Source organism: Acipenser ruthenus, chromosome 23 (genome assembly GCF_902713425.1).
Source record: "Acipenser ruthenus chromosome 23, fAciRut3.2 maternal haplotype, whole genome shotgun sequence".
Classification (NCBI taxonomy): Eukaryota; Metazoa; Chordata; class Actinopteri; order Acipenseriformes; family Acipenseridae; genus Acipenser; species Acipenser ruthenus.
The window spans coordinates 8,249,185-8,371,080 of record NC_081211.1 but is presented as its reverse complement, the minus strand read 5'-3'; the positions used below and the strand labels follow the sequence as shown (position 1 = coordinate 8,371,080).

General features: G+C 40.2%; 7 protein-coding genes across 17 annotated transcripts; 2 read left to right on the top strand and 5 right to left on the bottom strand.

Moving 5' to 3' along the window:
• The first annotated feature begins 281 nt into the window (after positions 1–281).
• Positions 282–26,716, top strand: LOC131699737 (protein THEMIS2-like). 2 transcript variants are annotated; one of them, XM_058997700.1, is made up of 7 exons: positions 282–649; positions 13,768–13,908; positions 17,560–17,982; positions 19,428–20,566; positions 22,775–22,907; positions 23,256–23,352; positions 23,839–26,716. In XM_058997700.1, the coding sequence occupies exons 1-6, from the start codon at positions 535–537 to the stop codon at positions 23,342–23,344; spliced, it is 2,040 nt and encodes a 679-aa protein (XP_058853683.1). In that variant the 5' UTR covers positions 282–534; the 3' UTR covers positions 23,345–23,352; positions 23,839–26,716. The 2 variants fall into 2 exon arrangements, with proteins under 2 accessions (XP_058853683.1, XP_058853682.1); XM_058997699.1 differs by having other exon boundaries at positions 23,836–26,716.
• Positions 26,717–28,947: 2,231 nt separating this feature from the next.
• Positions 28,948–32,800, bottom strand: LOC131699736 (replication protein A 32 kDa subunit-A-like). Its single transcript, XM_058997698.1, has 3 exons — positions 32,657–32,800; positions 32,166–32,260; positions 28,948–29,279 (listed from the first exon to the last, which is right to left on the bottom strand). Exons 1-3 carry the CDS (start codon positions 32,765–32,767, stop codon positions 29,192–29,194), a joined length of 294 nt encoding a protein of 97 aa, XP_058853681.1. The 5' UTR covers positions 32,768–32,800; the 3' UTR covers positions 28,948–29,191.
• A 3,694-nt stretch (positions 32,801–36,494) lies between these two features.
• On the bottom strand, positions 36,495–53,211 carry LOC131699735 (replication protein A 32 kDa subunit-A-like). Its single transcript, XM_058997697.1, has 9 exons — positions 52,946–53,211; positions 51,919–52,013; positions 49,111–49,212; positions 48,595–48,708; positions 47,325–47,399; positions 46,959–47,075; positions 41,810–41,920; positions 41,319–41,413; positions 36,495–37,572 (listed from the first exon to the last, which is right to left on the bottom strand). The coding sequence occupies exons 1-9, from the start codon at positions 52,962–52,964 to the stop codon at positions 37,485–37,487; spliced, it is 816 nt and encodes a 271-aa protein (XP_058853680.1). The 5' UTR covers positions 52,965–53,211; the 3' UTR covers positions 36,495–37,484.
• A 1,194-nt stretch (positions 53,212–54,405) lies between these two features.
• On the top strand, positions 54,406–62,292 carry LOC131699734 (acid sphingomyelinase-like phosphodiesterase 3b). Of its 2 annotated transcripts, XM_058997696.1 has the most exons (9): positions 54,406–54,529; positions 55,666–55,864; positions 56,472–56,685; positions 58,258–58,355; positions 59,496–59,639; positions 59,927–60,096; positions 61,212–61,392; positions 61,480–61,613; positions 61,854–62,292. In XM_058997696.1, the coding sequence occupies exons 2-9, from the start codon at positions 55,798–55,800 to the stop codon at positions 62,214–62,216; spliced, it is 1,371 nt and encodes a 456-aa protein (XP_058853679.1). In that variant the 5' UTR covers positions 54,406–54,529; positions 55,666–55,797; the 3' UTR covers positions 62,217–62,292. The 2 variants fall into 2 exon arrangements, with proteins under 2 accessions (XP_058853679.1, XP_058853678.1); XM_058997695.1 differs by having other exon boundaries at positions 61,212–61,613.
• Positions 62,293–63,000: 708 nt separating this feature from the next.
• LOC117412763 (enoyl-[acyl-carrier-protein] reductase, mitochondrial) lies at positions 63,001–69,897 on the bottom strand. Its single transcript, XM_034906665.2, has 10 exons — positions 69,598–69,897; positions 69,179–69,276; positions 68,465–68,596; positions 67,465–67,608; positions 66,160–66,262; positions 65,581–65,683; positions 65,041–65,114; positions 64,145–64,205; positions 63,975–64,047; positions 63,001–63,524 (listed from the first exon to the last, which is right to left on the bottom strand). The coding sequence occupies exons 1-10, from the start codon at positions 69,861–69,863 to the stop codon at positions 63,361–63,363; spliced, it is 1,218 nt and encodes a 405-aa protein (XP_034762556.2). The 5' UTR covers positions 69,864–69,897; the 3' UTR covers positions 63,001–63,360.
• A 5,093-nt stretch (positions 69,898–74,990) lies between these two features.
• LOC117413815 (serine/threonine-protein kinase PDIK1L) lies at positions 74,991–84,282 on the bottom strand. Of its 2 annotated transcripts, none has more exons than XM_034023154.3 (3): positions 83,861–84,282; positions 80,584–80,885; positions 74,991–77,155 (listed from the first exon to the last, which is right to left on the bottom strand). In XM_034023154.3, the coding sequence occupies exons 2-3, from the start codon at positions 80,866–80,868 to the stop codon at positions 76,415–76,417; spliced, it is 1,026 nt and encodes a 341-aa protein (XP_033879045.2). In that variant the 5' UTR covers positions 80,869–80,885; positions 83,861–84,282; the 3' UTR covers positions 74,991–76,414. The 2 variants fall into 2 exon arrangements, with proteins under 2 accessions (XP_033879045.2, XP_058853677.1); XM_058997694.1 differs by lacking the exon at positions 83,861–84,282 and adding an exon at positions 82,902–83,235.
• Positions 84,283–86,125: 1,843 nt separating this feature from the next.
• LOC131696528 (protein lin-28 homolog A-like) lies at positions 86,126–110,659 on the bottom strand. 8 transcript variants are annotated; one of them, XM_058997688.1, is made up of 5 exons: positions 110,463–110,659; positions 108,955–109,130; positions 95,874–96,058; positions 95,146–95,241; positions 86,126–91,611 (listed from the first exon to the last, which is right to left on the bottom strand). In XM_058997688.1, exons 1-5 carry the CDS (start codon positions 110,470–110,472, stop codon positions 91,392–91,394), a joined length of 687 nt encoding a protein of 228 aa, XP_058853671.1. In that variant the 5' UTR covers positions 110,473–110,659; the 3' UTR covers positions 86,126–91,391. The 8 variants fall into 8 exon arrangements, with proteins under 8 accessions (XP_058853671.1, XP_058853670.1, XP_058853675.1 ...); XM_058997687.1 differs by lacking the exon at positions 110,463–110,659 and adding an exon at positions 110,115–110,320; XM_058997692.1 differs by lacking the exon at positions 110,463–110,659 and adding an exon at positions 109,721–109,736.
• Between the last annotated feature and the right edge of the window lie 11,237 nt (positions 110,660–121,896).

Below are 121,896 nucleotides of genomic sequence, written 5' to 3'. Positions count from 1 at the left end.
TTTTGATTTATTTCACATTATACAGATTCACATACATTATACAGATATCACATTATTTTACATACAATTACCCATTTATACAGCAGGGTTTTTTTTAAAGTGCCTTGCTCAAGGGTACAACAGCAGTGTCCCCCACTGGGGATTGAACCCACAACCCTCCAATCAGGAGTCCAGAACCCTAACCACTACTCCACTCTGCTGCCCTATTGCAGTGCCCAGCTCCCCGCTCCTCACCAGCTCACAGGTGGTGAATGCTCATAGGTTTTATTCCACTAAAACAGTGGCACAAATGTAAAAATCAGACCACTGTTTTTTCACACATCCTATTAGCTCCATAACTGAAACAGAAGCGGAATGGATAGATTGTCTACAATCCCAGCTGGGGATTTCCTGCACGGTGCGTCAAGTAAAGAAAAAAAAGGGAGAAGTTTGTTAGTGTGCATTTAGACACCACCGCAGTTCGCGTAGACTGTAGTGCACATGCATGCAGAGCGCTGGATTATATCGACTGCACTCGCCTGACCGACAGTCGCAATGTCTGTCCTACCGAGTACCACCGAACCCGTCTCCCTGCAGGACTACATTGCATCGCTGGACAAATCCACCCTCCCCAGAATATTACAGATTTGCTCAGGAGTGTATTTTCAAGGTAGGCGCTGAGATTTCTTGAACACAAATGCTCCTCTTCATGGGTGTTGCCCATAAGGACCTGGCATTAGTGCTTCTGTAGCAACGATCCCGAAGAAAGAAATGCATTTCTGTTGACATTTCTCACATAGTTTATATGTGAAAATAGGTCCAATAGGTTCGTTTTCTTTGCTGTTTTGTAAGTTATACTATACTGTAGCACTGCGAATATTAGAACTTTCTAAAAACGACGTGCTGTGTAACTATTTACCCTGATATTTTTGACATCGTATTTAAATGATTGATTATATTGTTACAAGTATTTATAGGTTATATATTTTCCAATAAATAAGTTACGGTATTGTATGTTTTTTTATTATTATTTTTTTGTTACTATTTCACGCTGAATGTTATTTAATGTTAATGCTGGAGTTTCTGTTACTATATATATATATATATATATATATATATATATATATATATATATATATATATATATATATATATATATTACTATATATATATATATATATATATATTTTTTTTGGGGGGGGGGGGGGGGGGGTTGTCAGCACAGCCCTTATAAATATGCAGATGAAATAAGCTTTGCTTATTATTTGTTAAATTAGTCATACTGTCATTGATTAATACATTTTGCGATTAAAAAAAAAATTAAGAGCAAGGCAAAATAAATTAAAACCGCATTTCTCAAGATCAGTAGCACTATCATATTAACATTCAAAGACTGAGCTACTGTACAGTAAGTGCACATGAACATTAGTGACCATAAAGACCAAGAGAACTAAATATTTTACAGGCATAGAAGACTATATCTAGACGGGCTTCAGTGAGTTACTGGAAAATAAGTCCATCTAGGGTTTAGGTGACGTCATAAATTTTTAAACTTTCACAGAAACCCGAGATGGAATTGTTTTCCTGTAACTCACTGAAGAGGCCCATCTATTGTTTTTTTAATAATACATGGATACCATTATTATTATTATTATTATTATTATTATTATTATTATTATTATTATTATTATTATTATTATTATTATTATTATTTATTTATTTATTTCTTAGCAGTCACCCTTATCCAGGGCGACTTACAGTCGTAAACAAAACTCGTCACAGCCTAGGGCCCCCGTCTAGGGCCCCCGCCTAGGGCCCCACACAGACTAAGGCCAGCCCTGGCTACAGCATTATAAAATCAGTCCAAGTCCAGCAGGTATTAGCGCCTCTAGACCCACATAGTCTGTGCTGCACAGAATCGGCGTGTGGGCACCACCGGCTGGTCCCGTTAAATTAGTTGCAATGGCAGAGTGCTGTGCCAGTCAGATAATATACATTATGGAAAAACAAATCAATATATCAGGTGCATTTAGAGGTTTAAGAATTATACAAGTACAGTGTTTTCGCAAATTAATTGTATACCTGATAAAAGTGAAACCCATTTTTTATGAAAATGCACATGCAGTAGATTCCTGTTAATTGCATATCCCATGTGCCTCACAGTTTAATGCATTTAACCAGAATATGCAGTTATATGGAACATATACATTTACATTGCTCTTGATAATTGTCTGACTGAGATTGGATGCGGCAATTGTTCCTACAATTAAATAGCGATTAAACCAAAGTAATGCTGCTTGGCTCTCATCGACAACTTAGAAATGTTGACTCTTCTAGCATAGTGATCGATGGGCTTGAAGTTAAATCTAGCTCTGTAGTTAGGAATCTTGGTGTGGTCTAGCCTTACTTTCGAGTCACATATCCGCAGTGTCACCTTCGTAACATTGCTCGTCTGCGCCCTGTGCTGTCTGTGCCTGATGCAGAAAGGCTAGTTCATGCCTTTGTTTCTTCCCGGCTTGATTATTGCAACGCGTTGTTTGCAGGTGTCTCCAAGGCTGCTATCAGCAGGCTACAATATCTTCAGAACTCCGCTGCTTGCATTTTAACTGGCACTAAACTGGGTGCCCAGATTACAGCGGCTCTTGCTTCTTTGCACTGGTTGCCGGTTGACAGCAGGATTGATTTTAAAATACTGTTGTTAACCTATAAGGCTCTGAGCGGTTTAGCTCCATGTTACATTGCTGAATTGCTCACACGTTACACACCCGTAACCACAAATAAAGATTATTATTATTATTATTATTATTATTATTATTATTATTATTATTATTATCAGAAATGTGTGTTCAGTTATCAGGTATACAATGCAATGTACCTGTTACACACTGTATATGTTACTGATAATTGCATACAACCTTTAGGCACAAGCGCTATGTAATTACAAGAATCTCCTCACATATGACTTGACATGATGTGCTTCGTATTTAAAGTTGGATATCTGCTTGCATGAATTGTCTCTTAATAGATTCAGTAGATATTTAACATTTTGTGTGTGTGTGTGTGTGTGTTTGCAAGTAACAGGAACTCGCACCCTCAAAAAAACCAAAAAAAACCCATCTTATTTCTTGGCTAGCTAGGCACGTTTTTGTCTTGAGGTTTTAGATGCAGTTCTAAAGGTTTCTTGTATTTTTTCTTCTAGTTTTTTTGAGGAGGATCTGGCAACACTGACACGATTATGCCATGTTCTGTTACGGTTTTTCTTTTAAACAGTTTAAAATGAAATTAAAATGGGAAAGGCATTCAGAATATGTCAGGAGGGCTTATAGAAAACCCACAATAAAACACCCCTACATGAATATTGGTTTGAACCATGGGCCACCCTATTTTACAATAGCTAGCCTTAGCAACACTGGACGGAGTGACTGAAACAGGCACTGGGCAATTAAGTGGAGACTCCAAACAACGATTCATTAAATATGGGCTTGGCAGTTGTTAGTTTAGTTTGTTTGTATTCTTTGTTTGTTAAATTCTATTCATTGAAAGAAAGGCAAGAGAGAATGTTTTTAATAAGGGAAGTTAGCTGGTCCATGTGGTAAAATGGGGTTTCTGTTCGTAAGCAGTACTAATAACATGAAGAAGCGGTATTTCAAAATAACAGAAGTCTGTTTTTAACTTTATTGAAGCTTGTTGTCTGTTCTGTATTCAATCAAACCAAGTACACTGCATCATTTACTTGAATCGATTAAGACATTTTTCAAGTCAAAGAAGCGTATTGGTGCCACAGTCCTGCTTTCACAGCCAGTGTACTTGAAATGGTAAAGTCATTCAAATCTCTGTGTTTATATTCCTCTCCCTGGTGTTCTGCGCACTGTCAGTCCTTATTATTTATTTCTTAGCAGACACCCTTATCCAGGGTGACTTACAATTGTTACAAGATATCCCATTATTTTTACATACAATTACCCATTCATACAGTTGGGTTTTTACTGGAGCAATCTAGGTAAAGTACCGTGCTCAAGGGTACAGCAGCAGTGTCCCCCACTTGGGATTGAACCCACGACCCTCCGGTCCAGAGTCCAGAGCCCTCACCACTACTCCACACTGCTGCCCTTATTAAAGATATAAATAATTAACCCTATCTGAAGCAAGTGCAAAACCTGCCCCAGTACTTAAAGTCAAAAACAGAACTCATTTAAAACTAGAAAGACGTGACTTGGTTACAGCAGCAGCAGCTGCATTTTTTATTTATTTTTATTTTTATTATGGGCAAGCTTTGCCCTCTAACTCAATGGGCCTTGTTTAGAAGCAGATACAAGAAAACAATTTAATGGCATAACATGAAACAACTCTTAACTGCTCCTTCCTGCAACTGTGAGTATACTGTTACATGTATACTGTTGAATAGTTTTTGTTCTTCAAAGTAAAAAAATGTGTTTGCATTTACACTTAACCAATGCTTCTGACTTGGCAAGTATTCTGAGCTCTTACTTAGAGATGACTTTCCTTTAAAACACCAGTACTTGTTTAACACTTTCCTTTCATAAGCTGCATGTGCGAATTCGATGTGTAGCGTCAGCACTGTTCAGAGATACCTGGGCGCTGATGCTACTTGCATGTAATTCTTATTGACACAAGCTCAGCGAACGTTTTGTGCTGAAACACCTGCCCAGTTATGCGGGCTTACAATTACTAAAATGGTAACTTGACAAAGACTGCTTGGCTTCTTCAAGAATCTTATTTTTTTCTCAGTAATAAAGGTAATAGTGCTGACCGTTAGGAAGGTGGAGTTGTGTGTAACACAGTCAGTGTTTTCATGTGTTTATGACTCATTTGCATTGCTGTGGACTATGAGAGGTGTAGCGCTTGCCAAGCTGTGCAGTCCTTGTTTACCTGACTAGCCCAGAGCCCTCACCTCCTGATCGGATTGTTTTCAGCGCACACAATGATACATTATGATGGATTATAACTCATTCATTGTGGGACCTTGTGACAGGTGGATTGCAGTGTGCAGGTGTAGTTGGTGCTGTGCTCAGGAATAACACACACAAGACAATGAAAGTTCAATAAAACTATTTGGCTGGGTTGCGTGTCAACAACACTTAAATAATACACATAGGTGCTACACAGCCATGTGTATCGCTCCGTGCAAAACCAGGGTTTCAGTCCCGAAACAATAAGACACTAATAACTAACTGACGCTTCGCGTACTGCATTACGGTGCTGACTTCTGGCATTGTGACTCCGCCCCCTTCCTGGATGGCTGGCTTCTGACTGACCCTGGAATGAACTGCCAAGCCATCCAGTCCGGGGCACACTGTTCTGTTCTGCATCTGTGTTAATTCATGAATTCAAGCGTTATTAAAAATATGACAGGGCTGAGAAGATAGAATCAGCCCTTTTGATTCGTTACTGTGTTTTGTTATGCAGCTGTGGTAAAGTCCTCCTGGGATATCAAGGGGGTGATGCTTTGGAGTAACTACAGAGCACGTTGAGTAAAATCAGATCCAATCCCAGACGACGTGTTCATACTAGCGAGAGACACGGCTGAAAAGGTTTCATGAACGTGATTTCAATTAACTAAATCAGTCCTTAATAAAACAACAAAACATTCCCTTAAACAGTCCTTGCAGTTGTGTCAATAGGGCCCTAGTGTGTAAGTCTTGGTATTTCTTTTTTTGTATAGAGTATAGTTGGTTCTGGGCTCTGCTTAGCAACAGGCTGCTGCTTTCCATATCAGACTGTTGTGGGATAACAGAAGTTGCAAATGAGGTGCAGTGGGTGAGGTGTTTTAGACCAATATGTGACCAATATGTGACTTATTAAAGACATTTTAAAATGTGCTACAAAGCATGCATTGTGAAAAAAAACATGTTAAAATAAAGGGTAACACAGTTTGTGTTAAAAACAAAAGCACACTGTGCTTTTATAACACCTCGCTATTTTTCTTCTTTTTGAAAAAAAAAAATGCTTCTCATGACACTTTGCATTGCTGGAGTTTGTGAGAGTATAAAAAAACCTACAAGCTTTAGAAAGACAAAGTAAAAGCTGACAATAGCAAACGCATAGCAAAGTGTAGTAAAGCACAGTGAAGGCATGGTAATCATAGGTACAGTAAGCAGAGTTAAACCCAGAGAGGTATAGTAAAGCACACTAAAATAATGATGGTAAATGCACAGTACAACCATTGGAAAACTGCACAATTACCATGCATGACACAAATGTAATATCTGCATCCAAATAATAAAAATACATGATAGTGATGATTACTGGTAACAAATTCTGAGAGGGTAGGAAATATTTCATTTAGATTTTCGCAAAAATGAAGACAAAATAAATCAAAAGAAATTGAACAATTGTTATTTTACCATTTTCAAACACTAAAATAAGACTTTGAATATTAGTTCTTTACCAAAATGATCTGTGTGTGCGTCGCTGTGTCCCCTGCAATGTGCAGTACACAGCACAATACCAAATGATCTGTGTGTGTGCGTCACTGTGTCCCCTGCAATATGCAGTACGCAGCACAATACCAAATGATCTGTGTGTGTGCGTCGCTGTGTCCCCTGCAATGTGCAGTACGCAGCACAATACCAAATGATCTGTGTGTGTGCGTCACTGTGTCCCCTGCAATATGCAGTACACAGCACAATACCAAATGATCTGTGTGTGTGTGTCACTGTGTCCCCTGCAATGTGCAGTACACAGCACAATACCAAATGATCTGTGTGTGTGCGTCACTGTGTCCCCTGCAATATGCAGTACGCAGCACAATACCAAATGATCTGTGTGTGTGCGTCGCTGTGTCCCCTGCAATGTGCAGTACACAGCACAATACCAAATGATCTGTGTGTGTGCGTCACTGTGTCCCTGGCAATATGCAGTACGCAGCACAATACCAAATGCAGTCAATGGGCACCTATGTCTAGGCTAAGTGTGTATGAATCCATCGATGCATCTGTTGAGTGGAAAAAACCCTCTTTATTTAAATGTAGATTCTTGGCACCCCAGGAGTCAAGCAGAGACAACGGCACACAAGGGGCAGAGTGAAACCATACACTTTTATTAAAGTGTTAAACTAACTCACACAGCAATAAGGGCAGAGTGAAACCACACTACCAACCAAACACACACAGCAATAAGGGCAGAGTGAAACCACACTACCAACCAAACACACACAGCAATAAAGGTAGATTGAAACCGCACTACCAGCCAAACACACACAGCAATAAGGAAAGTCCAGGGAAAGGCCCTCAGGTTCAGCACGTTGAACCTCAGCTTAAAGGCAAGTTTCATATCCTTAATGATGTTAGTACCAGAACACTCTGTGGTCATTTGGTCCAGTTTCTTATCTTATCATGCTGTCCAGATGTACAGCTATGGACAAATATTTTGCATAATCTACAGTTTTAAGATTGTGACATAATGAAAAAACCAAAAAACTGTATGAACATAATTTATATATTTTATTTAACATAATGTAATCTACAAAATCATATTGCAAAAGTCTACCGGAAGCCATAATAGTAGTACAGTATTTTATGTTAGATTTCGAAATTTGTGTCAGTTTTTTATGAAGTATATGGGAAACTACAAAGCGGTGTGTAATTCAATATGTTAACGTGACATTATTCAGCAAGTTTCATTCTACTTTATGAAGCAACTTTATCTACAGCTCTGAATGTAACGTTACTTGTGCTGTTCATTTTACAGGCAATTGTTACTGGCTGAAAGCATGTCAGTCACTAGTGGAAACAGCTGATTGGTTATTGACAGGACATGTGCCAGTGAAGGGGTGGGGACAATTTCACTCTCCAGGTGAAATGACCCAGGAAGTACAAGACAGTGTAGTCCAGATATCATGTTCTGAAATCCATGTTTGCTAGAACATGTGTTTCTTTCAAAACTGCACATTTGAGACCTATACAATAAATAGGTGTGCAGTTACATGAGCTGATATTCTCTTGTGCATTGCTACCAGTTTGATTTATTTATTTACTTATTTATTTATTGTAGACAGATTTATTGAGAATTTTTGTTCTGCATTTTCCCACAGTAAAATTATTTTTGCAACCCATAAATCTTTAAACTGTATTTTGTTGATGATTAATCTAATCTGGGTATTTCTGAAAAGAAGCACAACGAATCCTTGTTGAATGATAATCAGGTCTTCTGTGCTACATAAGCTTTAGTGTGAGCCTGGGTTTAATAATTAACACCATATTTGATGCTAATACTGTACAACATGCGTAATTATCTGAAATCAAGTCAATTATTTATCAGCTGCAGTTAAAGATTAAAGACTCCCTTATAAATTACCTGCATGTACAGCTGAACATAATTTAGTTTTATTTAACATCATGTAATCAAATAAACTACAAACTACTATCACAAAAGTCTACCAGAAACCATAATAGTAGTACAGCATTTCATGTTAGATTTTGAAATATCACATTCTTTAAATTTTTTCAGCTGTTTGTAATTCAATATGTTAACATTATTCAGCAGGTTTCATTCGACTCTATGAAGCAAAATTAGTTAATTCTATAGGTTGAGGCAAAAGTTTTGGCCATAGTTGTATTTAAAAATCAAATACATACATACTGTTTGTATATATTTGTGTGTGAATATTCCCAATGAAAACTAGTTTACAAAGCTATGTGAAAAAAAAAAAAATCAATTTCCATGATTCTTTTGTAATGTCAAAGGATTAGAGAACATCTTGTTGTGCTTACCTTGTCGGGGCAATTTATAATTTATAGGGAGACGCAAGTACCCTTCTCACTGTTACGTTGCACAGTACTGTCCCCAAAACGCTGCTTAGTTGAAACGGAGGGCGAGATGCTATTGGAAACAGCGCTATGGGAGAGCTTCAACTAGTGTAAAGTTCAAGCAAGTGCAAGTATCTTTTCCTCTCGTCTTGAGTGACTCTTGGCATGGCAGGTCCTACCCAACACCCTCCTGTAAGAGAGTAGTAGTGAAAGACTGCGGGACATTCCAGTGGTCACGAGCAGCCATCAGTCACATAATCACCTGACTGCTGGAGACACGGCGATTGGAATGGTCTGAACCCGGGCCTTTAGCGCAAGGAATCTTTCATCTGATTATCACTTCCCCCTAAGCAGCATCTGCGTTGGGAAAGGTGCGGCAGTCTTCTGGTCTCAGCAAGAAGAACTGTTACACAATGTGGAGTCAAACAGCTCTCAAGACAAGAGTTTGTAGGAGTTCAAATGCATCTTTGAGGAAGTACTCTGTAGCATGAAAATTGTACTTTTGACAACGGTTCTTCTGCTTTATCCATGAGAGAAGTGACTTGCTCTACAACTTGCTAAAAATCTTGTTCTATTTTTACATGAAAAAAGAGTTCTTCGATGTGCTAGAGCAGGGGTCTCCAAGCCTGGTCCTGGAGAGCCCCTCTCCAGCAGGTTTTATAGGTGTCATTACATCATCAGTGGCTAAAGATCTGGAACACCTGTTAATCTTCACTAATTAAGCCAATAATTGGTTCAATTAAGTAACTGAGAGATTGGTTGAAACAAAAACCAGCAGCCACAGAAGCTCTCCAGGACCAGGTTTGGAAACCCCTGTGCTAGACTATACCTCGTTTCCATGGACAGCCAACTTGAGTAGACTCAAGTGCGCTTGAATTGGCCATGAATTCTCCCAGAACTCGAGTTGGTGAAAAAGGTGATGTTTCTGTGCTTTTCCGAGTTACGCGAGTTATATCACGTGAGTTGGGCAGGAAATACTACTGATTTTCTCCAGAAATACTTGCGAGTTAAATGTCAAGACGCGAACATGATATTATAGTCAAATTGTCAACAATTTAAAAGATAAATCCATCTAGATATTCTTTTACATTTGTTTCACGCAGTACATATATATATATATATATATACATTGCTCTATCACTACATAATCATCTATCTATCTATCTATCTATCTATCTATCTATCTATCTAATAATTTATTTTGGATCATTTATATTGGCAGTTTTGATTGGATCACCAGATGGTTGCATACAGTACTCATAGCGATCCAGCCCCTGGTAGACTGGTATGCAGAACAGGTTAAAGAAGCACTGGACAAGGGGAATAATGTGTCAGATGTCAAAGTGGATATACGAATGGCAGTGATGAAGATAGTTTACTTGAAAACATTAAAAGTAGACCGGACAAGGGGCTCCTGAATGGCGCATCCAGTAAAAGCACTTGCTTAGAGTGCCGGATGCGCCCTGTAATTTGGACGTCGCGAGTTCGAGTCCAGGCTATTCCTTTGCCGACCGAGGACGGGAACTCCCAAGAGGCGGAGCTCAATTGGCCGAGCGTCGACCCGGGGGGAGGGAGGGTTAGGTCGGACAGGGGGTCCTCTGCTCACCGCGCACCAGCGACCCCTGTAGTCTGGCCGAGCGCCTGCGGGCTTGCCTGTAAGTTGCCCGAGAGCTGCGTTGTCCTCCGACTCTGTAGCTCTTGGGTGGCTGCATGGTGAGTCCGCAGAGTGAAAAAAAGCGGTCGGCTGACGGCACACGCTTCGGAGGACAGTGTGTGTTCGTCTTTGCCCTCCCGAGTCAGCACAGGGGTGAGCTGAGCCTAAAAATAATTGGCGATTCCAAATTGGGAGAAAATAATAAAAATAATTGGCAACGACTAAATTTATAAAAAAGAAAAAAAAAAAAAAGTCGACCGGACATTTCCATCAAAGGATTTAAAAAATCTGGAATTGATCTGATGTGATCAGAAACCCAGAGGCACTGGATGGCCTGTTACTGTTCTTTTTATGTTAAGCATTTTTGTGGGTTTTTTTCAAGGGTTTAATTAAGTAACAGACACAATTGTCTATGCCAGACTTGTTAAAAAGTCTGTAACAAAATGGTTGATCGTTACTGTCGATAATCTATTAACCAGTTTGAAATTATTTCGAAGCAAGTGAAAGCATTTTCGTTTTGACTTTGTATTGTTAAAGTTTTCACACATGGCAATACTGCCTCACAATTACCTTGGTCATTACTGTGGTCATTCCACTGTGTTATGTTGTGAACCAAGCAAATGCTTATCGTAAAAGTTTACCGGTACCTTAAAATTAAGGTCCATATAAGAACGATCAATACTGTAACTGATTAGAAGGCCTTCTTTGTTGTTCTCGAAGTTGCTGCAGTGACATTGTAGATGCTATAAGGAGTTACTGTAAATGAGATACTGTTTTACCAGACATATTTCATTAAGTAAACATTTATTTGTTTTTGGAATTAAAAGTATAGATGCAAAACTGCGATGCATTTTTCTTTGTGAACGTGCTAAGTGAAAAGCGGCAATTTAAAAACAGTCAAAATTTCCCATTGCAGCAAATCTGCCGAATTTAATACCAACCAAAATGTCCCGTTATACGGTACGTTCCCGCCCCCTACAATATTTCTGATTGACATTTAGTGATGTAATTTCGTCCCAGCCCGAGTTCAGACTTTAGAATTCAGGCCAGCCCAAAGAATGAAATCGGACCAGAGAATTGGGGCTCCCGTCCGAACTGGGAGCCAACTCGAGTAAATTAAAAACGGAGGTGAGGGGGGGCAATTCGAGCACTTTCCTGAGTTCTGAGGTTCATGGAAACGTGGTATAACCTGCGCTTGGGTTTCATTCATATATTATATAGTGGATAATTCTGTTTGTGTTCCTGTTGCCAGCATAAGAATAGCACTTTTCCATCATTCTACTAAAATCCTGAAACATTTTGCAAACACACAACAGCACATTGTCAATCTAATCTAAGAGAGGAGCGGGGATAATGTAGTCTATGACTGCGTGTGCTGCCAGTTTCACAGACTGCCCTCAATCCTGATCGCTTACACATGTGTGTATTACATGGTAACATTCCTAATGTGTGTTTTATACATCTATAACAGTTATACTTACTGTTTTTGATTTTTCTTCATTAGTAGATAGCTGGAAAATAATCCTCAAATGAACCACTGCAGTTGCATCTCTAAACCTGGTTGGCGATGACATCTCACAAGATTTCCACTTTTGAACGAGACCCAAATGAGACATTGCTTGGCCAGATAGAGGCAGTGTGTTTTTAAACAGACCACACTTATTTGTTCATACACTGTTACAACCTTTAAAAATATAGTCATGACAAGCCTCGTTGTTGATGCATGCTGCAAGCGAGTGTCTTCACCACTGTGCAAGCCAGGCTTGTCTGTAGTTTTGCTCATAGAGTTTTTAACCTCATCTTACTGACAGGGTACAGAATCTGTAACGGGAGTGCATCACACAACACTGCCCTTTACCTGAGCAAAGGTAGGAGAGACAGTATGTCAAGACCTCTCTTTGAAGGCACTGAAGAGGTTAAGAGACAGCAAATCTGTTATAATTGGCAACTTACTTCTAGTACATGTAAGTACTCTGGGGAGGGGAGGGGGCGGAGGAGAGGGGGTCAGTGGCCTGAGAACTAGAGAGTTTCAGCTTCCTTCCTCAGGAAACCATCACAACTTGACAAGTTCTGTTTCCTCCCCACATTCAACTAATACTCTTATGAATGTCACCCTCTGCCATTGAAATGTCCTAGACAGAATATAAGGGCAGTCAATGGAGACTTCTGAGAAAATCACTTCAGTTATGATCACACTGGTTAATAGCACTCCAAAGCACTGAAGGTTTACATGCAAGTCAGTTGCTGTACAGTATTTAACCTCAGCTTCAAGTATAAAGTACAGTAGCACAATATGTAGTAGACTTTGATGCAGCATATTTTCGTTATGTGGGTTCCGAGAACCGTTTCGAGAACCGTTTCAAGAACTAGCTCTAAAAAGTAATGTGTTACATCTTACTGATATTATTATTATTATTATTATTATTATTATTATTATTATTATTATTATTATTATTATTATTATTGTTGTTGTTGTAAAATAAATTACTCATTATTTTTTTTACTGTTGCCAATAACAATACAAAATGCAGTCAAATAAAGTCATTTAGTAACTGAGGCTGAAGCTGAGAAACAGATGAGTGTGTGTCGCTTTCCAGCAAGTCGAGAGAGATGTGTTTACCAGCGAAGACTCTTCTCTGAAGTTACTCAGGAAGCTATTCAGTTAACTTCAGCTCCTATCCAAAGTTTACACCACTAATGAACACGTTGTTTTCCCTGCTACTCACTCTTTAATGCACCATGTGTTCACAGATCTAGCGTTTAATAACTGCTTCCTATTCAACACTGCTGAGCGAATTAGTTTTTTCTACCTGCTTTCCCTTCATTCAAATCCTATGGCAGCATGTTAGAATCGCACTGTTCCAAAATGACACCACTTTGCTAAGCAGTTAGGAGCTTGATCTAAAGAAAGTCATTCTCTAAATTCAGCTGTTTAATTCAGGTTTAAACATGTTTTCTTTTCCATTACATTGTACTTGTTATATAAACAGGATATTCCATGAAGTGCTGTGGTTATTGCACTACCACAGCACAGACCTTACCATGAATTTGAATATGCTTTACCATGCCGCTCTGGGATACACAATGCTTGCCTATGCTTTACCATGCTTTCACTGTGCTTCATTACCCTTTGCTGGGCTTTTACTAGGGGAACTTTTTTAAAGGATAAGTATGGCACTAAGCAACCTGCTCATGGGTTCATCTATAATGAAAGGTTAACTACAGTTCACCATAAATGACGACTACAGTTCACCATGAAGGTTAACTACAGTTCACCATGAAGGCTAACTACAGTTCACCATGAAGGTTAATGGTGTCTCATGAACAATAACTCTGTCTGTGTGTGTGTGTGTGTGTGTGTGTCAGGGTCCGTGTACGAGATGTCTGGCAGCGAGGTCTGTCTGTCCACGGGGGATCTGGTGAAGGTCATCAGCACTGAGCTCCTGAAGGTCTCCTGTGAGGATGTGAACACCAAAGAGACCTTCGATCTGCCACTCAGTTACAAAGGTAAATCAAAGCAAACATGTTAGTCCAGTAGACACAGGTTTCAGCATCCTGCTTTCATCAGGCTACAATGTGTAGTGGCTCAGCAGCATCTCAGCCTTTTTAATTCAATGGAGAAGCAAGAGCTGGACAGGAACCAATGCCCTTGCAGTTCAAAGACAGACGTCATACCGTTAACTAAAGGGCAAGCGTTTAATAAAGCTGTGTTTGCCGTGCCTCGTGGAATATCCACTGGCCAGGATGGATATCTAATTGAATTTTTTTGGAGCAGCAGTGTGGAGTAGTGGTTAGGGCACTGGACTCTTGACCGGAGGGTTGTGGGTTCAATCCCCAGTGTGGGACACTGCTGTTGTACCCTTGAGCAAGGTACTTTACCTAGATTGCTCCAGTAAAAACCCAACTGTATGAATGGGTAATTGTATGTAAAATAATGTGATATCTGTATAATGTGAAATAATGTATAACGTGATATCTTGTAACGATTGTAAGTCGCCCTGGATAAGGGCGTCTGCTAAGAAATGAATAATAATAATAATAATTTTATAAGCACTTTTGGTTAATCATGTCTACATTTTTAATTCCCGGCCACAGCCTATAAACACAGCCTTATTCTCTCTTCTGCTGAAAAAGAATGAAGCTCCTTCACTTTGCCAATTCCCGTCCATTATCATGAATAAATACTGATATTAAAATAGAAAGTAAACTATTGCGTCAGAGCTAGAAAGGGCCCTTCCATGTCTGATTCATTCGGACCAAACTGGCTTTGTGAAAAACAGGCATTCATCAGATAGTACTAGACGTCTTTTTAATAAATGCATCTGGCTGATAAAAGTAAGAATCCTACTGGTCGTTGTCTCCTTAGACAGAGTAGGCTTTCGATAGGGTTAATTTGACACAATCCTATACCATTTGGCACAATCCTGCACCCACCTCCAATGCTCTCCCATTTGGCACAATCCTGCACCCCCCTCAATGTTCTCCCATTTGGCACAATCCTGCACCCCCCTCAATGTTCTCTCATTTGGCACAATCCAGATTTTCTGGTAGCAGGTAAACCATCTAAGCCACAGTTTAGAGGAAGTTTCTATCTTTTTAGAGGCTGCAGGAAAGATCTGGCCTTCATAATTTACTTTCAGTATCTTAAAAACTAAACTATCCACCAGACTAATACTTCTTCTGCTTTGGCTCTGAATTCTTTTGAAATGCAGAGGGGTGAATCAGTGTGTTTCTAATATACTGTATATCCTTTCTTGGGATCCAATGAAGGGTATATTGTCTACCCCATTAATAAGCGGGCGAGGGATCTGGGGTAAAATATGCAGTAATACTTGTCAGTTTGTAGGAATGTTGAATTACTGTCCATTGTCATGAATATATCACAGAGCACACACACCTTTCCTCAGACTCCCTGACATGCCAGCACTCCCTGACATTGCCCTTCCTTTAAAACAAATATTTGAATTCATGTTAATTCTATATGGTGATGCAAAACGTTTGACCACTTGTTTCAGATGTTCCCCTGGTCTCTTAAATGGCATTTAACTTCAAACAGCAGTGCAATATCACTAATATTGGTGTCACCCTACTCATTATCACCACATTGAAATGTCCTGGACAGGATGTTTAATACTGATGAATACATTTCAGTAAGAGGCTCAAGACAGACTGATGAATACATTTCAGTAAGAGGCTCAAGACAGACTGATTGATACATTTCAGTAAGAGGCTCAAGACAGACTGATGAATACATTTCAGTAAGAGGCTCAAGACAGACTGATTGATACATTTCAGTAAGAGGCTCAAGACAGACTGATGAATACATTTCAGTAAGAGGCTCAAGACAGACTGATGAATACATTTCAGTAAGAGGCTCAAGACAGACTGATTGATACATTTCAGTAAGAGGCTCAAGACAGACTGATGAATACATTTCAGTAAGAGGCTCAAGACAGACTGATTGATACATTTCAGTAAGAGGCTCAAGACAGACTGATTGATACATTTCAGTAAGAGGCTCAAGACAGACTGATGAATACATTTCAGTAAGAGGCTCAAGACAGACTGATTGATACATTTCAATAAGAGGCTCAAGACAGACTGATGAATACATTTCAATAAGAGGCTCAAGACAGACTGATTGATACATTTCAATAAGAGGCTCAAGACAGACTGAATGATACATTTCTCAATAAATGCACACGCATGTTAATAGCAGATGAAGCTGTCAGGAAAGGAGAAGCTGACAATGCCATACTGCCCAGGGGTCCAGTTCTCTTTAAGAGGATGTTGTCAGAGGTCCCGGGTTCCTCTTTCGGGTCTTACTAAATGAAGTCTTATTTCTAATAAGAGGAGCCTCAACTTCTGTGAAGCAGTGTGTTAGATGTGAATTTAAAATGAGGAATAATTCCAATAATTCCAATAATTCCTACCCAATATCTATTGGCGTCCCTTCATGGATCTCACGTTTTCCATTCTCCATGACACACACACACACACACATAGATAGATATGTAGACAGACAGGTAGCTTTTGAGTTAAGCGAGAGAAAGTAGTAGCTATAAAATTATAGGTAATCAGGGTATGCAAATTTCAGCATTACAAAAGCCAATCAAATTGCGACTTTCACATGATTTCAATGGGATCTTATAATGCTGAAATTTGCATATCTGGATTACCCATAATTCATATATATATATATATATATATATATATATATATATATATATATATATATATATATAGTATATATACACTGCTGTGCAAAAGTCTTAGACATGTTGTATTTTTCTACTCTGATGCATTATGAGCATCAACAATTTACTCAAAGCCTCCAACTAGTGTTTTCTACTATTATAACAACCTTGACTTTCAAAAGAAGGAAAAACATTGAGTGAAATAGCTTGCATCACTTTGATTTCAAGAGTGATCTTCGTACTGTTGATTTGATGGACAACGACACCTGTGCCTTCTGCCAGTTCTGTTCTCAATTCAATGCTGGTCTTCTTTCTAAACCTTAAAGATATTATCTTCAAGTTTTGCTCATCCTTGTTAGACAGCTTTTTGGGTCTTCCAGTCCTGGATTTGGCAATTACAGATGATGTTTCTCTGTACTTGTTGATTATGCTTCGGATACCACACCTTGAAAGTGATGCAAGCTATTTCACTCAGTGTTTTTCCTTCTATATGTTAGTCAAGGTTGTTATAAAAGTAAAAAATTATTGGAGGCTTTGAGGAAATTATTGATGCTCATAATGCATCAGAGTAGAAAAATGCAACATGTCTAAGACTTTTGCACAGCAGTGTGTATATGTGTGTCTGTGTGTATGTATGTATGTATATATATATATATATATATATATATATATATTAGACTCAGTACCCAGATGCCTGTAGGATTAAATAGAAAGGAATAGCAGATCGTACATTGTTAACTATGTAGTAAGTGACATCACAAACACATTAAAAGATGTAGAACAGAAATAAGTGAGTGTAGTTACCATGGCATCAAAAGCCTGTAAGTACGTCCACTGTCTGTTTTCAAACACACTTTCCCTTGACACAGGTGTGTTAAGCATGTTAAACACACTGAAACGCTGGGAAGCTGGCTCTGTATCTCCTGACAGTTACTGCCTCTTCCTCTTGCTTGTTGCCCAGGTTCCTTTGAGCTGCTGCCAGAGTCCCTGCCCTACTCCACAGTGGAGGAGATTGTGACCATGGTGCGGATGGGGACAGACGAGGACAGGTCCTTCTGCTTCATGAGCAGCGTGGACGTGTTCTACGATGGACTGGTGGTGCGCAGCGGGGAGCCCCTGACCTTCGTCAGCGTGGAGGAGCGTGGGGGCCGGCGGACAGCTCACTGCATCATGGATGGGGAGCAGGAGCAGGTCTCCCTGCACATCCCCCTGTCCTGTCACGGGGAGTTCTACGAGTGCCTGGACGAGCAGAGATACTCCCTTTCCCAGCTCCTGGCATCCCCCCACCTCTGCTCTCGCCGGGTCAGGATGTGCGATCGCCAGGCCCAGTCCCAGGGCGCACTGCTGCTCTGCCCTGTCTATGAGATCCAGGCCATCATGCACTGTAAGCACCACTATCCTTCTAGAGGGTTACTATAGTAACAGCACAACAACGTGTAATACAGCACAGTGAACAAAACATAGGTGAGCATTGTAAAGAATAGCCAGGTATTTTAAGGTATAATTATAAACATGGCAAAACAGGGTAAACTGTGGTAAATGCCAGTATAACCATGTAGAAAGCATGGTGAAACTGCAATGATACCATGACAGAATACTGTGGTAAGCTTTTAAAAAGGGGATTCTCAATAGGTCTTTTCCACACAGGGGATGAAATCCCTGGCGACAGGGATCAGGGTCATGAGCTTGAGAACATTTAATAATTGCTTAATAAAGTGAATCAAAAATATATTGAACTGTATAAACCATGCAGTTCAAAGTGAACGTCTTACCATTCAACTGGAGAGCAAGCTCTACAGTAGAGAGGCAAGTAAATGTTATGTGCTGGTGTCAGTATCATCAACTCATCAGGTCCATTGAGCTGCTTTGAGCTGATAATTGAAGCTACTTATTTTTTATTAATTCTTTAAACAGTTACAGCATTTAGATCAATTACTGTTTAGGTTGATTGAATATCACCCATCATGTGTTGATTTTTTAATGGGATTTTATTCATAACCCACAATGACATATTCCTACATTTTAACCCCGTTTTGCAACTAAGGGCACAACACTGAAAGACAAAGCAACAAAGACAGCAGTACCGACAACTGCCCATCTCAATTCCCTGTCTCAAATCCCAGTCATATATCTTTTGCAGGAGTGCTTCCCTTATGAAAGTTTACCTCAGTAAAAGCATTGCAAAGTGCAATAAAGCATAATGAAAGCCTGGTAAAGCAGATGCCCGACCAAACGAACTTTCACACAAATCTTTAGCCCCCTGTCTCAGTGAATCTTTAGCCCCATACCTCAGTGAATCTTTAGCTCCCTGTCTCAGTGAATCTTTAGCCCTCTATCTCAGTGAATCTTTAGCCCCGTACCTCAGTGAATCTTTAGCCCCCCTGTCTCAGTGAATCTTTAGCCCTCTACCTCAGTGAATCTTTAGCCCCCTGTCTCAGTGAATCTTTAGCCCAGTACCTCAGTGAATCCTTAGCCCTCTATCTCAGTTAATCTTTAGCCCAATGTCTCAGTGAATCTTTAGCCCCGTACCTCAGTGAATCCTTAGCCCCCTGTCTCAGTGAATCTTTAGCCCTCTACCTCAGTGAATCTTTAGCCCCGTACCTCAGTGAATCTTTAGCCCCCTGTCTCAGTGAATCTTTAGCCCCCTACCACAGTGAATCTTTAGCCCCTATCTCAGTGGATCTTTAGCCCCTACCTCAGTGAGTCTTTAGTCCCTTACCTCAGTGAATCTGCATACTAAAAACAGGATGCTGCATCTCAGTGGATCCATCTTGCTTAAATATATCTAACAAAATAAATTAATCAAAGTGTTCTGTCTTTCTTCTCCAGTAAGAAAGAACTTAGTAAAGATGCCCTCGACCCTGGAGGTGGATTTGATAGACGTGACTGAACAGTGCCGAGACGTGACCTTCATCTCCCCCCTATCCCTGAGCGAGATCCTGTCCCAGCCTCACGACGTCTTCCCAACGCTCTCGGAAATCCTGGAGGGACCCGAGAGCCAGCCTCTCTTCAAATGCGAGTGGCTGCCGGCGCTACGGAAAGGCAACCACCTCCTGATCCACGGAGCTCTCCACTCCAAGATGGTCCTGGCCTCCACTGTGGCTGGCAAGAAGCCCAAGAGGTACTTCCTGATCTTGCAGAGCTACGGGGGACGCTTCCGGAGGAGACCCCGAGAATTCCACACCGTCTATGACCTCTCTGTGGCCGCCAGCAAGAATGCCGGCATGAAAGTCACCGTCTCCAAGTACTGTGAGAGCCTTGAAGAGGATCTCCCTGCCCTGAGTATTGGAGACCAGCTTGAGGTGCTTGATCAAAACCAGGTGGAGGGTAGCTGCCTGGGAAAGGAGTCTGGGCTGGTGTGCAACCGGGTAAGCGATGAATGTGATGATGATGAGGAGGACTGTGAGCAGATTTCGCTACCCATGTACCTAGAAGGGAGCTTTCTGGAGAAGATCAGTGACCACACAAAGTACAGTATTCTGGACATCTGTGAGAAATTCATTCTGCCCCTGGATGTGAAGGTGGCGGTTCGGGACCCTTCCTTGGAGAATGATCTCCTGGGCACCTTCTCCACTCTGCGGCTGGAGGAGGTCACCCTGGAGCCCACCGTACTGGCCAGCTTACCAGCTGCCCCCGAGGACTGCTTCTACTTGCCTGCCAAATGGATCAACATGTCAGTTTCCTTCACCAAAGACCCCCTGCCCTGGGAAAAGAACAAGGCCCCTGTCCTGAAGCAGCAGCACTTATGTGAGGTGACGGACAATTTCTACTACGACTTCCGCAAGCTCACCGTCTCGAACGTGGCCCCGCCTCCCCGGCCGCCCAAGAGGAGAACATCTTCGTCAAAAGTCCCGGAAAAGACTAAGGATCTGGCTAAAGTCCCACCCCTTCACTCTGTGGAGACCATTCCGCCCCGACTGGCCAAGCTCACCATCTCTGAAAACCCACAGAGGCTCTGCCCCTCTCCGGTAAGAATCACTGTGTGAGTGCGAGTGTGTGTGTGTGTGCGAGTGTGTGTGTGTGTGTGAGTGTGTGTGAGTGTGTGTGTGTGTGTGTGCGAGTTTGTGTGTGTGTGCGAGTGTGTGAGTGTGTGTGTGTGTGTGTGTGTGTGTGTGTGTGTGTGTGTGTGTGCGAGTGTGTGTGTGTGTGTGCGAGTGTGTACGAGTATGTGTGTGTGTGTGTGTGTGAGTGCGAGTGTATGTGTGTGTGTGTGTGAGTGCGAGTGTGTATGTGTGCGAGTGTGTGTGTGTGTGTGTGTGTGTGTGAGTGCGAATGCGAGTGTGAGTGTGTGTGTGCGAGTGTGTGCGAGTATGTGTGTGTGTGAGTGTGTGTGTGTGTGTGAGTGCGAGTGTGTTTGTGCGCGAGTGTGTGTGTGTGTGCGAGTGTGTGTGTGTGAGAGTGCGAGTGTGCGAGTGTGTGTGTGTGCGAGTGTGTGTGTGCGAGTGTGTGTGTGTGTGTGAGTGTGTGTGTGTGTGTGTGTGTGCGAGTGTGTGAGTGTGCGAGTGTGTGTGTGAGTGCGAGTGTGTGTGTGAGTGCGAGTGTGCGAGTGTGTGTGTGTGTGTGTGAGTGTGTGTGTGTGTGTGTGTGAGTGTGTGTATGTGTGTGTGAGTGCGAGTGTGAGTGCCAGGGGGAGGGTTGTAGGGATACAGTTTTCCAAGCTAACCAGAAATCAGTGTTTTTCCATGATACTAAATTATATACAAAAAATGATCTCAGAGTAGATATAACAGCCCCACTTATTTCTAAAGGGATTCCCAGTTGTTATGTCCTACAGTAGAGATCTTTAAGAAATATTTATCAGCAGGTATTCAATAAATCCATTCATTAACATGTTGATTTCAAAACAAGAACAGCTGTCCTTCCTCATGTTTACAATTGAGTACACCAATCAATCGCAATTAACTTCAGCATTGGTTTAGAAGTCGATTGGAAGACTATTTTCCTCTCCGGGCCGCTGACATTTTTCCTGCCGTGGCGTCCCAAGGCTGTACACAGACAGTCATTGTGCAAGAAATCCAATGTCATAAAAGCTTTCGGTTTTAAAGCCATTGAATACAACTTCTTTTAGCTACTTCGACAAGGTCTTGGGCGTTTGGACACTCAGGGGGCCTTGTTTCCTTGTACAGTTAACCAACCATGAAGTTACTGTTTAGATAGCTTTGACTGTTACCACAGCTGTTACTAACTCATGTACACAGTTCCCTCCAGAGCAGGGGTGTCAAACACAAGGCCCGCGGGTCGAATCCGGCCCTCAGAGGTACTTTATCCAGCCCCCACGGTTCATTCATTACAGTGTCATTTGGTCCGGTCCAATTTGCGTCTAATGGTTTATTAAAAGTAACTGCAAATCCCATCAGCCATTAGGAAAGTAGCAGGAAGCTCAGAGCCAAAGAAGTGAAACAGCCAATCATATCTCGCTGGTTAAGGCGTGCGTTAGTATTTTCCAAAGTACTGGTACCTTCATACATTTGTTGGTATTGTATTAAAATAGCGTGTCAGCGTTGGTGTTTTGTTTAACATATCTCTTGTTGTACTTGTTGTGTTTCTGCTTTTCAGCGTCTCTCTCATACTTCCTAGGTGCTGCTTTGTCAGACATTTACAGATTCTGATCTGCGTCGCGTTTGCGCTGCAGCACACCTGATAAAAGTCATGATCAGACAGTCCCCGCTCCTCCAACGCAATACGGCTGGGTTAAACAGACCTGTTGTTCCTATCCAGACAGTCACACGCGACTTATTAGATATTGTATTATAAATTATATATATTTTTTAGGCCCCTCAAAATCTGAGGCCCTGGGCTGCAGCCCCTAAAGCCCCTGCGTTTATCCGGCCCTGCTTACCTATTGTGTACTTCCATTCATTGGAAAGGTCTGAAAGGCCCAGTTTCGAAAAGAAATATGACATAACAAACATGAGCAGGAAAAACCAGGGTAGACGGCAACCTACTGTAAAGATTTACAACAACAACAACATTGCATGTATATAGCGCCTTTCAAAACCAGGTCCTCTCAAAGCGCTCAAGACATTTTTATTTGTTAGTCAGCTATTTCAAATCAATTCACAACCTAATGGCAACGTACCAAGAAATGCCTTTTCAAATAAATATGCTTTTAAACAAGATTTACTGTGGTGCATTAGTATAAAAGGACAGGTAAAGCCCTTTCTTTTATCACACAGACTCTTACGAGCTTTCCTGACAAGCCCCCAGTGCTAGCCCCCAGGAGACCCAAGGGGAAGGGAAAGGAGGACGCCCACCTCAACGAATACACCAAGACCCCCAAAGCCACGAAGGCCAAGAAAAAAATCAAAGGTGGGACAGAAGGACTGAAATCTAAACGGAAGGTTTCTATTTGCTTTGGTTGTAGCATGGAAATAACTGATATAGTCATGCAGAACATCACTACTGGTATAAATAGGGTTTTCTCTTAGATTATACTGTGTGTTGGTAAAACGCTTCAGTAAAGATTCTAATAGAACGATCTGAAAGTGCTACAGCTAGCACACAAGGGTAAACCTTGACCTTTAAAAGGAGCTGAGCTAGTCTTCTCATTAGTTTAGTGTGAGAAACACCATGACTGTGGTCTGCACTCAAGAGAACTGTGAGAGCTTCACAGTGTTGGAGGATTTCTCTGCTAGCCTAACCTATTGTGTCTTTCAGTTGCTGTTTCTGACGAGGACAGCGATCACGATTACGAGTCAATTGAGGACACCATAAAGAGCTCTCATGAGGCAATACTGTTCTACTGAAAAGACAGGTAGTGATGGAAACATCCTGACCAGAAAAACTCTGCTCCCTTTCTTCTTCTTCTTGTTCTTGTTCTTGTTCTTGTTCTTGTTCTTGTTCTTGTTCTTGTTCTTGTTCTTGTTCTTGTTCTTCTTCTTCTTCTTCTTCTTCTTCTTCTTTGTAGTAGTTGTAGTAGTATTGGATATGAAAAAGGTGCAATTGAAGCTGTGAATCTGCTTCAAATATAGCTCTTTTTTGTCTCTACAAAATCTGACGGATATCTGACGCTATTACACCTCCGTCATTGGATACTGCTGGACCACGTGCATTGAAGCTGGTCTCTGATTGGTTAATTCCCTAGTTGTCACATGACAAATCGCAAAAAATAGGATTTATTATTTATTATTTTAACAGACCAAAAACTGGGTAATGAAGAAGCACATTTTTCAAGGACCCTCCCAGTTTGAATGTCTGATTGGTGTAAGATGTCTGATTCGTGTTTCTCTCTCCCCAGCAGCAGCGGGTGTGATTTGAGGACGTCTTCTCAGGACCCCTGAAACCCTCTGGGTGTCCTGTTTGATGCCTGACTGCTTTCTGAACAGTGGAAGTGCTATCCCATCCTGTCAGCTTCCTCAGAGTGTTTTAAACTCTTCATGCTTCAGCATTGCTATCTGAGATAATGTCCGCAGTGACAGTTAAGTGAAGCAGAACACTCAGGGTCCATCACCAAGATCATTAGGATTAAGATGTACAGTATATGAATCCTTTTTTATGTTTAAGCAATAAGGCACGAGAGGGCATGGGTTGTGCTGTTTATTGTCACTTCTTGGTGCGTTGTTAGGTATTTGTTACCAGGGCTGGAATCCACAAAGCAATTTAAGAAAATTCTTATCTTAGTTACCATGGAAACTTCTTAAGAATTTCGTAAGTTCATAATTTTTCTTAAGTGCAATTCACAATGATTCTTAGACATAATATTTTCTTAAATATAAGAAAAAAACTTACAAGAACTCTTGAGGTGACTTAATAAAATTCGTAGCTCGTTCTATCATTAGTAGCTGCGTATCATGGCAGCGTTTGTGGTTCAAGACATAATAAATGAAGATTTGAGGACTGAAAGGCGTTTGATAGATCGAAAGAATCCCCTGGAATATCTCCGAAGTCACAAATTACAGTTAATGTTCTCCAAATACAATAAATTATTCAGTAAAGCTTAACATAAAAACATGTCAAAATATGTTTTAAAGTTTGAAAAAGGTTTTTTTATGCACCAAAATACAGCCCTTTTTGTCAACAACAGCGCCTCGGGCTTACTTAGTACAGCGGGCTATTTAAAAAATATATTGAGTGTTATTATTAGTTAGTTTAGCTTCCTTGGTAACGGGTAATGAAATTCCTTGGTAACGGCTTAAGAATTTCTTAAGAATTTCGTAGTTAAGAATTCTATTATCACCCTTCATGAATAGAACTTAAGAAAAAAATATCTATCTTAAGAAAAACGTAAGAGAAACTTAAGAAATCATTGTGGATTCCAGCCCAGAATAGAAATCTCTCAGGATATTATTTAACTGTTCTTTTGTAATTAATTTAAAGTCAAATTGTATATTATTTTCGGAAAGCCAGTCATTAAAGGTTTAACTGTTTCGTGGTATTCATTCAGGTCTCAGTGAGTATGGGTGGTAAAGCACTGTGCTGTTCCAGTGATACCCTCCCCTCCCTCTGCAAGCATGTTGAGATAGAAATGTGAGTGAGACTTATTAGTAATTAAACAGCTGCACTATCCCTCTAGCTCTGTACGCCTGTGTGCTATCCTAATAAAGCCTTTTGCACCCACGTTTGCGTATCGACCATGACTATACAAGCCTCACATTATTAATAATAATCAGAAATAAATGGTGAAACTTTTGACCGTTGAGTCACAGGTAGCTTCCCATATTGTTTTAATTTATTTGTAACATTTTAGCAGCAAAGACTGCAAACCACCACCCCCCTCCAAAAAAAAAACACAACGGTGATTGGAATACCAAGCATCCAGAGTCAATGCGAAAGTATTTCAAAAGGGCTGGCTTGGATCAGAGAGATTGCATCACATATAGAATGGGGAGCTGTGTGAGCTGCAAGCTGATTTTCACCAACTCAAGGTCAGAGCGGCCAGTAAACCCAGTCGTGGCGCTTGTATCGTACAGCAGACCATATAATATTAACTAAGCATCCAAACCATGCATTTAAACATTGTGTATGCAACAGGGAGGAGGCACAGTCTAAGAGATAGTGCAGTTACACGTGCAGCAGTCCTGAGTTGAATCATTATGTTGCGCCTCTCCAGGAGAGAACGTTAATATTCACGCAGGTTGTGCTATAAAAATATATAAACAAATCTGTGACAACAATGAGAAAACAAAAAGATCTTAGTGTTTGGAAATACAAAGCTAACCTGAGGGAGTTCAAACTGTAAACAGAGGCTGTGTGGTCAAACTGTAAACAGAGCTAAATGAAGCCACTGCTGGATGCCAAAGTTGAAACAGGCTTTTCTGCGACAGCTGGTTTTCCGATTAGCACTAATCTGTGGTTACCTTATCTAGGGTAATGATAATGTTCTTCATAGTGCTGCAGTAAAAGAAACACATGTTCTAAGTCTGCAGTGAACTTGCTGTGAAATACAGCATGATTGTGGTCAGCTTATCTACAGTTGCCTGGAACCGTGATATTTTTAACAACGTTGGCTGTTTTGAGAAAGTGTGTTCTGTATGTACTTGATTAAATGTTTGTGCAGCAATAAACCACTGCAAATATGGTACGGTGTAGTGAACGGCAGTGCAGGGCTTGTGTGAAATAACCTTTTCCTTCCTTCTATGTATAATTAAGTCCTTCAGTACACAGGCTAATAGATCACTTGGATATCATTATCTGACATTAACTAGAAAATACATGTACTGCCTGCTGAGTGAAGACCAGGGCAGTTGTATGCGTCTCCCAAGGATCTAACCTTTGGCCACTGGTTCCCAACCCTGGTCCTGGGGACCCCCTGTGTCTTCTGGTTTTCATTACAGCTGAGCTCAATTACATTTTATAAGTAACTTGAAATCTGCAACTTTTTAAGAGCCGTGAACAATTCAAAAAGTCTAATTAAACAAATTATCAGTTCAATTAAGGGTTAAGTAATTGAGAGCTCAGTAGGAATGAAAATCAGAAGACACAGGGGGTCCCCAGGACCATGGTTGGAAACCACTGGCCTAATGCCTTCATCAACTTTGTTGTAATTTGTTTTGTAAGATTTCATATGGATATATAAATGTATTTTTTTAGACCTGAACCTTCCCTAAATAAAATCAACACACCTTTACTGTACACCTATGATACTGCAGCTTGAAATAAATCTATTCAGCAGCTTTGGAGATCTTGTTACCAACATGGTTTTGTGCAGGACGTCAAGAGCACCCAAGAAATTCACAGAGAATTGGGACTCAAATGGTCCCAGGGTTGAAGCAACTCATTGTATGAAGAACACAGAAACAGGACTGATCAATATAAGCACTACCACATGGGAAGCTTACCATACGAACACAGGTGATGTGGTCATAAGCTTACCATACAAACACAGGTCACGTGGTCATAAGCTTACCATACGAACACAGGTCACGTGGTCATAAGCTTACCACATGAACACAGGTCACGTGGTCATAAGCTTACCATACGAACACAGGTCACGTGGTCATAAGCTTACCATACAAACACCAGTCATGGGGTTTATTTTTAGATGAAGCCTTTTCTTTTTCCCCAACAATGACATATTTTTTGCACTTTTAATGAACAGCAATAATATAAAACACAGCTACATTTTAAACAGGGCTGAACTTTTATGAGGCTGACTAAATTACTAATTTAATTTTAGCCAACAAAATAATTCTCTCACCTGTTGCGCATCTTCATTCATTATACAGGCCGCTAGCTTTGAAACACGTTACAGGATTTCTCATTTTAAACATGCCATCTGGTACTATGGTTAAATGCATGTCATTTTGCAGGCTATGCTTTCAGTTAGTGCTGCACTAGCTTGGTCATTTCACCTGGATGGGAACTTGTCCTGTCATTAACCAATCAGCTGCTTCCCCTATTGATTCACATGCTTTCAGCCAGGGCCATGCTTAGGCACTGAGTTGAAATGACCCAGGAAGCACAAGTGTAACATATATCCTGAAAACAAGGCATAGACTATGAGAACTTTCTTTAACCTTGAGTAGTACCAGATATCCTGTTTTAAAATGAAAACACGTTTGCTATAACATGTGTTTCTACATTTGAGACCGATGTCGCTAATGGAAGTACAAAATGGGTAACAGGGAAGCAACATACATCCCTCGCCACTGCTGTAAACACAAAGTTAGTAGAATGGTCACGTGGTCTAGATCTACTGGATGCACGTGTAACAACGTAGGTTTGGCATACACACCGATCGGTTCCTCCATATATCCCAGATTAATGCTCTTAAGAATACCCGTGGCAAGCTTTATTATCCATATTCTGTGTTTAATACAGTACTTTTATTATGCATGGCTGCAATCCTGATCTTTTAGGAACATGAGGCATGAGGTCTGCAAAATGAAGGCGGCTCTTGTCATTGGCACTGAAACAGCAATAAGGAGGCTGTGTGGTCCAGTGGTTAAAGAAAAGGGCTTGTAACCAGAAGGTCCCCGGTTCAAATCCCAGCTCAGCCACTGACTCATTGTGTGACCCTGAGCAAGTCACTTAACCTCCTTGTGCTCCGTCTTTCGGGTGAGACGTAATTGTAAGTGACTCTGCAGCTGATGCATAGTTCACACACCCGAGTCTCTGTAAGTCGCCTTGGATAAAGGCGTCTACTAAATAAACAAATATTGTCTACTAAATAAACAATAAGACTGAATCCAGGTGTACTAAAAAGATCATAAATGAACAATTAAAATATATAGAAACACTTAGAGATGAATTATTTTTAATTAAAAATAAGCCACATGGTACAGTTAACAATTTAAATGTCAAATGTGAGCAACTACACCAACTGCTAGAAGTCTTTATGACTTCAGTAAGTCATGCCTTATTGAGCACTAAAACAATTCAAATTTTCCTCTTCGTTGGTTTCATTACCACCACCCTAACCCTAACTCCCCTTCCTAGTCACAGGGATAAGGGGATTTACAACGAGGGAATAACACCCTGAAAGTGCTGAGGAACTGGGGTTCACAGCATGCTTCATGGATAGATGTGGAGGTTCACTATTTGTAAGTATTGAGGTCTGAGGAAACACATATACAAATCTAAAACGCTCATCTCTGGATCTCTCTCCCCTGCGTCATTATGGGAAAGTCAGCTTTGACTCAATAGTCACAGACGCCGTTTATGAAATAGATACTAATCCGATTCAGAACCACACAACCTTTTATGTACCAGTACTGCAAATGACAGCTTTTATTTGCACTGCTTTGGGGATCAAAAGAAGAGTCCCAAATAGAAAACGAATACGACAAGACTGTCAGCCAAAACTGAAGTATAACTAAAATGCCACCAGTGTTATTGCAATGGGATATTGTATTTAAGTGCTCGTACAAGATACTCATTTGGGAGAGGGGGGGTGTATTGTTTAATATTTTTTAAGCATCTTTAAAAAGAAGTGTTCCAGTAAGACTGTAGGGTTCCTCTTTATTCAGGATATAAAACAGATGCTTTTAAAAGCAGGAACTAACCGAAATAAACCAATACACGTCTTATCAGTTTTTCGTTCACACGACTCTATTAAAAATGCAGATGCCAAGTGGATGGCCCTTCAGTTCTTCGAAGCGTCGAAAAAGAAAATGTTCGGGCAGCACTAACAGGAGTGGATTCCTCCTCGTTTCTCAGTTCTCCGACTCTGTTGATCTGTAGTGGTCCTCGTCCACAGTGGAATAAATGTGCCCTTCATTACCGAGAAACTCCACAGCCTGCCTGCGTTCAAAATAAAAGGAGAAAAAGATCATTTAGTTGGTGTTGATCATTTAGTCAAAATTATAGGTCTTGTTATTTCAAGGTCTTCCAGTGTACAAAAGATGAAAATAAAGGTACAATACAATAAAGTTGTATTTTAAAACTGTAGCAGTGATTCCCTACGTGGAAAGCTGAATTTGAATTGATAAATCACTTAACAGCCATCTGCCCAATTACTTTGACTAAGCACAATATAAAATACTTACAGCTGGTTTAACAGATGTCAATTAGCACTTACCTTGGACTACCTAATGTTACCTTAGGTAAGGTAGTCCAAGCGGAGTGCTGATCTGGGTTAACAAAACCAGCCATCAATGTTTCAAAACTCAGAAATACTAAAAACACAATACATGTAATGACAAATATTTCGACTCGTCTTTATCAATGCCCTTTTAGTCAAAAGGTTTGTCTCGTGAATTTATGAAGTTTATTACTCCCTTTACAGCCTCCATCGGCGATGTTTGATTCCTCTAGTGGTCTTTGTGTAGCTGCTATCGGCCATGTTCTAACTGAACCAAACTTCCAGCCCTTTTTAAACTGCTAGACTTGTCTCTTTATTTATGCCTTGAATACACTGTGGGACTAGCTGACACTGTTCTTTCGTGGTTTAAGTGCTATCTTGCAGACAGATTCCAGTTTGTCTCTTATGGGGAGGACATATCTGAAAGGTCTGATGTCCTATATCGGGTCCCACAGGGCTCTAACCTGGGTCCATTGTTGTTCTCACTATATATGCTTCCTCTGGGTGACGTTATCCATAGACATGGAGTGAATTACCATTGTTATGTGGACGACACACAGCTTTATTTGTCCGTAAAGCCAGGATATACTTGTGCTGGCGGGCTGCTTACGGCTTGTCTAGCAGATATTAAGTGCTGGATGACTCAGAAAATACAAAGGTTATGCTAGTGGGTTCCAAAAAACAAATAAATCATGTGGTATTACAAGAGCATGAGCTTAGTACCTTCTCTTCAGGTCTTAGATCAGAAATACAAAACTTGAGAATTTGAGAAACATATTAGAGAAGTTACTATCAAGTTTCATTTGCAAAATATTGCAAAAATGACACAATTCCCACGTCATGCTGAGAGACTTCTGCATGCACATGTATCATCCAGACTTGATTACTGTATCTTCTCCAATCTGGAATCCCAAAAAGTGTGCTATTTTGACTCCAGTTTATCCAAAATACCGCCGCTAGGATCCCAACTAAAACTAGGAGAAGGGAACACATTACCCCTGTTCTAGCTTCTTTACATTGGCTGCCGGTGGAGTTTAGAATTGATTTGAAGATTCTGCTGCTAACCTATAAAACCCAGAATGGCCTGGCACCCGTTTGTTTACAAGAGTTCCTCACCCCGTATGCACCCAGTCATTCACTGAGATCACAGGACGCAGGTGTTCCGAGTGTCACCCCGTATGCACCCAGTCATTCACTGAGATCACAGGACGCAGGTGTTCTGAGTGTCACCCCGTATGCACCCAGTCATTCACTGAGATCACAGGACGCAGGTCTCTAGATTGTCCCGAGGGTGAGTACAATTAAAACAGGTGGAAGGGCTTTCTCACACACACAGAGCACCACAGCTATGGAATGCCCTTCCAACCTTTGTTAGAGAGGCTGAGACTGTTACAGCTTTTAAATCGAGACTTAAGTCTTACTTCTATACATTGGGCTTTCTATCCTAGTGTGCCTCTACTGTCTTTTTAAACATTGTTTTCCTGTATATTGTATTTTTTGGATTGTATTTGACTGAATTATTGTTTCTGTACAGCACCTTGAGATGCCTTTGGAGTGAATGGCACTTTATAAATAATTTGATTTGATTTGACTTACACCGCTTGCGATAGGCAGGTTGTTTTGAACCTATGGCCAAAAGTTTTGCATCCTCCTATAGAATTAAAACATTTTGCTTCATAAAGTCAAATGAAACCTGCTGAACAGTGTTACATTAACATATTGAATTACATACCGCTTTGTAGTTCTCCATATACTTAATGAAAAATGTGACATTTCAAAATCTAACATGAAATACTGTACTACTATTATGGCTTTTGGTAGACTTGCGATAACATGTTTACCCTTGATACGAGGGCTTGATTCACGGTTGCACCCCATGCTGTTGCAGTTGTTGAATTTTGTTTCACCATGACCTTTTAGCTACTGCAAGCTTTGCAAAGTTTTTTGCAAAATCTGTATATGTATGTATTTATTGAATGATCAATCTGTATATGTAGTTATTTATTGATCTATCTGTATATATGTATTTATTGATCTATCTGTATATATGTATTTATTGAATGATCTATCTGTACATGTAGTTATTTATTGATCTCTGTATATGTATGTATTTATTGATCTAGCTGTATATGTATATATGCATTGAATGATCTATCTGTATATGTAGTTATTTATTTATTTGTTCTTTCAGATCTGTAATATTATAACTGCCATGGTGTTTGCAGTGATGATGAAGTGCTGCAGGATTGAATGAATTCAGATTCCTGGGCAGGTCAGCCAACTCCAGATAATGTATCTTATTCTATAGAACTAGCACTGGTCCTGAGGAATCTGGAGACACAGTTGACGCAGGCTCTGCCACCATTACACAAGACCAGACAGAGCACCAGAAAATCTGGAGGGTATGCGGAGGATGATATGCAAAGGAGAAATGTCCGACAGAGACTCAGTGACAACGATGGGCCAGCAGAGGAGTTCAATAACTTCAGTAGAATTTAAAACAATGCAAAACAACATTGGGTGAATTATGACTCGCCCTGTATATAAAACAGGCTTGTTTGTGGGTCGCGGGCTGTATCACATTATGACAAGGATAGGGGACTCACTTGATGGCCAGGGCGTTCATTCCCTTAAGCCTGATTTTGATGTCCTGAATACTTATCCCTTGCACTTCTTTACACGTCTTGATCAAATTCAACACCTGCAAATAAAAACAAAATTACAGAAAAAGGCAGCATGCAAAACACGTACAGCCTGAAATACACAGAATCACCTTTGTGCACAGCAGAATAAATTTCACATTTAAGTCATACATATTTATTAAATGTTTGATTGAAGACAAAAACATCTTGGCTGAATTACCATAGTTCTTTAAGTGAGTGGCAAAAACAGAAGGCAAATAACTAATAAGTCACACCTGAGTCTAGGTTTACTTATAGGAGTTGTTCATGCAGCAATAAGGAGAGGAATAATATGTTCAACTTCATTTAAATAATATACTTTAACTGAAGGTAGTTTTGAAAGCCAGGACTAGGAGCAGCAGGGCTAGTGTGTGCTTGAATCCCTGTGTGAAGGGTAACGCAGCTCCTGTGCTCACCTGACCCTGCTGTGGTGTCAAGCCATTCATCCCACCATCCTCAGCTCCCGAGTATCCGCTCCCCGTGCTTCCTGGCATGCTGAGGCTCCGATTCATGCCACCGTCACCCATCTGAGGGGTTACAAGAGAAGGATATCACTGTGGCTGCATACAGGCTGGAGAAACAGTAGACTAAAAAAGCATATATTGTGTAGGAATGGAACGTTACTAATCTCATGATAAAATTACATATCACGATGTGCAGGTCGCAACACAACATGTATCACAATACAGGGATGGAAATAAGACTCACCAACACATACCTCTGCAATAAACAGTGGCTGTCCAGCAAAGCACAGCGCTCTGACAAACTCATTAACACAGTCATTCTGCGCTCTGTTTTTATTAAAGCGTGTGTAAAAGCCGATAAATGGATTGCTGGTCTCTTTTCACTTTCTTATTTTAGTTTAATGTGTCGCTTGTTTTTCAGTATATTCCTTTATTGTCACTGCAAACATGTACCTCGATGCAGCAGTATTTGCAGCGATATGCATCCTCTGCCTCATCTGACCCACTTCTGCTATTTTTGCTTTTTGTATACTTCATTTTCTTTTGAATATTCATAAACTGACTTATGTTTTCTCCCCATTCCTCATCCACTAAAAATATTATACATTCGTGTAACTATTTCAATTTCGTTTTTTATCAAGCTAGCGGTTACTATGTATTAAAGGTTTAACTGTTTTGTGGTATTCATTCAGGTCTCAGTGGGTATGGGTGGTAAAGCACTGTGCTGTTCCAGTGATACCCTCCCCTCCCTCTGCAAGCAGGTTGAGAGAGAAATGTGAGACTTATTATTAAGTAAACAGCTGCACTATCCCTCTAGCTCTGCACGCCTGTGTGCTATCCTAATAAAGCCTTTTGCACCCACGTTTGCGTATCGACCATGACTATACAAGCCTCACATTATTAATAATAATCAGAAATAAATGGTGAAACTTTTGACCGTTGAGTCACAGGTAGCTTCCCATATTGTTTTAATTTATTTGTAACATTTTAGCAGCAAAGACTTCACCAACTCAAGGTCAGAGCGGCCAGTAAACCCAGTCGTGGCGCTTGTATCGTACAGCAGACCATATAATATTAACTAAGCATCCAAACCATGCATTTAAACATTGTGTATGCAACAGGGAGGAGGCTGGGTGCAAACCGGCCACCCTGATCACTGCAAGCGAGCGTTGTAACCACAGTCTTAGAGATAGTGCAGTTACACGTGCAGCAGTCCTGAGTTGAATCATTATGTTGCGCCTCTCCAGGAGAGAACGTTAATATTCATGCAGGTTGTGCTATAAAAATGTATAAACAAATCTGTGACAATGAGAAAACAAACACTGAAACTGAAGATCTTAGTGTTTGGAAATACAAAGCTAACCTGAGGGAGTTCAAACTGTAAACAGAGCTAAATGAAGCCACTGCTGGATGCCAAAGTAGAAACAGGCTTTTCTGCGACAGCTGGTTTTCCGATTAGCACTAATCTGGGGTTACCTTCTCTAGGGTAATGATAATGTTCTTCATAGTGCTGCAGTAAAAGAAACACATGTTCTAGGTCTGCAGTGAACTTGCTGTGAAGTACAGCATGATTGTGGTCAGCTTATCTACAGTTGCCTGGAACCGTGATATTTTTAACAACGTTGGCTGTTTTGAGAAAGTGACGTTCTGTGTGTACTTGATTAAATGTTTGTGCAGCAATAAACCACTGCAAATATGGTACGGTGTAGTGTGAACGGCAGTGCAGGGCTTGTGTGAAATAACCTTTTCCTTCCTTCTATGTATAATTAAGTCCTGCAGTACACAGGCTAATAGATCACTTGGATATCATTATCTGACATTAACTAGAAAATACATGTACTGCCTGCTGAGTGAAGACCAGGGCAGTTGTATGCGTCTCCCAAGGATCTAACCTTAGGCCACTGGTTCCCAACCCTGGTCCTGGGGACCCCATGTCTTCTGGTTTTCATTACAGCTGAGCTCAATTACATTTTATAAGTAACTTGAAATCTGCAACTTTTTAAGAGCCGTGAACAATTCAAAAAGTCTAATTAAGCAAATTATCAGTTCAATTAAGGGTTTAGTTAAGTAATTGAGAGAACAGTTGGAATGAAAATCAGAAGACACAGGGGGCCCCCAGGACCATGGTTGGAAACCACTGGCCTAATGCCTTCATCAACTTTGTTGTAATTTGTTTTGTAAGATTTCATATGGATATATATGTATTTTTTTAGACCTGAACCTTCCCTAAATAAAATCAACACACCTTTACTGTACACCTATGATACTGCAGCTTGAAATAAATCTATTCAGCAGCTTTAGAGATCTTGTTACCAACATGATTTTGTGCAGGACATCAAGAGCACCCAAGAAATTCACAGAGAATTGGGACTCAAATGGTCCCAGGGTTGAAGCAACTCATTGTGTGAAGAACACAGAAACAGGACGGATCAATATAAGCACTACCACATGGGAAGCTTACCATACGAACACAGGTGATGTGGTCATAAGCTTACCACATGAACACAGGTCACATGGTCATAAGCTTACCATACGAACACCAGTCATGGGGTTTATTTTTAGATGAAGCCTTTTCTCTTTCCCCAACAATGACATATTTTTTGCACTTTTAATGAACAGCAATAATATAAAACACAGTTACATTTTAAACAGGGCTGAACTTTTATGAGGCTGACTAAATTACTAATTTAATTTTAGCCAACAAAATAATTCTCTCACCTGTTGCGCATCTTCATTCATTATACAGGCCGCTAGCTTTGAAACACGTTACAGGATTTCTCATTTTAAACATGCCATCTGGTACTATGGTTAAATGCATGTCATTTTGCAGGCTATGCTTTCAGTTAGTGCTGCACTAGCTTGGTCATTTCACCTGGATGGGAACTTGTCCTGTCATTAACCAATCAGCTGCTTCCCCTATTGATTCACATGCTTTCAGCCAGGGCCATGCTTAGGCACTGAGTTGAAATGACCCAGGAAGCGCAAGTGTAACATATATCCTGAAAACAAGGCATAGACTATGAGAACTTTCTTTAACCTTGAGTAGTACCAGATATCCTGTTTTAAAATGAAAACACGTTTGCTATAACATGTGTTTCTACATTTGAGACCGATGTCGTTAATGGAAGTACAAAATGGGTAACAGGGAAGCAACATACATCCCTCGCCACTGCTGTAAACACAAAGTTAGTAGAATGGTCACGTGGTCTAGATCTACTGGATGCACGTGTAACAACGTAGGTTTGGTATACACACCGATCGGTTCCTCCATATATCCCAGATTAATGCTCTTAAGAATACCCGTGGCAAGCTTTATTATCCATATTCTGTGTTTAATACAGTAGTTTTATTATGCATGGCTGCAATCCTGATCTTTTAGGAACATGAGGTCTGCAAAATGAAGGAGGCTCTTGTCATTGGCACTGAAACAGCAATAAGGAGGCTGTGTGGTCCAGTGGTTAAAGAAAAGGGCTTGTAACCAGAAGGTCCCCGGTTCAAATCCCAGCTCAGCCACTGACTCATTGTGTGACCCTGAGCAAGTCACTTAACCTCCTTGTGCTCCGTCTTTCGGGTGAGACGTAATTGTAAGTGACTTTGCAGCTGATGCATAGTTCACACACCCGAGTCTCTGTAAGTCGCCTTGGATAAAGACGTCTACTAAATAAACAAATATTGTCTACTAAATAAACAATAAGACTGAATCCAGGTGTACTGAAAAGATCATAAATGAACAATTAAAATATATAGAATCACTTAGAGATGAATAGAACAAATAGACCAAAGAAAGGCATCGTATACAATTGCCATTTATTAACTGATTATCACCATGTACAAAAACAAATATTGTATATCCTACATCTATTAGGGTGACTTCCCCAATCAAAAAAAAAAAAAAAGCCACATGGTATAGTTAATTTAAATGTCAAATGTGAGCAACTACACCAACTGCTAGAAGTCTTTATGACTTCAGTAAGTCATGCCTTATTGAGCACTAAAACAATTCAAATTTTCCTCTTCGTTGGTTTCATTACCACCACCCTAACCCTAACTCCCCTTCCTAGTCACAGGGATAAGGGGATTTACAACGAGGGAATAACACCCTGAAAGTGCTGAGGAACTGGGGTTCACAGCATGCTTCATGGATAGATGTGGAGGTTCACTATTTGTAAGTATTGAGGTCTGAGGAAACACATATACAAATCTAAAACGCTCATCTCTGGATCTCTCTCCCCTGCGTCATTATGGGAAAGTCAGCTTTGACTCAATAGTCACAGACGCCGTTTATGAAATAGATACTAATCCGATTCAGAACCACACAACCTTTTATGTACCAGTACTGCAAATGACAGCTTTTATTTGCACTGCTTTGGGGATCAAAAGAAGAGTCCCAAATAGAAAACGAATACGACAAGACTGTCAGCCAAAACTGAAGTATAACTAAAATGCCACCAGTGTTATTTATTGCAATGGGATATTGTATTTAAGTGCTCGTACAAGATACTCATTTGGGAGAGGGGGGGTGTATTGTTTAATATTTGTAAGCATCTTTAAAAAGAAGTGTTCCAGTAAGACTGTAGGGTTCCTCTTTATTCAGGATATAAAACAGATGCTTTTAAAAGCAGGAATTAACCGAAATAAACCAATACACGTCTTATCAGTTTTTCGTTCACACGACTCTATTACAAATGCAGATGCCAAGTGGATGGCCCTTCAGTTCTTCGAAGCGTCGAAAAAGAAAATGTTCGGGCAACACTAACAGGAGTGGATTCCTCCTCGTTTCTCAGTTCTCCGACTCTGTTGATCTGTAGTGGTCCTCGTCCACAGTGGAATAAATGTGCCCTTCATTACCGAGAAACTCCACAGCCTGCCTGCGTTCAAAATAAAAGGAGAAAAAGATCATTTAGTTGGTGTTGATCATTTAGTCAAAATTATAGGTCTTGTTATTTCAAGGTCTTCCAGTGTACAAAAGATAAAAATAAAGGTACAATACAATAAAGTTGTATTTTAAAACTGTAGCAGTGATTCCCTACGTGGAAAGCTGAATTTGAATTGATAAATCACTTAACAGCCATCTGCCCAATTACTTTGACTAAGCACAATATAAAATACTTACAGCTGGTTTAACAGATGTCAATTAGCACTTACCTTGGACTACCTAATGTTACCTTAGGTAAGGTAGTCCAAGCGGAGTGCTGATCTGGGTTAACAAAACCAGCCATCAATGTTTCAAAACTCAGAAATACTAAAAACACAATACATGTAATGACAAATATTTCGACTCGTCTTTATCAATGCCCTTTTAGTCAAAAGGTTTGTCTCGTGAATTTATGAAGTTTATTACTCCCTTTACAGCCTCCATCGGCGATGTTTGATTCCTCTAGTGGTCTTTGTGTAGCTGCTATCGGCCATGTTCTAACTGAACCAAACTTCCAGCCCTTTTTAAACTGCTAGACATGTCTCTTTATTTATGCCTTGAATACACTGTGGGACTAGCTGACACTGTTCTTGCGTGGTTTAAGTGCTATCTTGCAGACAGATTCCAGTTTGTCTCTTATGGGGAGGACATATCTGATGTCTGATGTCCTATATCGGGTCCCACAGGGCTCTAACCTGGGTCCATTGTTGTTCTCACTATATATGCTTCCTCTGGGTGACGTTATCCATAGACATGGAGTGAATTACCATTGTTATGTGGACGACACACAGCTTTATTTGTCTGTAAAGCCAGGATATACTTGTGCTGGCGGGCTGCTTACGGCTTGTCTAGCAGATATTAAATGCTGGATGACTCAGAAAATACAAAGGTTATGCTAGTGGGTTCCAAAAAACAAATAAATCATGTGGTATTACAAGAGCATGAGCTTAGTACCTTCTCTTCAGGTCTTAGATCAGAAATACAAAACTTGAGAATTTGAGAAACATATTAGAGAAGTTACTATCAAGTTTCATTTGCAAAATATTGCAAAAATGACACAATTCCCACGTCATGCTGAGAGACTTCTGCATGCACATGTATCATCCAGACTTGATTACTGTATCTTCTCTTCTCTGGAATCCCAAAAAGTGTGTTATTTTGACTCCAGTTTATCCAAAACACCGCCGCTAGGATCCCAACTAAAACTAGGAGAAGGGAACACATTACCCCTGTTCTAGCTTCTTTACATTGGCTGCCGGTGGAGTTTAGAATTGATTTGAAGATTCTGCTGCTAACCTATAAAACCCAGAATGGCCTGGCACCCGTTTGTTTACAAGAGTTCCTCACCCCGTATGCACCCAGTCATTCACTGAGATCACAGGATGCAGGTGTTCTGAGTGTCACCCCGTATGTACCCAGTCATTCACTGAGATCACAGGACGCAGGTGTTCAGAGTGTCACCCCGTATGTACCCAGTCATTCACTGAGATCACAGGACGCAGGTGTTCAGAGTGTCACCCCGTATGCATCCAGTCATTCACTGAGATCACAGGACGTAGGTGTTCTGAGTGTCACCCAGTATGTACCCAGTCATTCACTGAGATCACAGGACGCAGGTGTTGTGAGTGTCACCCAGTATGTACCCAGTCATTCACTGAGGTCACAGGACGCAGGTGTTGCGAGTGTCACCCCGTATGCACCCAGTCATTCACTGAGATCACAGGACGCAAGTGTTCTGAGTGTCACCCAGTATGTACCCAGTCATTCACTGAGATCACAGGACGCAGGTGTTGTGAGTGTCACCCCGTATGCACCCAGTCATTCACTGAGATCACAGGACGCAGGTGTTCTGAGTGTCACCCCGTATGCACCCAGTCATTCACTGAGATCACAGGACGCAGGTGTTCTGAGTGTCACCCAGTATGTACCCAGTCATTCACTGAGATCACAGGACGCAGGTGTTGTGAGTGTCACCCCGTATGCACCCAGTCATTCACTGAGATCACAGGACGCAGGTGTTCTGAGTGTCACCCCGTATATACCCAGTCATTCACTGAGATCACAGGACGCAAGTGTTGTGAGTGTCACCCCGTATGCACCCAGTCATTCACTGAGATCACAGGACGCAGGTGTTCCGAGAGTCACACCGTATGCACACAGTCATTCACTGAGATCACAGGACGCAGGTGTTGTGTCACCCCGTATGCACCCAGTCATTCACTGAGATCACAGGACGCAGGTCTCTAGATTGTCCCGAGGGTGAGTACAATTAAAACAGGTGGAAGGGCTTTCTCACACACACAGAGCACCACAGCTATGGAATGCCCTTCCAACCTTTGTTAGAGAGGCTGAGACTGTTACAGCTTTTAAAATCGAGACTTAAGTGTTACTTCTATACATTGGGCTTTCTATCCTAGTGTGCCTCTACTGTCTTTTTAAACATTGTTTTCCTGTATATTGTATTTTTTGGATTGTATTTGACTGAATTATTGTTTCTGTACAGCACCTTGAGATGCCTTTGGAGTGAATGGCACTTTATAAATAATTTGATTTGATTTGACTTACACCGCTTGCGATAGGCAGGTTGTTTTGAACCTATGGCCAAAAGTTTTGCATCCTCCTATAGAATTAAAACATTTTGCTTCATAAAGTCAAATGAAACCTGCTGAACAGTGTTACATTAACATATTGAATTACATACCGCTTTGTAGTTCTCCATATACTTAATGAAAAATGTGACATTTCAAAATCTAACATGAAATACTGTACTACTATTATGGCTTTTGGTAGACTTGCGATAACATGTTTACCCTTGATACGAGGGCTTGATCCACGGTTGCACCCCATGCTGTTGCAGTTGTTGAATTTTGTTTCACCATGACCTTTTAGCTACTGCAAGCTTTGCAAAGTTTTTTGCAAAATCTGTATATGTATGTATTTATTGAATGATCTATCTGTATATGTAGTTATTTATTGATCTATCTGTATATGCATGTATTTATTGATCTAGCTGTATATGTATGTAGTTATTTATTGATCTAGCTGTATATGTATGTATTTATTGATCTAGCTGTATATGTACGTATTTATTGAATGATCTATCTGTATATGTAGTTATTTATTGATCTATCTGTGTATGTATGTATTTATTGAATGATCTATCTGTACATGTAGTTATTTATTGATCTCTGTATATGTATGTATTTATTGATCTAGCTGTATATGTATATATGCATTGAATTATCTATCTGTATATGTAGTTATTTATTTATTTGTTCTTTCAGATCTGTAATATTATAACTGCCATGGTGTTTGCAGTGATGATGAAGTGCTGCAGGATTGAATGAATTCAGATTCCTGGGCAGGTCAGCCAACTCCAGATAATGTATCTTATTCTATAGAACTAGCACTGGTCCTGAGGAATCTGGAGACACAGTTGACGCAGGCTCTGCCACCATTACACAAGACCAGACAGAGCACCAGAAAATCTGGAGGGTATGCGGAGGATGATATGCAAAGGAGAAATGTCCGACAGAGACTCAGTGACAACGATGGGCCAGCAGAGGAGTTCAATAACTTCAGTAGAATTTAAAACAATGCAAAACAACATTGGGTGAATTATGACTCGCCCTGTATATAAAACAGGCTTGTTTGTGGGTCGCGGGCTGTATCACATTATGACAAGGATAGGGGACTCACTTGATGGCCAGGGCGTTCATTCCCTTAAGCCTGATTTTGATGTCCTGAATACTTATCCCTTGCACTTCTTTACACGTCTTGATCAAATTCAACACCTGCAAATAAAAACAAAATTACAGAAAAAGGCAGCATGCAAAACACGTACAGCCTGAAATACACAGAATCACCTTTGTGCACAGCAGAATAAATTTCACATTTAAGTCATACATATTTATTAAATGTTTGATTGAAGACAAAAACATCTTGGCTGAATTACCATAGTTCTTTAAGTGAGTGGCAAAAACAGAAGGCAAATAACTAATAAGTCACACCTGAGTCTAGGTTTACTTATAGGAGTTGTTCATGCAGCAATAAGGAGAGGAATAATATGTTCAACTTCATTTAAATAATATACTTTAACTGAAGGTAGTTTTGAAAGCCAGGACTAGGAGCAGCAGGGCTAGTGTGTGCTTGAATCCCTGTGTGAAGGGTAACGCAGCTCCTGTGCTCACCTGACCCTGCTGTGGTGTCAAGCCATTCATCCCACCATCCTCAGCTCCCGAGTATCCGCTCCCCGTGCTTCCTGGCATGCTGAGGCTCCGATTCATGCCACCGTCACCCATCTGAGGGGTTACAAGAGAAGGATGTCACTGTGGCTGCATACAGGCTGAAGAAACAGTAGACTAAAAAAGCATATATTGTGTAGGAATGGAACGTTACTAATCTCATGATAAAATTACATATCACGATGTGCAGGTCGCAACACAACATGTATCACAATACAGGAATGGAAATAAGACTCACCAACACATACCTCTGCAATAAACAGTGGCTGTCCAGCAAAGCACAGCGCTCTGACAAACTCATTAACACAGTCATTCTGCGCTCTGTTTTTATTAAAGCGTGTGTAAAAGCCGATAAATGGATTGCTGGTCTCTTTTCACTTTCTTATTTTAGTTTAATGTGTCGCTTGTTTTTCAGTATATTCCTTTATTGTCACTGCAAACATGTACCTCGATGCAGCAGTATTTGCAGCGCTATGCATCCTCTGCCTCATCTGACCCACTTCTGCTATTTTTGCTTTTTGTATACTTCATTTTCTTTTGAATATTCATAAACTGACTTATGTTTTCTCCCCATTCCTCATCCACTAAAAATATCATACATTCGTGTAACTATTTCAATTTCATTTTTTATCAAGCTAGCAGTTACTATGCCCAGCAACTGCCACAATAATCAGACTTTGATTGGCCAACATAAATCAGGTGACAGCGTTTGTGAAGTGACCAGAAATGCAGAACACTATAAATGATATATCATGTAAAGAAAGTACCACACTCCATCGATACGATGAACCGTTAGACCTCTAATATTTTATTAAATATATATCCATAAATACTGCATTACATGAAAATCTCACATTTATAGTACAGATTCGCCCTCCTTATTTCACTATTTTAGTTCAGTGCAATCCTGAAAATAGTAAATGAGTGAAAAGCCATTTTACACTACAAAATATAGTACTATTTAACTGCCAACATGGATGGGCTAGCCTGAATTAATGAAAGCAGTGAATTATCAAAACTTACGATATGGGCAAATTAATCACATTTGAAGAAAAAAATCAGTATATTAATTGAACAGAAAAGGTTTGTTTTATGCAGTTTTAAAGCCTTTAAGAAAATAAAAAATAAATAGCGCCTTGCTGGTACATAACTGACACTACTTTGTAGCGCTGGGACAAATATCCGAACAAACATTTCTATCACATGTATTTGACGGCGTAGAAAATGTCCATGGACATGAGAAACGACAGAGCTAGCAGGAATGAGAAATATGCATCAAAACAAGCAGCCAGAATTTGTGCAACAGTTTCTAAATGAGCAAAAGGAGAAATATCTGTGTGGGATTATTTCTACATGTATGAAAAACAGAAGATCAACACTGCCACTGTTGCTGTTATTATTGGCATTTAAACACAGTTCAGGCAACACTAGCTGCCAAATAGTGATCTCTACATACTGTACATGTGAAGGTGCCGGTGCTGCTTCAGATTTGGGAAGCAAGTCAATCGGGGTTGGTTTGTGTCTGCAGTACGATACACGTCAGGTACTTCACTATAATAACTCGCAAAAGAAATCACTTGCATAGTGTTCAATGTTATATTTCTTTCATTATTATGTGGAACGCAAGGAGTAAATATGTAGTTTTTTTCATTGTGCAACACCCTCTTTTCCACGTTTATTTTATTTGTAGTTTTTATGCAAGTTAAAAAGTTGTTATTACTTCATGAAAATGTGCACTTTGTTTATTGCGAAGACACAATAATGGCAGAATGTATTAAATGTCTACTTTATGTACTGTTTTTGCCTGATATACACACACAAGATACTTTGTTTTGTAGTTAATTCACAAGTGTGCCTTTTTGTGGGATATTTTTCTGCTTTAATACATTACTAAATGTAAGGACTTTGATAATGTTTTGCAGATGAATGAATCTTGAATGGATATCCAAATATGAAAATACTATGCTCATGCCAGCACTACTATTTTGACGATTTATAAATAAAGTATAAGTTTATAAAGTATAAAGTATAAGTTTTACCAAACAAAGAAAAACAAAGTTGTAATCATACCAAAGAAACTTACTACATTAAATGACGAAACATTGACAAGAACCAACGGCTTCAAGATAAAAACATAGTTTCTTTTAGCATTTCAAAATGTAGCACATTACATGTTTAATAGTTAGGCATGATAACCTAAATCAAACAGCATTGCTCATCCCTTTGACACTGTGCCATCTAGTGGTGGGAGTAAATATCAACCAACACCTGTATTCACACTAAATCAGAACAATACTGTGGTACAGTAATCCGTTGTGTATCCGACTGCGGTGGGACCAGAGTAGGGATGGGAATTTTAAACGTTTAAATGTATAAATTCTAAATTAGTGGTAAAACGTTTAATATGCTAGACGTATAACCAGTCACGTGACAAATGTCACCAATTTTTTTTTTTTTTTATGCATTAATTTTAGCAATTTATCATCAGTAGTCCGTCGCGTACGAGACTGCTCTAGTGCCACAGTAAGGGCGGATATTATAAAAAGGAAGGGGTTTGGCAATTACCTCTAAGTAGCTTTTCTAATTGGTGCAACAGAAAGATTGACACTGGGGTGGACGAGAAAACCGTACTATGTAAATAATTATGCCAAACAAAACTGCTGGACCACAAAAACACAAGTTCAATGCTTCACAGTTTCAAATAAAAACATTCAGAATAATTGTGGATGGAGCTGCTGATGGCAAAAAGCAAAACACCCATAACATTTGCTATAGATTTGGCCGAACAGGGCGTGATCACGTTATCCCCTATGAAGACAGTGTGTGTGAATCGTGAATGCAGAAGTTTTGAAATCGATGTAAGATTATCCCAATACTGTGCTGACCCATAAAACAATAACAGCGAGGCTGGAAAAACTTAAAGAAAACCGTGATGCAGCTGTTCATACAAAACTTTCAAAAGGGAGAAAAAGTTGCAATTACCACAGACTCGTGGACCCCATTCCCCAATCTTCCCATAGGTGGAAGACTTTTTTCACTTGACATTGTTCTGTAAGATTTAGGACCAAACAGCCGTTTATGTTCAGTACAGTTTTTATTTGTATGTTGGAACTACTGCACTAAAGTAAAGGACCCCTGAGACACACTTCAAACAGGTAGACCAGGCACCTCATTTTACAATTCAATGTAAAGCTGTGTGGATATGTGAATTTGAATACTTTACGTTATTTAGTAATACCTGACCATATACAATTAACTGCACAAGGCGGCAAACATAATATTATTACTTAATATGTTACTTGATTGTGTGATAATGTTTGGGAGTTTTATGTACACTAGTACAGTATGTAGAGGAGAGTAGCGTTCGATTCGAGTACTCGGAAATTGTAATGCTCAAGTACTTGTCTCGAGCAACAACAGATCTCAAAAATCTCACCCCTACTATCAAAAACAGCAAACTTTTAAATCTCTGAGGCAGACTTTTTAATATCAGTCACAGTGCTCTTTAAAATTCTAAAATCTTGTGCTATTTTATCATGGTAATTACCTTTTCCAGAAGTGAAAGAATTTCCAACTTTTTTCAATTATAAGCACAACTCGCTTTCTCGCTGTACAGTGGGTGACGTTCGTCTCAATTTTTTTTTTTGTTTTTACTATGTAAAGTTTTTTCGATGTTATTTGCTTACTTAGGGTTTATTTGTTTAGAAAATACTAACCAGGGCTGTCAGTATCAGCTGCAACAATTACTATATTCACACAATTATTGTTTAGAGATTCAGCTTTTTGCTTATCCCTTGTTTAGAAAGATACAGGGTATTAATGCTTGTGATGGAGTAGCTGTCTGCTGTGTGGGTGGCTGCATTCACTGCTGAGTGACAGGCAGGAGATCGAGACGGAGGTTGAAGTTGACACGCCCCGCAGGTGAACAGGATTTATTTACATATCAACACATTGAACAGCTCCCGTGACACTACCAGCAATGGCAGCGCACGAAGAACATACAACACAGTGTACGAAAACTTTGGTAGGATCTATATCATACCTTGAGAATAAACGTGTATTACATCATTGCAATCACTCAGGTGAAACAGTGTCTTGTAATTTGCCCAAATATCATTATTTTTCAACAAAACTTTCAGGAAGTATTGTAAGGTCCCTCGGGTCATAGAATAATGCGTTTTTGTACATGTATCTGTAAGCAGAATACATAATAAAAATTACTTAAAAAAACAAAACAAAAAAAATATATCGTTAAAAAAAAAAGTGAAACATTTGTATGGCTTCTGAAGTACTTTATAATGTTCTCCAGTGTTCCGAAAAAAAGGACACCATTTGCAAGATGCTACTATAAAAGATTGACTTTTAGTGAATTTTTGTAGGAAGAGAGTCGACTACAGCCAAAAAGCGCCTGGTCCTGGGGGAGCATCCCACTGAAAAATGCTTGGTCCTGAAAGGGTTAAAAGTCATGTCCCCATAGGAACCTATTAGTAGCAACTACACTCCTAATATCACAGAGTGCAGATCTCACACTCAGAATGTGTGACAAAGAATCCCAAACGTTTAAACTACAACAGGATCTACACAAACAGATTAAATATGGTAACGTGTGGAGTAGTGGTTAGGGCTCTGGACTCTTGACCGGAGGGTCGTGGGTTCAATCCCAGGTGGGGGAACACTGCTGCTGTACCCTTGAGCAAGGTACTTTACCTAGATTGCTCCAGTAAAAACCCAACTGTATAAATGGGCAATTGTATGTAAAAAAATAATGTGTTATCTTGTAGCAATTGTAAGTCGCCCTGGATAAGGGCGTCTGCGAAGAAATAAATAATAATAATAATAATAATAATAATAATAATAATAATAATAATAATGTCAGCTTTTCATCTGTTGTAAATTTAGATTGAATTGCTTATCATATGTGTTTCAGAGTTGAATGTATTTTCTCTTGCAGTCTTTGGCACAGCAAATTATTAAACCAAAAAACAGTTTAAACAAATGATTAGAGAAGCACAGGAGGACAGCTATACAGAGGATAAGATGGAGTGGAATTGTGGTTGGTAGATTTGTCATACATGATTTGTCACATGGTACTTACCAAAGGCTGCGGCTTATTGAGGAGCATCTGGGCGTGAACCACTTCTAGCATGTGAGAGGTCAACTCATTCATATCCTCCAGAGGCCTGACATTAAAGGCAACCAGACTCTTCTTGTTCTGCAAAGTGGGGGGGGTATCTTTATTAATACCCAAGTACATCCTTACTTTGAAAACTTCTAAATAGTAGAGAAACATCCTACTGAATGTACAATATATGAGAAAACTAAAGCATCTGAACCTCTGATGTTTTTTTCTCAATTCTCATTTGTGAGGCTCAAATTCTGTGATTAAAAAATAAATAAAATAAAAATAGTTCTGTGAAAAAGCATGTATTTATAAAATGTGTGTATCCAAGCAGTCCCTTACCTGGAAAGACCGGAGATGACATGACACTTTAACGTAATTGCCTGGAGGCACAACAATATTTTCCCCACCGCCTTCCTACAAAACAAGACAGGCGTTGGGATTAGATTTGGCTTACATTTAAAAAACAAACAACAGGTGTTTGAAAGGGGAAAGTTTCCCCAATCCTGTGGTTGTCTGTCACTTCCAGCATATAATGAACTGAAGATCTCCAGGCTGATTTATAAGCCCCATTGGGCAGATAGAAGTGGCAGACATACCAATACCGTGCACTCTCTTTATTGATCTGACTTGCACATAAAACAGTGAAATGTTGAAAACTGTGACTGAGTGGCGATCCCTCGCACAGTGAAATACAGTACATGAACAATTTACTCAGATTCATTGCTCAGATAGCTGGCTCTTGTCATTTCAGTATTAGCACATCTCAACAAACCTGAGATGTGCATTTCAACAGATCTGGTAAGATCGGTCAGTGTAGCGTATGTTATTATTATTATTATTTATTTATTTATTAGCAGACGCCCTTATCCAGGGCGACTTACAATTGTTACAAGATATCACATTATTTTTACATACAATTACCCATTTATACAGTTGGGTTTTTACTGGAACAATCTAGGTAAAGTACCTTGCTCAAGGGTACAGCAGCAGTGTCCCCCTGGGATTGAACCCACAACCCTCCGGTCAAGAGTCCAGAGCCCTAATCACTACTCCACACTGCTGCCCTATGTGTGAAATGTGCTGGTATGTCAGACCAGTCTTCCTCTGTGCAGGGGTCTGTGGCGAGTAAAACGAGGAAGTGTTTAGAATTACGTCTGGCAGTCTCTGGATTTCTGAGTATTGTAAGCACTCCCAGGGCAGGGGGGGAGTGTATGTTTATGTAACCCCCACCCCGCATGTTGCTGTTAGCTCATCACAAACCATTCCAGATGCCGGCTTCACAGTTCAGTTTAAGTTTAAGGAGAATGTAGAAATCATGGGACATGTATTTCATTCTCTGTGCACTGCTGTATTCTATTGTTCTCTAGTTCAAGTTTGATTGTGGTATTGTAAAATAAGTATTATGCCTTTTGTGTCAATAACTCACAGAATCAAAGTCTGCGTCAGATTAATGATTATTGAAAATATGAGCTTTTCTAGGTGTTTCTGTTAAGGATGTAAACAAAAGGGGAAAAGGTAGAATTCCTCTCTCCACCAATTATTTCCAGTTGTTGGTTTTTATTCTCCAAGCTAAAACATACAGCACTCATACCCCTGTGTGTGTACTTACATCCGTATCCACCCACTGTCTGACGTCAATGGGCGGCGCGGTCATGTCATCCAGTTTATACTGGATGTTGGTGGGTGCTTTCTCCGCATGGCGGATCATCCCCACAAGGGTCACCTGCCAAGAGAGAAGTGAAAACATGCATCAGCATCTGCGATAACGTTGGGAGAAACTGGCTTTCCCAAACATAGATATAATTTATACATTTCACACAGTCCTGCTACCTACTGTATATAGCTCAATTACCCTCTATAAACAGCATTTTGGTACTTTACTGTACTGCAGTCATTACTGCATACTATTGAACTCCCATTGTCACCAACAGGTAGCTGGTGGTATTTGAGTATTCCTGCACAGGATGTGAATTTATAGTGCTGTGGCTGGATAAACAGGTCTAACGCATTGAAATAAAAATCTGGAAAACTAAATAATCTGCAGTGAATGGCTAAGGGACAGCGCCTGTGCTAACGAGGCAAGAAGCTATTTTATCACCCGTTGAAGTTGCGAGTGTGCTCTCACCTGAGACAGCTCCACTTCTCCAAATTTGAAGACGTCCTCTGTCTGGGAGACAGAGAGCACCTGCGCCACTGTGCAGGGGACGATGGACTGAGCTCGGGATCTCTACAATGGAAGCACAGTAACACACACACACACCTGTTAAGAAGACGCACCCTGGAGTAAGTTCTGTTACATTTGGGGCAGCTGGAAGATACCGACTTGTGTTAGAAACACAGTGCGCACAGTAACACAGCACAACAGACCAGTGCTCTCTCTAGGTTAAAGTACAAGGAAGCTCCACTCTGCCCTTTTTCATGCTCTTCCTCTTTATAGTTAAACTAAATCACATCACACTTGACCTTGAACAAGTTGAACATACAAACAAAAAATTAACCTTCATATTCCAGTTGATTCATTGATCATATACAGTGCTCTATATTAGTATAGCACGTGTGTTATTTAAATGCTAGATGTGCCTCTAACCCTTCCAGCCGAGATCGCTGCTCCTTTCCAGCCTGGAGAGAACAGTACATACTATTAATGAATACGGGGCAGACCTGAGGCCAATTACAACTGTACCTGCGCAATTGTATTTGTAATTACAATGTAATTGATGAATTACAGTTCAATTACATAACTTGTCATGCTTAACCCTTTAAGGACAGGGGTCATGTTAACACAATCATACTAAAGTGGGCTTCTAGGACCATGATCGTGTAAACATGATTAAAAAAAGCACTTTGTTTTGATGACTTATAGGGCCACCGTACTTTCCAGCAAAGGCTTGAAACACATATCACTAGATAGGGGAGAGACTGACGTGCACTTCCTGATAGTTTTCATTGTGTGACGCCACTGAGAGGGGAATTTAGTGTCTAAAGGGTGGAGACAGTTTACAGCAGCCAAGCAGAGACAAAAGCAGAAACAAAACATTACAGGAACTTGTTTAGAGTAAATAACCAAAAAATAAAAAGAGGAAACACTGTAAATCTGATGTATTTGACTTACTATATTAGAACATTTATTCTGTCTCATGTGTTTTTATATATATGTTTTTACAACATTTATAAATGTAAAGAAACAAGTGGATATAAGCAGACACTATTTCATGAACTAAATGTATCAGGTTTTGTTTCCTTATTACTGATAATAATGGAATGAATAGCTATTTTATTTATTTCGAGAAAATAAGAGTAGTGTCCATTACTGCTTATAAAGACCCTGAGAATAAACATGTATTATGTCATTGCAATCACTCAGGTGAAACAATGTCTTGTAATTTGCCCAAACATCAATATCTTTCAACAAAACTTTCAGGAAGTATTGCAAGGTCCCTCGGGTCATAGAATAACATTTTTTATACATGTATCGCAAAGAATACTTCATAAATACTTTTTAAAAAATTAAATTATACAAGTATTGAAAAAAAAAGTGAAAAGTTTGGATGGTTTCTGAAATACTTTGTAATGTTCCCCAGAGTGTTCTGAAAAAAGGACACAATTTCCAAGATGCTACTGTGAATTTTTATAGGAAGAGTCAAATACAATCAAAAAAACACCTGATCCTGAGGAAGCATCCTACTGAAAAACGCTTGGTCCTGAAAGGGTTAATAATTCCCAGTTCCACGTTGTGTTTTATGTTGAGCGAACTTCTCGCATTCAACCACTTTTAGTGACCCCATTTGTTTGAAAAAACGTTTTATCGTATGTTTCTGTATTTGTACCTGCAACTACTGCTTGGTAGTATAAACAGTGTAAACATGTTAATGTGTGTATTTCTGTTACTTTAGTGTAATTGTAATCAAACTGCAATTATTGCAGCACAATTGTAACTAAGCGTAATTGAACAATAGCTTTGTAATTGCAATTTTAAATTAAAATTGACCCCAGGTCTGACACTGGGCAATACTAGTTAAAAAAATAAAATAAAATAAAAAAACAAAGAGGCATGTTACAGGCTTTAAACATACTGGGAAAGCCAAGTGCCTTAGCTCTTTTTTTTTATCACTGAGCATTCTTTTAGTTAGATAACCTAAAGGCAATAAAGTAGTAAGTTATTTGGTTTAAAATGTTATTTACTGGAAAAAGCGTATTTAGGTTCAACAATATCTCTTAGGTAATAAACACAGTCTCCTGGAACAAACTGTTTGGACAGACAGGTCATTTACCATCAGCCCCATTGAAGGACCTGGTTCCAAGGGAAACTCATATGTTCATGTGACAGGTTCACCCTTGTGCACAAAGTGTAACTGTATATGTTCTGTAACACCACTTTTGATATTATAAATGTGGGCTTTTAATAGGTCCAAAATGGCAACTGTAACTTTTTTTAATGATATTTTTTATTCCTGTTAAATTCTGATTTAATGTGCGACATGACATTATATATATATATATATATATATATATATATATATATATATATATATATATATATATATATATATATATTATATATATATATATATATATATATATTGTGGCAGTCATTTCTGTTTATTAGCTAAATAAAGAACATCTATACACATCTAATTGTGAAGTGCAGGGCCCTAGCCAAAACAAATAATGAATTTGAAGCCAAACTGAACATAATCAGTGAAATGAGGCAAATCTGTAAACAAAAAGTGAATTGTTTCATGATCACATAATCACACACTGATGTCATCATCACTGGTATGAAAATGAGCCATTGCCAAACCAAATCCGCCCCCTACTGGTATTACAGTAATGGACCTCCAAGTGCGTCCTCTGACCAATGCTTCCACAAGAACAAGCTGTGCTGAGCACCACCCCCTGCACTTCACACACACCTCATTCACTGGATACTCACCCCACCCTTCTTCTCCCCCTGTGTGGCGGACGGGGATCCAAACCCGCCCGGAGACTGGGTGTAGCCGCCTCCCATCGCAGACTCACCAAAAGAACCTGCAACAGAGTCCAGTTTAAATACAGCACAACGAGCACCAGCATGTTGCAATCGCAATAGGGATGGCGTGTATTGTGACAATTTTGGACGTCAGGTTTGAATTCATTTACACACAACTACCTACGACCAAGGCCGCCAATATTTGTGCGTTTAAAAAAAAAAACTGTTAAATATTTATACTACAGTAGCAATACCAAAATATATGTAGAATGGTCTGCGCTTCAGAAACAATTGTTGGGAAGATTCTGTATCAATTACTTGTCCTATGTCACACTGTCTGTGTGTTGCATGTGACTTAGTGTGACGAGGTCTATTCTTGTGAACTTGTGTTGGGTCAGAACGTGGCTTACAATTTTAGATAACCCAATTTGTTGCTTGTCAGTTAATAACACACATTTCCTCAATTGCAAAAAAGAAAATATTAAAATGAAACTAAGGGCAAACTCTGTACATCGTACCCCGTTCAGATGGGCGTTTCCTTGTTTACAGCTAAAATCATTTGCGCATGCCCAGGGCAAGTGCAGTGCAAGGGGTACCACTTTTTAACGCGTACTACAAAATAACACCACGCCTGTATGTATATATGCACGTGTGTATTGGCGTTCTCTCTTAATACAAGTTAACGGTACGACTGTCTATAGCAGCTTCAACTATATAACTTGATCAGTTAGGTTTCCATGCACAACTAACTTTCAGTTACTAGTCCACGCTGGAGTCCCGCCATACACACATTCTCCCCCCCTCTTAATGTATAGTGAGATTGGTCAGACAGACAGATATATCCTTTTTATTAAAAAGTAATAATACATCTCTCGTGTGCTCACAGTACATTATTTCGTGTAGACGATCCGGAAACACACTTTTAGTTCACGTATAAATTACACAAAGCAATAAACTGGTTATGTATTCTTTGGAAACAGAATTCACTCACCACTCTGGTTCCACATCATTCTATTCGGTACAATATACTGCTTTACAGGAAGATGGTTTTGTAGCGTTTCTAAAAGCAAACCTTTATATTGTTTTATAATAATACTGCGCAGTTTTCTTTCCCACACTCTTTCCACGCGCTGGTAAGTGTCCGAGCTTTGCTACATACAGGCGCGCTACAAACCGCACTGCCGCGAACACAGCTGCCCAATCACCGATTGCAGTGTTGAGAAGTTCTGCCCAATGAGACTGCGAGTTTGGAGTAGACTGCTCTGCCAGTAGTTAGTTGGCTTCAGCTTGCAGAATTTGCGATGATAAATTGACACGGGCGTCCATACCTATTAAGGGAACTAGAAATACAGTATAAATGTAACCCATTCAAAGGTGTAGGCTTTATTTTTTGTGTTTATTTATTTTTTGTAGATATTTTAGAAGGTTGCCATATTGAAGCCCATGTTAAAAATATCAGCTTAATATATGTGTTATCTGTAAAGTGTTTTATAAATAACAAAAAACACTTTGTAATGTATAATTAGTCACTTTCCTCGGATGGCTAATACTTTCTTGAGGTGGCTAAAACTACTGTTCTTAAACGGGTCTGATCTACATACATGCCAACAGTCCCTATATGGTCTGGACAGTCACGATTTCCTAGCAAATGTCCTGCATCCCGATGCATAGGAAGACATCCTGATATTTACACATAGAAAAAAATATATAATTTATTTTGCACAGCAGATTTAGTGAAAACCACACGCTGTGCTCTTCGTGCGGCTGATACATCTGCTGATCACTAACTTACCGGTTTGCAAAGCTAAGAACGCTTCATTGTGTCTGTGTTTACTGTCATGCTAGTCGTGCGGTGTTCAGTTGAGGGGATACCTCTATTATTACATGATAGATTGTTTTTTGCGTATGACCCCTCCCACGTGTATGATGCATATATCGGCAATCACTAAATGTGGGAAAACAGGATATGCTGACTATATACACAAATTTGAAATTTGTAAAAGGGAAGATTATCAAAAAATTTACCAATATGTACTGAAGAGTTGATGGTAATACTTCTGGCCATAGACAAAATAAAGGAATATAAAGAAATGGACATTGTGATTTTTACAGATTCTCTAAGCTCGATACAGGCATGAGAATCGGAAACAGGAGATATGATAGATATTATATATGACATTATTCAGACATTGCATACTAATTATAAAAATGATAAAACTATTCTGATGGCCTGGATTCCAAGTCACTCGGGTATTTTAGGAAATTAAATTGTGGGTTAGTACGTTTTGAAGGGAGAAGGGAGAGAAAACAAATGGCGAAAGAGAAATGTATAGTCAAATTTCTAAAAAGCATAAGAAACGGGAGAAAATATATGGAGAAGAAATAAATATACATATAGAAAGATAGAGGGCGCTCATGATCTCCATTTAGATGGCATGTGCCAACATACCCTAAAAAGAAGAAGCAATCGGCACTCGGCAATAGATAACCAACTTCACATCACTCCTAAAACCAGCGCTTCAATAACATCTGTCGCTGCCTAAGGACTAACGGGGTTCAAGAAAGTAAACACACGGTATGCAGAGACCTTTACAGCTTGTGACTAGTTCAGCAAATATGTAGACATGTTCCCAGACTCACGCATTGCAAAGCATTCTGCAGGGAAGTCTAAAAGTCACACACATAGTGAAAGCGTTTCTATCAGCATCAACATTGCTTTAGAAATTCAGATTGATTGATAACATGTGTTTATATACAGCAATAGTGTGTTCATTTAAACATGTTGACATTACTGACAGTGGTATTATTGACCCGCCACATATGTGCAGTGTGATGAATAGCCTTGTTACAAAGTAGGTGCCGCAGCTCGTCCTTTGATGTGCAGTACCAAACTCAGCCTCTAGGTTTGTTGTGATGAAAGTAACAACGCCAGCTGTGTATGCTTTGCTGTCATGCAAAATCAACAGCCACCTACAATATAATAAGAACAGGGGCCAAGAGAGAGTTGGATTGTGAAGCATGCCATGGTTGTTTTTCTGTCTGATATTGTTCCTTTTTAAAAGCAATTACAAGGAGCACCGTATCACAGTCTATCATTTTACCAAGTAATAAAGTGGAGTAGCTGTGTGCCTTTGTCTCATGTAGGTATTCACTTCAATTCAGGCACTAAGATTTCAGGTTATAAAAGCTCCCTTATTTTGAAAACTCAGTGTTGACAGGTATGTTAGTTGGCCATCGAGCCTGGTGACCCCTCCCCTTTTTTATTTGACTATTTTCATTGTTAGCCTCTGTATGTTCAATATGCTCGGTTTGAAGACATTTTTATATCAGAAAAAAACAAGTAGTTGATTTTTGAAAGTTGTCAAAATCTCCTATTTGAATGCATTGGAATTTTGACCCAAAGGGTCTTTCCCTGAAAGTTTGAAAACATTGTGACTGTTATAACATCTGTATACAAAAAGATGAAGGATCCCAGTGATTCTGCCTCAACAATATGACTAGGTAACCCATTCCATAGCCTCACCTCTCTCTCTCTGTGTGAAGAAGTGTCTCTTTCCCTCTGTCCTAAGAGTCTATCTCCACTTAATTAACTTGGCTTTACAGAGGTGTATGTGTTTATCTCTGGTGAAGTAGTACATATATTCCGGCTTTTTGTTGTGCAATGGTTTTAAAGCTTTGACGATGAACTTCCCTTATCTCCTATCATACCAGGGAGTATGCCACACCTTCATTTATAACTCTCGTTGGGGAGAACATTGGTCAGAGGTGCATTTCCGTCTTCTCAGAACTCAGCTGTGGCCCCAGTGTGCAGTCTGGTGTATAATACTGCGTTTCAGGACCCCAATGTCTCTCACATCACCTATTGCCCTGTGCCTTCTGCTCAGCAGCTGTGGAGCCCAGGCCTTGTCAGGTGAGTCCATTTCTGTGTTGTGTCAGCGTTCTCCTTTCTGTAAGTGATTGTATTATTTTATCTGAAGATACACTTTCCTAATGTTTCATGTCTTCTCTGTTCATTATCCCGTTCTGTGATCTCTGTCACTCTCTATTATCGTTTGCTCTTTGATCATTATTTACCAGGATCACTAACTAATCACCTCAAGTCACAAAAGACACTGATCAGTAAACTTGGTTACTAATTATCGAAGCAGGAACTGAGGATTATAGACAATACACACAACAGGATACTACACAGGTCAGAAATTCAGCATTAGGAAAATGAGCACTGTCTGCCCTTATAAAAGTTCCCCACAGTAAAAACATAGCATAAAGCACAGTGAATGCATGGTAAAGCATAGGCAAGAGAGGTATGGTAAAGTATATTAAATCATGGATGAAATACAGTGCAAATTTACCTTAGTAAACTTTAATAAGTGAGGCCACTTTAATAAGACTTGTACTGAGCATTGAATTGGGCCAAGCCTTGAGAAAACGTGACACAGACTCTACAAGGTGTTGGATGTGTCTGGAGGAGTGATAATTGGATACATTCATTATGAAACTGCTTTCTTGTCTTGCAGGCCACTTCTGGCACATCACTGACCTTCACTGGGACCCGCAGTACAAGATGTCCAGTGACCCCAAGTCTGTCTGCCCGTCCAGCGGCTCTCAGGCTGTTCACAATGCCGGTCGCTGGGGTGATTACCTGTGCGACTCCCCCTGGGATCTGATCAACTCCTCCATCTACACCATGAGACACATCCTGCCCGACCCGGACTTCATCCTGTGGACTGGGTACGGGCTTTCACTGTGCATGCGTTACACTTAGCTATGCTTTAACTATGGTAACCTTCTAGAAGGGGTTAACCTCTCAAAACCCCAGCCCCTCACAGACAATTTCCGCCTGGGGGGCTGTGCCCTTAAATAAATCACTATATCTTCCAAAGTATAGACAGCACAGGCATGGTTCAGGGCTTGAATTCAAGGTAACCCCTTGGGCATCAAGACTAAAACCTCAGGTGTGATAAAAGTCTTACTCAGTACCACACTGGAAGGAGATATCCAGAAAAAACACATAAAAAAACAACAAACGCTTTTCATTTTTTTATGTTCTATAGTCATTTTTTCAACTTGTAGCATATGAAAAGAGCCAGATTTTTTTCCAGTGCTTCACCAACATGTCTAATATACTGGGTAAAAATTTGGAACTGTTTGAACAAAGGGATCAAATTCTACAGGAGTTTTTACAAAGCTAAGCCCAAGGGTCCCCAAACCTCTCCAAAAATAAACATTGTGTAAATCTTTATGTCAATTGATATACTAAGTTCTAAAAGGGATGTTATCTTCTGGCACCTCACAGGCTAGCCATAGCTACATGCATTTGCCTTTGAAAGGTTTTTTTTTTTTTTTTTTTTTTTTTTTTCCCTTATCTCATTCAAGAGGTGGGTGTGTTTGTTTGCACATCAATTACTCTGTGATGTATTGGGTTACAAACACAGTAAAGGCATGAATGGAACGCTTGTGACCTCCCCTACAACGTGATCAGGGAGATTCCATCGTCATGAAGGTTGTAAGACCACAGCAGCAAAACGCAAGCTAGTCGATTGCTTTTGTTTTGAATGCATGGGGGTACTAGACACATTGTGAATGGGATATCTCAGCGGTGAAATGACGGATTCGAAAAATTCCTTCGCTGTTTGACGGTAGGAAAACAACGATTTTGATATCGAGTCAGCTTTTTTCTCTTTTGCTTTTGTAATAATATTAAAAATGCGTTATGAAATATAATATTTACGTGCAGTTCCGTGTTCCGCCGGCGGGACAAGAGGGGCGTTCCCCTATTGAGTGGCTTCTTGATACATTTGAAACCACTGCAATTTTAAAGTTGTTTTAAAAACACTGCTTCAAAACATGCTTCAGTGTCCAGACTAATAAGAGACCAGAGCTCATGGAGAACTTGGTCAGGTTCTAAAGTGCATGTGATGTTTCATTGCAATTTGATGAGCTCTACTGGAGCCTGACCAGTAGAGGTTACTGTGGCGTGGTGAGAAGAACCCAACCCTGTAAGAGCACAGAGATCCCAGCCAAGATGAACAACTGAATGTGACTAAGCTCCCAATTGCACCCATGCTCCATGCCGTATGTCTTTACAAAGTAAGCGACTGGGGCACCCCATCCTTATCTGTTTGCATTTAGGTAGATCATCTGCTGTGACCCAGATGCTGTGCAGTACAAAGCATACATGTGGGCTCTGCTATGGTGGTAGCAGCTCAGAATACAGGCAGGTCATAGGGAGAAGGGGGTTCTAGTTGTAAAGTGCTTTGCTTCCCATTCTTACTCTGTCCCCAATGTGTGTGTTTGTTGTAGTGATGACACTCCACATGTGCCTAACGAGCAGCTGGGAGAGGAGGCAGTGTTGCAGATCATTGCTAACCTCACTCACATCCTGCAGGAGGTGTTTCCAGGTAAAACAGGGAGGGGTGGGTAGGTCCGCCGCCAAGCATAGGCAAGCACGCAGTCTGCGTACCCTAAACCAATCATCATGACAGTTCAACTTTCTTTCATGCCCGTTAGGGTGTCTTTCTGTTACTGTGCATAGAGAAGGCAGAAGTCTAACAGCATCACAGTACAGTGAAACTCAAAGTACTTGGTGATCCTCAACGGCACTGAAGATCACACAGAATTTCTACTTTACAGTTCTAATTACACTGGAAACAAGCAATCCTTTATTAACATTCACCAATCACATACTGCTAACATCCCTGACTAATAATAGCAAACTCATTTTTATTTCTCTAAACTATTTTTATTACCCTACACGAAGCTTTTATTATTATTTATTTCTTAGCAGACGCCCTTATCCAGGGCGACTTACAATTGTTACAAGATATCACATTATTTTTACATACAATTACATTATTTTTACATTCAATTACCCATTTATACAGTTGGGTTTTTACTGGAGCAATCTAGGTAAAGTACCTTGCTCAAGGGTACAGCAGCGTCCCCCACCGGGGATTGAACCTGCAACCCTCCGGTCAAGAGTCCAGAGCCCTAACCACTACTCCACACTGCTGCACTTTTAAACCAGTTCTAACTGATTCCAGTTTTGAACATAGCTTTGTTATCTTTATGGCTCTTCTTTATTGTAGTGAGTAAGCCTGTTTTAATTGAGCAAGAAAGCTTCTTTTACTGTGCCTGTTGTCGTGTTTTTCAGGGGGCAGACGACAAGCCTGGGGTCTGATTCAATCATAAAATCCAGTGATGCTTTATGAATACCCTAATCCTCCCGGTCACCCTTCAAACTGTTTTACTGGACTAACCAGACTGTGTATTTACTCCTTTTGGGTCAAAAGGTAGTCAGAGAGGGGACCACTATCAGCTCCAGTTCAGTTTTATTTCACATTGCTATGCATCCTGGTTCTTGCAGTCCTGCAAGACACCGACAGGTAAAAAGAATGCATTGGGATGCGAGTAAATAAAAGAAATCCCAAACTCCATTAGAGGGAGGAGAGCAGTACAGTGCTCACGGAGAACGCTTTCAAGAGCAGGACAGTGGAAACACAACTCGAGATTCGAAATGACTGCCTTTTTCTGTGTTCCAGACACCAAAGTGTACTCTGCGATGGGTAACCACGACTTTCATCCCAAGAGCCAGCTACCCGCTGAAGAGAACTCTGGATACCTCAGGACTGCAGAGCTGTGGGGTCGCTGGCTGGACAGCAGCTCCGTAGTCACATTCAGAAAAGGTACCGGAGAGGAGAGGAGAGGAGGGATGGGAACCCCCTTACCTTCCTTTAGATCAGAGTTAAAATCATTTCTGTTGCTTAAATACTGTGCAAAATGTGTACACTTGTACAACTTTTTCTATCTGTCACACTACATGGGGAAGACAGTGGGCTTTACAAAGCGCCTGTGCAAAGTTTGCTCCACAGTGCTACTGTCTGAAATCTAAGGCATGCCCAGGTCTATTGGTAGACACAATACAATGCAGAGGGTTCTGAAAAGGTTAAAAATCAAGCCTCTTTCCTGTCAGGTGCGTACTACACTGAGAGGCTGCTGAACAAGTCTGGCCAGCGCATGATTGTTCTGAACACAAACCTCTACTACAACCAGAACAAGCTGACCATGGACCTCCCGGACCCCGCTGACCAGTTCAAGTGGCTGGAGCAGGAGCTGACCAGTGCAGCGGCAAGCAAGGAGAAGGTGATGACCAGCTAACAGTTCTTCCTGTGTGAGGGAATGCTGTGCCCATACTCGCATTCTCAGAGTAATCACCTTTAAGAAATCGGAAGGTGTTAGCTATTACTTTCCCTTGTTTGTACAATTATCGAGATTCAATCAACAACAATCTGAGTGTTATTTAATATAGAACCTGTCGTGATCAAAATAACAAAGTAATTTATATCTTTGTCTTCCCTTTCTTACTTTTGATATGAAATCATTTATTTCACTCCCTTTAGAAGTGCCTCGTCTCTGCAGTGAATTGTGGGATTGTAGTCCTGGGCAAGATGTAACCGCGATTAAAGAAATGCGTATCCCAGTTTCCACAGCGGTCACTCTTGAGTTAGGGTTAAGGAAGGGTCACATTTACATGACCAATCAGTTGCACTTGCTAGTTTTGCTGCATAGTCTCATTGTCAGTTTTGCAGCCTCGGTACAGCCGTAAAAACATCAGCACCCAGGATGAGAGGAAATTCACTTCCAGTTGGCTTTTAAACCACTCAGCACAGAAGTTAATTGCCGTTGCTTGGTACTCAGTTGTAAAGACGACGGAAGGCCAACTTTTCTTGCTTTGAAATAAACACATTAATGAATGGATTTATTAAATGACAAATACTTCTTAAAGGTAATTACTCAGACAATACGAGTAGCGGCACACCCCAGCGTCCCGGCTGTCTGGATAAGACGAGTCTCACATTGATGCTGCCTAACGCCCTTGTGTGGAATTCACCAGAGAGGCTGCTTCCAGTGGGCTTTAGAAACACATGTATTGCTGAGCTCTGGCTTGTTAAAAATAAGTTACAAGGATGTGATAAAAAAGAAACAAGAATTGGAATGAATGATACGTGGGTGAGAAAGTGCGCTGCCTATTTGTTCTACCTTGAAGGCTCTGTATTACTTATGAAAAAAAGACACATTTGAGAGCTATGGAAGAACAAAATGGGTTAGATGTATGGAAATATTTTGTTAACTACAATCACTTTCAAATATACCCCAGGATCAGCTGTACTGATTTGGCCATTAACAGCCTCCCTTTCTCAAGGGAAGCGGAGCATGTGATTATTAGGCCCCTTGATAAAGTCTTGGCTGCTGAACAGGTTTACATCATCGGACACGTTCCTCCTGGATTCTTTGAGAAGAAGCGTCACACGTCCTGGTTCACTCAGCACTTCAACGAGCGCTACATTGAGATCATCCGGAAGCACCACCCCGTCATCGCAGGGCAGTTCTTCGGACATCAGCACACAGACAGCTTCCACATGTTCTACGACAGCTCTGGTGGGCCACACTCTTTTTACAGAACAATTCCATATATATTTCTAATGCAGGGAAAGCACTTCACGTTTGATCTCTCTCTGTGTTTAGGGTCTCCGATCAGCACAATGTTCCTGGCGCCTGGAATAACCCCCTGGAAAACTACACTCCCGGGAGTGGAGAACGGGGCCAACAACCCTGGCATCCGAGTCTTCGAGTACGACCGCACCACCTTGCTCGTGAAGGTACAGTCCTGGCACCCTGCAGCTCTGTGCAAGCAAATACAGTGTTCTACTGATTCCAACCTGGTTTATATGAAAGTGCAAGACTGTGTGTGATCCAGTACGTTAAACTCGCATTCAGACCTGGGAAATGTCTAAATACAGTCAAGCATCAAATGATTATTTTGGATACATTTTGTCAACTGTCTTAAAATGCTTAAGAAGGGAATTTCACCTCCCCCCCATTCGTTTCCCCATTTCCAGGACATGGTGACCTACTACCTGAACCTGACTCACGCCAACCTGGTGGGTCCGCGCTGGGAAAAGGAGTACCGGCTCACCGAATCCTTCCGCGTGCCCGACGCCTCGGCACGCTCCATGCACGGGGTGCTGCGACAGATCGAGACGGATGACTGTGCCCTGCAGCGATATTACCGCTTCAACTCTGTGAACTACGACCTCTCGCGCTGCGACTCGGCCTGTCGCACAAAACACGTGTGTGCGATCCGCGAGGTGGACTTCACCAGATACGAGAGCTGCGTCGTCACAGAGGGCGTCGCTCTCCTCTCTCTAGCGCCGGTTTTACTGCTGCTGCCGGCCGCGCTGTCATGGAATCCGATAATGTAACTAAGGCTGTATCTTAGTGCTGTCTGCTTTGTAACAGAGATGTGAAGCTAATCATTTATTAAACCTGTCCTTGAATGCAGACCTCTTTTCTGTGACTCCTGTCTCAAGTTCTTGATTATGTAGTTGACTAACGTATGGACTAGTCCCTTCAGCAGCACACAGTCCCTGAACGAGCGGACGAGGGCGCTAGCTGGAGCGTTTCTGATTATGGGTTTTTTTGAAGAATCCTTGTGCCCTGCTCATTTTTAGTACTTCCCGATTTCCAAGGAAATCACATGATGCTCTGACCTTTCAAGACATTTAACTTAAAACTTTAAATAGGTCCTGCGTGACGTGTGAATGAATAAATTTGTCAAAAAAAGGATCCAAGTGATTCAGCCTCAACACCATGAACAGGAAACCCATTCCATCCCCTCCCCACTCTCTGTGTGAAGAAGTGTCTCACATAGCTGTAGGGTGTCTGATTTTGTGTTTATTTAGTGTCTAAAATAAATCACACTTAGAAGAATGGATTTGTTTTTAAACCAAATTAGGTGGTTTATTGAAACATTACGAATTTACAACAAATGTAAGCTGTTGCTTAATTGAGGTTTCAGGATGTTTCAATAGAATACCCATCTCAAACAAATACATCCCTCTAAAACGCCAGTGATTTATCACAGCAACTCTGGACACTTGTCAAAATCCCAACACCGAAAACCAGACTACTTGTGTGATAAAAAATAAAATACATAACGACACTATGAACTGCATTCATGAAATCCCAATTTATAAAATGACTGCATTCTGAAGTTTAATGATATATTTTATTTTCACTATTAAACACTAGTTGAAACATTTGACACTGAATTTTAGTTTCCTTTAGTATTTCTTAACATAGTCCAAAGACTTTCTAAACATACTGAATCCGACTGCTGTAGCCTGCCTGGGTCTACACTGCCTGCCTTGGCATTTGGCAATGTAGGTTTGGATTCTCAGTTCATGATGCCAAAGCCTAATCAGAGTCTCCAACAGCTTTACTGAGTTCCCAGAAGGTATTCCATCATGTTTAGATGATAGGACCTGTGAATAATTTGTTGAAATGCCAGTTTGAAAAATGGAAAGTGATGCTACATTCAGGTGCCCAGCTTGACCTCACAGCTGGTCACATGACCAGGATCTGCTTGGCGGACACAAAGGGCTTCATGGAGTCCTGGACAGCGGTCTGGTAATCCCGGAACGGGACCTCGGTGCTGGCCGGAGCGCTCAGTTTGCCCTGGAGAAACAGCTGACACAGCGCAGAAATCATCGCCTGCACCTTCTCTCTGTCTGCAGGACACAGGAGCCGGTATCAGAGAACTGCACGCAGCGTGACGGGCGACAGACACTGCAGGTCATCACTTAGTATGTAGTTTATTATTATCCAGAGTCCCATTTTAGTCTTTTGCAAGGGAGATCTGGCCACGTGCCTGTCAGTTCCATATTAAAACATTGCATACTCTTTGAAGCCTGCTGCAGATTTAACATAGTGTAATAACGTTTATTAGAGATTGATTTGCCCTGTCAGATAAACCACAGCTGGATTTTTTTATGCACTGGGGAAATTATCCTGGACTGCATCAGCCTTTAAATGATGTATAAAATAAACAAGCATGTCAGTGACATTCATCCGTTGCCACGGCTGGAAATTATATATTAGAGCCGTCAGTAACAAGCTCTACATGCAAAACTGGTAAGCACCCTTAGTGGGGTTATTGAAACAGAAGCCGTCATCCTCACCGTGTGCATGGTCTCTCTTCCACTGGGTCACCCAGAACCCCCTTAGCTTCACATCCTTGAAGATCAGGGCACTCTGCAGACGACAAGTCACAGGTCAGCCCTCACTGCAGAGCCCCACAGCCAGCCTCTATTGCACAGTGCTGGAACACATTCCCAGCTGAGCATCTTACCACAGGCACTGCGACAGGCTGCTTCGACATTCCCCCATACGTCACCATGGTCCCTCCTTTCCTAGAAGAACACAACATCCCATGCATTTTCATTTTGAAACATTCTAGTACTACACTAGGTTAAAGATGTCTTCAGGTCCTGCTTTCAGATAGTCTTGCACTCCCCCTGTCATTTCACTTGGAGTGTAATTGTCCCCACCCCTCCAGTGCCTTCTTTCCTGTCAGTAACCAGCCAGCTGCTTCTGATGACTGACATGCTTTGCAGCCACTAAGATTCTTTGACCCCGAAGACACTACTGGGGTAAAATGACCCAGGAAGCACCAGTGTAACAGATTTTATGGGAGGCAAGGCAAGCAAGCAAACCAAGAACTTTTTTTAACCACGTGTAGTACAAGACACAATACGTTTGAGATATCATGTGTTTCTTTCTAAACTGCACACTACTGAATTGACGTGCATGACGGCTAAGATTGAAGTATCTTTTTTAGCTACAACCACATTCACCAAAGAGTGCTGGGTGTGCTGCTCGGAGGTGCATAGACTGGTAGAGCGCTGGGTGTGCTGCTCGGAGGCGTATAGACTGGTAGAGCGCTGGGTGTGCTGCTCGGAGGCGTATAGACTGGTAGAGCGCTGGGTGTGCTGCTCGGAGGTGTATAGACTGGTAGAGCGCTGGGTGTGCTGCTCGGAGGCGTATAGACTGGTAGAGCGCTGGGTGTGCTGCTCGGAGGTATATAGACTGGTAGAGCGCTGGGTGTGCTGCTCGGAGGCGCACAGACTGGTAGAGCGCTGGGTGTGCTGCTCGGAGGCGTATAGACTGGTAGAGCGCTGGGTGTGCTGCTCGGAGGTGTATAGACTGGTAGAGCGCTGGGTGTGTTGCTCGGAGGCATGTACTCACTGCAAGTGTCTCAGCAGCTCTGTAGCACTCTTCCCTCCCACACAATTCAGGGCCAGTCTGGGCCGAGGCACTTTCTGCAATGAATTGAAGCACATGAGTCATGAACCAATAGGAGGCAGAGGGCAGCGAGAGAGGAGAATCGAAAATAACACATCAAAGTAACGTCCGCTGTGCTGTGTGGAATGATTATATTGGATAGTACAGTGATTATAGCTAACAAAAGAATCCCTTTTATGTTTTTATATATGGTTTCTGAACATGTGTTTCTATCAAAACTGCACATTTGAAACTTCTGTATCGAAAGGAAATGCAAAACAAGTAAGATTCATGCTTTGCATTTTAACAGGCTACAAAGGTTCATCATTTAGCTTTTAATGCATCCTTAAGTTGAAAGTTATTATTCAATTACTGACAGAGGAATCCCTCACACCCCACTGATGCCTGCATTGTCTCTTGAGAATGGACTGGCCTGCCTTGCTCCTACACTTTTTTCCACTCATTTCCACCCCTGACCAGCGCTGCTCCCCTCCACTGCACTACCTTGAACAGCTCCTTCATTTCAGGCTTCCTCAGCGTGTCTTCAGTGATCACGTGATCTGCACCCAGGGACTTCAGCCGCTCGGTCAGCTTATGAAGGTCTGGTCTGCGGAGAAGGACAGAGCTCAGGACACAATGACCCTCCACACCCTGCAGCCAGAGCTGACCGACTGAGGAGTGGACAGTGAGGAGCAGGGCAACCAGGCAGCAGAAATACATGGAAACACAGATAGTACAAGTGTAAAGATAACTGAACACAACCCCGTCTCTCTGAGAGGCTGCAGTATGAATACAGGACAGACAGCCTTCTGTTCAGCTTACTTGTATGGCTTTCCTAACCCAGTGCGGATTAATCAAGACATTATCAATCATTTGTTACTCTTGAATATTTATCATACTGAAATATTATTATCGATAATTGTATATCGGCGATAATTGTGTTTTGGACAGTCAACTATAGCTAAAATCCGACCAGTGCCACAGATCATGTATTTTTACAATTAAAACATTTTCAGAAGTTGCTGAGAGAGAGAGAGAGAGAGAGAGAGAGAGAGAGAGAGAGAGAGAGAGAGAGACACACACCTGTCTCTGACGATATTGATGGTATGGATCCCCCTGGTGGCTGCAATCTGAATGACAGCCTGCCCCACTCCACTGTTCGCTGCGTTCTGGATCACACAGTCCCCTAGAAAAGAGAGAGCAGACGACCCAGGGAGAGTTTACACACAAAAAAAGAGAAAATAAAATCAACCTGACAGAACACATGGTGCCTGAGATTGTTAATGAACCCATTAAGAACCAAACTAAAATCAGACACACTCTGCATTTATGTAACTTGATACATTACATGTAGATATAACCTTAGCAGTAATCGGAGTAAAAGGGAAAATTCAAATAACAGGTAGAAAGATGCCAGTTAAAAATGCTCCAAATATATCCTGTCCTCAAATGAAGACAACGGCACTCGATGGGTTAAACAATTCCACAAACTGGATTAGAGTGAGCCGTCACTAGGAGTCCAATACAGTCTCTCAGAATAGCAAACAGCACTGTCTTCTTACTGAAGAGTCGTGACTCAATCCTATACTTTAGTTGGGTTTGAGAACCCGGTAATATCTGTACCTTTGCAGCACAGGAGGGAAGATTCAAAGACTCAGCTTTTCCAAGCCTACATGGTCTGGCAACGAACACCTTCCCCGTCACAGGCTCCTTTGCAGCTTGCTCCGCTCCCACAAGCTGCATGAGGCACCAAGCAGATGTACCATGCCTTGTATTCTCACAGCCTATGAGCCTGCCAGCTCCTTCACGACTCCTCCCGTCACACAGCCCTCCTCCCCTGTCACACGGCCCTCCTCCCGTCACACGGCCCTGCTCCCCGTCACACGGTCCTCCTCCCCCGTCACACGGCCCTCCTCCCCCGTCACACGGCCCTCCTCCCCCGTCACACGGTCCTCCTCCCCCGTCACACGGCCCTCCTCCCCCGTCACACGGTCCTCCTCCCCCGTCACACGGGCCTCCTCCCCCGTCACACGGGCCTCCTCCCCCGTCACACGGCCCTCCTCCCCCGTCACACGGTCCTCCTCCCCCGTCACACGGTCCTCCTCCCCCGTCACACGGCCCCCCTCCCGTCACACGGCCCTCCTCCCCCGTCACACGGCCCTCCTCCCCCGTCACACGGCCCTCCTCCCCCGTCACACGGTCCTCCTCCCCCGTCACACGGCCCTCCTCCCCTGTCACACGGCCCTCCTCCCCCGTCACACGGCCCTCCTCCCCCGTCACACGGCCCTCCTCCCCCGTCACACGGCCCTCCTCCGGTCACACGGCCCTAAAGCTGGAGACTGATGTTGCTTACGTGCTTCAGCAGCGAGCGAGTGTCCGGTACGGTACCTGGCTGCAGGTTCTCGAAGTCGGACAGCATCCTGAAGGCAGTGCAGGGATTCACGCTCAGCGAGGCCGCACACAGCAGGGGGACGTCGCTGGGGACCGCAGCCAGGGTCCTCTCATTCAGCACTGCCTCCGTCCTCCACGTGCCTGTCTCAAACACAGGGTGTCAGAGAGCCGCTGAGCACAGTGCAGGTTACCATGCAGGGGCTATACTGGTGTAGGAGGGAGCTTGACCAGGCAAATGATCCCAAGTAAGAGTTAAGAAAATCCTCCATGGGAGTTATGATCCATGATGTGTGACTAAAAATATCAATCAGCATTATTATTTAAATATATATCTATATCTCTGCGATACGGACAACACGGGATACAGCAAAGCTAAAGTAATGCTTTTCTTGGGTCCTGTGTTTCCAGGTATACTGGCTATTGCTTTACAGAGTATTTGAATTAATTGCTGTTGAGTAATGTAGTAAAGATTCCACAGCACTACACATTACACAACATTACCCAGGAGCATGGTGGGTAACGCTGTCTCTGAACCAGCCCCAGGAGCATGGTGGGTAACGCTGTCTCTGAACCAGCCCCAGGAGCATGGTGGGTAACGCTGTCTCTGAACCAGCCCCAGGAGCATGGTGGGTAACGCTGTCTCTGAACCAGCCCCAGGAGCATGGTGGGTAACGCTGTCTCTGAGCCAGCCCCAGGAGCATGGTGGGTAACGCTGTCTCTGAGCCAGCCCCAGGAGCATGGTGGGTAACACTGTCTCTGAGCCAGCCCCAGGAGCATGGTGGGTAACACTGTCTCTGAACCAGCCCCAGGAGCATGGTGGGTAACGCTGTCTCTGAGCCAGCCCCAGGAGCATGGTGGGTAACGCTGTCTCTGAGCCAGCCCCAGGAGCATGGTGGGTAACGCTGTCTCTGAGCCAGCCCCAGGAGCATGGTTCAGTCAAGCAACAGGAGCACAGACAGGCTAGAATTTCAAAAGACAGTGTCAACCAGCTACTTACCAAGTCCAGCATCTTGCGGAATCACCCAATCACCAGCTCTCAACGAGGTCACCTGACTGCCCACTTTAAGCACCTGCCCCACCCCCTCGTTGCCTCCCACTGCTGGGAGCTCTGGTAGGATAGCATAGGTACCTTCAGACAAAGAGGGGGTGAGGAGTGAGTCCTGGCGTTTCTTACAGGCTAGATATTTGAGAGAAGACTGGGATGAATTGTGGGTCCCATTCCAGATTCGACAGTGACATCATAGAGACAGCTGTTTGATTGCTGGGTGTTGGGGGGTTTATTTGTGAAACACCAACCACAAGGGGCTTCACTTGAAAAAAGAAGTGTCTCATACATTCCTCTGAGGTGTGTAAAATGAAACATAGCTACCCTATTCTGAACCCACCCTTGAGTGTTAGTGTTCACTTAAGGGCGTCACACTGAGAACGCACCCTCTCTGAGCTCCAACACTCAAGTGCTGGTTCTGAAGATCGACTGAACATAAACACTTCACTGGATTCAAGTTTTAAAAGGATATGAAGCTACTGTTGAGGTCACCCCACAGATTCAAAGACATGGGCTCACTATTGGGCTCCCCAGCTCTTCTGTTACACAGCAGTGACATGGAACCCTTCTCTCAGTCACAAGCACTTTATGCAGACCCCACTTGAGCTTGGATGAGCAGTGTTTGCTGCAGCTTTGGATCAAGCGGTACAGTGCTGCCATTCTTACCTTGCACCATGTTGATATCTGACGGGTTCACTGGCGCTGCCAGCATCTTTACATGAACGTCTGAAACGCCCAGCTCAGGGAGTGCCAGTCTCTCTAGCCTGGGAGAGGAATTATACAGCATTAGACCCTGATATTGCTGTGGTATAGCCATCTGAAATTCCTTTGCCAGATAGTTTGTAGCGCATGACACTGACCTCACATTAAAAGCAGCTATACTGTTTATTTAGTCTTATATTTAACGATATATTCAGAGTGCTGTGTGAGATACAGGCAGAAGCTAAAGTATCGTCAGCATTGATCTCTCTGTTCTTACACTTGCGTTCTACCTGCACATAAGAAACACGAATCTAGAGAATGAAACTGGAAAGCATGTTTTAAATAAGCAGCTGTCAGATGCTACACTGCAGATTCTTACTCACTGTATGACCTGAGCGGGATCCCCATGCCTCCGATACACCAGCGCTTCACACTCCCCTCTAGGTGCCGACACGGAGTAACTACAGACCGGCGCCGAGCACAGCGATTCACCGCGGCGACGTCTCAACTCATAGATGGGTCTCAATGCGCTGTAGCACCTCCCGCCCCGAGCTCTGAAGCACTGCTCGGCATTCCTGACACTGCTTGCATGAGCTAAGACCCTGCATACACTCTCCCTGTGTGCAGCGACCATCTTAATCAACCACATCCTGCTAAAATGAAACTCCAGTTCACCCAATGCCTCGCTAGTGATTGGAGCTCTGCCGCAAGTGGGCGGGGCATGGTTCCATTTTTTGCGCATACATAAGAGGAGCTAACGATGTATCTTTGAAAAAGAGCATTGATTGGTTCTTGGAGGTGAGCCTCACCAATCGAGTGTCGGAAGACGAACCCCGAAGCCATGTTTGGTGGTGGCAACAGCACACAGCTGCAGGGTCACACTATCAAATACAGGGCATTTACACCGTACTATCCGAACATTATGTGGAGTGCTCTTACGTTCTCATAGTGACAATTCTGGCAGAAATAGTTCGTATTATATACTGTTCATTACTTGATAAATGTATTTATTATCTTGAGTAAATTTGAAATTCATACACTAGTCTAGAGAGAGAGAGAGAGAGAGAGAGAGAGAGAGAGAGAGACGCAGTCTTCATGCTAGGTGTAGACCATGACAAAGTTTTTGGCAACAAAACTTACATACTTTCTTTAGGCGGCTTTTGTGTGTGTTTAATACTGTAACTTAAAATACTAAGTAACTTAAAATGACATTCTCATTATAGAAAACAACGTACTGCCAGCTGAACCGTTTGTAGGGTGTTTGCAGTCATCCTGAGAGATTCTTACTGATTATTACTCCAATATTGTATTTTCTCAAGTGTTTGATATAGCCTGTGTTTATGTGCTTTTATCCGCATACAAGGGCTGCTATTGAATTAGAGATTCCTGCCATAGCATGCTGTACGTAGCATGGGCCAAATGTCTGTAACATGAAGCGCCTGCACAAAAGTGCACTGCTGTGTATTCCTTCCACTCCCATAATAAAACCAGGGTTTCTTCTGTGCTGTTTTCAGGTTCTTCATGTGGGAGTTTGTGGTTCAGTCCTTCCTCCCTCCCTCCCTCTTTCATCGGCTGTGCTTTTCTTATCAGACGCGGTCACATGTAAACAGGTTCGTGCTCCCAGACTCCCCTGGTGGTCTGTTCAGCGAGATTCAGCCAAGCGGGGGGCGGGGTTCAAACACGTGCAAAGGTTACTGGTATAAACGGTTTGGTTTATTTTTAAAACGGTGAAAAAAGTAGGAGTCAGCACTTTTTCTTCTTCCTAGTATAGTGGGCATACTAAACTATAAATCACATTTGTGCATCTGTATATCATTTCATTCTTAGTTCTTAGTGATGGATTGTTTTGCAAGACAAATTCATTTAGATAATAAGCTCATGCTTGTTTAAATCTGTTTTTTTTTTCAAGTTAGCCCATTTGATGGTGTTTTTATTGTATCAAATATATCATAAGGGATAATAATGCACCATCCAGTAACCAAAAAATGCTTTTAATATGTGATGTAAGCTGTCAGGATCAATGGCATACTGCACTTGATTATTTTTTGGTTCTTGAAACTTGGCCTGTAGTGGTCAAAATAGACTAAAAACAGACATATCTAGGGTACCTTCACACTAATGAATATGGGGATCAGAGCCAAGCGAGGACCCACTGACTAGCTGAAGCATTCAATGACATATTAACAATGATTTTATATTCTACATTCTCATCACATTATACCAGAACAGAAGGAGAGACAATGTGACGGTAGGATGAAAATGGATTGGAAATATACAGAGTAACATGCCTGCATAATGTTAAACCAGTTTATTGACAAGCTCATGATAATAACTCTTTGGTTATTGTCACATTAATATCACTCACACCTATCAATCATTCATCTCATTTCCAAAATAATTCCTTAGAGAATCAAAAACTATTTCAAATCAGTCCTGCCCCGCACTCTATTGACAGTGTTACAGCAGCTGTCTCTATTTGTTTCAGATTCACTGAATCACCAGGTAGTAAATGCTTATTGCACGGCTGGTTTGAGTAGTTCACAGTTTGGACATGTATCTTCTTGGAGCAGTGAAGTCATCATCCAGATTGTTTCTGCTCTATTTCCCAACCGGGTCAGACGGATTTGTGAACTAAAAATACCTCTGTTTTATAACAGCGCTATGTGGCTGTCACTGCAGCCTGTATCAAACGCACTTGTCACTTACTTCATTTTATGGTCTGCAGCATCAGAATGGGAAACCAGAAGCTGCAGCACTGCAAATGATTTGTGACGTTAATGGCATGCAGAGGACTCTTACTCTTTCATGAATGGAACAGCTCTGTAAGTGAAGTTTCACAATCTTCTAGCCTGAAGAAGTGCTGTATCAACCCAGCATGATATTTTAAATGCTTCACTTCAATACTGAAGGTAGAATTTACAGACAATCAAATATCTGACAAAGCTCAAGCTCAAACACAAAGGATTTTACAAAGTCAAACATGAACTATGCAGCACACACTTAGGCATGAACGGACTGCAGATACATGTGTGAATAATTATTTGTTAAGCAAATGGTATCCCCAGCATGTACTCTGTACCATATACAATCTGCATCTCCTTCAGTCACAATGACATTAGAGCTGTTGGACAGTTGGACTGCTTTATTTCATGAGCCTTGCTTTTGGGCTACTCTGAAGGGACTCAGAAGCAGTATTCAGTGACACATGGTTCCCAGTTCCTCCTGAACAGTTCAAACACCTTGCAGACTCATCATATTGACTCTATCCCGACTGCCCATGGTGACCCTGGACATCACTGATGCTGTTTTGGCAGGTGCTTTTCTTTCTTCTAATAAATGCTCCTGTCATAAGAGAGAGCCAAGCAGCTGACTAAGAAATTCTGTTTTGCAGTCTAGCTGGACTACAATCAAGCACTTCAGGTAATGGTCTGCCAGTGCATCAGGAAAGGGATTTGTTATCATTGCAATACTTTAATTTCATATCGTAAGCTATAATACCACAAGGCATTGTTTTACAGTAATGGCAGTATGAAGCTGTTATTATGGCTCAAAGGTACAAAGGCAGGGGTATATCAGATGGGAACTTTTTAATATGAACGGAATGTTTTAATATTTATCACATCACATAATGCCAAACAACATACTGAATTGGCTGAAAATGTGCTAAAAAATGGATGAAAGGCAAGTTAAATTACCTTAAAATGATTGCAAGAATGTGGCAACGGACAAGTTAGTTTCTGCAGATATAAACTCAATGACAAACTTTTTACAGCAGTGACGAATCACCCTGGATTGCATCTACGATTTTGTTTTCTGTGATGCCATTAAATAGATTTTACAGTTAACACCTAAAGAACTGATATTTTCAACATGGACTAGTGTATTCTTAAATCTCTGTGTACGAAAAAAAGAACCACGATATCAGAACTTTGTTTAAAATTACTGGTGTCCATTTTAAACAAGGTCCTATCGTAAGTGACTCTGCTGCAGCAGTCGTGATGCATAGTTCTCCCCCTAGTATCTGTAAGTCGTTTTGGATAAAAGCATTTGCTAAATGACTAAATAATAATACATGTGAAAATAAAACGTGTAATTATGAATTTTCTAAATATTTTCAGAATAATGCTTTTTTTTTTTTTTAAGTATTCTTTTTGAATAATTTATCAAAATGTCGCAGTATCTGGGATGGCAAATTAACATTTGTATGTCATCCATAACAAGGTATTAAACACTCACTAGTGCTGAATTAAGAAACATTTATTGAATTTTAGTTTTTATTGTATATCTTAACTTCTGTATATAGGAGTAGAACGTCCAAATAGGTTGACTAGTCGCTACTTTAAATGAATTCTAAATAAATCACGTATTTGATAATGTCTGGTGCTTTATTGATGAATGTACTGTTTCGTAATACTTTGCTGTTTGTGTACTCTATTTTGAAACTGCTTGGAATTGTTATGGTAAGGATTGCAACCTCAACTGCACTGCTGTGAAATTGCACACTTCACAATCATGTGACATGCTATTAGTCGACTACCAGTTTCTGAGGTGGACAGTTACTATGCTGTGCTGCCCATAGTATGAGTGCTACATTGTATTTTAACATTTATATATTTAGTTTTAATTGCACAGTTGTTGTGCAGTACTGTATTACAGCGCCATGCAACAGTTACTTAATAATAACAAATATGAATTGCCTGCTGTCATACCAGGGCCTCTGTAATTGAGTTTTACCATAGTTTAATATAAAGTGAAGATGAAGTTGGGTTCGTTAATAACACCATGCATTGTAAATACATCTGCATTTACAGAGATATGTATTACAGTCATTGATTAGCTTTAAAGTTTGATTGACATGCCTGGATAATATTTTCCAAACCGTTTTGAGAATTGTTTTTTAAAAAGGGAAGGCATTAAAATGATCTGATATTTTTATTTAAAAAGTCATACATTTCACAATCATACATTTCACAATAAATTACATAATTTTCACCTTTTATAAATGTTCTTTAAAGCATATTTTATAATAACTTAAAATACTGAGTGTCAAGTTTATCACTTAGATTTGGCTGCTGTTTTTACTCCCACTTTGGCAGTGGGCAAGTGGGTTTTACCACTTGGCTGCTATTGCTAAGACTCTGCCTGCCTTCAGTACAGACCTGTTCTCTTCCCAGGATGCAGACACGACACTTCATTTGAAGGGTGCCAACTACAGTCCTACAGGGCCAATAAAACTCCAAGTTTTTGATCCAACCTTGTCTCACATATTCAGTTACCCCAAGTACTGTTTTTTTTATTATTATTTTGGTGTAGAGAACCTCAATATGGGCAGTTTCACTGTGTGTGTGTCCTATATCATCAAAATATGATAAAATATATTAGACGCAAAATAGTTTGGGGGTTTAAATGTTCACTCTTTTAAAATGCTATGCCCATACATCAGAGACTGCTGTGGTACATATTTTATGCGTACCAGACTACACCAACAGCTTTCAAAATACTTTATGATTATATATATATATATATATATATATATTATATATATATATATATATATATATATATATATATATATATATATATATATATATATATATAAAGGCATGGATTACAAAACAAAAATACAGTAATGGCAATCTAGTTTACTGTACTTATTTACAGTAAACAGTACACAATGTACCCCAGGAATAGGTTTGTTAAAATCATGAACATGGGGCCACTGTCTTCAACTTCTTGTACATCCAATAAATATACAGTAATCACTGGACAATGACTGAAATTTATGTGCAACACACAAGAGTTAGAAGAATGTCTGTAACTCATACAAAAAGGGTGGACTGGAAGGGTAAAGATCATGTTTGTATCCATGCAAAAGTTTTGTGGTAAGCAGAAAGAAAGAAAAGGTTACATGGGATAATAATAACTCACAGCAGCCAGCATTTGCAGCGATGTGGTTTCAGGACATGGATGACCTACTTTGTGCTGCACACCTGCAACCCAAACTTGAGGGTGTAAATCCCTTTGACATGGACATTCCTGTATCTAAAACAATGTTTTCACACACAGGGCCACACTAAAAAGGAAGAGCCTGGTGACACCCTGGGCAAGGTGGAATGACCACCTTCAACCTGGAATGGCACGCCACTTTTAACCACGGTCTTCCCTCCATAGGATGTCCTGTCCGCTGTTTAAATATTTTAAAACACACACACACACACACACACAGTAGTATGGCCCAATTTAAAAGCAAGTTTGCCTCTATTTTGTCCCTGAAAGGAATACAACTTAATTAAACTATCAAGAAAAAATGTAAAACAAATTCTATCTACTTTCATATTCTGGCCCATATTGCATTATTTGATGACCAATACAAAGTAAAATATATAAAAAAATAAAGTTCTGTATTGACATGTTTTTACTTGACTTTCAATTCTCAGGTCACAATAAATATGGTTTCACCCTGCAAACCAAAAGGACAGTGCAGAACACTTGTAGAAAACAGGTCCAATTCCATGTCTAAACTGTGTCTTGTTACATTCTGTTTATAAATAATGTCCATATGAAAAGGTATACGACTTCAAGTTTGTTTTCATAAAGAAAAAATCTCACAAATACCACCTGATGGAAAAAGAAAATTCACCAAAAAAACTTCAACTTTCACAGCAAACAAGGAACAAAGGCATCACATACTGCACTTCTATACAAAACCCCGCACGAAGCGTGTTTGAATGAGAGCAGGGAAAGACTTTCAGAGTTCAAAAACACATCATTTTTTCCATTCAGATTTATATTTGTTTGATGTGTTTTCAGCAACCAGGCTGCCAAATGTCATAGCTCTGGATTAAGGTCATCCAAATGAATGTTGACAATTATTTTGCACTACCAGCATGCAAAACAATAACCCTGTTACTGCGTTTCAGTTTGGAATGTGGTGTGGGGCCAAGCAGATATTTCCCTATCATATTAAGACTAGACTTTTTGCACAAAAAAAGAAATCTTAGTGCAGCATAATTTAACAATACTGTCAAACTAGGGTTTCAATTATTATTATTATTTTTTTTAAGATAGTAAACTGAATTCCTGAAGTACAGCAATTTTTGCTCCACTGAAAATGCTGATGTTAAACAGCACCAGTTTCTATAGAAATCCAAAACAATATACAAATGATATATATTTTATTTACCCCCCCTCTCCCAATCCTCACGTATCCCAGTTACATTCTTTACAAGCGATATTGACTAATCTCAGCTCCAACTCGAAAGCGTCTGGACGCTCCTGAGGGTTGGCAGACAGCATTTCCTTGATCAGCTGCTTCATGCTGGCGTTCATGCTCTTTTTCTTCACAGGGATGTGGAGCTCCATTTTAGGATTTTCCAAAAGCGCTTCCCCGACTGGCACGATCTCAGCCCCCTGTTTCACATAGCTCCCCAACAGCTCCTTCTTGGTCTCTGTGTCTATGAAAGTGATGCGCTCCACCATGGCCCAGATGATAATGCCCAGGGCGAAGATGTCTGCTTTGGCAGTGTAGTGTCCCTCCCAGACCTCAGGGGCCATGTAGAAGTCAGTGCCACAGGCTGTGGAAAGGAAACACTTATTCACATTGACAGGCTCCTCTGGGTTGAGCCCGGATGCAGAGCACACTTTGCTCAAGCCAAAGTCTGCCACTTTGAGAGTGGGCTCTGGCAGGCCAGTGGGGGTCCTGTCCTGCAAGATCAGGATGTTGTCCGGTTTCAGGTCCCTGTGGATGATTTGGTTTTTGTGCAGGAAGGCCAGGGCGCTGCTGAGCTGCAGCATGAAGCTGGTGTTGGTTTTGCGGCTCGGTTTCCTGGAAAGCAGGTACGTGTTCATGTCTCCTCCGTCGCAGAAATCCATCACAAACCACAGGTAGTAGGAGCTGCGGGGGTCAAAGGCAATCTCTCCCTTCAGCGAAGTCTCCACCAGCTTGAACAACAAAACAAAAAAAGTTCACTATTTAAAGTGCATTTAAAATTGATTTATACATTATAGTAGGGATAGAAACACACCTTGGGTTTAGGTAGAGTATTTCATTGAAATTATTGGCTGCTTCTGAGCTACTCACAATTAGTACAGAATGAATATGTCTCAAGTCAAGAGGTTTACAAATAGGAGTTTTTAATGTTGCTCCAGGGAGGAGCAATTTATTCATCAGGGGGACGGATCAATAAAAGTAAAAATATGGGTGCTTGAAAAGTTCCTAACTCTAGTACAGTATCTAAAATAGAAAGCAAGAGAGAATTCCTTTGCTGTACACCCTTCCCGAAGAATCCCATTTACACTCAGCTAAATGTGTGACCATCGATTTACTGTTATATCATTCCCACACTTCAATATCAATATTATAGCAACAGAAACCACAACCAATGAGAATGATTGTAAACACAATATATATATTTTTTCTTTTTGTAAGTTGACGTTTTCTAAAGCAATTTCTTCAGAGAACACCTTAGTTTTGTCTGCAGTATAGCACACTGCTGTGTGCATGTGTGTTATTACAGTAAATAGTCTCTCTCACGATGCTGTTTTCTATTTCAAACAATTCTGGTTGATTAACAACCAAGAACAAGTGGCTAAAAAAACATAAATCGATTGCAATTGTGTTCAAGTAATTTGCAACAATGCACAGTAAGAAATGAGAAAGTGGTGGCAACGCTGTTTTATGAACAATCGTAGAGAGAGTATAAAACAAACAGAATGCCTCTCAGGGATCATGCAAATTATTTTGGCTTAAGAGTACACAAATTGTCTTTCACTACTACAAATAAAAGCACATTGCATATACAGTGTTTGCATATAGTTTCCATTTCTATTTATCAGAGCATTCTGTACGCGGGTGAATTATGCGCCTGTCCACATATGAAGACTCTCATCCTCCTCCACAGGATTACAGGATTACATCTAGCCAAAGAGGACAGATTCACTGAATGTTATTTCTGTTTGGCAGCTATTCAGCCCACTCTGAACTTTTCAATTACTGTCAGCACTAGTAGCCAAATGTGATCATCCCTCCACAGACAGATTAACCCCATGTTGCACTGCATCCAGCACACATTTAAGTACTGTAGGCGAGTGAGGGGTCAACTACTGCAACCTTGACCGAGCATAGGATTTGAACATTCTGGGCTTGTGATAATTTTTCTTGTGCTGGACTCAAGATTACTCAATACAAGATTAAAATACATTATGACTATGGAATGTATAAAGCAGTGTATGAAATAGGCCAGTAGCAACTCTAAACAGTCAGTTGAGCTTAAACGGCTGGACAGAGAGTCATGGCGTAGCGATTCACTTGTGAAGTGGCTCATTAGCATGCATGCTGTGCATATACACCTTTATTACAGCCCAGTCATGTTATGCAGTTCAACCAATCATGCTTTTTGATCCCCCCCCCCAGAAGATTAAGCTTTAGAAGATTAGTCCTAATTGTCCCTGCCTGTTTCTGACAAAAGAAAGGATTAGTTGTCTGCATAAACAATTGCAGCATTTCTGTAAAACGTCAACACATTTCAGCAAGACAACTGGGAAGACAGCCAAATCCCTGGGATGGCAAAGCACTAAAGTGACTGACAGGCTATTAAAATGCCTTAAAGTACTGCTGAGACTGTGTAAACAAGAATTAAATGGCACTCTGTATGAGCTATTATATGCATTACCTTTAGGCATCAGCCCCCTTCTGATTGTAAACAGGTTTAACAATAGACTGCAACACAGAACAATATAAAATCCAGATACTGTTCATACATTGTACTCCCAGTACAGAATAGCAAGTGTAATATTAACACCTAAAGGTTACAGCAAATCAAAGTCCTGGGATGTTATTACACGAGTCAGCTGCTGTTACACAACAGACCAACATGCAAAAATAGCCCAACAGCACTGTTATATCATGCTGTGTGTTTTCAAAGTAATTGAACCCAATCTCTTGCAATTGGTCTGTTATCAGACATATTTAAAATTGTAGTCTGAACTATGTACTTTAGCTGAATCTTGGCAAAGGAAAAACAGTTAATACATCAGTAAAACAGAAAAACATGAATGAAGCTTGTTTCACTGCATGAAACAGCTGCTGAATATTAATCAATTAAGAAGTTTGACAACAATGCATCTGAACCTGACATTAAATGCATAACCAGTGGGTCTGAAATCAAAGCTTTTTCTGCAACACATTAAGAATGGAGATACCTTGGGTTTCTGTAAAAATGTACTTTGAGTTTTTGAATGAGTTTTACAAAATGAATTTCATTGAATTGCAACCCCCATCCAAAAAAAATAAAAAATCAGCACTAGCTCACTGCACTCTCAGTGCACTACCAATGTGAACAGTAAAGGAATTTGCACTTTCACCATTTGCAGAACAAAGGGTCCCAGATTAGCACAAAAGAATTAAAAAAGGAAGAAACAATTGGCTGTGTATGCATTTACAACCAAGCGATTCAGAGATACCTTTCCAGAACTTCTAGCAACTCTGGCAATTCCTTTCTACAAAACACGAGCTATCCATTCCACAAGCTAAGCACGTGGCCAATGACCATTTGAATATCCTCTGTGAATGCTACTGACCACAGCATGTGACTGACCACAAAGCCTGTCAGTTAAAAGGAGGAGCAGCTGGTTGGTAGCTGACAGGAAAAACAGCTTGAAGTTATGGGGACCATTTTACTCTCCACCTAAAATGACCAAGGAAGTGCAAGCGTTTACTCTAGTCTTTAATGAACTCCTATTTTATTTAAAAGATGTAAGACACCTGTTAATTTTACAAAACGAGAACCAAACCAAGTGATATTTCACGACCTCTAGGTGTTTCGTTTCTCATTTTGTAACAGTATCCAGGAGTTAAAGAATGGAAGAAATGCTTTGAAAATATGGCCCATTAAATACACATGTTTTCAATAAAAAATAAAATAATAAATGTGAGACCTATCTAATGATTGTGTTAGCTACAACCACTTTAATAAAACTGTGTAGTTATTTAAGTGATCAAGGTTTTACCAGCAAGGGACACAGTTGATGCAACCTGGAATTGTAGCAGTTATTAAGTATTTTCGTCTATTTTTTTTATTTTTTTTTATGGCTCTGGATTTTAACTAAAAAAAAAGCCATTGAGGCGCTTCTTCCAATCAGAGTCTGACTAAAAACACTCGGCTTGGTGACAGGCTGCTGTCACTTTCCAGTCAATGGGACTCTTCGAGACAGTTGTTTCTCTAAACTACACAGCGTATCGCAGAATGACAAGTTGTGTAATCCCAATGAAAGAGAACGACACAGGCGACTACAGCGCTCCCTCGTTCTTTGTCTATCTGACATTACGCTCCAAATAATGGTGAATGCATTTTGAGCCCTTGTTACAGTACCTCCAGGTAAAGAGATGAATTGGATCCATGCGTCATTCTTTGCACCATGCCATCTTTCTGCAGTATGCACTCCTCCAGGTGAATAATGTTGGGGTGCTGGCTCTGGATGCTGCTCAGAGCCCAGAACTCTCGCAGTGCTAACTCCACGTTCTCTGGAGCATGGCAGCGGATCTTCTTCACTGCCACCCGAGCACCAGTCTTCTTCACCAGCGCCTCGTACACCACGCCGTAACCGCCGCGACCCACCTCCTGAAGCAGCTCGTACTTCGGCTGACTACTCACCATTCTCACACCATTAATTACTGGAAGTGGGGGGGGGGGGGGGGGGGGGGAAGGAAAATGGAACAGTTAGAAATGTTTTGATGTGTTATCATTTTGTTCCTTTACCAAATTACTTTGTAAAGCATAGGAACCAGGGTTTTCTCTGGGATGTCAGTGAAGCAGAGTATATTAATTGACTGACCGATCTCGAATCACCTATGACATACAAGCAGCCATTTTCAAAGAGGCGTAATTAGCTTCTGAGGAATTCAAAGAGAAGCTTTTACAATTTTAGCGTTTCTAACAAACTGTACAAGCTTGGACAGATCGGAAATGCTGCTCAGAATGCTGTATTTTTCGACATGACAAGCAATACCACAGTTCACAAAAAAGGAGAAAAACAGGTGTGAGTAATCACGATTGGAAATAAAAAGTAGCACATAAGTGTACTGCTCTGTGCGACAGTAGACGGCCACAAACTGTCTCCTTACATCATTTTCTTATATGCGTAATTGACGTTGTATCTTTGTAAATGCATCTTTATTTTAAGTCTTTTTTTTCGTCAAATTCAGGGTGAGGTATTTCGGCTGCGTCTTAAGTTCGAGGGAATACAATAAATGGCAACAAATGTCCCGCTGTCATCCCAACACCAGCTCTTAAAATAAAAATGTGACTGTTTGCACACAGATTCAGGTAACATGATTATTATGTTTTATGCTCATCTGCTGTTTTTAGCCTTATGATGGATTCCGTGTTTTATGTTTTTATTTATAAGTGAATCTAAGGTTCTGAATCTAGTTGGTGAATAACAGCACTGAACAGTTAAGACTAAATCATACATACTTGAGTAATGACAGACTGACGAGTTTACTAAAAGTATTATTGTTCATTTAGTTTTAACTCCAAAACAACATCTGTATGTCATTAAAAGTGAATTTAACATTTAATATGTACCAGTTGGTCTACATTTAGTCAGCTAAATAACTGAGCATATGAAACCCAGAATGTCAGTACTTCTAAGCTCCATGGTATGACAATTGAATGATAATAAATAACACAAGAAAGTTTTTGGCATAAAGAAACTGTTCTGTCCCCCATGCTTAGCACAGTACTTTCAAAACAACGCTCACGCTAAGTTATTGTATAACAGTACAATAAATACAAATAAAACAAGGTACGAGGTTCCTATGATAGAACCTTGCATAGTCTCTGTACTTTGAAAAAGTACAAAATAAACAAATAAAAAAGTATATAGTAAAACTCATAACATGTTCTCACAACTGGTTGAAATGTTTAGAAGTGATCTGGTAGGTGTGAAGGTACAGTATGTGGTCAGTCACCTAGCCTGTAGTAACTAGATGGTGGCACATTTAAATCATGTGACTTGTTTATCATTTTTTGAATATCAACTCATCACACAAGTACATTGGAACAAATGTACTCTTGTAGGACCAAGCATTCATTATAACCGTGCACTGAAATTAAAACCATACAATATAAAACATGGTACCCAAGTCCCTGCATTTTAAATGTCAAGCCTGTGAACCAGCAATAATATGCAGGCAGTTTACTCAATAACCCGTTTCTCCTCAGTACTGCCAATAGCGACAGCATATACTCTGTTTACTCCGGACATTATTTATATCCGTGGTCGAATGAGGAAAATGTTGCATAAACCACCAACAGTTTAAAGTTTGGATTTTGTGTCATTATCCTTCACAGGACTCCTTTGTATTACAGAGAAGTACAGAACTAGCACTGCTAGTAGTGTAAACATGCCATGGAGGCCTCAGTTTTGAAATACACAGTACGTTTGTCAGAAATAAACACTGACTGACCTAGACAAGCAGTGCTAGACAAACAAGTACGTCTTTAAATCACACTATAGGTCTATACAAAACCATCCTGTGCAGATCACATAAAGCAAATCTACCAATTGCACTTATTTTATTATTATTATTTGTTTATTTAGCAGACGCCTTTATCCAAGGCGACTTACAGAGACTAGGTGTGTGAACTATGCATCAGCTGCAGAGTCACTTACAACAACGTCTCACCTGAAAGATGGAGGACAAGGAGGTTAAATGATTTGCTCAGGGTCACACAGTGAGTCAGTGGCTGAGGTGGGATTTGAACCGGAGACCTCCTGGTTACAAGCCCTTTTCTTTAACCACTGGACCACACAGCCTCCTACACAGATGCAATCTAAGAATTACCTACACACAATTATTATTTAACTGCTATAATATAGCCAGGTGATAACCTAACTTTTAATATTGTTATTACACAAGGAAAAAAAAAAAAAACACTGGCTTGCATAGATTTGATGAATAATATGACTAACAAATCATGCACTCACTAAACATTAAATTACAATAAAGAGAAACAGACCACGTTTCACAATACACCACAAATAAATAAATAAATAAATAAAATAAAATAAATAAACAGCACTGTCCGGCTGTATACAATGTACAATTTAAAAGCCGATCTACAGTAGGGGGTGGGGCGATCTAGCAACGCAACGAAGTGTACAGTAGTCTAATTAATTAACAACCATGTTAAATTAATTAAATCGGTACATTATTGAATACATAAATGAACAAGTAATACATTTTTTTTTATCTTCTAACACAGGATTAGGCCACCCTCTGAATCAGTGACAACAATTGTCATTGTTGAAGCGTAATATCGAAACACGCATACAGGACGCCAGGCGTGTTACCGACGGTACTTCACGTTGAAACATCAAATGTAACAACAGCAACCATGTGGCTTAAAGCAACAGGAATATTGTAGATTCCAGCAGTACCAGGTTACAGTAACACAATATTTTCTATATACGAATGTTTATACCATTCATTCCTAGTCCTGTCAGTAGCCAAAAAGAGAAAGAGGGGTGGACTGTACAGCGTTAATATGACAACCGCACGCACAACAGAACTTGTCACAACCACAGAAAGAATCACACACGTGTATATACAAGCCTTTCCTGTACGTCTTTGGAATACATTACCTGTCAAACGTTTCTTATTATGGATTTATTGTCTGTTTTTTCTCTTTTTGATTTTCTGGCAGCCATTATAGACCACCGCGCTCGCTCTCGCGCTGTTTCAATCTGTGTGTGTGTGTGCGAAGAGCTCGAGGACCTTCTCCGGCTCGCTCTCTGTGGCCCGGCGCGCGCGCACGGCGTTCGGGATCACGGCGGCACCACAAAGAGATTTAAGAAAGCTGGCGATCTAGAGGAGACGGGCTAACATGAACAGATGGTAAAGCCACTTCCCCGACCCAGGTAAATGAGATATGTAACACTCAGATATGTAACTCCCGCTGGAGGCTTCGTGTCCTGTCCCTGTCGAGGAGGAGCCCACACACAGTGACAGAAAATTCTAAAACATTTTCAAATTCGGTGCACGCGCTGGGAATGGCTCACCCCGAGAAAAGTAGAGGGAGGCAACGGCCATAACAGAAACTAAATACATAAAATAAACAGCTGCTAGTTATTTTATAACCATTGTGTGTATCACCGTCTTCAAGTAAGAACCATTTTCATAACCCTAGACACACATTACATAAGGTAAAACAATGTAACGGCACCATTTTTTTATTTTTATATTGAAGCTTTACCTTATTTTAGTTCGCTCCAAGTGCCTCAGGACGCACGAATATTTTATTTGTGGGGGAGTAGAGTAAATGTTTATAACTATTAAAACGGTAAGCTTTGTCTTGGATAATAAATAATGAAAAGATTATTATTTGAAGTAAGTACAAATAAATTAAATAACAAAAACATGACATGATATATTTTAAGTAGTTGTTATGGGCTATTAATAACACTGTACCCCCCCTCCACTGTATCCACGGGTACTCTTAAAGGCATAGTTCCAATAATACTGTACTGTATAGAAAGGGTTGAAGAGAATGTTTTGGTCAAAATGTATTCAATTTTAAATATATAAAAGATCACATTTTCAGTACATTGTGATAGAGTTGGTAATAGTACAGCACACATACAGGTATCTTCAAAGAGGGATTGATTGTGCCCTAACCTTGTTATTCTCCTACAGTAAAAGAATACTGTATGTCACTGACATGACTCAAATAAGAATGCTGTGACACACGGCAGGGTGTTCAGATTTGGTCCAATATCTACAGGCCTAGAAGTTTTTTTTTGTTTTTTTTTTTAAGACGAGGTGAAGTCAAGTGCTATTAAACGGCCTAGGCCTGCGGATTCTGTGCTGGTTTGGTGTCAATCTGCACAGGTTGGAACACGTGTTAGTCAGTGAGCTTACTCCATTTACAATGTATGTTTGTATAATGAGAGTTTATCTTCAAGCTAGGAACTCTGGAACCTCTGGGAATAATTACAAATCTTGAATAACAACACATTTACTGCACTGTGTTTTCTTTTTAAACAGCTGAAGGGTTTTTGCCCAAAACGTCCTGAAAATAAAAGATCTTTTAATCTTTTAAACGTTTTGTGTTTGTCTATATATATATATATATATATATATATATATATATATATATATGGTTTTAACATTTGCAATGTTTTTTTATTTTTTCATTCAGTAGATCTAGGGGTTTGTTTTGTTCTCTGCATTTTTCTGGGCATTACCCTGAATTGTATCAGGCCCCTATTTCAATGGGTAAATCCAGGAGAACCACAAAATCCTGAGTATTCCTGATGATGTAGAAATGATCACCCCCTAACTCAAGTGGACACACTGCTGAAGGCACTAGCTACTTGACTTAGTTTATGTTTATTTTCCTTTTTGTGATTTGCAGCAATCTATGTACTAAATATTCCATGTTTTGTGCCATTGTCATTAGTTTGTTTGTTAAGGTACCCTGCAGGGCTTGTTCTGAGGGGGCACAGTAATCTTTCCCCAGCACAAAGAAGAAAACCAAACCTTTGCCTGCTGTATATACGCAGGACTGAACTGCCAGACAGAGGGTGCTAGAGAAATAGGAAGGCTGGGCTAGTTGAAGAAGCAGAAGCTCATACTATATCAAAGAGTGGACACACTTTGTTTGAGCGATGTAAATTCAATTCACTCCATGGTTTAGTTTTCACTAATTTTATAATTACTTTCCTAGCATTGTTTGGTTTTCCTCTTTTAAATCTACTTATATTTTCAAATGTATACCACGGACAACCACTTTTATTCTAAGAAAAATGAACTGAGAAGCTCTCATTGCATTGGCCTAACCCTCACCTTTCATGAGCTCTGAATTCACACACAAAATACAAAAAAAAATCAAAGAGAGACGGAGACCATTGTAAACACCAGACAAACTTTTTATTAACTAAAAAAAAAAAATGTTTGGATTTTGTAAACACTAGGAAACATCTTAGTCACAGTTCTCTTTGTAATGCATGCTTAAAAATAAAATGAAATTTAAAAAATCACCACGACCCTACCTTGTTCAAGGTTGTCCAATGGGTTATTAAGAAAGAAGCTAAAGGGAAAGACACCTCAGACGTGGGAGCTTTACACAAACCTTTGGTTTAGAGCAGTAAACACAGCTACACTCTTCAGTCACTTTATATACAATCTTTTGATTTTAAATTAGGTATTGTACGCCAATAGAACACACACCACTTACTAATGAAAAAAAAAACAGCACACACATACAGAAAAACACACGCACGTGTGCCTCTGTGCAAGGCATACGTGTTTCTAACTTGTGCTTAAGTAACCCTGAGTATAGTTTAAAATGAAAGTTACATTTTTAGGTTACATGGTGTATAACAAGCAGGAGTGTTTTTGTACAGCAGGGCATTGCTGGTTTATTTAACTCCCTGCACAGAAATTCCAGGTCATTTAAAAGTGAAAGAGCCGACATACATGGATGGGACACAATTTAAAAAATATGTTCAATATTTAACATGGAACATGTCATATATTGAAATATTTCTCTCAGACGTATGTTGCAATAATAAAAACCGCCCTAGTTCATATATTGGAATACATTCAGATTTCAATTTTAATTTAAAAATATACTCTGAATATAACAATACTGCAATACATAATCAAAATCTGTTGCAATATTTGATATTTGGCTCATGTAATATGCTGAAATATATTTCTTGACATTCTATGCGGGTGGACTGTAGTTCACAATTCTACTTGTTCTCGTAGATATTTTTCATTCCCAATTGCATTTCTAAAACCAGCAGCACTGTTCCCAAACAACCCGTTTAGTCTACTGGAGTAAAACCCTTTTCTCGTTCAAGCTTTGGCTTTTTCCCTCGGTTTGTTAACAACACTGATTAGAAGAGAACTCAATAGCGCGGTTCTGTTACAAGGCAGAGGCCTCTCCAGCCAGCCCTCCCAGTTTCACCGTTTAGAAACGCACAGCAAAAGAAATCAGAAATGTATCTGAGTCGGGTACAGGACAATGCACATGTAGTCCTGATGGTGTTGGACACAGAGTGCCACTGTGTTAACTGTTGTATCAATTCAAATACTTTTCTTTACGGGGTACGGCTAACTAAGAACAGGTTCTCTTTTACAGTCGTGACTGTCGTACAGTAAAATCAGAGGGTTTGGTAAGAGACGAGGAGCAGCTATTCTTGAATCTGGGTTGTCAGAGCACCAGACCTGACAACATGGAGAATGTCGACACTGATTAACATGCCGTCAGTTAGGCCATGGACCAACATGGCTGTCATCTTCCAAATTCCAAACACGGCACAAGAACTGGGCCGGTACCAGTGCAATAGTAAGCAGTGTAGCAAAATCCTTTTTGAAAATAAAAATGGATCTCAAAATGTCCTATATGGGTTAGAACAGGGTTTTACACATAAATACTTGTACCGTGAATGTTTGGAAAACGTTATTACATGAACTCAATGAAAAGAATACTACTATCTAAAACAAACACACAACTACAAAATAAAAGGACAACGTTCCAGTTGTATTTCACACAATGGAACCCACCGGATATACCCAGTGGAGCTCAGCGCCACTGTCCTTTACAAATTACAATATCCTGAGGTAGATCTGTATAGATTGCTTAAAATTTCTTTAAAAAATAAACCCGCCACCTCAATACAATACTAACTAGCACACAGCAGGCACAGACAGGCAGGGAGGGATGCGTTAAAACTGAGTGGAAATGCCCAGGTTGGGGGAGAACTTTCAGAATGATCCTCTAAAAGTACTTTTATTGTCGCACTTGATCCAATTAATTGGAAATGCAAATAAACATGTAATTCATAAACAGAGCTGTTTTATATGGTTTTAAGATGAATCAATTCAAAAAGGTACTTTGAGTCTTATTGGTTTAAATTGTTAAACACAGGGAAATACCATGCTCTTTTAAGAAGTAGTATACAGATCAAATACAATGCTGGGGCTGTGTGGGGAGTCTATGTTGTGCTGCAAAACAGGCAGTTTTTGAAGATCACCTTGTTTTATGAGTAGCCTTACAGCTGTGCTTTAGTTCACATCTCAATGGTGTTTATTGTGCAGATCTGTCACGTCTATTTCAACGCACCATTCCCCATAGTGTCCTGCTGCTCACAACTACCTGTATTAGCCCCACTCTACAGATGACAGACAATAATAACCATCATATAATACAAAACATAGAGTAGTATCTGTACAGGAACACTATACAAAGGAGAGAGTGCAACAATACACAGGGTTTCACAATGTCTGACGCAGCCTGATTGAGGCAGGGGGGGTCTCCCTTTTAGCTGCCAAACAGATTACTGGCCCTCGTGGCAAAAAACTACATAGAATAGGTGATGAGCCATTTAAACTGTAACAAAACAAGATTGTTCTTTGTGACAATAGAGTGTCTATCTATCAATCTCTCTCTCTATATATATTGGCTCTCATTCATCTCTGGATAGTGGATCCAAAATAATGTACCTAATCACAAACTGCAGGCTTAAACATAGGAAACTACAGTTGTTATTGAACCATATATATGGGTATTCACAGCTTTGCAGTTTAATATAGTAATGAAAACTGATGTGTGTTGCACTTACTCTTTTAAAAACAATAATGCACAATCAGACTTTTTTTGTTTTAAAGCAATTTTTTTCACATCTTTGGATAAACACGCAGGTTTTTTTTCATTTTCAATACAAAAAAAAAAAATCACAAAAAAAACACACTAACCTAACAATTTCAGAGGTTCCACTATAAATGTGTCAAAAAGAATTGGGTGGGTTTAGCAAAAGCAACAGGAGCTCTACCAGTGCCCCAGACAGCTCGTGGATCCCGGAGCACGAAGGCAGGCTTATCCCTGAACCCTGCTGCTCAATAAGCACGCCAGGCACCCTGAATACTTTGTCACACATTGTGAGATCTGTGATCAGTGATATTAGAAGTGTAGTTGCTGCTAATAGGTTCCAGTGGGGATGTGACTTCTACTTGTGATTAGTGATGTGAATAGGACAGGGCAGCTGGAGTTGAAGGATGATGCTCTGCATGTCCTGAGAGGCAGGCATTGCCAACAATGCAGTGAAAGACGAATGTGCTAAACTAAATCCATCGCCACTTTGTGCTAATAAAAGGGCCTGTCTGGTAATCGGTAGGTCTGCGATTGCTTCACCACGCCCATCCCACCAAAACTCACTAAGTACACAGCCCATTTTGAGATTTCCCTGAGTTTCAGTTTCCTATTTCCTGAGAAAAACATTGCAGTTATAAGGATCTTAGGTTTTCTTTAAAATATACAAAAATACAGAACAAATATTTATATTAAAGATAAAATGCATCTTACACGCATGATTAGTGCAGAGTAACATTGCATTGGTCTTGGCATAGACAGCTCCCCAACTGGGGGAAGATGTATTTTGTGGGTTGGAGAAATCAAATGAAGTGTGGCTGAAATAATAATAATATTAATAATTATAAAAAAGTAAGGGAACGACTGCACGTTGACAGCGAGGCAGCTTTTGAAACTTTGGATTAGAAATCAGTTTCCTGAATCATGAATTGATCGTGACTTGAGCCTCGTCATTGTGTCTGGACAGAGAACAAGCAGGGAGAATGAAAGCCAACATAGGAACAAATAAATAATGATTTAAAGCATTTCAAAATGTTCTGAAAAAAATACAAGTTAAAAGTTAAATGTGATGAAAAGCCCTGTGCTCCTCCTGAAACAGGCAGCTCTGCTTGCTAAACTGCCCAGACCAGACAAGCCAACTCATCCACGAACTGGGATAGCCCATCAAGGACAATGTGTTAGACAATTCCTGCACGCTCCTTTTGCCCACAAGATGGGCAAAAGCAGCTTCCAGATCACATCCTGCAATCCGCAAATGTAAACTACAAAACATTAGAGCATTGAGTGTCATTGCGGGTTGAAGCAATGCTGAATTTAGAAAACGAACTTCCATGTTTCTGTAGGTTTGTTCTGTTTAATGCATCATGTGCTGCTTGGTAGTTTTGCAACAGCAGACACGCAAGCCAAAGCACATCATGCACAAAGGCAAATGCGAGCTTTAACCTGGCACTGCTACGTTGCATCGCTGAAACTTGACAATTAGCAAAACTGGTTTCACCCCGCTTCTTCTATCCCTGCGCAAAAGCAAAGCAGATCAAGCCAAAACGGAGTCCAATTTAACCAATCAAAACATTCAGATTCTCCAACATTTTTAACCGAAGGGTATGGCTATGTAACACAACACAAAACATTCATTTGGCCCTTATACAATCAATTGAACATATGTGGCTATCAGCAAATTACCAGTCACCACCTACAGACACAGGAAGGCCTGGATGAATCAACCATCTAGATCATACATGGATTGATTTATAATGGCTTCAATCCAAGAACTCTGCATCTGTATTGGTGGTACTGTACTGCAGCAAGGTGTAACAGTCAAGTTGATATATTTTTTTTCTATACTGCCTCAACCAGCATGAAACTCTGCTGAAAATGCAGATGGCCAGTCGTGTCCAACGGTATATCACAAAGTGACCAGGGCTGTGTTCAACATACACACATTTACCGGACCCGGACCTCTTCAGTGCTTTAGCGGAAGTTTCCAGCCAACAAAGGAAAAAAGTTCAAGAACGTTTGCGTAATTTAACCTTCCCCAGATTGTCCATGCTTTTAGGGACTGCTGGAATTTTACATTCAACTTAGGATGTGCCAGATAGATCATTTTTAAAATAGATTTTAAAGCCTTGGTCAACACACCTTGCTTGCATATGTACGTGTTTAGTGTACTAAAAGGATAATATTGTAAAATAAAATAGAAACAACCACAAAAGGGTTTAAAAATGTGCAGTAACACATGAGGCATCAATGTTAAAAATTTCATAGGGTCTCTTGTTCACTTTAAGAATGGTTCTTAAAAGATAATCAAATAAAGCAACTGTGAAGAACACCTTATACTGACTGTTACACCTTAAAACAGTACCTAAAAACAGCCGTTATTTTCAAACCTGAGGTAGTTCCAAAAGCAGCTAAAAGATCAATAGGTTATTGTCTCTGAAGTTGATCCTTTCTGGGTCCCGTGAGAAACTGGCGCTCCTACTCCGAGCTGCCCCCTGCCCCGCTGTGATGTCACAACGTTACTCCGAGCTCTCCGGCGGCAGGGGGGCTTGGCTCTGCTCTTCCTCCTCCCCCTTCACAGAGGCGGGCTTTCCCTGAGAGCTGGGCGATGATTGTTGTGCTTTGATTGGACAGTTGGCCACCATGTGGGTGATGCTCTGGCAGAAGTGGCACTTCTTGGGCTGCGGGGGGAGCTTGCACTCCTTGGCATGGTGATCCAGCCCGCCGCAGTTATAGCACCTAACAGGAACAAGAACAAGCAAGAGTTAGACACACTCAGACCGCCTGCAGCAAGATTAGAAACTGAAGCTTCTAGCATTCCTAACAACAAGTGTTCACTGAAACTGCAGCTGTTTCAATTACACTCCAGTGTGCACTTATTTCTGTGTAAGGCAATTACAGAAATATTAAAAGAAACTTAACTGATTACGTCTTTTCCAATGTTTTCAGTACAGGGATGGAAATAAGACTCCCATTGCACGCAGTTTGATCCATTCCTGGTTTTACTATTTTAACTACTTTAATAAGACACACCTGAGCTTGTTACTTGCTGTGGCTAATCAAGCTGATAGTAAAACCTGGAATGTGTGAAACTTATGCAGTAGGAGTCTTATTTCCATCCCTTTAGTATTTCTAAATCCAGCACTATTGAGTGCTTGATAGTTATGGGTTAAAGACCACTTCACCCGTCAGAGCTATTAAAACCAGTGGGAAACAACTCACTGGGGGCTATTTTAATGGTCTAAACAATGGTGGATCTTAATACCAACCTTTCAGACCTCCTCTCACAGTATATGTCGTAATACTAAAGAGGGCAGTATTAAGATCATGTGTGACTTGTTTACCAGATTAGCACTAATCGTGGACTACCTTAATGAAAACATTAGATTCATCTACGATTAGTGCTAAAGTCTTTGAAATCAGCCGTCATTTTTTACTTCATTAAAGAAGTCCAACTACATCGCTTTCTCTCGTTACAAATAACTGTGCTCCCCTTCACACACCACTAGATGGCAGTGTGCTCCCAATGTATTCAACCAGGTTGAGTCTCACTGTCACACCGACTCCAATGTGTGGTATATGAATCAATACTGTATCAATCCCTGCGGTTGCAATGCGTATAAGTTAACAATAAAAAATCAAGACTAGAATAATGACTAGTTAGCTACAGAATAAACTATAATCCCAGCTACACCTGCAGATGTGGCTGGGATCAGGGACAAAAAAGAAAAACTAGGACGACACTTCAACTCATTTAAGCACATTTGAAAACGCAGCATTCAGATCCAGAGATCCAAACGCAGCGTCCCATTCCCACTCCCCGCACTGTTAAACTACACTCAAATAGAGCGCTGGCATTTTAAACTGGAACAGAAATATAATCTGCCAATGGGGCAAATGGGATTGAGTAGCAGCATAGAAACAGAAATAACGCGGGTAATATAGTCGCTCTGTATTTTGTGACAATCTCACTTTTGCATTGAGATTGTGTCCCTATAAATCAATAACTGGGGGGTTGTTTAACTTCTGTACGATGCTAATAAGCATACGCTTGATTTCATTAACACTGTGTATGCGATTCACAGACACACTAAAGATTCATTGAAAAAAGTCATGCTTAGGTAACAATTGCCAGGATGTTTTAAAATGACATGACTATTTAAAAATACCACACATACATGCTGAACCAGATTGCTTGTATTTATCCTCCCCTTCTCCCCTCTTTTGCCCAGACGAGTCCAGTTGTTATTGATTGCCTCCCTTTCGATTCTCTGGTGTGCGTGTGGCTGGGTAGATCTCTTGGTGTCTCTGATCTTACAGCGATTGACCCCTGACCTCTGACCCCCTCCCCCGGCTCCCCTCCTCACTCTGCAGTTGCCATGGCAGTGCTAACCCCTGACCTCTCTCAGGCAGCTACATCTGTCATTAATTAAATGGACAAAATCCCTTTTCAAACAAGCTGTGCATCAGCCAGGGCGCGTTGATGAGATCATCAGGACTGGATGTGGGGCAGGGTTTAACACTCTCGACCCTGCGGACCGGTGTGGAGGGCTCAGAGAGAGCTCAGCACTGCTCACAAGAGTAGATGTTTGTGTTTCTTTTCAGTGGAAGACACTGAAGCTATTTCACCTATTACCCAGTTCAGTTGTTTTTTTGTTTGTTTGTTTGAACCAGGAACTAAAAACTTGTTTTAAATATACATTGTTTTCCAGTTTAAACCTCTGCCTCAGGGTCATCTTGCTGTGATGTCACTTAGCGTTGGAACAGTTAACAGGCTACCCAAAATGACAAAACGTGATAAAAAAAAAAAACCATTCATTGAAGATTACAAATCACTCTGTACTAAAACTGGACTCCAAATTGGATTACCATGATACAAACATCAATTTATAAGCACCGGTTTAACGACAAACACAGGCAACAAGCTCAAGTGTGTTTAATTAAGCTCAAACTGCTATGTGATGGGAGTTTAATGCAGTATAAAACACAGAGACTCTTGTGGATGTTTCAAGCCTTCCTAATTTATTCAAGCTCTCCATATCAATAATTGGAAATGATTTTGGCCAGCAAGCAGTGTGGGGGTTGGGTGTGAGGCTGCAGGGCCAGCAGTGATTGAGAACCAATGTGAATCAATCAGCCTATTGATTCACACACACACACAACCCTGCATCCCAATATCACTTTCCTTTTCTTCATGAAATAAAAACACACACACCTTATTTAAAATGTAATCATTCTTTAAAATAGTGCAGATGAAAGCAGAGGGATGCTGGCACGAGAGAGAGAGAGAGAGGAGAGAGAGGAGAGACCTGAATTCCCTCTTCATTCAGTCTTGTGCTGGGTTGGGTTTGTTCTGTGACCTGGACTGTACTCCAGTTCTCTCGAGTCTAGGCTGAGGCAATCTTACTCATTCCAAAGACTAGCCCACTGCACCACCTAGCCTCCAGCCCATAAACACAGTACTGTTCTAAAAGAACAAATACAGCTGTATGCATTTCAGAAGCGTTTCATGTATTAACTTGATACAGCATGTACTGCAACAATGTGATCTGGATAAAACCACAGCTGGTTTCACAGACCCGGATTAGCACTAATCCTGGACTATTTTGTCAAACTAATATTAGGTAAACCAGCCAAAACAAAATCAGTTTTGAAATGTCCTATTGCCCTTTAAAACCTTATTCTGTGTGTATACTAGCTTGACAGATTAGTGGCAAGCAGTAAAAAAAGGGTGGAATATAAACAAGCCCAAAAGACTAAATCTAACACTTAATGTATTAAAAAAAAAAAAAAAAAAATCCAGAATCAACTTTGTATACAATTCCCTATTCTTATTTACCTCCAGGGTCTTTCAGGGTCTTTTTTCTCTGAAGGCAAAACACTGCACTATTAATTCTTTACAAGATATACTTTCTCTAGGTAATATGTCGACTAGGGGAAGCTGTGCTGGAGCTTATACAAGCAGTACAACAAGGGCTATTTTTGGAGATACAGTTTAATAGGAATAGCTGAATATGTATTACGAACTACACGATCGGATACAGATTCAGAGACATGGCTACTCGATAGAAAATGCATTCGAAGCGGAGCTGTGAAACAGGGCAACACAGAAAACGGATTTGAAATCCTTAGGCACTGCCGCCACTTGAAGCTTCAAGCCCCAAGCCCCAGCGTTGGAGGAGTTTCCACCTCATTCCATTCACAAGCAACCCGTACTAGTGGGACACCCAGCAGTGTTTCCATGCTTCCAGTCCTAAAGGCAGCCCGCTTTACCTCTGCAATCGCCTATTCCCGACACCTCCAGTCTGTCCCCCTGCCTCTGGGATACTCGTCTGTTTCCACGCCTGCACACTGCTCCCTTTAAAACCACTGTAACGAATGCATACCGTCATTACTCTGGACACTTTCCCGACAGAATTGCTGCCTGGACCTGGAAATCCTAAGTGTTTAAGGTGACTCACAGGAAGTTAAAAAAGGGAGTTCCAAATGCTGCTGGGAGTTTGAGTTCTTGGGATGGCCAAGCAGACTTTGTAAGGCAAAAAATGAATCTCTCTTTCTCTTAAGAGTCATGTGACTATAAGGGTAGGTGCTGTGAAGGAAGGTTCTTAAGAATAGGAGGCAGAGACGGAGTGAACCCAGGTTCAGAGATCAACGTGCTGAGCTGCACTACCAGAGCAGACAGACAGGACTTAACATTACTCAGCTCATTAGCAAAGCTTTGCCCGAGAGCAGCCTTGTGCTTATCCACGTCCCATCAGCAAACTATTCGGGAAGACTGTGTAGCATGAGACTGTTTGGAACTGCAATTACAGCTAATGACCAGAAGGGGTCAGAGTATTCAACCGTTGGGTGCCAATGCAAGAAACTGCTGGGGAGTACTCAAAATGATACCGATGCAGTGACTGAGGATGGAGCCCTGGGTCGGACCATGTAGAAGGTTTACTAGTTTACCACCACACTGCAGCAGTGTCAGCCCATGCTTTCCCGGGCGGTCTGGTTACCTGTCTCCTTTGGAGCGGCGCTTCTGGATGCTCTTGCCCTTGGGGCGTCTCTCGCTGCCCACGCAGAAGGCCCCGGCGGGCCCCATTACTCTCAGGGACTCCAGCCCCTTGGCAGACTTCTTGAAGGTGAACTCCACTGCCTCGCCCTCCTTCAGGCTGCGGAACCCCTCCATGTGCAGCTTACTCTGCGCGAGGGGGAGAGAGAGAGAGAGGTGTCAGACACAGAACTGCACTAAACATATTACAGAATTATTTTTGCAATCACTCCAATATTGTCGAGTACATTAGCCAGTACTCGGTGTCTCTCTATAAATAAGAGGTCATCTAGTGATCTGTAAACACGTTTGCAGGCAATACCTTGCTGTGCATGAGAAAGCTAGAACTGCACAGCAGCTCCTGATCTCAGAGAGCCTTAAAGTAACTGTAGCTCACACAGCAGATCCACAACATGTCTCTGCCTTGCACATCATTTCACTTTATAGTCGGAAACGTGCAGTTTCGAAAGACACACATGTTATAGCAAACATCGATTTCCATTTGAAAACATGGTAAATCTGGTACTACACTAGGTTTTTGACTGTCTTGTACTTCCTGGGTCATTTCACCTGGATAGTGCAATTATCCCCACCCCCTCACAGGCATCTTTCCTGACAATAACCAATCAGCTGCTTCCTCTAGTGACTGACAGGCTTTCAGCCAGTAACAGCTTTGACCCAGAAGACACTGCTGAGGTGAATTGGCCCAGGAAGATAACCCAAGAACATGTAATAGAAACTGAGTTTCCTTTAACTTAAAGCAGGGCCAGATCTCATGTTTCAAAATGAAAACACATGTGTGCTATAACGTGTGTTTCTTTTAAAACTCCACATTTAAGATGTATGGAGCAAATGGAAGTGCAAAATGGCTAAGATTGACGGGGTCATCTACAATTACATTAACACAAATCAAAATAAAATGTTTGAGTAATTGCAGTAAGAGTCGCTAAAATCAAAACTATGGCTGAAAATGCCTTGCATGTATTTATATTCATGCAAATTATTTGTTGAATTATAAATTAATCATTTAGCAGACACTTTTATCCAAAGCAATTTACAGACTAGGGAGTGAACTATGCATCATCAACAACTGCTGCTGCTGCAGAGTCACTTACAGTAAGACCTTAGTTTTACGTCTCATCTGAAGGAATGTGTATTATGCAATTACACATTTTAAGAATGTATGCAGCAGGGTCACAGACTTCAATAAGTAATACTTTTTGTAATGCAATACTTGTATTATTGATATTTATTTCTATGTTAGTTGCATTAACTATATCTTTGCCAATAACACAAGAGCCTGTTTTACTGGGGATGTCCACAAGGGGGCAGAAGTTCCACTGAAATAACTGTCCAGGTCATAGCTTTGCCATCCACAATAAAGCAAGGGAACATTTGGTTCAAAAGGGAGCTTGAATCCAATCAGCCATTTCATCTCAATTAAACAGTGCGGTAATAATACTTGCTGTTGAGGCTCAGAGCAAAATATTCATGACTGGCTGTTGCACCTCTTTAACCCTCAATAACACATGTGCAAAAAATGGACAATTTTCTCAGCTTCTTCAGTGCTACAGAAAGCGTATTTGTACAACGCTTGTCAGTTTCTATTGAAACAAAGGCTCTGTAATGGAAAAAGGCTTCATGTACTAATGTGATAGTACATTTTTTTTATTTGTATAGAAAATACTTCTTTTACTTTGATTTAAATATACTGCCCTTTAAAAAAACTAAACTTCAAACTAGTTAAAAGTGAGCACTTCATATGCTCCACTAGTATTACTGGGCTCACAGTTTAATCCGTTACTCAGGGATAGCTCTCTGCTCTTAAGAGATTACACAAGTAGCCTCTGGAATTAGGGTTCAGCTCACAAAAAAAAAAGGTCAACTTGACCACCCTCTACAGAGTGTAAACCACCTTCTCTATTGCCTTCCACAGCCTTCTTCATGCAATCCAAGTATTACACAGAAATTGCAACAAACAAGGAGGATTCCCTCCTTTTCACAACGTTTCGGACGCAATTCACTGTCCCTCCTTAAATGAGTCCATCTGGTCAGCCTAGCGCTGACCACCAATGGAAAAGAGGTGGGGGGGGGGGAGGGTGCATTCTTGGAATATTTAAGGGAAGAGAAAACAAAAAGTGGAAGGAACAGATGGAAGGTGACTTTAAAAGTAACATATCGACTTCCTTTCCCCTCTCCTATGGTCAAAGGAACCCTGTTTTAAAAGAAGCTCAGGGCTGATGGGTCATTAAATGATTCCTGAGAGGAGTGGGTACTACTGTCTGCTTTAAATACATTAAAAAGATTCTGGGCTCAGCCTAGAGTTTTTGTGAATGAATGACCAGCCTCCCCTTCCTCTCTCCTCATTCACAAAACTGTTAGTCAGTAACTCAGATCACATGATCACCATGACAATGAGGGCCATTCTTCTTCTGTGCGTGGAGGCACAGTGTCACAGTGGGGTGGGAAAAAATAAACTGCCAAATTAGTTACCTTTTTGTTTTGTACCATATTCTAACTAGGCCTCTTATTTTCAGTATTTTTAGTCTAGATTTTAAAGAAAGTTCCAATCCATCATGTTGTTTGTACTTTATTTGCTACAATGCAGACATATGTGCAATGAATGTTTTTATAAAAAAGGGAAATTATACTGTAATCACTGTATTATCATCACACAGAAAGCCATGCATCCAGGGTATAATTCCCATCACCGACATCCTAGGTGAGCTTTTAAATACGATGGCCATTGCATTGGGATGGAAGGTCTACCATTTCTATATCCTTATCTCATAACTGAACAGCCCACTGATCACATGTTTATTAAGTGCCAATGTAAAGGGGCGAAGGCTGGGCATGAACCAGTGATCCCGCACACCAACGTAACCACTATGCAAAGAGCCAGGCTCATCTGCATTCAGGGTTATTGAGCTTTTAATCTCATCTCACTGACGGGACACTGCATCACTAAACACTGCCGTTACACCAGCAAGATATGCAAGATATTTACTAACAAATGCATGCATTTCATTTATTTTATTGTTATCCTTTGAAGCCATCATGGTGATCAAAAAATTATAAAAGAATGTAGAATCCTAAAATAGAGCAAATACATAAAGCCGGGCCAACTAGGATGTCTTCTTAGATGTCCTCAGCCCCCGGCCGCCTGGAGCCTGCAATACCCCAGGATATTGAGACATGCTAGCTTCCCTCCGAGCCTGGAGCCTGCAATACCCCAGGATATTGAGACATGCTAACTGGCCGTGTCACTGTGCAGTGTGATCCAGTATCCTGCTATCAATGGGTTAGAGGCTGGGTAAGCAGTACGCTCCAGTATAGTGCACCCACACCCTTTAGAACTGGAACCCTTCACTGTAGAAGGTTTTCCGTACGGGTTCTGGGTTCTAGAGTTTTACCCAATAAGCCACTGAACAGAATTTCGAAAATTATCATTAAACACAAAAATGACATTTAAAGTTGAACTCCCTTAACAATCTGCTAACCCTGAAAATCTGAACCCCAAACTGCCAGATGTGTTCAATTCAAAAGCGAGAAGTGAATAAGACACTTTCCAAATTGAGCTATTTTAAAAAGGAAAGTCTTTTTAGCCAAATTGTCTATTTCCTGTCAGCCACACATCCATCATGAGTGCCGCTGGACTATCAGAGAGGTGGCTGGCAGTGGAATGCATTGGAAACGATAAGCGTTTGCAGTCATTGTTTGCTGGAGTCACGGTCCGCTGTTTCCTTCTCCTATTGTGCCCAGCCAGCGGTGATCCATTCCCTTTATTTCACATTTTTAAGCCCATTACTCCCCTGCTGTGCAGAAGGAAAGCCGTGTGGTCCTTCTGTTATGATAATAGTAATCTTAAGAGACTGCTTTTCACCACAGTACTTCTGTACAGCTAAATCAAAAGGGACATTATTACAACTATATAAAAACTATACATCTCACTCTACACAACCCACTGGACTGCAAACACAGTTACATACATAGAGTCCTGTTCACAAAGCATATATATTAACATTCTATTGGGTCAAACTGAGAATAAACTGACAACCCTCTCTGACAACCCTCTCTGAAATTAAAAAAAAAAAAAAAAAAATTAAAATATTCAAAATGGGTCTTAAAAGATGACAGGTCTGAACACAAATCCTTAACATGGTCTCTTAAAGATTGTGGAATATAGAAAGAAACAGACCACACAACACCTTTGACCATTACTGAAAATCAAAAAGATGCAGTGGCTTAGAGAAAATAAAATGATTAAAGTTTAGATGGCATGCCTACAAATGACAATAAGTATTACCCATCAAATAAAATACTGTAGCAAGTCTGGTTTTTCTCTACTGAGCACACAGATGGAAACGCTTCTTTCTTTTAGTGCTACTAGCATGCGCGGTTGAACTGTATTTTCACTACCGAACCCAAGTTTGTATTGTAGGGTAGTCTTTGGTTAACGGGTACGGCACACTGACACATGCTCCCCAAAATCAGCATCCCTTTAACTCCTTCAGGTACACAAGGAATTGAGCGCTTGTTCAAACGGTCTCCTTTTCAAATACATTTGAGAGCTACTCAAGCAACACAAGGTAACAATTTGGAAGACCAGATCCAACCTGTCAGTGAATTTTAAACCCTGTTTCTGGGACACATATCACTTGTACCTTAAAGGATTAAAAGGGGTGGAGTGGTGGGGGGGACACTGTTCAATAGATGAGGCAGGGATTTCAATATTAGCAACAAGGGGTGTGTCTGTGCAGTGACTAGTTATTAAACAGAATTCCTTGGTGTCAGTAATCCATTTTTCTATAGCTTGGCCTGCAGCGTGCTGGAATGTATCAGGGGTTGCTTGTGTACATCCTCTTAAGGTAGTTTCAGCTGCAGAGAAACCTTTTTTTTTTTAATTGCATGAGGCATCACAGTTTTACAGTTTACTACAGATTTAACCCTTAATCTCCTGGACAGCCCTACAGGTCAAAGGAGCTTCATGTTTTCAGCAGAACTCTGTTGTATCCTGGATATAAAAAACACCCTATAAATCAAAACCTACATGGGAAATCATAGGAAAAATGGTTTAATGTACATTGTACATTGTCAGAATGTTCCCATAGGCATTTAAAAATAGGGTTAAATAAATAAATAAAATGAATATGAAAGAAAAGAATGTGGCTGAATATCTAAGGTACAGGCCTGGGTGAATATATTTTCCCAGACACACTCAGAGTTACAATAAACATGTTAGCCACCCAACCCCCAGCAAATCAGATTAATTGCCCCATATCCAATGTCCATGCCTTGGGTGGTCCTTCAGGCCAGATCCAGGCCTCTTAAGTGCCCAGAACAACAAAGGGCCTGGTCAGCACGGACTGGTCGCACTGGCTGGATTCCTGAAGTGCCAGAGCTGATCAGGGAGTGGACAATCAGCCTTGAAGCCTGGGAACTGAAAGCCCCTGTCTCACACACTCTAATCAATGGCTGATGGAAGCCTTAAACACACACCAGGCAGGCCGGCAAAGACAGAACACATGGGAGAGGAATTCACAGCCGTGAAAAGAACACGGAGGGGAGGCCTTTGTTGTTGTTTACTACTAGATATTCTGAAAAGAAACCATTTCATGTTTCCAATCATGTTTCTACTGTGCCCCCCTCCCTCCTCCACCAAAATAAAATCCTGTCCTGCAAAATCTGCATCAGCCCTTACGCAAGACCTGACCATGAATTAACCGAATTAGAAGATGACTGAATCATGAAATAGAGGTGGTAAACCATTACGTTCGTATGTGAGGTAAAGAATGGAGAAGAGGATGAGCAAGCCAATACTGCGCAGCACAAACTCCAGTGGCAGATTTCCTTTTGCCTCCCATGGCAGGGTGTACTGAAACTGGACAACACCAGAAACACCTGCCATATCACCGTCAGTGGGGCGTAGGGCTACCAATGTTCTGAAGGTCTACCTCACCATTCCTCAAGGACGCCCTCAACTTGTAATTAGGATAGAAATCTGCAGTCTGTTCTGCTGAGTGATCAATACGAGATTCACTATTCACTCCGTTTCATGTGAAACATCAGTACAGTCTTGTGCATGGAAGCACCTGCCAACCGAGCTCCTACTATCAGCCCTCTGTCACATCTGCTGCTGCCCCATCTAGCCAATAATTACAAATGAATCAGAAATGGAAAGGATGAACACTGGCACTGGAGAGAGTTCTACTTTAGCAGGCATTTCTAACTTTTCATCCAATCACAGTAGTCTATAAGGAGGGAAGACCAGAGTGGCTGAATGCTACATTCCATTGACTAGGCCAGGTCATATAACTTGAATCTGAGGAATGTTATCAGTTATAGATACCACACAACAGAGGAAGAGATAAGAGGCTGATTGCACAGCACTTGGATAACCCAGACGATGTGTAGTCCACAAGCTTAGGGCTAATTTAACCTTTTAGTTCTAACCAGCTGTATTATGCAGTGTGGAGTAGTGGTTAGGGCTCTGGACTCTTGACCAGAGGGTCGTGGGTTCAAGCCCAGATGGGGGACACTGCTGCTGTACCCTTGAACAACGTACTTTACCTAGATTGCTTCAGTAAAAAGTCAATTGTATAAATGGGTAATTGTATGTGAAAAAATAATGTGATATGTGTATAATGTTATATCTTGTAACAATTGTAAGTCACCCTGGATAAGGGTGTCTGCTAAGAAATAAATAATATGCGATGTGAAAACAGTTAAATACAGCAGCTGACATATTATAAATCAATATACAACAGGAAAAAATGTGTTTAAAAAAAGGGAGGGGGGGGGGAGGCTCCAAGTCGTGATTGGGGATTAGCTCAGGCTTTGAAATCCTAGAAAAGCTACACTTACAAAACGTCAGGTTACTTTGTAAAGCCAAGCGAATGAAACTGCGTTTGAAACTGCAGTCACAAACAAATGGGGCAGCAGCAGGGGTCCCCCTACATGCCCATTGTCTCCTCTGAGATAATGCCATCATCACATCACCTCTCCATTTACATATGCATGCAAGCCTGGGGGTGGGGTGCACAAAGAACTGCAGAAATGTTTTAATCACTTTATAACAGGAACCTGAGATCAATGGGGGGGGGGGGGGGGGGCTTTATCTCCCTTCTGTCACTTCTTATCTGAAGAGACTGGAATTAAATATCTGGAAGCCTACTTAAAGAGAGACGGGAAACACAGCATCCCTTTTGATTTTCGTTTGAATTCACAGATTTGAACTTTCTGCCTCCAGTAACGTGCTCCCCGCCTGGACATTGCACTGGGTTAGAAACAGAGGTTAATATTTTCAGTGGTTAGTCTTCAACAGTTCAGATAAATAGCAGTTAAAAGAAGAGTGGGAAGCAAAGATAGGAAACCCACTCCCTACCTTATAGGATTTATTAACAGTATCACTGGTCACCTTTGAAGTGCTAACCAAGGTTTCTTTGAAATCCATTTCCTTAACTCTTATTAGTTATTATCATTATTACTACCCCTGTTTTATTGTGCAGAGAATCTTCTCGTTCACTTCATGTATGCGAAGGCTGTAAATGAAACGGTAACCAAAAATAAAAAAAATGTTTATAACCGAAAACGACCTGTTTTATGAGGCATTGATGTTCAAAGTTTTTATCATTTTAAATAAATATAAAAGTGTAAAACACATGCTTAACGGTTTACACAAACTGCTGAAATGTAAATCTAATAAACGTAACTGTACAGCCTTAAATACAGGGCTCGAAGTTAACGTATATTTGGTAGCATTTTGCTATCCAAAACTCTTCATTTGCGACTCGTTTTTTTATGCAGTAGCATTTTTCTGATATCTTACGCTGTTGTCTTGACCGTCGCTGAGTGAATACAAACACAATTACCGGTATTAGTTTTTTTTCTTTGTTTTTTTTTAAACACGTATATTATTAGTATCTATCATTTGTAGATGACTGAGGTTTGTACCGGCCCACAGCAAACCGTATTGTTTAGACAGTGGAGTACACATACCTACAGTAGCAGAACAACGTGGATACAATTTTAAGGTATGAAGTTTATTTTATAGACCAAAGTTCAAATGAAATAACTGTTAAAAACATTACGATTTTATACGATAACGGACATGACATTATGTTATTCAGTGTCTATAAAATGCTAATTTAATCCTGTCATGGAGAATGTCTGCTCCTGTTTTGTTATCATGTTAACCCTGGTTTCACCCACGTTAAAAATTAACACATAATAGGTAGATAAATGATTACTTTATCAATTGTGACTACGAAAAAACAAACAAACAAAAACAACACAGGAGCAAACAGAAAGTTACCATGATCCAAATACACGATTCCTTGTTTTATCAGTACGAACAAAAGACGAAATAGTCTTGAGGTGCATTAATGTATCTATCTGTTTTATTTTTATAATAGATTATCACTACCTTGCGTACTTCTGTTTAACTAGTGAAAATGTGCTTTAACAAACAATGTTATACAAACTATAACTTACACACATAGCTAACTAATATCACTGTTTAATAAAACAAAGAAAGCGTTTTTTTTCTTAGTTGATATCTCTTATTCTGTTATTACTTCTTAGTTAATTTAATTTTTAATTCCATTTAAAGACGCAGTGAAAAGGCTGACATATTTATGAGCAAACCAGTTAATATAACACATTGCACGAATCATTTAAATTTAGCGCTACCGTGATGGAATTAACTTTCATTTTCAAAACAGCTCGACTGTGACTAATCATATAATTTATAAGGTCATACTTTCAGGATTCAACGATAATGTGGCAAACATACATTTCGACAAGGAATTGCATTAGTTCCATTACTTAGTTAAACACAAGGTGGTTTCAATAAATACTTTATGATTTAAATATAGGCCTAGGCTTACTATGTGATAGTTTGGGATAGCCAGTCTATTAAACAGTAGGTAGGTGTTTATTTTGTTGATTTACATATATAATTATTAGTTGAATAAACTGCTATCGAAAATGACCATTTTGCTACCTACCTTTCCAGACAGGTAGTAAATCCTCTCTACTGTCTCAAAGTTAACTTCTAGCTCTGTTAAACATACGCAAACATTTCAAATGTGAAACTTTAGTTACAACGCAGCATCCTGGGACCTTTGGTGTAGCTCACAGCGTCTGTTTGCAGCTATACCACTGAGTGAGTTTGACCTACAGCACATTAGATCACAGGAAGCTGTAGCAACTTCAGCTTTGTCTTTGAATGACCTGCATGTTCAGGTGCTATACAATACAAGCAAACAGGCCTTCAACATCAGAAAAGGAAGACCAGTTAAAATATTATGAAACATTTCAGCAGGTAGAAGAATGAATATTTATCCATGTGCAGGACGTTTTAATATAGGATTAAAGTTCATTCAATTACACTCACACAGCATTGCAATTATACGCTTTCTTAAAAGAACTAGCCCTCCCATATCGCTGAGGAAACCAAACCCCCCCCCCCCCCCCCAGAAAACAGAGATATTAAAGCCCCAAATCCTGACAAACACGCCTACTTGAACACGAGACCAAAACACACCCAATACATGTTTTACAGAGGGCCTGTTGCTAAATAGCTCTAGCTCACAGTAAAGCCTGCAATAACTCCAATAGCAATGGGAATCTTCAAACACACAATTCAACTGTTTGAAGAAAACAAATGCACCCCTAAACTCCTACAGACGTTTGGGATTGCGCTGGGCTGTAAACTTTCGATTTTGTACAAATATTTGAACCTTTCAGGTACTGTGCGATTGCTCCATGATTGCAGGAGCCTCTGCGTGTGCCTGTACTGGGCACCCTGCCTCAGTGTGCAATTCCAGGAGGGTCATCCCAGGACAAGGACAACCACCTAAACTCCCACCTCCTCCGTTCTTAAATAGTCTTCAAATAGGAGGAGTTGTTGCACTGGATCAATGCAAAGACCCCCAATACAGTTTTCACACAATTCCCTTTTACTGCTGGAGTTGTAAATGAGTCTTCACTTCTAGACTATGTGCAAATGGCTCCTTGTTGACTATGCTGCAAGGAACTAGTTCAGCACAGTAAAAGATGAATGTGCTTACACACTGCATTACTGGATTTGAAAGTGCATTCAACTCTATCTAATCTGCGCAGGAGGGCAAACACCATGAACCAAGCTACTGGAACAATACAGATACTGGTTTGAAGTACTTGAACGGCAGAGAATGTGCCTTTACACAGACACACTACTTCAGGATTCGTTGTTTTACTACAATTTAATTTGAAGGTTTGGAGAACTGGCTCCCAGATTTTCCTCTAGAGTGATGGTAGCCAGCGTCGAGTCTTGCTTGAGTGTGCTCTCACCCTTGTATTGAAAACACTATAAGTCGCCCCTCCTGTTTTAGATATGTACTCTACCCTAGATATGATATCTTTCTCCTGCATTAGCCAGGACTAGAGTAAGCTGGGGTACAAACTTGCATGTGTGCAAGAATCTACAGCAGGGATCAACCACAGCTTGATTTTTGGAGCATTTTACAGCACAGGGGAACCACCCTGGATTGCATAACCATCTGTGCTTGTACTTGAATTAACCCTGAAGAAAAGAGCCCCTGTGCTGTAAAATGCTCTAACAAAATGCAGTTGTGGTTCATCAGGGTATAGATTGATCATAATACCACATTGGTCACTCAGCCCAAAAAATGCAACTGGGAAAGGGATGTTAATATTTGGCCTTTAGATTTTTTCAATGCATTTTTACATCACTGAAAGAGAACACTATAATGTTTCAACAGTATGAATTCTACAAACAAACAAAGCATTTAAAAAAAAAAAAAAGATTGTAGAAAAATGTCAAGTTTTTGGCTATCTGTCCTTCGAATGCTAATACGCCCTTTTTTGAAAAAATAAGCAAAAAAGATGACTGTCTACTGTGCTTTTCTATGGGGAAAAAGCATAACTAACATGTTCTGTGAAGTATCTATTATAGGACAGGCTTAAACTTAAATACAATAAAATATATATCTGTATTATCCATAATAACAAAACAGTTACAATGACGTCAAACATAAGTATTTAATACTGGCTTTAATAGATTAAAAATAATGACGTTTGTTTATGAATGTTTTTCTTTTTGGTTGCATGTTATAGTATTGGAGCACAATTATCACAGACACAGAAAAGTCTTTCATGGACTCCTTTCTGTGGACACTGATAATGTTAATGCTGTCAGTTCAGAGGTTCTGAAGCTGGTTCCTGTACAGCAGACTGACCATCCCAACACTCAGACACTGGGACAGCCACATCCAACACAAAGACAGTGGGACAGTCACATCCAACACAAAGACAGTGGGACAGTCACATCCAACACAAAGACACTGGGACAGTCACAGCCAACACAAGGACACTGCCTTGATCCCTGCGGTCAGCGCTGGACCGTAACCCAGAGCCCACAACCAGCTTTATAATCCAGCACAACACAATGGACTCTTTTCAAGCTAAACCCATTAACGGTAAAACTGCTTCATTAAGTAGCAGTCAAACCCCACTGTTCTTAACCATTTGAGAAGACTACACATTTAGCGTGTGTGGAAACCGAGCTTCAGTATGATAATTCTGTGATCAGTGTCTACCACTTTAAAGTTCATATGAATAATTAAGCGGTTACAGATAATCTAAATATGCCAATTTCCATCCAATACAAAAATTAATAATTTTTGCAATAGAGCCCTTTCATTACTTAACCCTTTCATAACTATAGGTATGTCCTTCTCAATAGCATGCTTCGAAGTGGATTAAACCCCAGAGATCCAAAAGCGATTGCCAATAAATACAACGGTCTTTTGCAGAAGTTTAGTTTTTTCTTGTAAGCATGTTTTGGTTTTTTTTTGTGTGTGTGATTTTAAAGATTGGGAGGTTACATAATCTATATGTTTTGTTGGACTGATCCGAAACAGATTTCTATAACCAACCCCAGAAACCTTCCTGCTACACAGTTATGTGCAAAACCATCTTGGAGTGAACAGCCATGTTGGAGAAATGTTGGAGAAACAACCTCCCAGTGTTATTGAAATTGTGTGATTGTGTGTTGGGACATTGTGTACACCAGTTAACAGTACTGTAGGACAGAAAATAATCCATGTGTATTAGTTACCGTGTTTGAAAGGTGTGTTTACACCTTTAAGTTATGATCAGTACTCACTGGTTCCCCTACACGTATTGGGGTTAGTAGGGGATACAGGAAGTGACAATGAGAGAAACGTGAGTGAGACTGAACAGCTGCACTGAGCGGCACGCCTCCTCATACCGTGTTCTCTCCCAATTAAGCCTTTTGAACCCACGTTTTGTGTATCGACCATTACTACACAAGCGTTACAGTATTACCGCTGAGAATGCATGAAAGGTAAACCAGAATAGCACTAAATACAATTCTGTAATGACCATTCCTGGTGACTGGTATCCAATTAGTCCAAGCCACATGGTCAAATTGAAGGTAGAGGAATGAAGTGAATCTGACCGACAGCACAGGAAGCAGCAGTTTAAACCTACATGTATAGCGGTGTGCTTGAAAGATCTGTTTTATTAATGTAAAAACGTAAAAGACCAAACCATCTTTATTACAATCTTCAATGGGAAAATGTCTAAATGTTTTCAATGATCTTCAGCACATGAAAAAAGGGGGGAGTGACACGCTTTTTTTTTTATCTTGTCGTGACCAGATAAAAATTAGAGCACGGATTGAAATCTATTATATATTTACAGGCAATGTGTTTTTAAAAAATCTGTACTGTAGGCCTACTGGCAGATTTCTGTGAAGTGGTATTTGTGGAGACGATGCGTACAGGTACATTAAACACGCGCTTGCTCAACACCATTGACCCAAGATTAAATACGTGACTAGGTTTCAAAAAAACAAATAGGAAATGTTGTTCAACACATAACGTATTGTTGTGTATACTACGACTACTACGACTACGACTACTACGACTACTACTACGACTACTAATACTAATACTACTACTACTAATAATAATAATAATAAATAGCTATTAAACGTGGTGGTATTTTCCTCTTACCTGGTGGACGAAGACGTCGATCGGGGCCTCGAGCGGGGTTCCTTCTCGGTTCGTCATGGAGAGAAAGCCGAAGCCCATCCTCACATTGAACCATTTACACACGCCAGAGCCGGTGAAGACCTGGCAGTCCTCCTCTTCGGTCTTCGCTTCCTCCTCTTCGGTCTTTGCACAACCACCTTAAAATTACAGGATACAAAAATAAAACGTTACATTTGTATAGTTGGAAAGCGGTGTTACATTACTACTGCACAGCTTTTGGCTTCCTGTACCGTTTCCTTTTCTCACTCCCGAAGATACATAAAGTGCTAAGGTAAGACCCAAGCGTGTTCGAAAGACGTCATTTGCGTTTGAAAATACCAGCTCCAAAACTGCAAGTAAAGGCCACCGTCTATTAATAAAATTCACAGACATAAATTAAAGTACAAATCTGTATTAGTAACACCTGTATCCAATAAAACGTTCTACCGTGTTTGCGTGAGCCTTTTCAAGTCATTTTGGATTGTCGGATACGTACAATGCATATGTTTTGTTGGTTAGCCAACAATCCATATAAAACACGTTTACTTGGCAGGATGTCGCTCGCACTGAACACCGCGCACAGCAAGAGTGAACGGTTCCACTGTAAGAGGTCAGCGTCCTCGTTTTATTAAGATTAACAACCAAAATGGTTCTGTATATGTCCCAAAAATTAGCTAAGTCGAGTCAACTGAAACTATGAGAGATACACAATAGCAAAAAGGAAAAACATTGAGAGGTGTAGCCTTACGTTAAAGGCTAAAGTTGAATCCATCAAGCAATGAAACAAATACAGATGTAACAGACTGAACTGCACCGATAAGGTTGTTCCTTTAGAGGTTTAGAAATCCGGTTGAAGAAAATAAAAAGGAAAGCAATCGAAATCAAAATAATAATGCGCAAATAGATTTTAAAAATATATATATTTAAAATTACAAACCCAATCAAAACGCGCTTGCACAATGTAGCCTATCCTATTTTCTAATCAAGATAATTATATACAATACACACACACACACACACACACACTCTCTCTCTTATAGAGAACATATAGTCATTCCCCCAAGCCACATGTACATCTGCTTTGTATAGAAATGTAAATAACTTTTCTTTTCATTCAAATAAAATTAAAAAAAACACCCAACCTGTAAATTCCTGATTTGAAACAGAGCCCATCCTGCTCTTTCCGAAAAATGTAATCCGGAATCCCGAGATATATAGGCTATAGACAAAAAATCCCTCTGCCCCCAATCCAAGAGCCCTCAGAGATGGTACCGCTTCCCGTAACAGCTTTCAAATCAAAAGCTTTGGGGAACAAACAAAAGCTTTGGCAACATCTTCACCCCAACAATGGAGGTGGGAGGGCCGGGAGCGATTTTAAAAAAGAATCCTAAAATCTGAAAGACAATAAGGGTGAACCCAACCCCTCCCCATGTCCCCCCCTTTAAAAAAGACCCCGAGATCAAACCATAAACATTTACAATGGAATCTACCTTCGGCCATGTGTAGGCTTCTCCAGGGCGCTCAGAAATCTTCCGTATTATCCAACAATGCGTAAAACACAAATATCAGGGATTCACTTTTTGAACTCGATTGACAAAACGAGCACGTATTTTCTCCACTTCCTCTAAGATTGTATTTTTTTGGTCACATACTCTCCCAGTAACCTGCCCCCACCACCACCACTACCCCCCACCTTTTGGGAACTCCACGTGACTCTCAATTACACTCTCTTCACTGTTAATTACGCATTCCTGAATGAAGGATACAAAATCTTGCAGTGACCAATCACAGGCAGAGACCACCTAGCAGAATAGCCATGGAAGATCACAACCCCCCTCCTTACTCTCTGGACAATATTAAGTGACCATCCACCCCCATCCTCCGCCTTTCCCCACTTGGTTGTAACGGTCACTTCATGCTGAAGTGGTCATTTAAAACATTAAAGATGACCATTCCACATTCCAAACCTTAAAGTCCAAAAGAAAGATTAGGAGTGGGCATTTCCTTTTGAAAAAAAACAGTATCCATTTCTTGTGTGTTTGTGTGTGGTTATTATTACAGCAAAGGTACAACGCAGCGTCTTTACATGACATTTACAGCGCAATATACCATGTCCATAATCTTGCATACGGTTTTATATAAACTGTAGCGATTGATAGCGTTTTGACACCATTTAATTATACAGAATTAATACAATTAAATCAAATGCATTTCAAGAGAGGAACAAAACAAACAAATATTTGAACAATTGTATTTTTTATTCAAGACTAATCTGGGTATTTAGAGGTAAATTGTCCTTTGAATGCAATGGGATCAATAATATTGGATGTTATGGACATTTATAGACAATGGGAAACACGGTTGTTTTGTTAACGCTTTAGGAATAATCCAACACATCTCTTTATCCATTAGGATAAACGGGTTTTATTTTTTTATTTTTGGAAGCCTAATTAGTTGACCTGTTCAATTAATTACTAACACGAGCAGCGGCTAATACGCTAATTAACTTTTTGTTTATCATATTTACGAAATCTATGGTGTTATATCATTAAAATCTTTTTTTTTTTTAAGTTGGAAGATTCAATGTCATTCTATAATGCTGTTTGTGAAACGTACGGATTAATTTGTGTTTATGGGCCTTTAGCTGTGGATTTTAGGAGAAAGAAGCCAATTTAATTGGCTTTGAATAAGAGGCAGTGTTTATTTACCAACAGATATGCAATCTCCATTTAGAACAAACGAAAGCATGGCCTACAGCATACAGAAACCTTTTTAAACGCGTGATCAATCATTTAAATGTGGTGTTCCGCTGCTGACTGCTCGATCTATCGCGCGGTACCTGGTTTTAAACACGCTCTGTGGCACTCAGTTGCTTAATTTTTTGGGGGGCTATCAGGCTGCAGGGTGAGGGTGGGGGTGGGGGAGGGGAGGGGAGGGGAGGGGAGGGGAGGGGAGGGGAAGGGGAAGCAGTGACCACAGCAGGTCACATTTTATCAATTGCGCTATTCTCCAATAGTCCGTTTAAATTTGCTGACTAGACCGTAAAATGCACAAGGGAGCGGGATCATTTTAAAAGATTTTAGAAAATTATATTTATATATAAGAGATTTAGAAAAGTATATATATATATATATATATATATATATATATATATATATATATATATATATATATATATATATATATATATATATATAAGGGGGGTGGGGCTCACGTCTAATTACGATATATTGCCTGCATTTTATTTATTTTTTTAAACAAAAAGGAGCGTTCTAAATTATGCGTGACACAAATTGTTCACCCGAAAGATATATTTTTGTCATGCACAATACATTTTATTTTTTATTTATTTTCCCTTTTTTTGAGAATATTTGGGAAATAATGTTCAAAGCCCTCAGGACGGATTCGTGCACAGCTGCAATATCGCGCGTGCGTGCACTACGATAACAGATATAATCCGATTGATCCGATTAAAGAATGCTTCTCGATCATCTTCTGCGTCTTCAAATCAAGTGTTTAAGAATGAAACATGTTAATATTACACCGCACTGGTCATCTGTTATTTTAGTCCATATAAAAGCCTAACATAAACAATAACCTTGGTTTATGTTCTGTTAAATCTGTTCAATTTTTAGACATTTGTGTGTGTGTGTGTGCGTGTGTGTGTGTGTGTGTGTGTGTGTGTGTGTGTGTGTTTTACACACACATGTTTGATGTATTTATTTCTAGGTTATTCAAAATAATTATTGTGGCTGTGTTGCTTAATTATAAGCACAATAGCCAGCAAGAACTGCAAGACACGTGTTTATAAAAGTGATGTTAGACTTCTATGAAAATATTTTACATAATTAGTGTTAGATTATTCAATATTCAGGGTTCTTATTATAGTATTCCATATTGCAATACATATTAATAAGAAAGACGTGATTAAGATCTGTTTTCACCAAGCTGCAATGGGCACTTTTGTGAAAGTTAGATAGCGGGGTCTATTCACTTGATCTATATACCGTCGTCGTTTAAATATTAAATTAGGACCAAACCTATCAGTCTTACTTTGAAAGACAAACACGCGTATACAAGCCACGAATGCACTGTTACATGTCCGTTTTTTTTAATCTCGCTGTCATGATCTAATCAGCGGTGGTAATTAAATCTACCTCAATTTCGATCGCAGCCATTATCAGTTTATAACTTTCAGAAAAAGAGCGAATTGTAATTGTGGCACAAAAAGACACCGGTGAATCTTAACGTGTCTGACAGACAGGGAGCCAATACAAGACTAAACCGGCGTGTTACCCTGTTACATCTTCATTATATTTGAATTAAAAATAGCAAAGTAACAGTTTTTTTTTAACTTTGTTATTTTTACATAATCAATAATAAGGAATGGACATTTGATGTACGATCTATTGCTATGGTGTTGCACCACTATTTCCATCGATTGTGATCAATCGGGCTGTTCGGGAATCTGATGCCGGAGGTAGCACCCAGTAATGGAAATAATGACATTTAAATAGTCGGTGTGCGATATTAGCTACATGGTCTGGATTTATCAAATATTACCTTGAATGCATGGATATTATACTTATCTCAATTTATTTGGTTGCAGCAGGAAATTGTAAACTGTAAAATCTTTATTGTAATAGTTACATTTATATACGTATATAAACACTAAATCTAATGATACTGAGTTCTTTAAAAATGTTTTGAGAGTATAGGCTAAAAGGAACTGTTTTCAACTTGCCTCAAGCTTTGCCTGCACAATTTCCTGTTTTTGTAGAATCATGGGATTATCGCACTGCCACGTGACATACAGCCCCTGGCTTTTTGTCGCTTGCAAAGGCTGCTGGATAATAGAGTTTCCAGAACAATCTGGATTTGAGCAGTTCTGAGCTGCATTTTAAAAGCTGTCAGGGAAAAAAAAAGGCGAATTCAAATGCCCACAGCAGTGATTATCAACAACGGCTCTCAAATACTCCAGAATGGTCCGGTTTTTGTTTCAGCCAGGAAGTATTGGTTTTAAACATGCATTGTTTTCTAGCACTTACAGACAGACAGACTGAGTATTGAAACAGTCTGCAGCTAGTAATTGTTAGTGTTCACCTAGACTGCGATAAAAGAAAACAGTTTGAAACGACGTCATTCACTGCTCCCCTCACAGCGCGAAGCTGAACTTTTTAGGCTGTGTTCTCTCCAATGGGCACATTGCAGGCAAACTGGCTCCTTCATAGTGTATTACATGGACAATGTGGCCGTGGTGGAAAACTATTTCGATAACTTCTCCACCCTACACCCACAGCACAAACCCAAATTAAAATAACGTCTGCCTGGACAGTAAAAACACATCGACCAGAACAACAAGGGACCCGTTCAATTGTACTTATGCTAATTCGAGGTGTAGGGGGTGTTTTTAAAAGCCTTCTGATTAACTGTTTCATGTCTCTGGTCTCACGAATTCTGCTGAGCATGTGAGTCAATCCATTTGAATTGCGGTAGGATATGCAAAGCTCCTCAAAACAGCAATTTAAACTGTGCCGGCAGCGTCGCTGAATTGTTATCGTGTATCTCTCTGCCGACAGGTTTGACTATTTATTTATTTAAATTTAATATATGCTATGTGAAATGTAGTTCATTATCACTGTATTACAACGACGCGATCGAGCTACAAGGAACTCGTGTAAAAGCAATATAAAACAGAATAGCGACAGAAATGGTGTTTGTAATTCCGAATCAGTGTCTATTATTATTATTATTATTATTATTATTATTATTATTATTATTATTATAATAATAATAATAATAATAATAATAATAATAATAATAATAATAATAATAATAATAATAATAATAATAATGTATTTATTTATTTATTTATTTATTTATTTATTAGCGGACGCCCTTATCCAGGGCGATTTACAATTGTTACAAGATATCACAGTATAAAGTATCACATTACAGATAAGAGCAGTTGTAAAGTACAATAAAATCATTAGCAAAATATCAAATTCAAATAAGAGTAAAAAATAGAGATTACAGTAAATAATTACATGTAAGAGCGGGTTTGACTAACAGCAGTTAACTAAAATATTTGCTTTAACTTTCAACGTGAATAAATAAATACATTTTATAATACTATTTTAAACGAAAGCACAGTGAGCTATATTTAATATCCGAATAACAATACTTTTTTATTGCAATTTTTCTAATACTGGCCTACATTTCAACAAAAGTACACGGCCTCTACATCTATGCCAAGTATAGATGATAATAATAATAATAATAATAATAATAATAATAATAATAATAATAATAATAATAATAATAATAATAATAATAATAATTAACTTTCAACATGAATACAAACATATATTTTATAACAGTATTTTAAAGGAAAGCACAGTTTCTATTTATAAAAAAATGCTGTGGTTTATGAAATACCAGGTTTAATGGAGTGTTAATTTGTTGCTGTAATTTTAGGAATCTGCCGAATTGACGCTTGTAATGAAAACCAATATACGCGTTTAATTGTGTTGTTATTGCCGTGAGGTTTAAATAGCAAAACTCTATTTTTAATCACCCTGTTATATAATAAAATATTGATTTCCATCGTCAACATACTCCACTGAAATGGTATGAAAATATGTATCAAAATCCTGTTATTCTGTGCCTGTACTGTATTCATCATAACAAATGGAACCAATAACAGTGGAATTCATTTTAAAATAATTAACGACGTATTATATATATATATATATATATATATATATATATATATATATATATATATATATATATATATATATATATATATATCTGTAACCAGACAAAAAGAAATATAAACGACTTGTTTAAAAGCATGAAAGAAATGCGCGGGTAGGATTGCACTCCAGTAACGTGTTAACAGTCACTGGCACCCCGCCGCTTTGTCTTTGTTCTACACACTGATACCTGGCACGCTCACAGACGCCTCTTCGTGTTTCTCGAGCTGGTTCTTGACTCGTAGTTCTCTAGTGGCGGAGGCTGCTGTTGTCTGTTTATCGCTGTTTATTTACTTCCTTGTGGGTTATATTGATTCACTTATAACACCATGTTTGTACTAAAATAGTAGTTTGTACTAAAATAAATATTAATGAAACCTTGAGCTTTGTATGTTTAGGTCTGTATGTACGTATTCACGTACCCAATTACATATCATTTTAAGACGGAAAGAAATTAAGATTTTAATATTACGAACCCATAGGCTTAACGTGACTCTGTGCATTGTAGTTCATAATGGCGGTTTTTTTTCACACTGTGTGCAAGCAGTTGACTTCACCTCGATACATACATACATACAGTGAACCTCTATTTAAAATGTCTGACACATATCTTATGAATGTGTTTTAGAACTTTAAAAACATACATGACACATATTGTATTAAAATACATTTGAACCTGTGCGGATAGCAAACAAACATCATAACAGTTCATTATCTTGTGTCTATGCAAGCCTTGAACAGCTAATAAAAACGTTTCGAATTTCTCATTTTAAGTATCTTATCTTTTGAATTTGGGTTCTTAATATTTACAATTCTTACAATTATCAATTCTTAAAACGTGTTTTACTGGATAATCGTGTTAACCAGTAAGATTCTGAGAGGAAACCAATCCGAGCGCTTTGTGATAGATATATTTCTCTGTCCCTGTCCAGGGTTCTGATCGATGTATGTCCCAGCATATATAAAAAAAAAAAAAAAAACACAAACAGAACGAAAAGGAACGAATTTTTTCAAAGCAATCAATTATATAATTTAATAAAATAGAATTATGAACATGTTATTCTATTTATATAACGAAAAACAATACACATGGAAAAACTTACGAATTAATTACTGTAATGAATAATAATAATAAAAAATACGGTGCAAGAATAGCAAACTTTATTATAACGACACGTTCTATACCCGTGTCTAAATGTTATGGGTGTATATGCAGTCCACACAACGGTGCAGATTTAAACAATTATAATGTATTATAATTTAAAGTATGCCCGAGTCTGTTCACAATTATGTATTGTTTTATTTTCCTTTTAATCTGTTAATAGTTTTCTTACCTTTATTTTGAAGTGCAAAGATACTGATGAATCTGACACAATCTATTTGACAGACATGAACCATTAAATAATTAAATATTAGCACATTTATTTCTTAAATCTTACCTTGAAGGTATTGTTGTAATTCATTGAGGTCTCATTTATTACACGACATTCTTTCAAATCAAAAGCTCCTTACAAGGACCTGTTTCTAGCTTGCCACATGGTTTACTGTATATTCTATTAAATGTGTTTATAATCTGTTTTATACTTATAACTTAATACAGAGTACATTAAAATGCCTTTATATTTATATAACATATATATATATATATATATATATATATATATATATATATATATATATATATATATATATATATATTACAACTTTATAGCAACACTATGGTTGTAATAAAGGATGTTATTAACGATAATATATGGTTAATAACAACAGGCTACAGTGTTACAGTGTTAGCATAATTAACTAAAACAATATACTATGATAAGAATATAATTAACATGACATTAAGCGTTACACTGGTAATGTGACATTACAATGTGTTTGTAATACACTTTTATTTCTGGGTATTCAGATCTTATACAATCACTGTTTATTATCTGTACACAGGTCTCCTGCAGTATGATTTTTATTTTGTGAAAAAAAGCAGTTTTACTAACCTGGAGCCAGCACTGTCAGAGAACAGCAGATGTGCAGGGAATTCATCATCCAGAACTCCACACCGAGAACCACACCTAGAACACACCTAGAACCAGAACAATAGCAGGAGTCAGAACTCACCTTGATTGAAGGGTTTTACACATCATAATTCATTGGTGTCTGTTTCCCCTGCATTGAGCCCTCTGCAGTAGAAAGGGATTGTTGACTGTCCAGTTTGTTTACAGTCTCCAATGGTAGTTTTCTATAGAGACACAAACCCTCTCCAGTGAAATGTGCTTGACACGCTGTCAGAGCACTTTGCCCACTGTTTATTTAGAAAGGCATTGGACAATGGTTCTCTTTAAAAGGCTATGGAAATCTTTTTGTTTCTACAGCTGGTTTAATCACAAGATAGCGTTCGTTTAGATTGACTCTAAACACAGTGTTTGGGAAATAAAGAAATATTTTATGCAACAGATTATAAACATATTTCAGTATAAGCATTTGTACATCATGCTTTTTCTGTGCTTCACCATCAATTCACTAATGATTTACAATGAAATACAATATTCCAATTAGATCTTATGCAATCGATTTTAAACACATTTTTAATTTTCAAGTAATTAAAAATAAACTATAATTTGTCCCATAAGATGTGTGTTTAATTCTTGAACAGTTGGTTCAACAGTGCAGACAGACGGACAGACGGACAGCTAGACAGACTGACGAAGAAGAAACGTACCCACCTGAGAAGCAGCCGGTCCATTAGTTTCGGTTTCCGTCAAACAGTGACTCGTTTTGCGGCTTCTACGGTATTAATAAATGGGTGTTCTCTCGGATTCAGCCCGTCGGTATTTGTTACTCGTAGATGTCTTAATTCAGAATTGCCCACAACTTTGGCGCTTCCTATCTTGAGCAATCTGCCAGGTCAACTCTGTACCTATAGTCTGCATATAAACCTCAGTGGCCCTGAGTCCCACCTCAGTGATTTTTCCTTCTTAGCTTCAGAATCCTCCCTTCTCCACCACGCATTTATACAGGAGAGACTGACCGGGAACTTTACAAACCCTTACTCAACCACCGGCCGCGTTAACCGCAATCCACTTTGAATAACAGGTCATGCAACATCAGCCGGGCTATTGTATTCACACCCTCCCATTCTCCCTTTATTTTATACCAATACAAACCTCCATTTCTGAATTTGCAACAGGTGTTCTCCGAACCTGATTTAATGGGGGTGGGGACAGGGACCGGACCAGCATATACAGCTATGGACAGAAGTTATGCATCACCCTATATAATTAACTCCTTTTGCTTCAGTGAATGGCCTTTGGCCATAGCTGTATATACGCCTGTTCCACATGCACCCGACAATAGATGGTATTACTTTGGCATCTGCTCAGGTGAATGAGTGGGAGGATACTTAGAGCCAAAGAGGAATTGTCTTTGTTTCTTCGCCAGCCTGTTCTGCAGTGTTCCTTTGTATTACCGGGGCACTGTGTATCTGTTTACTGCTGTGCCCGGAATCCAATCTATGGGCTGCCCACGAGGGAGTGAGTCAGGCGTGAGTCATCGTCATCAACAGATCGGCGAGCAAGCGCTTTTGACAAACTTGCAGTTAGGACAAGGGACTCGGGGGACGATATAACAGTCCTTCAGTCCAGGGCACAGGACAGACTTGCCGAGCAGCTGCCGGGGTCTGACCGCAATATAGGCACGGGCCAAGGCTGTGGTCTGACCGGACTGAGAAAGCTGATGTAGGCGGGTTACCAAGCTGTCTGTCCTGCTGGTCGCGCCGTTAAGAAAGGCCACCCCTTTGTCACCGGGAACTGAAAATTACTAAGAGGCTGTAAATATTAATAGTCGTGTTTATCCATGATTTCTCCCTCTCTTTATAACAAACAGCTGCTGATGCTCGTTACAGTTCGTCAGTTTCCGAGAGAAAACGTCTTTGTTCCTGCGATAAAAACTAAACAATGGATGAACGTTGCGGTGGCTTTCGTTTCTGAAATTTGAACATTGTTTTTGGTTGCGTGACAACGTTATTTCGGCCTGACCACATCAGCATCTAAGAATACAAATTACAAGTGTGGGACGATATCAAACATTCCAGCAACAGGGGGTGAATTGTAACACCCATTTAGTGTTTTACGAACGCAGGCCCAGCTGGTAATGACAATTGAATCCATTTAACAGTGTAGACAACCCGCAGTCATCATGGACCGTCATGACCTGTTCAAAACCAAGCAAGACAAACCAATGATGGTTATTGTAGGAAGTCCAGTCAAGGAAGGACTAGCTTTTTAAATTATATACTGTTTCAAAGCTCATCAACAAATGTAGAAAGGAAGACCAGAATCTGAAGTGCATTTTTTTGATCAAACAAGGTCACCCCCAGTAATTACTAAACCAATTAAGTTAATAACTACTGGTTTATGGTTTAGTTTGAGAGGAATCCAGATACTGTGTGTGGGTTTGAAGCCACTGACAGAGACTTCTTGTCAAAAGGTTCCAGAAAATGTAAACCATTTTATATTTGTTGGCATTAATAATATTCTGGCATGGTTATAAGTCCATTCCCAATATAGGTTGACCCAGTGTACAACAAATAGTCAGACTGATAGCGGCAACTGATGAGTGAATTTTATTAGGGTCACCGTTTTCACAGACTCCACAAGGTGCTGGAAGATGTCTCGGTGGATGTTAATCCATACAGTCATTAATATTTCATTATTTCATGCAGTTGGTGCAGAGAGGCAGGCAGGCGATTGTGCATCGTTCAGGTTCACCCTCAAGCCATTAACACTCAATTCTGGCACGGTGGTTTGGTGCATTCTCATCTTGAAATGAGTCACTTTGGATAAAGTTTCCTATTGTTTTCTGGTAATACGCTGCAATGCTGGCGCTGACTAGTAATATAGACCCTTTGGCTGATCTGACCTACATTGCATGTGTCAATGACAGGCAACTGGATCTACAGATCTAAAGAGCAGCTCCTGCACTTATGCAGCTGGTCTCACAGACTACACTAGTCTTGAGCTTCCTTCCATCAAATAACATTAGCTAGTCAAAGCAACGTGTAATACCAGCAATGGTATCACAGACCACCCAAATGACCTGCAAATTGACATTAAAACCTGCAGACCTGCGACAGTACAACCAGCAAAATAAACGTATATGTAAGAGCACTGTTTAAGTGATATAAAAAATTAAGTTTGTCATTATCAGCATATGATTGTATGTGCACTCCATTCATTGATGAGTTCTTAATTCAAGTTGCAAATTATATCATTTTAAATCTCTCTCACTCAACCCAACTACACAGGGAGGTCCTGCACCAGGAACCTGTCCTCTCTCTCTCAAACCAACTACACAGGGAGGTCCTGCACTAGGAATTGACACTTTACCCTCCCAGAGTCCAGAACTGAAACCAAGGCAAAGCCAGGAGACCAAGAGCAGCTGTGGGCCATGCAGCAGCAGCAGCAGCAGCAGTGTGCTGGGATCTTCTGACTTGGCTGTTCACTAATGTTAGACCCTTGTGAAGTGGTCCTTACCCAGCTGGACTCACCCAACAACAAGTAAGGTAGGTAGGTGGTTGTTCACCTACCTAATGCTACCTCATAAACATACACACACAACACAACTGCTTCTGATTTTCTCCTTGGTGGGGGCAATGTTGAGCTAGGAAGGGAAGAGCTTTGATTGGCTGAACTGCCTCTACTCCTTCGCAAATGTTTCCCATGTTCCTTTGTTCTAAATCCAATGACCAGATTTTCTGTTAAAATTTATCGATAATTTCACCCTGTGTTCATTGTTATTTTAACTTAATTTTTGTGTTTTATTTTAATCCCAGATTTAAAACATTTTTGAATAGGAAATTCTTTCTTTCTTTATTTTTTTGATGGGAAACTAACATCCCTGCTAAGCAGGCTCAGGTGCACACGTGTAAACCACAGAACAGTGGGGTGAAAATAAGGGATTGTTAATCTCTCAAGATTAAGACTTCAGTTTAATATCAACCATGAATACAGATGATCCAATTCTGTTAAATGTTACGTTTCTGAGAGGAGACTGTAAAACTAGCTGGAAACTACTCAGAATATTAAAACAACTAGATTAGTTCTTGGTAGGTTCATAATATTTCATACACTGCTGCCTTTGTTCCTTCAGAGTAGAGCCCAGAATACTCAAG

What these genes read in the sequence shown, in the direction of transcription:
- LOC117413815 (XM_034023154.3), bottom strand. Translation starts at nt 80,868, where the DNA reads ATGGTGAGTAGTCAGCCGAAGTACGAGCTGCTTCAGGAGGTGGGTCGC. An exon ending in ATTCATCTCTTTACCTGGAG is followed by an intron (nt 77,156 to 80,583) that starts GTACTGTAACAA and finishes TTGTTGTTCAAG; the next exon opens with CTGGTGGAGACTTCGCTGAA.
- LOC131699736 (XM_058997698.1), bottom strand. Translation starts at nt 32,767, where the DNA reads ATGGGTGACGGTGGCATGAATCGGAGCCTCAGCATGCCAGGAAGCACG. An exon ending in TGACACCACAGCAGGGTCAG is followed by an intron (nt 32,261 to 32,656) that starts GTGAGCACAGGA and finishes TTTTATTTGCAG; the next exon opens with GTGTTGAATTTGATCAAGAC. An exon ending in ATGAACGCCCTGGCCATCAA is followed by an intron (nt 29,280 to 32,165) that starts GTGAGTCCCCTA and finishes TTTTGAACGCAG; the next exon opens with GCAGGCTGTGGAGTTTCTCG.
- LOC131699737 (XM_058997700.1), top strand. Translation starts at nt 535, where the DNA reads ATGTCTGTCCTACCGAGTACCACCGAACCCGTCTCCCTGCAGGACTAC. An exon ending in GATCCAGGCCATCATGCACT is followed by an intron (nt 17,983 to 19,427) that starts GTAAGCACCACT and finishes TTTCTTCTCCAG; the next exon opens with TAAGAAAGAACTTAGTAAAG. An exon ending in AGAGGCTCTGCCCCTCTCCG is followed by an intron (nt 20,567 to 22,774) that starts GTAAGAATCACT and finishes TTTATCACACAG; the next exon opens with ACTCTTACGAGCTTTCCTGA.
- LOC117412763 (XM_034906665.2), bottom strand. Translation starts at nt 69,863, where the DNA reads ATGTGGTTGATTAAGATGGTCGCTGCACACAGGGAGAGTGTATGCAGG. An exon ending in ATCAATATCGTCAGAGACAG is followed by an intron (nt 65,684 to 66,159) that starts GTGTGTGTCTCT and finishes CCTTCTCCGCAG; the next exon opens with ACCAGACCTTCATAAGCTGA. An exon ending in AAATGAAGGAGCTGTTCAAG is followed by an intron (nt 65,115 to 65,580) that starts GTAGTGCAGTGG and finishes AATTCATTGCAG; the next exon opens with AAAGTGCCTCGGCCCAGACT.
- LOC131696528 (XM_058997685.1), bottom strand. Translation starts at nt 109,365, where the DNA reads ATGTCTGTGAATTTTATTAATAGACGGTGGCCTTTACTTGCAGTTTTG. An exon ending in CGCCGCTCCAAAGGAGACAG is followed by an intron (nt 95,242 to 95,873) that starts GTAACCAGACCG and finishes CATTCGTTACAG; the next exon opens with TGGTTTTAAAGGGAGCAGTG. An exon ending in GGGAATAGGCGATTGCAGAG is followed by an intron (nt 91,612 to 95,145) that starts GTAAAGCGGGCT and finishes TGTTCCTGTTAG; the next exon opens with GTGCTATAACTGCGGCGGGC.
- LOC131699735 (XM_058997697.1), bottom strand. An exon ending in GTCATCTCCGGTCTTTCCAG is followed by an intron (nt 47,076 to 47,324) that starts GTAAGGGACTGC and finishes CCCACTTTGCAG; the next exon opens with AACAAGAAGAGTCTGGTTGC. An exon ending in TGACACCACAGCAGGGTCAG is followed by an intron (nt 41,414 to 41,809) that starts GTGAGCACAGGA and finishes TTTTATTTGCAG; the next exon opens with GTGTTGAATTTGATCAAGAC.
- LOC131699734 (XM_058997695.1), top strand. Translation starts at nt 55,798, where the DNA reads ATGTCTCTCACATCACCTATTGCCCTGTGCCTTCTGCTCAGCAGCTGT. An exon ending in CCTGCAGGAGGTGTTTCCAG is followed by an intron (nt 58,356 to 59,495) that starts GTAAAACAGGGA and finishes TCTGTGTTCCAG; the next exon opens with ACACCAAAGTGTACTCTGCG. An exon ending in CGTAGTCACATTCAGAAAAG is followed by an intron (nt 59,640 to 59,926) that starts GTACCGGAGAGG and finishes CTTTCCTGTCAG; the next exon opens with GTGCGTACTACACTGAGAGG.